At 42.4% G+C, this 144179-nt stretch overlaps 1 protein-coding gene across 4 annotated transcripts; it reads right to left on the bottom strand.

Moving 5' to 3' along the window:
- Positions 1-37289: 37289 nt before the first annotated feature.
- runx1t1 (RUNX1 partner transcriptional co-repressor 1) lies at positions 37290-93852 on the bottom strand. 4 transcript variants are annotated; one of them, XM_044052555.1, is made up of 11 exons: positions 93324-93852; positions 58579-58716; positions 56401-56642; positions 53950-54039; positions 50798-50979; positions 47389-47651; positions 46769-46857; positions 46092-46293; positions 45563-45631; positions 43095-43285; positions 37290-41641 (listed from the first exon to the last, which is right to left on the bottom strand). In XM_044052555.1, the coding sequence occupies exons 1-11, from the start codon at positions 93349-93351 to the stop codon at positions 41279-41281; spliced, it is 1857 nt and encodes a 618-aa protein (XP_043908490.1). In that variant the 5' UTR covers positions 93352-93852; the 3' UTR covers positions 37290-41278. The 4 variants fall into 4 exon arrangements, with proteins under 4 accessions (XP_043908490.1, XP_043908489.1, XP_043908488.1 ...); XM_044052554.1 differs by having other exon boundaries at positions 46760-46857; XM_044052553.1 differs by having other exon boundaries at positions 43095-43327; positions 46760-46857; positions 93324-93851.
- Positions 93853-144179: the final 50327 nt, after the last annotated feature.

The following is a 144179-nucleotide window of genomic DNA, read 5'->3' on the forward strand; positions in this document are numbered from 1 at the left end:
GACGGGGGAGCGCGCCTGGGACTCCAGGGAGCGCGCGCCCGCCTGCTGCCTCCCTGCCTCCATCCCTGCCTGCCGATTCGCCCGCTTCCGTGCGTCGTGTCGCAGCCGTGCCGTGCCCGGGTGAAGAGTTCATGGTGCGGGCTCGTCAGTGGATGATGCGGAGCCCATGTCAGTGCCTAATTTCATTTTGCAGCGTGGTGAGAGCGACATGTTACATTACAGTGAGGGGACTCGTAGAAAGAAAGCAGGCCAATAAACAAAAGTAACGGGCTCCCCCTCATTTATAACTATTAGGAACACTTAACCTTATGTCAGGTTATGGTTATATATTATATAAACCCAGAGGCCATTTACTGCTATGTTTTATTGAGAGACTGAATACTGAATCATGGATATTAGATTTCCAAAAAAATAACACATATTTTATTGAGTCTATTTGCATCTTTTACTGTCCACTGCAACTTATGACCCCCCCCCACACACACACACATACACATACACAAAGTAAAATGCACTGATATAGTCATCTCTTGCTGATGCCGATATCAGCTGATGTTGATGACACTGGCTCTGACAAGGTCAGTGTTCTCTTATGCCACAAAAATGTCCGAAGAGGTAACAAATGTACAAGTAAACACAAATACATACATTTCCTTAACCTAATCCTAACCTAATTCTCAAGCTAGTACTCATTATTCTAACTCAGGGGTGTCAAACATACGGCCCAGGGGCCAGAACCAGCTCGCCAGAGGGTCCAATCCGGCCCACAGGATGAATTTGTTAAAATTTCACACTAATCTAAACGTAATGTCAAATGCTCCAGATACCCGTGACTAAATGTTTGTGCCTTTATAGATCCAGTGTGCTGTGTAAATAGTAAATTTAGGCATGATATTGTTGAAATTGCACTTATATTTCTCAAGAAATTTCACGTTTTGTAAAATTATCCTTCATTTAATGTAAAACAAAGGAGAAAAACCAAAGGGGTTCTTGTTGTTCATAGGTTATTATGCTATTATTTTACTATTTTTACTGGTCCGGCCCCCTTGAGATCAAATTGTGCTGTATGTGGCCCCTGAACAAAAATGAGTTTGACACCCCTGTTCTAACTCATGTGTGACAGGAAGTGAAGACCATGCAAAATGTGAAAATGTCTTCACCTTCCCAAAAAGAAAATGGTCTGAAAAGGTTTGCACACACACACACAATGTAAAATGCAATGACACATTTCATTTCACTTTTACTGATACTGTTGAGCAGCCAACCTGCTCACTCCAAAGTCAACGCATGTGTCCAATGTTGCATCCAAAAATAAAGTTAGACTCACCCGTATACCCTATACTCCACAGAGAGAGAGAGAGAGAGAGAGAGAGAGAGGGTTCCACTGTGTCCTTCATTGTATAGATGCTCTTGAATGATAATGGTCAGTAGGGAGCACTCTGTATGATTATAATGAGGCAATCTCCTGTGAGTTATATCATGATTGGTTCATATGAATCATGTGTTGTATACAAACATTTATATTGATAAAGTCTGTACTCTGAGATGCATTAGAAATGTTTTTGTTCAGGTGAAAGAATAGTTGCGGCCATTTTAGCTGTATTTTGTTAATATATGCAAATAAATAAGCTGTAGTTTTCATGAGTCAGATGTTTCTCTGTTTTGATGCAAAAAAAAAACAAACGCAACTCAACAAACCAAATGATTAGTGTAAAGAGGAACTGACAAAAGAGAAAATGACCATTCTGTGAAAAATATATAGGATAAAAACTCAAAAGACTGCAGTCTGTAAGGCTCAGTGTTTACTGCACTTACAGTAAAAGTCCATGTTTTCTCATTTTAATACTGAGTTGACAGTATCTTGTTTTAAATGTAGTTTTAAAAACATACAAGGAGCCTTTTATAGTTTTAATTCAATTTTCAATTCAATTCAGTTTTATTTATAGCACCTCATTACAACATGCATTATTTTAAGGCACTGTACATAAGGCAGAAACCTTTACAATGTTATAAAGAGAGAAGAAAACCCGAACAATTAACACAATGATCAAACACTAAGCATCAGAAGAGAGGAAAAAACTCCCTTCTAACAGGAATTAATCTGACACAATCAAAGATGTGCAGCATCTGCCTTGACCGGTTGGAGTGAGAGGAAAAATGGGGGACAGAGGAGAGAAAGGGGGGAGAGAGAAAATGAAAGACGAATGCGAAGCAGAAAGAGAAGAGAGACCATGCAGGAGCAGATATATAACAATTGTATCAAGTTATAGTTTTAGACAATTATAGCATAATAATAATGACAATAATACTACTGCTAGTGATAATAATAATAGCCTAAAAGGAAGAGGAAGAAGCTCTAATAATAAAAAGAAGTATACATTTTTCATACTAACACTATAACATGATCCTTTACAATCACAGTGGCTGAGGTTTTGCAAAGACACATGTGAGTTTCTGGTTGCATGTTCCACATTTTCTCCAGTAGTTGGCAGCAGAGGACTAAAGCTGTGAGTCATGGCTTCATCCCTCTGAAGCTCACTCATATCTCTTCCCCTGCCTGTGTATTTTCATCTCTAATGTCACATTTCATATGCTAGTGAGTTGCATATATTGTCGCTGCAAGCGAGGCATTTTGAGTGAATGTGTAGCACATTAGTCTGAGAAATGATTGTGTTGTTTCCTTTTTAACACAATAGTGACACAAAAAAACATAATGAAAAATAATTTAGTCTAGTGGCAGTAAAAAAAATACCTTAACCATCACAACTAAGTGCCTAATCCTAACCTTTACCCTAACCCTAACCTAAACCCAATTCTAATCCTAATCCCCAAAAAACCCTCTAAAATAATGAGGACCAGCCAAAATATCCTCACGTATGGTTTATACCAAGGGTGTCAAACTCATTTTAGTTCAGGGGTCACATACAGCGCAATTTGATCTCAAGTGGGCTGGACCAGTAATAACAATGACAACTCCAAATGTTTCTCTTTGTTTTGTATTAGTGAAGTATATCTTTACAAAACATGTTATGAAAAACCTGACATTTTATGCCTAAGTTTTCCATTTACACATGTGCATTACAACTTACAGATCACAGTGGATCTACAAAGGCACAAAACCATTTAGTCACAGTTATCTGGAACTGAAAAATATAGTATTTAACATTATGATCATAATGTGACATTTTCACAATTTCATCCTGTGGGCCGCATCGGACCCTCCGGTGAGCCAGTACTGGCCCGCGGGCCGTGCGTTTGACAGCTCTGGTTCATAAGATTTGTGGTCCTCACAAAGCGACACACACAAGAACACACACACTCACACAAAGGAAGAGGACAGTGAGACAGATACCACAGGCTGTGCTGTATGTGTCACCAGTCTGACCCAGACTGCACTTCCTGCTCACCAGACAACTATCACCCTGTCGTAGCACACACACACACACACACACGCACTTGCACACACACACGCACACACACACACATGCACACACACACTGGTAGGAGAGCTGACACCAGATGGAGGTGCTGACACAGACAAAGCTGATAACGGGGTTCCCCTCATCATTCCCACTTACACCCTGACAACTGTGGGCCTCACACACACATGTGCGCGCACACACACACACGCGCGTAAACCTAAGTGTGTTATCTGTGGTCATCTGCCCTCGCTCGCGTCACTCTCCTGTCCCCTTATCAGCACCTCCTTGCCCCGAGCTGTAATGCTTAGCCTCCTGAGAGAGACACAGAAGAGACAGTAAGACACGAAGAGTCACAAGGAGGATTGTGTGTGTGTGCGCACACACACATACAGTTTGTGTTTGTGTAGTAACCAGAGAGAGTTGTTGTAGACGGCTGGTGAAAGGATCGAGGTGGAAAGATAGTGTGGGTGCAGAGGGCAGCAGACAGACACAGAGAAGCTGTGAGAGGATGGCAAATGAATCTGCAGAGGATGTGTGGTCTGATTACGGAGGTGAAAGCATTACCAGCCAGATGTGCTACACCTCTGTGTCGCTCCCCAGCTTCTGCTGTAGTTCTGCTCTATTTCTGTCTCTCTGCTGCAGTCTGTACTTAGTCTTTTCTCACTTATTTTGACTCCTGGCCCTTTGCTGTTCTCTGTATCCTTCCTGCTGCAGCCCCCTTCATTCCTTCATTCCCTCCGACAGCCGCTTTCAGTCTCCATTCCCTCGCGTTCCCATCCCATCTAAAAAAAAAATTAGGGAGTAAAGCACTGTGTCAGTCTTTGGCAAAGACGATGTAAGCATGAGTATGTCATGTGTATAACTTAATCTTTCTTTTTTCCCCCCACTTCAGCGTTGTACTGTATCTCACTGGTCCCTCACCACCACCTCCACCTCTCTCTGACCATTTAGCTCTAACAAGTGCTCTCATAGTTAATGAAATTTCCCTGTCTCTGCTCAAATTTCTGCGATTAATCTTACTGTCCCTTCTCCCACTTCTCATGCCCTCACCTCTTAATAACATCCCTCCTCTCCTCAGAGAAACTAGAATCCCTGCCTTCACTTCCTTTCCCCCTCTCCTTCTCCCATCCATCCTCCTTCTTTTCCCCTTTTCTTTTAATTTGCTTGTGTGTAATCATATGCACAGGAGAAGAGGACAAAAGGGAGGCGAAGGGCTCAGCCAACATTTGCCCAAGGCTCTGCAGCCTGGATCAATAAGTGGTCTTAAGTTTATCTGATTTTTATCAGCGGAGCCGACAGGGGGGCAGGTCGATGGGCTGTGCCCGCGTCAAGTTGACCTTTTCAGGGACGACGGTGAGAGAGCTGCCCCTGGGACCCCTGTGGTCCCCCGTCACTGTCTGACTGGCACAAGTCTGTTGGGCTCAACGACAAAGTCTGCAGAGACGTCTATATCAGAGCCCGGCGTGGCTGACAGGGCCTGGCTGTTGTATTTATAAACTGTCCTTTGGCTGTGACACTTTGCCAATGATCGGGCCGTAATTTATGCAGGAAAATCTCCTTGGTGCAAAAATGAAAGCTAATAGAGTCATTAGCCACTAATTCGAGTCGGGATACCTTGTATAAATTGGCTTACTTTGTAAAGCCCTCCCTCGATAATGCTCCCCCTCTAACAACACCCCCCTCCCTGTCTCTCTCTCTCTCTCTCATCTGTCACCCTGAACATAGCATAACATCATACACACTCTGAGCACACACCTTATTTTACCACCTAAATGGTTGATGGTGTGTGTTTGTTTAATAGTGTGTGATACCTAATGAGCATGTGTGTGTGTGTGTGTGTACACGTGTCTCCACCTCTGTGACTGTGGTACATAAAATATACATATCCAATGAGATGTTTCACGGAAAACAAACGAGTGTGTGGATGTCTTTGTGTATGAGCGTTTCTTCCCTTTATGTGTGCTGCCATATTGCCCTCCACGCCCAGCGCTGTTAGTGCTGATGTGTTATTGTGCCGCCTGATGGCTAATTATGACATTAAATGTTTATGAGCATTGATCAGCGATAGCCCCAAAGTGAGAGCCATTTCATATCCTCACTGGCCGCTGCTTAACGGCATACTGATGGATGCACAATGATCCTCCATACGACGCCACGGGGAGACCTGCACACGCTGCATATAAACACACAGTCGTGGGAAAGACGGATACGTGGCTGTTTATCGGCACACTTTAAAAGAGTCATTTGAACCATTTGCTACGTTTTTACAAACAAATATTGTGAGTTGTGACTATGTAGAGCAAAGAGTGGCGAAAACAAACAGGCAAAGTGAAACCTGATCATGAAGGAACATTCAGTGGCAGGTATGGTCTTCCTTTACATGATTTGTCAAGCTGCCATTTTCCTTTTCTCATTCTCTCTGAGTTGCTCCCATGTGTGGGTATGTTTCACTAGCACTAATTTAAGCTGGAGTGTTAACGGATGTTAAATGTTTATCAACCTCACCACAATGATACAGGTGTCGAAACCGCTCTCTCCATTTTCTGTGTCTGCAGTTACCGAGTGGGACCTCAGAGGAAACTTTGCGCCTATAAACCGCAGTATCTCAACACAAACAAAGAGGCACACAGAGAGTGGATTGCATATAAGCAAGTAGAAAGTAACATGTATGTGGCATGTCTGTGATTTTTTTGTAGTTTTTGCAGAATATTCTTGTGTTTTTGTGTGTTTCCTGCATGAAGCGTATATACAGTACAGAGCTGCACAAGACAGAACATGAACAGCCTCTAAAGTTTAACTGTAACTTCAGCTGAAACCACATACCATATGCTGAATGTGGCCAGTGGTGGAATATTGGGGAGCTCCCAGGTGTGGGTATATCTGAGTGAAAGCTCGTGGAATGGGATATAGCAGAAAAAATAAAAATAAATAACATGCGCACTCAGCAATGTTCTTCTCAGGATTGAAAAAAAAAAAAAAAACCTGACTTATTTTATTAGACTTTGAATGTTTCAGTAGAGGCAGGGGAGGCAAACTTGAGCTTAACACAAGAGTACGTGTTGGGCTTTGCAGACACGCGGCCCTATGTGCTATACGTCATTAGCGGAATCAGCGGCTGTGGTGTCCAACTGCAGTCACATTAAGGTTTGCTACCAAGCTGGCAAAACACTGTGCCTATGGTGTGAGTTATGGGAAGTCTGAGCAGGCTTTCCGTTTGAGTTAGAGTGGAGTTAAAGCCAGGTATGACAAATGCACAAGCGCTTCAAGAGAAGATCCAAAATTGCTTCATGTTTTCCCTGGAAAAGCTCACAGTCCTGACAGCGGGCCCAGGAAACATCCCACACACCCTGTAACAGCAGGCGGCAGATGGAAAAGGCAACATGGAATTTAAAAAGAAAAAAAGTATTCTGGGAGGCACATATGGGAATAGGATCGCAGACCTTACTCTTCATTAAGATAGTTCATCATCTCTATTGTTAAAGAAACAAAAGCGCGTTTGGTTTAAATTGGAGAGCTCACGAGACAGACTTCTCAGATGTTCATTATTAATCTGATCATCTAAATCAAAAGTGTTTTCCAACACTTTCCATATGTGAGGACCCATTTTTAAAAGATTGTCATCAATCATGACAAGAGCATACTAATTTACAGCCATATCTGTCACGTCTAATATCATTTTGATTTGGTAAATAAATAATTCCCAAGAGATGTTTGGTAAATCATTGAAAACTTCATTTTATGCACGTTATTTAAAACATACACACACATAAATCTTAACTAAAAGTTTGGGAAAATTCAGCACATTTATTAGGTCAACCACAACCCATCTTTGGGTCCCAACCCTGTCTTTAGGAATCACTGATCTAAATGTCTACAATGTGGGAAAAAAAGGGGTTTAAAAGAACTTTACTCTTTCATCTGTGCTTACAAAAACCAAATGTGATCCAAGAGCTTAAGGTAGCTACCACTGAACGCGGGGTGCTTTAACATGCAAACAAACTTCTGCATCTGACTTCAAGGAATAGAGAGATGAATAATTAAGACAATCCAATTACTTAATTATTTCATTAATCATGTGCTCACAAATTTCCTTCCCCTCCATTCGTCATGCAGCTCAATGGTTTCATTACAGATCAATGGGGAGCTGTCCCCATCAAGAGTCGCACTGTCATCGTCGAGATTAATCAAGATGTTGCCTGCATGCGGAATGGGCCGTTGCTATCGTAACCCGGTGTGTAACGCTCGGAGCAACGTGGATGTGTTGAGGGAGTTTGCATGAACTAACTGGTTCAAATCAAACTTAATACACATTCCAGGACTGTTAGAACACCTCTGTTCTGCTGAGTGTCCAGTGTATATCATGCCATGCACTTGCAACAAACATGAAAAACATTTGTATAGCTCTCAGCATAGGACAGGAAATCAGACGAAAAAGGTGAGTTGAGCTGTGCTGTGGACCATACCATAAGATATCAATTCACTCAAGTGTCCTAAAGCTAAAAAAACAGGATGTGCGAACAGTTTCGGTATCATTTACCGTACAACTAACAGCTCATCTTCCTCTCACTCATGTGTTTATGTGCCATTGTTTCACATTTGGATCAAAAAATAATAATTGACGGCATACAAACAATGCATTTTGAGTCAATAAATAAACAGTCAAAGAGTGAAAAACAACTAGTTTCATTAAATCTAACCCCAGTGAATCATAATAATTCCTTTCTCTTGTAAATCATACCCTCCTGATATCAATCCACTCCACCAACACCTGCACCTATTACTAAGTTCAGCAAGTTCATGCCTGTCCCCTGGTTTGGTAAATACCTCATTTCTTTCGTATTTAATAACCACTGTTGAGAAGCATCAAGCTGCTAAATAGTGGGTGCAAATCTTTAAATGAAACCCTTCTCACGTCAGTTGCTCAAAAAACCCAAACAAAAACAGGCAGATTGTGGAAGTTGAAGCTTTGTATTTAAAAATTGAGAAATGAGTGACTCAGTGTTAAACAGGTCAGGTAAGTCTCTGCTTTCTCACTTGTGACTGTGTTAGCTCTTTGTGCATAAATGTGCATGGGCATGCACATTCGTGTGTGTGTGTGTGTGTGTCTCAGAGAGCAAACACAGGAGCCGTGAGACAAGAGGAGAGACGAGGGAGGGGACAGAGGGAGAGATCCTCCCTGTTTAAGCCTAAATTCCTCCTTTATTTGTTTGATTAATTTGTGCAATGGCGTGCCGTGACCCTGTTCTGTCACACATCTCCTTCACTGGGGTTTATTTTAGCAGGGCGGTAAGTGGCCCCATAATGTCACTGTAATACTGGGTCAGACTTTGCCCAACAGAGGGATGGGAATAGGGGGAAAGAAAAGAAGGAGAACAAGGGATGAGCATGTGTGAGATGGAAAGGGGGAGGAGGCTGAGAACGTCCCTCGTTCATCTTCCAAAAGAAACTGTTAAGATAACACCTGGCCTGACTGGATTCACGGTGGGTGTGCTGGAGGGATCCGCACATCAGGCTAACAGGAACTGTCAGTGGAGATGCACGCACGCTCATACATAAACACACAGAGAAAGAACACAAGTAAACACAAAAGCCAGAGCCGAAGCTGGACCTTAAAAGAGGAAAACAAAAACAATCCCCCACATGACAGACCTGAACCTGTAAGCCTTCACCGGTCAATAGCTCAGCAGGTCAGAACCTCCTGGTAAGAATGCAAATGGTTCAAAAGTACCATTTCATTGGGCTGTGTGTGCGCATGCATATATTTCTGTGTGTGTGTCTCTCTGTGGCAGCCGTAACAGCTTTCACCAGCGAGGTAGATGGTAGAGTTTAGAGGGATAGAGGGGAGAGACATCTTGCATATTCAACACTCTGTCGCCCGGCTGTCATCAGCCAACTGAGCGGTGATGAGATAGGGAACTAGTCAAATTACCGGCCATACTCGATTCTGTCTCCCACACTGACAAGACTGTCAGAGATGGGATTTAATCTCTTAATAACGAAGAGGACTGGGAATGTTATTTTTTTTTCATCCTCTCTTCTCCCTCCTCCTCCACTCATACTTTTCCCTTTGACCATCTTCTGATCATATCTGGTCGTGCTGACAAATCGCGCGCATCTTCGAAAGAGAATGATCAAAGTCTGAATATCTTATATTCCCCCTCTCTCTGTATCTCTCCATCCTCCATCTCTCCTTCTCTAATACAAGCTGTCGTGCTAGATCATGATTGATCAGGGCCTTAGTGGCCAATGCCAGCTTTTCCTCTCCTACTGCGGAAATGAATGTGGTTCAGATCTGCTCCAGCTATGAATCTGGAGGCTGAGTTATTGGTGACACGGAGTTACGGAGAGGGAAAAGAAGGAAGGATGGAAATGAGGAGGAGGCAGATGAAATGAAATGAATGCCTACTCGGGATGAATCAGCTCTGAGAAGTTCTGTGATTTCCTGGAAGACTAAAGAAATATGCAAATGTATGATGTCAGTATGGGAACAGTTGTTCTTCTTTGTGCAGTTTTACACATGGTGCACATCATAAACACTGCTTTTCTGGAGGCGGTTTTAATAATGTTTATCAACTTATTTAATATTGAATCAAGCAAACCAGTGGTGCACTGGTCACCAGGCATACTTGGACAAACTCTGATGGCTACATGAGAGCATACTGCTTGCATATTTTACATCGTCTTCCCATTGAAAAGTGAAGCCTTTAGGAAATCTGTGGTAAATGAGCCTACGTCTCATTTAATTTGTATTGTCAGTAAACATTTTGAGTTGATCTTCTTGTTTTGATGTTTTTTTTGCTAAAGTTTCAGGTCCAGTTTTCAGGTTTTCCAGTAGAACACGATGTCAGTTTTGTAAATAAAGTTTCCATTTAGAGGAAAATAGACAACAAAGTACCACACATATGAGTGGACATCGTTGTGAGAGACAGCTAGTGTCCAATAGGTCACCCACCAGCTTTTACATATTTTCATACACCTGCATCCTTGCCTTGTCATACATGGAGTTTGTAATTTGTGGTGTCACCAGTGTCCCCAGACTTCTCAAAAACACCTCCAAATTTACAAAATATGTATAATAACAAGCTGTTTTTAGACATGGGAATGTCTAGAGAATTCAGACGTTGAAGAATGATGGATGAAGTGGGAGATTGTTTGGATCAGACACGTTCACAACTGTAGAGACTGTCCAGATTATCCAGGTGAGAGGTGATGCCTGGGACACTGGGACATTCTCCCAGTAGCTCATTGTGATTTATTTTTTTGTTATTGCTTTTTTTTTTGCTGTGTTCATCACATGGACTCACTTAAACATTATTTGAACATGGAGCGGGCAGGAGAAGTGACACAGTGTGTCTTCCACTGAACTCTGTGGTCTCCTGTGTCTCAGCGGTGAGTGAAATGTCACAACTTTTACAAAAGTCAATATCTTTGTCTCAAAAGTGCCAAGCCCCACTTGCTTACTAAAGGGAAAATGTCTGTCTTTCATGTGAGGAGTACTAACAAAGCCAGCAGAAGTGCATGCCGTCAGTGGTTTCAAAAAGTTGCTACTGGCTTTTTAGAAATGATCTGATTATGATCAACATGGTGAGAACTAACGCACCCTGTGGACATTGTACTGTTTTTTTTTTCTTGATCAGTTGATAACGTTGATGATGTTTGCAATCAGTGTGATTTACAGTAAATGTGCCGCTGTGACGTTTATGTCACATGATAGTCAACCATGTTTTCATGTGCCCCTCCCCTTCATACCTGCTAGTTATGACCTCAACATGTGATTGGTTGCTCCGTTCCAGAGCTTTTACATGAATGGTCCACACCACTCACCCTTGGGGTTGAGCATCTCACCCCCCCGTTTCCCTCATGGTAGTCACTATGGTGACAGTTGTAACTCTAGTGATTAATGCCCTAGGAAATGAAAGTGTTGCCAGGGACGATGTGGGAAACATTGTAACTTCCTGTGTTCCGCCGGGGCTGAGATGCTATGTTGTCCAACATCGAGCCTTTAGCTAATTAGCTAAATCAGCTCGCTGGGGCTTAATTAGAGGCAGCTCGCAGACACACCTGTGTCCAGGGGGTCTTTAATTACCACCAGGTTCGTTAGGAGAGAAGGGCCTTGAGCTCTAATTAACTGGGTCTGTGCATGTGTGCGTGTGTGTGTGTGTGTGAGACAGTGCTTTCATCACGAAAACGATAATGTTTGTCAACTCAGAAAATACTAATATTGTAAATGGAGAACAACATTGTACATAGTGATAGAGATTTTTGCAGCTACTGAGTGACATTTTTGGAGAGGTGAAGAAACAAGAGTGAGGGAGAGTAACAGACTGTGTGAGATGGGGTTGATGAAGATGGAAGTGAAGAGATTGTGCCAGTGCTGTGTAAAAGAGGAGTGCGTTATCTGTCCTTTCATGGTGGTTGTCAGCCATTAAGGTCAAATGCCTTTATGTTGCCTCACCATGGACAAACAGGAGTAATTAGAGGGACTGGGTGATGGAGTGAATGCACGCTTACACTACAGAGAGCAGCACTACTACGACTGTGAGCTGCAACAGCTTGGTTTCGTTATTTCATTCCCATGCATTTTTTGATTATAGAATTAGTACAAAATTCTATTCTATAGTTCTAATTAGTACAAACATAGATTTTAGTCAGACTAAGACAATAGTTTGGTTTTCTTAATGTCATGTAAACATGTTAGTCTGACTAAAATCGAGCTAGTCTTAGTCGGACTAACATACCTGGATAATTTGATTCATAGTCTGTTTAGTCCTGCGTGTATTTCTTTATACAACAGAGCAACCACAAGAGCCATGCTTGATTTCATTTGTATCACGAGTAACATGTGCAGCAGGTATGAAACATACAGAACCACAACACGATCCATCTCGCCATTTGCTGTTTGTTTTTCTGTGACGTAAAGGTCAACAGGAAACTGATTCAATACGCACTAGTTTATAGAGAGATACAGCGCCACCTACAGAGGCGGAGTCAGACATACACAGTCAGTAAAATGCTTTTCTCCTCCGCATGTATACTCAGATTCTGAAAGTTGTCCGATTGTCCGTCTTAGTCGGACTATGGCCTTAGCCTGAGTATGTCTGTGAGGCAGCATGCACAGTACCAGGTCACCCTAAATGGAATTCAGCCATGATGAGTTTAATCATTAATACCTGTACTGTATCTACAGTTAAAAAATAGAGATAGTTACTATACTCAAAATAACTTAGTAGTAAAATGGTTCCATGTCTGATCAAAACTAAAAAATAAAGTGGCTCAGCTGTTCTATATTTAAACAAAGTGGGAAGGAACTGGCAGGTTGTTGTCATACTGAGCCGTGAAAAACAATGTGTGTACACCTTCACTAAATCACAATTACATTTGTAGCCACCAGGCCTCAGCATGTTTCCCTTGTCACACAGTATGGGAAACTGCTCTCCCTTCAACCTTCCCCACCCAGGGATTTGGGTGATTGTTTCTGTTTCTGTTTCTGTCAGACGAATCTTTCAGAAAACTTATACGACCGCCACGTCCACTCCAAGCAGCATTTGTTTGGGTGTGAAGAGGTGAGAAACTAAGCAGGACGTGTGAACCATTAAATAAACTGTAAAGTCACCAGACACAACACCACGGTGTCTTTTCTGCAAAATTTGGAACATTCTAGTGTAGGGATGAACCACATAAGATGCCTACCTACTGCAGCTTCTACCACACTGCAGTGTCTTCCCCAAGGACACATCGGGATTTAGACTAGTGGTGCCAGTGGAAAGACGACTTTATCTACCACTGTCAAACTGGTTCTCACAAAGCAGATTAAGACTATTAGCATCTCTCTGTGTTTCTCATTGTAGCCGTGTTTATACCTCATGGTGTCCAGGGACACACTGCACAAAGGAAGTGATTTGATTTATGTCGAGACAGACGGCGGCAACAGCAACATTGCTCTAGTAAGGCTGCAGGTTAGAGTATGAGGTGCCCAGGAAATGTTTAAGAAGTTAATTCTACCGCTATACAAAAAAACAAATGTTGTCTATAAAGGATAAATGTTTCTTGCCCCTGCACCCACCCCTGCATTTCTCCTGTGTAGTTTTCACATGAACGACAGAAGACGAAATAACAATATTGCAGTTCCCGTTCAATTTGTGCCTGTTTGTTTGTTTGTTTGTTTGTTTGTTTGTTTGTTTGTTTTACCCACACCTCTTGTATTTCTAATCCAAACATTGTCAAAGTTGCCACTGCACACACTGGTGTCTTTAGTAACTCACCTGCCAAGTTTGAAGCCTGTGGAGTGACCTGTTTGTAAGTTGCGGGGGTGGGGAGTGCACGCTGTGCACTTAAAGCAATTTCTACTTATCTCATCCATTCTTTCATTGTTTATCCTCCACATGAGGGTTGCAGGGTGGGTGGAGCTAATCCCAGCCGAAATAGGGCGGAAAACAGGGTAAACCGTAGGCAACTCAAAAGCCCATCGCAGACCTACAGAGTGTTCAGTTAACCTCCATATGTTTTTGGACAGTGAGGCAACAGTGCTCACACTGGTGCCTTCAGTAAGTCCCTGCCAGTTTTGCAGTCCTTCAAATCATTGGAAAGTTATGCAATTAACAGACAGATGTTCCCTGCATTTAACTTACCCATCTAACCCATTTATAGATAAAGTAGATGTATATTCTCTTTCCTGTTCACAAAAACTAAACACCGGCAGAACAACAACAATAATCACTAAAAGATATTCATTGCATAATATACATATGTATATATATATACTTTATATACATATATATACTGTATGTATGTATATATCTATATATATATATATAAATAAGTAAATATATACCTATGTACATCACATGTGTACATGGCGCACGCATGTCTTTCCATGCTCTTCACAAAGTGCTGTGCCAGACTGTGTCAGGCCTCGCTGAGACAAGCTTCGTATGGATTCATTGATTGACAGGACGACTGGAAGCTGCCAGGCTTGAAGCATTGAGCCGGTTGAGTCGATTTGTCCTTGGCCGACAGCGAGGACTGTGATGACACACAGAAAGAGCTATCAAAACACCGAGTCAGTGTAATAGAGTGGAGGCCTGATGATGATGATGATGACAGTGGTGAGGTTAATCACCGTGATTTAAAATGTAACCTTAGTTTCATCAGATAATCTCATTGAGATTGTGTTCATCTTTGTTTTTTGTTACTACTATTATTCTATATTGGTAATTAAAGAACAGCTCATATAGTTAGTAGTAGTAGTAGTATAGTAAAGTAGTAATTTGATAATGATAATGACATTGGAAATGTGCTATTTTCAGAAACATCTACGACTTCCTGTTTGGCATTTCGTTGTGTAGCTTTAGCTAACAACTCTAACAGATAATATTGCTTGTAGAAAACAGTTATCATGTGTGCAGTCAGGGGTTTCTGTAACAGCAGTGAAAGGATAAATGGAACAGGATTTTTTTGATCACCAGCCACAAATAAGATGGGAATATGGATGCAACGCACAAACTTTTGTCCTCCGAGGAACAAGGAAACATTCTGTGGCTAAAAACCTTGAATTTGAAGGAGCTCATTTTAATTTGTTGAAAATAAACCTTCAGAAGATCATCCAATAGAGATGCAGTTATGCTATGAAATGCCGGTAAAACGTCCAAGGCTACATCAGCAGCCTTAGATAAAACCACAGCTAATTAGTGTCTGAGTTGGTGTCACAAGTTACGGTTGGTAAAGTTGTGGAAGTAAAACTGTATCAATTCATTATTTTTAGGTAGCTAACTAGCTCTGTTTACAGCTATTTGGAGAAAACAAACATCGCAAGTGCCACACATTAACAGGAAGTCGCACCCTTATTTTGTTCCATGTTCAAAAATAAGGTCTATAATACGTGCTGAAGATTAATTTATGCTGCTTTTACATACAAAAAGAGAGATATGTCCATTTCTAATGACATAACTGTCACTGCCCACATAGCCCCATGTACCCTTGACGTTGGCAGTACCCAAGCGGAAAAATGGCTGCGATGTTGTTGTGTTTTACCATAGTGCCCGAAATATCATCTCACTTAAACTACAAACCTACACTGATCCAAACGCGATATCTGTATCAGCAAATTCTTAGCAGACGTATATAGAGACAGAACAAGTGCAGAGTGAAGACAAAGGGTTCCATCTGTTTCCGTATAATGATGAATGAGCCTTCATGTGACGACTATGATGACACGTACATACATACATACATGCAGCATATACAGTATACAGTACGCAGAATGTAGAGGTCTTTTTGTGGCAAGGATTTGGAGATTAACATTGAAAATCACAATAGTGTTGACGTTGAACGCAACTGAAGAACAAAGACAATGATTAAGTTGACACCGCTGCTAAAAATGATAAAATGCGGGTGATGAATTAATGATGTATATCATAATGACTATGTGGAAACAATGTATGAGGTAAATTAAGCCCTAAATTGAACAGTAATTTTGATGATGAGGTTGATGCAGTTAATGATGACAATGAAGATAAGTGTTTTCAGGTTCAAGCATGCACCTGCTTTGTACTCGAGGAGTAGTAATTACATATTTAGCACTAATCTACTGTACACGACGACTGTGTGATGGAACGGATTCTTTGAGTGTGGCTGATTTCTCTCTATCCCTGACACACACAGCACAACATCGCAGCCTGACAGTCCTCCTTCTCCCACGGAACGCACCTTTAGCCATTCATCAGTGTCATCTTGTCGCCATCGGTTACGGCCTGGGGCCTGTCGCATCTTCATTACGGTCCGAATAAATCTGAAATAAAACCACAGATGATTTATTAGCTTCCGATGGCGTCGTGCCGGTTAGCATGGTCTGCCGCCACTTGGGCATGGGGAGACAGTTCCCCGACATGAACAGCAGAAATCTGGTGTGACAGGGAGACGTTTGTGTGATGATATCAGTCTGTGATCACAAGATCTCCCTGATGAGAGGAGGACGGCATCCGGGAAACTGTCACACACCAGCAGAGTTCATTTGCTGCGTGTGAGCGTGTGATATTTGTCAGTTACACTCAGGCCACAAGGTGCCTTTCAGTGCAAAGCTGTCAAATCTTTTATGTAATCTCTTATGTATCCACTTTATGTATCTAAGCCATAGATGTTGTTTTCGAAAGTCATTTGGGAAAAAAGTGGTGCTATTTTCCAGCAGATTTTTGATTTAATACATTTAGTTTACATTCTGTAGAGGGAGCATGGTCTTACGAGTCAATATATTGTCTAGACTGAGAATTATGATTTAAATTACGATAACAAATTATATGATTTAGATTTTCACTTCAGGATTATTTGGGTATTGAGATAGACATTGATAGAAAACTGTCCCTCCATTTAACTTCAGCTGACTAAATGACACCTTCATATATGAATTATGAAGGTGAAAGTTGAAAAAAACATCTATGGTTATACTGGTTTCGTATCAGTCGCGTTCTCACGGTGTTGTTCCCACCATGTTTCACCAAGAATCGCGATACCAATTCCGATACAGCCAAATTAATAAAAAATGTCTCAACCTTGCAAGAGAGAAAACAATCCCATTGACTGAGAGACAAAAGCAGGAGAAGGAGAGTGATAGAAAAAAAGCATAAAACTAGAGTAAACCTGAATATGTGCGAGGATTAATTAGGAGTGGAGGCGTCTCAAACGACATGCAGTTCACCTCATCACTAAGTAACGTAACTAGCAATGCATTCATGTTGTCACATTCTTTCCTGGCCAAGACACTTACTCCTACAGCTGCATGTCCATGTGAATGAGCATGAAAGAAAGTGACACTGAATGTGGGGGTGAATGGGTGAATGTCAAAAATGTGGAAAAAAGTGCTGTATAAATACAAACCATGTACCATTTTGTTCAAGTTGGGGGTTTTACCAGTTGTTTCCTGCTTTGTACAGCATGCTGCTGGCATTAAGTTAGCCACAGTGCTAACTCTGGGACTGGAAATCAATGATTGAGCTATGTTGGAAGAAGCAGGACATGATGAAGATGTAAAAAAATATTCCTCTTTTTGGGGCCAAAAAAACACCAACAGCACTGCAAATGTTTGTTGGCAAACCAATAGCCCTTTGTGCAAAGCAGTGTTTTTTCCAAACTGTCATTTCTATCCGATGCACATTTCATAGTTTTTGCTCGTTAACAAATCAACTAATGAATAACATTGTAAAAAGGTTAGTTTACCTCTTCTTCTCTGCTTCTTGTGTTTCCTCCATTCTCTCCAGAGCGCTGTTGATGCCTCCTCATTAGCAAAGTCAGCGTCTGTACCAGCATCCAGCTACTGCTGCATCTTCACAACAGAGACCAAACCAAAGTACAACTAAAACTACAAACTACAAGACACAAAAGAGGGAGCTTGGTTGTTTCTAAGAACATAGCAGTCACCACTACTGCACTCCAGCTTTCCCAGGTAGGCTACCTTTCATTGTTTATCTGTGAGGAGGGTTTTACCACAATCCACTGATGTCTCCTCCTCCTCCTCCTCCTCTGCAAATTGATAATGAAATATGATTTTAAAATCAAACAAACATTGAGTATATTATTTCTTTCAGACACTGTTTGGCAAAGGCCAGGCACATATCACAAAGGGATTATCATGAAATTGACAGGCACTGATTAAAATGACTGATTTCTCATCTATATTTGTGTGCTTTATAACGGAGGCGCACAAATCAAGACAATTCATAATATAGCTGGTTTTGGACATTTTAATGCAGAGAGGTTACCTTTATGGTTGATGGTGTAAAATGAAGTGCACTAAAGGCTTTTCCCTTAATTCTTTGCACAGCCTTAGTCCTCACTGTAATATTCTAAGATGGATGTCATGTAATCTCTTTGTCTCTTGTTGCTTCTGTCAAGCTAAAAGACAAAAGGTTAGGATTTAGAATGATATTTGTGCTGTGCCCGGTGGAGCCTCTAACCCTGGATCGGTCCCAGAATGACCATCCCTGGCCGAGGCGAGTCCGGATGACAGAGCTCCAGCTGACTCCAGGCCAGTTTAGCAGGGACAGGCCCAGCTGAGACCTGCAGGTGTCACATTGTCCTGGTTGTCTCTAACCCAATTACACCCGGACCGCTGGGGACAGACTCACTCCGGCAAGCAAGTGACATGTCACCACACACATACATACACAAACAGGTAATAAACACATGCACATATGGAAAAAGAAAAAAAAGAAAGAAAAATGAATGTGCACTAAAGGTGCAGATGAGGTAAGCCTACAAAAAGAATATCCATGACATCCAGGATATTAATTTCTTACTTGTCGTTAATTAATTATGCATTAGAAAACGCAAATAGAGTGGATGATAGCAAGAGAAATGAGACATTAAAGCAAAAGTGGATTTTCAACGCCCTTCTACCCTCGGTCTATGTCCCATTCCTCCTTTTTTCATCATTCTTTCTTTGTGAAGTTCTCCAGTCTTATTGCTCTTTTCCCTTTAGCTTCAGCCAATATGTCTGGCAGTCACTCTCCCCCACTCACAACGGTGTGTGTGTGTGTGTGTGTGTGCATGCATTCAGCTACACATTCATACATATATTTGATACTTCTCTCTCTCTCTCTCACACTCTGTGTGTGTGTGTGTGTGTGTGCACTCTAATGGTGTTTAATGCCCAGACTAATGGTTTCAGCAGGGAATCCTTGTGAGGAGCTTGAGTCCAGGCTTGGGCTGATCGCTGGCAGGACCATCCCTCATCCTGATACCACATGGAGGTGAGAGCCAGGGGAACACACACGAGCACACACACTCACACACACCTACATGCATGCAGACACACACACACACCACTTTTTACTAGTTTGCTTGCTCACACAAACAGATTTTCATCCTTTGTTAACGACCGAGGATATTATTTTCTGTTTCTGTTCTGTAGCTAAAGATACCGAGATACCTCTGATAGAGTTTGTTATCAAAGAACTATGGAAATCAGCAGTGCAGTTGCAACATCGCAGCATGGACATTGTTGTTTATTTTCAGCCAGTCTCTGTGTATAGAATATAGGTGATCTGTGAAGAAACTACACCCCTCCAATTACTCTGTCAACTCCTTGTCGAGTTGATAGTGTATTTACTAAAACCTGCAGTGCTGAGCAGTCAGCCGGCTTTTGTTTAAAATGACACATGTTCATGGAACCTGTGGTCTTGTGGACAGGCTCTTTAAAGCAGAACTATGCAGGATTTTTACCCTAATTTAACAGCTTCGGAGTCATTGTGATGGTGAAGTGGCTTGGGGGGATTGAGGGCTGTATCCACTTCCCCCACCGTCTGTTAACCCGGAGAAAAATCAGGAGGTCTTGCAAGAAACACAATTTGTTTAATGTCACTATACACACACACACACACACCCTAGCCAAGTACTGGCTATAAGATCAAGGTAGCGATAGCATTATTTTAATCGTTCATTGTGGCAGAGCGGGCGAAAAAGAAACAGAATAAAACGCTGTCAGAGGAAGAGGAAACGACTGTCTGACCGAGCGAGGGGCCACACACGGGTAAACGTCGCACCGGCTTTTTCCGAATGGCAAGAATTGATAAACACAGACGCATGCAAGCCGGATGCTGACCGCCATGGACATGGCTCCACACACAGCTTGAGTTTGTTGGTACATGGCTAAGAGTTTTTACAACAGTGAGGATAAAGTGGTAGACAGTGGAATGGAACAAAGGCAATGCAGTGACCAGACTTGCAATGTTCCACTTTAAGTAAATGTGTTGTAGATGTTACTAATGGTGTTTTGCTTGCATTTACTGACAGATGATTGTCTTTTCATTTATTCTTTGTGTTCAGCAGTGTTTTGGTTTCATTGTTAAATTCTTCCAAGTGCAATGTTCTAAAATTTAAAAGTAAATATTTACTTTTTTGAATGTGCACAATGTACAAAAAATCTTTGCTCAGTTTGCCTGTTTCCAGGATTAAATGCTGTTTTGGGCCATGGAGACCTGACATTTGCCAGCAGGTGGACAAAGCTTTTAGATGCTGGTGCAAAGTGGAAGTATGCTGTGTATGTTTTGTGGACGTATCATACAGGGTTACGTGTGTGTACATAAGGAAATTAAGAACTCATTCTATGTACATATGTTGTGCTTTTACTGTTTGACATAATCCTTAGGTGCAGACAGTTGGTGGTGTTGGAGTCTGTTGTGAGGACCAGCATAAGGCAAGTATGGTTCTCAGGTCCATGTCAGAAGTTTTGAAACCCAAATAACATCAGTGTGACAGAAAAACACAGTGTGTTTGTACACATAATCTTATAGGGAATAGCGCTTAGGGGTTAGGGAAAAAGCTGAAAAGCTGCAAGGATAGGATCGAAACAGTGAGTCTTTGGTTAACATGGAGCTGTGGGCTTTGCAGAAATGGCCTCAATAGGAAAGGTTACAGAAGAGAAGTCAGATGAGGCAGTGCAGAGGTGGAGAGAGCAGAGCACTAAAAATACAGTGGGGGATACTAGACCATGAGAAAGGGGCACTAAAGTGAGAGGGTGGGCTAAAATAAAGCAGGAGGCAGTGAAGTAAGGGAGTCAAGACCTGTGTGGAGGGAGAGGAAATAGTAAAGAGCGTTAGAGGCAAGAGAAGGGCACAAGGTAATGGACCACTGGGGAGGGAGTGAGGTGGACGCATGTGGGTGTGAGTGGGTGTGTGTATTGGGGGTGTAGGTGGTATGTGGGTACATTGGAGCAGGGCTGGGGCTAGGGGGGTGTGTCAGTACAGATGCTCTGTGACCGGGTGTCACAACTCGGGCCAGGAAGCTGAATCCGACGATTAATCACCGGGCCCCTCCGCTTGCAATCAAACAGGCTCTGGCTATGATGTATGAGCCATGTCACAATTACTGACTCACTCGCGCACACGCACACGCGCACACACACTGCACTCAGAGTTGATCATGTGCACACATGCATTCACAGATCTGTGAGGATGAATAGGCACACACACACACACAGAACGCTGAGCAACCTCTGGCGGCTCACTAGAATTATGGCTGTCTTCCAAGAGGCCACTGGGGCAGACTTCAAAGACACAAACATAAACATCCTACAAAGCCAACACATTATAATCTTAGTCAGCAAACACAGTGGAAGCAGAGGAGAGAGTGTCAGCATAGCGATATACAGGGAGAGAAAGAGCTAGAGGAAAAGAGAGAGTCAGTGGGAGTTCAGGACTAATGAGGAAGACAGATATACTGAATAATGGGACTAGAAGAAAGACAGATGAAAAGATGGGAGAGGTGAGGTAGACTCAAAAGTGGGAGTGAGGCCGAGCGAGGCTGCAAATGAATGGATCAGGGATGAGATAATGAGAGAGAGGGAGAGAGGAGGAAGTGAGGGCTGAGGAGGGGATGAAGAGGTGAATCCGTGGGGACGGGAGTAAAGCTTTTGGTCAGCAGGTTTCCACAGCGATGCTGGACAGAGCAGTTGACAGGATGAATAATTTAGGATGAGGTGTGGACTTCGATCCCACGCTGCACTACTGCCTGACCACTGTCCCGGGCACATATTCTCAGACAGACACACATTTTGGTTGGAGGCAAAGTTCTTCAAACACACACACACCCAGGATTCATTCTCATTCATGGAAGTTAAAGGCACAGTGTGTAAAGTTTGGGAACATTCACTGGTAAAGTGGCATGAATTTCCCTCGCCTCACCTCACCCTTCCAACAAAGAGAACCTATGTAGCCTTAAATTAGCATCAACACTCAAAATATGCTTAGTGTGTCTGTTGTGGGCTATTGTAAAAACATTGAAAAAATTAAAAAAAAGGGATTTTATATTTTTACACAAAAGTATGATAAGCTTTTATTACATTTCTTCCAAATGAAAATAACGTAAATACTCAATTCTACACACTAGACGGTTCAAAACAAAATAAATAAATATTAATGAAAGAATGTTTTTTCAATATTAAAGCACAAATACGGATCAGTATCATAACAAAAGAAGGACAAACACTATTCTCACACACACACATGCAGACAGTGCTGACAAACATTGATGGCTGACTTTCAGTAGCCTCCTCTGCGTTAAGTCCTTCCTGTTTTCTCAACTAACTTCCTGTCTACTGCAACCTGATACTTCCTGGTTGAGTCAGATGCCTTTGACCCCGCAGGTCTGCCGTCCAAACCAAACACTGCCACTTCCACCTCTCCTCTCCTGTAGGAAAAAAAAAAAAGAACGGCTCATAATGGGAGAGGAACTTTTTTTTGATACGACATTTACTTGCAAAATCTCTCACTGTGCAAATCAGCGCAATCAAATTGGTGATTTAAATATTTTATTAGTTTATTACGTTGTTGGAATTTATATTAAACATTGGATATGATTAACACCCGCTGAAATAGCAGCTTTACATTTTTTAGCGACATTTCCTCAGCCCCTGGCACAACACAAGACCATTTTTAACCCTGTGGAACAATGTTTCTCCCAAATCTCCCCAGCTTTGCAGGCACCTCTCGTCTTCATTCATCATGCAGCCTGAACAAGTGACCGGGGAATGACCTCACTTGCACACAGACGCACGTACACACACACACACACACACACATCCACAAACACGGTATCAACTCACACAATAACATGATCCATTTATCACCAACGATGGATACCTTGGAACGCACACACTCAAACATGCGTGTGCATACACCTACACACAGACGCACGCACACTCACACGTAGCGTTTCCTATCACATCCGTTACAGATGGGCTCTCCTCCTCCTCAGTCCTAAATGAATATAAATGTGTCTGTTTGACATCATTCATCTGCCGGAGAGGAACGCATTTACCGCTTCCAGCCGAAAGAGGCAGTGTTACCCTCTCCTCTGCTGCGATGTGGCGAAAGGGAAACTGGAAAGTGGAATGGGAGCAAGGATTAAAATAAGAGGACTCGCAGGGATAAGGATGATTCAAGGGCATCTAATAAGACTGGTGCAAATCCTTAAATGAGAGGAAATACACTTTTTCTCACACTCACAGACGTGCGGAGAAACAAATAACATTCTCTCCCCTATTTAAACACATTTGATTCCACGGCTACAGTTGTGTACTAATCAAATCTCCTCTGATCTCCCCACAATAAAGCATTTGAAAGCCCTTTAGCTCCACTTCCTCGCGCCGCGCATGCCAGCAGCAGTCTGATATCATCAGTAACTGTCCGCGGGAAGATGACATCCAGACAAGTGAGATGTGGACGGACTGAAAGAGCTGAGAGGAAGAAGCGAAATCTGTGATGGGAACAAATTGAAACAAAATGGCGGGTGATATACCGCTGGGAGATGCTTAGGGAGATGTCATTTGGGCCAGTGGCAAGAATTTACAGAAGAGGGCATATCATCATCATGTGGTGTCATTGACGGTAATAGATTTAAGAAGTGCATTTCACTTGAAACTGAAAAAAAAAAAAAAGGAAAGTATTACACCTGCTGACAGCTGTTTACATTCAGATGCTAAGACATGTCCAGGCCACAAAAAGACTATCATCTGAAAGCCATTACAGTTCACCAGCTCTGACCTGTGTCCTGACTCACCATGTTTTCCTAATGTACTGCTTGCAAAGCCCTGAGGGAGGCGACAGTGGTTTCAAAGTGAGCCGGCTCCTGCTGCAATCTGTGCTCCATATGTCATTAAGCCCATTAGGGAAACTCTAGGTTAGCATTACTGCCACAGTAACAGACTTTGCCATGGGAGCAGCCATGGGTCCACATAAAAAGCAGAGTCTCACATTGTCTCTTGTCCTCTCTCTTCCTGTCTTTGTCTGGCTGCTTGTATTAATAAGCCATTGTCTATTTCTCACCACTATGCTTTCTGAACTGCATCCTCAATTTCCCTGCCTTGAGTCATTTCTCTTTCACTCAGCCCGTTCTCCTCTTCTTGCCATTTCATCTTCACTGGCCTCAAACTTGGCCACTGGGGGCAGTAGAGGAGTAGATGTTGCCTTTTAAGAAAGCATTTATGCAGTAGTGTCTGTCAGCATGGAGTAATGAGAGAACACCACTCAAAGATGATGTATGATACAATAGCAGGGGAAGAGCTGATGATGTGTAAAAAAAAAAAATGAATTGTTGCTAAATTTAAATAAAATAAATGTATTTGTCTGATTCTTCAGTCACGGAACGGACCTCGTCTTTGTTTCATCAAAAACAACCAATCGTATTTTTTACTCCAGGAAAGCAGGAAACCGGCATGGCATGTTCTCCTAGAGGTCAGGTGGAGGTCAGTGTGGCGTGTCATGCCTCCACTCACCATCTCACCCTTCCTTTCCTTCCCCATTCCTCTGACAAAGAGATCCAGTTTGGTTGCCAAGGAAACAAGCTTTTTCCACAGCGATGTTGGAACACGTGGGAAGGGCAGGGCGGCTTTGTTTCGCCTGTGATGAAGGATTCTCCCCATGCATGTTTAATCGCCAGACTTATAGTCCCAAACCCAAGAGCTGAGCCCATCTACCACAGCCTGATTATGTTCAATGGTGCTTCTGACACCATCATTCTGCCAGTTTTATCACGCTGTGCAGCTCCCACCGCGGGCACCTTAGCTATTGTTGCGCTGCGCTCCTGATGAGTACAGCTGAGACCACAGATAGTCAGACCAAACAAGGACGGTACACACGTGTCTCTTCTGCTGTAATTGAAATACGCCTGATCAAATAAACACACTCACTTCACCTACGTGCACTCTGAAACACACACATAAGACAGTGCACACAATCCTTTTTGTCCTTTTTTTTTTTTGTATCTCGGCACCCACCCACCACTGTTTGGCTTAGAACAGCAGGGGGAAAAAATGGCCGATCACCATGGTAACGGTGTGTGCCGTTCTGCTACAGCTGTGATGTATGTGGTGACACTTTTGACCCTCCTGTGAACTCTGTAATGCAGGAGCTGCATGCAGAATCCAGATTGACTCCAGCTTTCCTGCCTTGTCCCTGCGAAGTGCACCATACACTGTTGTCCATTGGTCGTGTTGGATTTACATATCCAGCGCACTATGACAACAGATACTGATCCAATCACAGAGGATGAGGACTGCATGCCTATGTCATGTAAGGTAAATAAAGAGTTACTCGACACCATTTTGCTGTGGCAACAAGAATATCTAGTATTACATAGAGGTGAGGTTTCGTCATGATGATTTATAAAAAATCTGTTGCATCTGATCAATGAGCAGTGCCTTGAATGAATTTAAACATTTCATTTCAGCAGAAAAAAAGGCATCAAATGTTGACGTCAAATACAAATGAGTGTCTGCCAAGCTGTCTGTCTTCACATGTATTGACAGGGTAAAGGCTGTCAGTTTGGGAAGTGTGATAAGATTCAAGGTTTGTTTGGCCCTCATGTGTTTGCGTGTGACTCACCTGTCATTTGTGTATGTCCTTTATTGTCACACAACACAACACAACAGTCCAGGACCTCTGTTGGCATGCCATTTCCACTGACATTTACAAAATTATGCACACTGTCTCAGACATAGTGTAGAAAGGGTCAAACGCACGCAGACGGTGTGCACACGTGCAAGTGAACACAAAGTGCCGCCGTTGTTTCTGGTGATGCACAAAGACACGTCCGTGAGCACATGCATTGTTGTGTGATGAGACAAACAGATACTGAAAAGTCACACCACCCTTTGCCACCACACAGACTATACACAAACACAACACATGTCACTGCCATTGCAAAAACACAACACACAAAATCAAGATGCCATACAGAACAATATTCATGCACTCAGTCTCCCCCTCTCTCTCTCTCTCTCATTCGGCACTAGCCCCTCTTCTTTCTGCGTTTCCACCACTAGGAGTGCTGCAGCTTTGCACAAAACCAGCGCTCGTAAATCTGCCTCAGCTGCTCCTGCTGCTGCTGCTGCTGCTGCCGCCTCACACTGAGCCGCTGTGGACCAGACGAAGGGGAGCTGACACACAGTAAATGCACACAAGCAGATACCTTCTTTATCACACGCATTTTTTATTAAAAAACAATCAGTTCCATATGGTACCAGACCCACAGTGAGCATATGTAATATATGTGACGTGCAGATAATGCAGACAAGTGAGTGTGCTCACTCCTGAAATATGTCCTGCTCAGGAAGAAAACAATATGATAAAATAAAAAATAAAATAAAATAAAATGTAGCTTTCTCTGTTGCAACACAGACAAACAGCATTTTTTTTAACTGTCACATAATGTTTCTTGTGTAAACGCCGCCTCATTTGTTGCCAAGAAAATGTTTCCTTCACTCTGGCAAGTGAAGAAGGAGGAATTTTCCACCTTTTACACCAAAAAAAAAAAAATGAAGCAAAACAAAAGCTAAAAAGGACATTCCAGCTCCTCGGTCCTGTTTGTCCATCTCACAGTCTGTGGGGGGGTCATGACCTCGTAAGATACACTGAGACCTGTCATTCTGAGAAGCCAACCTGCAGGTTGAGAAAGAGAGAGAGAGAGAGAGAGAGAGAGAGAGGTCAATGCAGCACAACATGAAGTAAAACTCAGTTACAGTTTAAAATAAAAATAAATGCATGTTCTGAATATGTAGTCCTGTAGTTCAGCAGATAGTAGAAGAATTATTCATGCATTAATCTCTTCATTAACAGCAGTGAACAAAAGGATCATGAAGTGACCTAAAGAGAGACGTGTTGTGCTTACAGTGGCCTGTAGACTTTTGGAGTCGGGGTCAGATTTGCCACAAAAATCTAAAGGATGTGACGTCATGCAGTGATTAGAGAGCAGTAAGTGACTTGCAGTTTATGTGGTAATGGTGTTTGCAAATATCAATAAATGAGCAGCACCCAGTAAAATACAGACTCCCACTAAGTAACCCCACTAAAACTGAAAAAACAAACAAACAAAAAAAAACTTGTCCGGCCAAACAGGAAGTGGATGGATAGATGAACAGAGAAACAGAAAGACCTATAACTTGATAAATAGATAAAATAACTATTCAAATAAAATAAAGCATAAAGCTGAATAAAAGCTATATGTGAGTATGAATAACAAATATTTATATTAAAATACACCCTTTAGAGCAGGAGAAAATTCAAATGTGTCCGCTTAGTTCAGTAAAAAGTCAAACCTTTGAGTGATGGTGAATGAATCTATTAATGCAGAAATAGAGATTTGCATTCATTGTGCGAGTTTAGTAAAAATAATACATCTTTTGTGTTCACTGGATACTCCCTTGTGGCCGTCCTTAGTGTGAGTGTGAGTATATAGCAAAGAGGCTGCAGTTACAGCCACACATGTCACTACAGAAAACTGTTGTAACACCTTAACTCTTAATCATGGATCTGAGGACAAAGGATCTTTTGCTGTTGCCTGTTTCACAGATATTGTTTTTTAATCAGTGTTAACACCGCTAGTTGGAACAAACTGGAACAATCCTTGAAGCAATATTTGCTTTGCTATATTTATGTATATTTATATGTGTGGTCGTCATGCTTGGGGACAGTCCTGTCACACGGCCACCCCTCCCCTCCACTACCCGTCTGTGGTCCTGCCACTGATGTTGAGCGGGTGACCTTTTATCTCAGCTAATCCACACCAAAAAGCCCTAATTACTGCTGCCGCTCCACCAACCTCCCCTAGCCCAATAATCAATACAGCCAATTGGCCGGCGGATCACCCCATCAGCCACCAGCACTTTGCATGTAACTCAGTGTCTACGTGTGTGATACAATCATATAGTAATGGCTTTATTCATAATAAAATGGGATCAGAGCAAAAGGGGATACAACCAGAGAGAGAATAAGTAGGATTTGTAGTGACTGCAAAAGCAACAGACAGACATACGGAGCATGACTGCAAAGTAGCCACACACACACACACACACTCGTGCACACACACACACACACACACACGCATTCCTCCCTCAAGCCTGAATGTTTTGACACCAGTTGACCTTATTGAGCTGCTGTTGTGTAAAGAGTCCCTGATTAGAATATCTTCCCTTTAACCTTTAGCAGAGTGACGCGTCTCTTGAAATCAAAGAAATAAGCCATCGGTTTATGCAGAGAGGTAAATGTATTCTGTCGCTATTTCATTAAGCTGTGGCATTTCAGCAAACCTCCTGATTACATTACGATACCTTTCTCTTTCTCTCACTCTTTCAGTTTTGCAGGTGTGCGCCTCTTGAGATGTACTCTATGATGATCTGACAGTGTAGAATGTACGCTGCCCAGAGCACTCGCGCTTTTATCACCACTCTTTCTCACCTGCGTGTGTTTATGTGATACATCTGTGCATGTGGAACACCCGAGGACATCTCAAGAGCAACAAAGGGACAGGCGAAATGTTATCAGAAAGGGAAAAAGGAAGTTTAGATGCAGCTGTAAGGGCTGAGACATACAGTAGCGATATGACAAGAAGTGGGCAATCTCTCTCTCTCTCTTTCTCTCTTTTTTTCTTCCCTCTCTCTCTCCTTCTGTCACTCTCGCTGACAGTCTTTGATTGTATTAGACAAGTTAATGAAAAGCAACACAGAAGAGACGACTGGCAGCCCTTCATGCAGCCTGCACCTGCCATAGGCCCATGTCTGTGAGTGCATATCTGCAAGTGTCTGTGTCTGGCTGTCTCATGTCCTCAGGCGTGCCAGCCAGTCAACACCATGATGAGACAGTAAGAGAGTGATGAGAAGCTCATCCATGCCTGCGGGGTGGGGTCCTGTTCTGCAGACATGAAATGGTTATGAATATCAACTACACCAGACACTAGCTGCAGTACATGAAAGCTTTGAGGGGGGGCGAGTGATACTTAAATGCGACACCGTCATAAAAAGCCCATTAAAACAAAGTGACAATACTTAATACATTTTACAGAGTCTTTACATTAGAGGAATGATTAAATCCAGTGTGTCATAATGGTGCATGTCACTCCATCAGGAAAGGGTATACTTAAAATAGTTTGTTTATTTCATGGAGCTTCAGATACATTCTTGCACTTCTGTATTGTTTCATAACTGCCTCCTCCAGCCTTTACCCTTAACCTTTCACTTTTTACTCTTTCTCACAAAATGTACCCATTACTTCTTCTCTCAGGGGAGTCTGTTTGTTTGTTTGTTCTTGGTGTTTTAGGGCATTTTGCGTCCTTCTGTGATCTAATATAACTTCCTTCTTCTTCTCTCATCTTCTTCTTCGACGTTACTTGGCAAATCAAATGAAATTGGGCTGCTTCGGTTGGATCTCTTTAATGTGGAGTCACAATGAGCACGAAGAGTGTGTGATTGTTCACGACATGAGTCACAGGGCCGTATGGCAAAGTGGAAGTGATTCCACCTCACAATTTATGGTCCAGTGTCAGGAGGGAGTGCTTATTGTCGGAAGGTCGGAGTGATGTTTCGGGTGTGCACTACTGTATATTCATGGTATCACACACCTGCAATACACTTCCCCTTAGACTTCATTCATTGAAAAAACAGTATTACTCAATTTACTCAAGGGTTTGATGATGACTTCTGAAATTGTCATAGTGTGGGAAAATATCTTTCAGAAAAAAAACACTAAGCAGGCACAACTATCCTGTCCAATTTTATTTTATTTTTATCCTTCATCAAAAAGTGATGGCATGCCATGTTTCCATCGGCTCCATCTCAATAACCAACATCTACGCTGTGTTCGTCCATCACCATAGGTTGCTGAGATGACACCTTCACTGTGATAGGTGGTCAACTGTGGTTAATCTGTCAGCTGTGGCCAGTGACCAGGTCAGGGTGAGTCAATAACACATGAGTGAATCCACTGTTATGACACTCTGTAGCCTCTTTTAAAAGCACAGTGAGGTTTTTACAGTGTGTCTGCTGTTGTATAGTCATACAATCTGCTATAACCAGAGAGTAGTCATCAATGATGAAATGGGAAACTCCTTCCTTTTCAACTTCTTGGCTTGAAATTAATACTTTACTTGTTAAAGATGCAATAAATACAATGTTTACCGTCTCACAGCAGTAATGTAAAGTTAATAGAATCAATAGCAATCTCTGAACATTTGTTCTGTAGATACTAATTTCTGTCTTTCAGTTCATTGTGCTATATCTAACATAACATAAATTCTAAATAATTGGATATTGCAGGTCAATGTAGAGGCTTCTAGGGTTTAAAGTGGAACTATGCAGGGTTTTTACTCTAATTTAACAGCTTGAGAATCATTGTGATGGTGTGGAAAACCAGCATTGCAAGATCGAGGCTCCCGACCCGGAGTCCCAAGAATCAGGAGGTCTCACGAAATCTTGGGTCTCACAAGAAACACAAATTTATTTACGGCACTGCACACACACACACACACACACACACACACACAATAGCCAGGTACCAGTTCTAAGATTAAGGCAGCAGAGCCGAGGGGCCACACACGAGTAAACATCTGACTGGCTTTTCTAAAATGACGAGAAGCATGCAAAATGCAAGGCTCCATGGCTTGTGTTCGCTGGCTCCGTGCATAGTGCACATATGTAGCACAACAGTGAGGATAAAGCAGTAGACAGTGGATGGATGGATATTTAGTGTGGTGTCATAAAAATATGTAGTCCAAAACTGTAGGGGGAGCTCCGTCTCGACTAGACTTGCAAAGTTCTGCTTTAACAGCACAACTTAAACATTACACAAGTGTAAACTAGTGTCTCACAAACAAAAAAAGAATAGATGGATGGATGGAGCACAGACAGACAGACAGACAGACAGACGTTACTGAAAAAGCTTTTAAGTTGTAGGGAAGTATGGTAGGCCACTCCAGGAACCTGAAAAAACAAAGAACCTCAGACCTTGATATTACAGATAGTCTTTCATGTCCAGGGTCATGTTCTTTTGCCTGAAGTAGACGTCTTTGTCTAGTGGTGGTGTCCACATGTGAGAAATCCTTACAGTGAAGTCAGTGAATAACGCGTTTTCACGACTGTCATGCATGATAGCAACTGGAAAAACAAGCCTCAGTATGACGAAAACTGGAAACTTCCTTCTCGCTCAAATGCTTCAACTTTTCCTGCAGTTTGGCATGGCAGCATAGGCACACACTGTACATGTGTCCCTGCCAAAAACCTGCGTGCATATACTGTAGGTGTAGCTATGTGCACATGTGCACATATGATGGTAGACTGAAGACATGCAGCTCCACAGAGCGCTGCCCCAGTCAGCCTGGCCTGCTGAGTGAAACCCTGTGGTAATGTTTAGCTTAAAGGGTGAGAAAGAAGGTGATGGGGGGTGGAGGGGCCGACAGAGTTGGAGTTCTGTTAGCAGACAGCAAGTGAGGAGAGTGAAGAGGGTTTGCGGTTGAAGGGAAGGGAGGGATGGGTCATGGGGGAGTGATGGGGAGAGGGGGGGGAAGGAAGGATGAAAGGTCCAACCGGGACGGAGCAGGAGAGGTCCCGCTTGGTCTTGTCAGTCAGTCGTCTCTCTCTGACACCTGAACCTCCGCTGACCGGGTCGTGACTGCCTCTCTGGCATAGGAGATATCACTGGGGGGGCTGACCTTTGACCCCTCACCTCCTCATCACCACCACTGCTTTGGCCACGCCTTCTTGAGAAGCCCCTCATACACTTCTCAACCTTCAATTTCTTTTCAGCTCTTTCTCCTGCGCCCCTTTCACTAACAACGTGGTTTACCCAAAGAGCGACACGTCACTGATCACTGTGCGCGTTCTGGTCCTCGCTTAACTTTGATTCGTCTTTAAAATTAAAAACAGAATTCAAAAACATTTTTATAATTTATAATCCTTGACTAAATGTTTTATTGACACAATATGATTTCACACAAAGAAAACTTGAGACCATGTTCAGACAGGCGTAAACCACAGGCATTGATTTCATGCACGATAGGGAGCTCATGAATCCACAGGCAATTGTGATGATACATAATGGAGAATAAGCAAAGCAGAGTCTTAAAGTGGTATTTTGACATTGTGGGAAAGCAGCTTTTTTAGAAGTGTCTTGCTGTGAATTAGCTCAGATCATTACCACCATCATGTCTTTTCGGTAATAAAGAAAATAAGAAGTTATTTTGCTTGAACCTGCAGTGCGTAACGCTTGGTAATTTTTGTTATTGATGTCTTTCTGCCTCTGTTTGGTCTTTGTGATCAGAAACATAGTAACATTATTTGTATGCCGCTCTGTCAAGCAAAACTATCCTGAGTGAGGAAGCATCTATTGGTGCAGGGGCAGCAAGGGAACGAGAAGCATTTATCCTGTCAAACTGCTGAGCAACCTGTTCTTTGAGCAGCTGAATTCTCTTCTGAAACTTTTAATTGGTTCTTTTTTTTTTTGACGACATCTCACTTTACAGGCAAAATGTTGCTGTTGCCTCTGTCTGTCTTGACATGAAACAAATCACTTCCTGTGTGCAGCGCGGGGCTGTCGCCGTGTGACACAAACTCCTAGTTTTTTTGACAATAGTTTTCATTGTAACAGACATGGGATCTCACACTTCTAAACCAAAAAAAACTTTTATTTTTATTTTCATATGAATGTTATAGTGTTTGATACCACTATTGGCTAAATTAGGGAGTTAATAACCGTTACCTGCATGGTTAAAGCACCTGCATTAACGGTTGACTTATAATAACTTCAACTTCAGTATCACCTAAATTAATTACAATTAATTCAACTGAAAGTTATTAAGTTGTCTCCATATAACTTTTTATCTGAATTCCTTTGAGTGTTACCAACTGAATCAAGGCCAGGAAAAGATAACGTTTTCCTTTGAGCTTCAATATCCTTTCCATAAAGAATATAATGCCTCAATGAAAACACACCAGAATCATGTCTTTAACATTGTAAGATAAATAAATAAAATCAGACCATTGAAATAAACCATGTTTTGACACTGTGTGGTCTTATGCTTGCTCCCTTTGTTACACATCACCATCCCCTGAAATTGTTAATAAATGTTTATAATACACGTATAACAAACAATAAAATAAAATTCTGCATTCAAGCTTTGGTCTGTACAGAATGTACAACATTTCCCATGTTTTGCAGACAATAAAATAGTTTTTCTGGGAGACCGGGCTGGGAGATCTCTCACGTGGCTTTGTCAAAAGCATTGACTTTGTCCATAAATTGATATTTTGGTTGTTTCTTCAAAAACAAATGCACAGATACAGTGGAGTAATATTTCTAGCCTGGCAGACACACCAGTGATTCAGCAATTTAAAAACACAGAACAATTCTTCCTGGATTATAAACCGCTGTGTTCTGTTGTCAGATACAGTTTCAAACTAATGGATTAATTTGTTTTAGCCTCCAGGATAGAATTTCATTGTCTCACCAGTTTTTGAAGTGACATGTGATGTCTTTTGACATTTTTATAGACGTGAATAATATGTCTGCATATTTATACACAGACATGTTCACAGACGGCAACCTTTTTAAATGGTGAGCTTACTCACTTTGGACAACACACACACACATCCCCAGAGAGTTTGATCTAATCCCAGGTTTACATTGTTAGGACAGCAGGGATAATCCTGCTAACAGGGTGTTTATTCTGAAACTGTGACCACTGAATCCCCAACACACACAGTATTGACCCGGAGAGAAAAGTGGCAAGGGGGGTAAGACGGCAAAAGATAGAGGGTGAGTAAGACAGGACAGGCATTAGAAATGAATAAAGAAAAAAAAGAAAAAGTCAATAGGAAATAAAAGTAAATGTCAATAAAATGGGAAAAGAAGTGGAGAACAGGTGAGAACAGAGAGGGATGGAGGAGAGACGAAGGCAGGAGAAGGTCTGTGCTGTCAGGTATGCAGATGAAAGTGTGCATGGTGACACGGATAATCAGAGCAGGAGTGGACACAGTCAGTCCCTCAGGACGACACACACACACACACACACACACACACGATAGGAGAGCAAAGAGCATATAAGCTTGCATTAGAAACAGCAAACACGGATGCATAAACAGAACACATGTCAATACAATAAGCTAATAAGGGTTGGGACTTAGTCTGTCCATGGTCAAACCCTCATGAACCTATAACACAAAACCTGCACATCACATTTAATGGGAAATGTGTGTGTTAGTTGTTTTTTTTTTCATTAATTGTCTTTACTGCTAAGTGTTTAGTGATGTTCTAATTTTGTATCTGTGCAGTCTGGTGACTTGTACTGGCTTACCCCACCCCGAGCATGCTGGGATGGGATCCAGCATTAGAAGTAGATAGTGCTAAACATGGAATTTACATAGAAGACAAATAAATGAGTGCTCTGCCACCTTCACACCAAAGTCCCCGTGTGTCGCTGCTGTTTGACAACAACGCGTTTTGAGCCGCTGCTTCATTTGTTCTATATCAAAATATCCAGGAACTTGTATTACACACATCTGCAAATACAGAGTAGTTGTATGTGGCAGAATGGGCTCAGTTCCTGAGGGTGCTCGTTAATTAATGCAATCAGACCAGGGATTTAGCGAGTGTGCTGTACGGCCTGTACCAGAACAAAGACACATGCAGTATCACTCCAATCGTGAACACACACACACACAAGAAGCTCAAGGCATGAAATGCTATTAGCATAATAACAAACTAAAACAGGAGAAGTAACAGTGGAGGAAGTGCTCAAGTAACATTAATGGTCATTTGGAGTCAAATTTAAAGTTGTGCAAGCAGGTTAAAAGGAAAATAAAACTCACAAGTGAAATAGACACTTTTGGCTTTTCTCCATTATTTATTTAATGTATAATTAAACAAAGTGTAATGGCAAATAAATGACACCATCCTTGTTAATGTTGGTCATCTATAAGCCTTTCTTTCACTTTTCTATTCCCGTTCAACCCATGCTGGTGTTTTTATATACAATTCTGAGGAGAGGTATCAAGGTCTTGCCACTGCTACATCTTTACCACTGGGAGCAAACGATATAATAGACTAGGAAATAGTGTCACAAAAGGGCTTTGTTGCCATTTTAAATTCAAATTGGTTGGAAAAACATCTAACACTGTGTGTTGCTTGTGTTCTTCTGAAATAGAGTCAGGGCTGGGTTTCTTACAAACTTACAGGAGTGTTCTTGTTGTAGGTGGCACAAACGTGTGTATGAGATAAGATAAGATAAGATAAGATAATCCTTTATTAGTCCCACAATGGGGACATTTACAGTGTTACAACACCAAAGACATTAAAAGTATAAACGTGTATGTCTACATCTATTAATGTAGACAATAGAAAGATATAGACTATTAAGATTATAAAATAGAATATGATTTACAGTGTAAACATTAGATAAACAGTATGAGCTTAATATTTACAGTGTAACCCAGGATTGCACATGCGCTCTACTGCAATACTGAGGACTTGTCTGGTGCTGTGATGTAGTCCATCAGGGGGGTGGGAGAGAATGTCCATCATAGATCATCCTCCTCTTTCCCAACACCTCCACTGGGTCAAGGGGGCATCCCTTGACCCAGTGGACCCTTTTTTTTTTTTTTTTATCAGTCAGTCCAGCATCTTCCTGTCTGCTGTTGAGCTGTCACTGCTCCAGTGGACCCCTGCAAGAAAGAGGGCTGATGCCACTACACAGTCACAGAAGGTCTGAAGGAGTTTCTTTTGTACTGTAAAAGACCTGAGTCTCCTCTCCAAATAGAGTCAGCTCCGATTCTTCCTGTAGAGAGCAGCATGCTCAGTCCATGGTGCAATTTAATGACGTCAATTAAGAGTGCCAATAGCTGTTAACAGTTGCTGCTTTGCGCTATTTGCTTCTTGCCCTAAGTCGAGGAATGTTGTGGTTTCCTCATCAGTCCACACATTTCCCCTCATGTTCTCTGTGTCCACTACTTTTCCAGTGCAGCGGAAGCAGGAGGGACATTTCAGTCTTAACTCACTGAATCTGTTTCCATTGCACTCTTTCACAATAGCCTTTATTAATAGCCTACACTGACTTCAGCGCATATTTGAACACATTTTTGTATTTTCTGTGTTTTCATTTAGGTGCTTTAATGAAATGGCAACCACAATCATGACGTCACCCAAAAATCTGAACTTCCTTTCCAGCTGTCAGTCATACTGGTGGCAGTACGTTATCCTCTTTTACTAAACAGAAACACAAGTTACAAAATCCACATCATGTGCTATTGAGGAGGGTCTGAATCTAGTGATTGAAACTATTAAAATGTTTGTTGGATGAAAACATCAAGTGAGAAGAGGGCTCATTTTCCCTATAACACTTCATTCAAACAAAGTTATTTTTGCCCCTGGTAGATATCGTTACTTTTAGTTTCCTTCAGGGAGAAAACCTTTTCTGAACGATTTTGGACGACTTACTATACTATGACATTTTTGGGCAATTTTGGACGATGAAACTGTACTATTACTTTTTTGGGCAATTTTGGACAACATGCTATACTATGACTGTTTTTTACCGATTTTGGACAGCATACTATACAATGATTTTTTTGACCGATTTTGGACAACAACATACTATACGATGACATTTTTGTCACATTTTGGACGACATACTGTACTATGACATTTTTGGGAGATTTTGGACGACATAGTATACTATGACATTTTTGACTGATTTTGGACGACATACTATAGTATGACTATGAGTAAATAGTACAAAATGAGTCTCTGAAGTGCAGTACAATTCATTTGAATGAAAAATTAACTTTGAATGTATTTCAATATTTTTCAAAAATCAAAATGGACCAAATAATGTGTCCTGAACATTTTGAAGATTAAATGAAGTCTCCGCACTTAAGTAGAACTAGTGAAAAGCTGGTTATGTGTGTTTTTTTTAACTAGTTTTTAAATCACTTTATTTGGGAATGAATTCATAAAATATTGAATATTTTGAAAATTACAAAAGATTCCAATCAGAAGTTTGTGGAACTGGACAAATAACGAAATAATTGCTGCCGAAGAGCAACATGAAGAGTGTCAAATCTCAGGTATTAACATATTTATTACACCGTAAAGATAACAACAATACCAGAATTATACTGCAAATTTTCACAGACTGACAGACCATAGTTTACAGCCCAAAAAGAATAAAAAAAAGAAACTAAAAGAAAAAAAAAATCAACAAGAAACCACAGTTCTGACATAGTAGACTGGAAAGCTCTCTAGAGGACACTGACCCTAAGCGATGGAAAGACCGCTCAGTGTCAGCCTACCACTAACCTGTGGTTTACATGTCTCAATTAAGTATTGCACAACAACTTCAAATCATTTGAACTCTTTTTTTCCACAATAAATTTTCTTAAGAGAATGCAAAACAGAAACAAAAAAAAACAACCCTCCCACCCATTAACTTCAACTCACTCCCCAGATTAATGCTACGGCCATTTCACTGTTGGCCCCACATTATTATGTCCCCGATGTTTCCTGTTGAGTAAGAAATTTAAATAACATTTCCTCCCATTGTGAAAAACAGGCATGCCTAAATTCATAGCCTTAGTCTTTTTTGTTTGTTTTTTGTCCTTTTTTTTTTTTTTTTTAGCAGTTTTTCCTTTTTTTTTAATATCCCCCTTTTGAATTTACCTCAGCTGACAGGTCGACAAGCACTTTAGCATGTCTTTACAACAGAGAAGAGAAAAGGAGAAATGGAGGGGACACAGGGGAGAAAAAGAGTGAGAGCGAGAGAAACACTTCTGTAACTTTAGTTTGTGCCATTGTAATAGGATTCAACAACACCTTTCTTTAAAATTAGCACTTTAGAAACAAAAATCTGTTCAAACACTTTTGATGTAATCTAGAAATGCCACAGGCATAAAGGAACGTAACAAGTTTGTTTCCCCCCGTTTTTGTTTTTTTTCTCATTTCTATTCATTTATGTTTCATTTATTTATGAGGTCTGCATTGTTACCAAGTAGTGATATGGTTTTGCAGCTGTATGAGCTTCAACTTTGGGTTTATTTTCCTGTTTTTCTTGTGCCCATTTGGTTTCAACTAGACCAGTATCAGTGCATGACTGACGCTCTTTTCGTGCTGTAAGAGGTAGAGTGAGACTTGTTTGCCACCGAGGAATTTGTAGCAAAACACACATAGAGGAGGGAAGAAACTAAGAAAAAAAAGCTTCTCAAAGAATCACCGAGCAATAATATTTGTCTTCATTTTTTTTTTTTTTTAAACCCAGGTTTTGCCCTGATAATGATGAACACACATTATTTGTTGTGTACTTTCATATACACAAGTGTAAAAACAGCTTGGCTGTTCCTTCACAGCTTCTGAGGAATTGTGAGTCGGGTGTTAGACACCTTTTTGGATTGTTTAACAAAAAAAGAAAAAAAAGAAATGCAGGTGTGTAGTTCAGTTAGACAAGAAGGGAGAGTTGAGGAAGTACAGAGGGAGAAAATGGCCCAGAACCTTTTTGGGCTTCCACTTATTCCTTGAGGTCAGAATTTGCAACGCGCGTCTGTGTAGCACCAAGGTGTTTGGGGTGAAGAGCCTTTGTGTGCGTCAGGGTTAAGTGCTCTCTTACTGTGAATAAGAGGTTTGTGTGAGGATTTACAGCAAAGCTGTGAATGATTATCTATCCAAAAAAAAAAGAAGAAGACATAACTCTGATATAAATAAATATAAAACAGCTGTAAATGGTGTTGGGAGGGAAAGCTCCGCTTCACATTCACCTCTTTATAAATAAAGAAATTAACTGCTTAAAGCTGAAATGGACATTTAATCGGACGTCTGTGAAATGAGGAAATGCACACGAGATATAGAGGGAAAAAATGGTCACAGGAGTTACGAGTGTGCATGTGACATTAGTTATTATTGCTCCAGGTAAAATGTAACACCGCTGTGTTCGATTCACACCTTCCTCACTCCACAATGCAACATGAGTGCTTCCACTTTCCAGAATAATAAAGGATGATTTTCATGACGCTGGACGTGGATTTGTTCTGTGAATGAGCAAACGATGTCTGGCAGAAATAAATGACCAAATTGTTTTTATGCACAATCAAACCTCTACTGAAACTTTTTTAAAATCAGGATTTTGGTCCTTGGTGTCAGTCTTTGGCTGTTTTTTGTTGTTTTGTTTTTTAATCTACTGTGTGTGTGTTACCTGGTGCTTTGCAGTGTTAAAGCTGTCAATCGGAGTCTACACCTCTGTATTTGGAAAGTTCCTTTGTTAAGAGTACGTTTTTTGTGTTTTGTTTTTGCCTTTTTTTTTTTTTTGGTCACTTTTGAGTTTTTCTAAAAAATAACAAACACTTTAACAAACGCTCAGTAATGTGCATGCACTGTCTGTAAGTTTAAATATTAGGGGAAAAAAATAAAGAAACAAAACAAACTTTATGGCTGCTTTTCTTAGCAAGGTGAGAGTAACAATAATAATAATAATAAAATAAAAAGTGGGTTTAGTGATTTTACATCCGCCCCCCCAAAAAAGTAAAGTAAAACCGGATTATGCTACCACTACATACAAAATGGCAGAAGAAGTATGGCTCTATACCGACAACACAAGTATGCTGAAAAGAAGCATGCCGAAATAACCTCTGTGACAGTGCAAATACATTAATGTATGTCCCGTGTACAAAACATTTAGATAAGCATTCCGCGCAACATGCTAGTTCTCAGAAAAGATCAAGGTCGGACTCAAGTAGCAGCTCTGAGATATAGCTTCTGTCTTTTTCTTGAGGACAACGGGAAGTAAAACTTATTGTGACTACGAGGGATCTACCACTGACACACAGAATAGAAAAGCAGCTTGGGAGGGGGGAAGATAACACTTCTTCTTTTCTTTTTTTTATCTCTTTTTGCTCCAGCTAGAGAGAGAGAGAGAGAGAGAGTTATGAAGGACTGTGACTGGTTGAAGCACTATGCGTCGTCACAGCTGTCCAACACATACAATAAATAACCATTGATGACACCACAGGACAGAAGCCTTAAACACCATGACACCGATACAAAAAGAACATGAAGAGAGATGAAAATGTCTCTCAGGGTCGAGACAGTTGGGGGGGAGTGTGTCCCAGTGTGCTGCCTGCGAGGGGACAGTCTCAGCGGGGAGCGGACGATGACTTCACTTCCTGTTAGAGAGAGCGCCTGTGGCCCATGTGAATTGTAGTCAGTACACCCTCCACATGTGCAGTGGGCAAAGTTTTGTATCCTCTTACATCCTTCAGGGAGACGGACTTGTATTTCCCAGCCCACTGACCTGGATATTATTACAAGTGAGAGGGAAATAACATTGGTTGAACAGCTTGCTCTGCTTGCAATCTGCCGCACATCTGCCCATTTCACGGCAGTCTGTGGACCAGAGACTCACTTCATCCCTCTCCCTTCTCCAGGCAGCAATTTTGTTTATGTATCCATTCATCAGTGTTTCTGTCAGTTTTTAAATCGAATTTCAAAGAAAGCCGAACGACATTCCGCCAGCGAGTTGTATTCCCTTGGTATGTTGCTTGGTAAAATGCCTTGTTGAGGTTGACAGATCTCGTGTCCCGGGGACATAAAGTAAATAAGAGTTAATTCAAGGATGGAAGAAAACGAAACAAAAAACAAAAACAACAACAAAAAGAGAGGGAGGTCAGATATACTTGTTTAGAGTTCACGGCTATCTCTGCTCAGTCTCAGTCTCGTATATACAGGAGAAAATAAGACAAGCTACAATGACGGCAACGGCAACAACAACAACGGGCACAATGACAAACAGACGACGAGAATAGCAAGTGTAAAGAGAAAAGGATGTCAATATTTAAATTCATTCATTCAAAACAAAGAATATCTTTGTGTTTCTTTAAAGACGTGACAAGTCAATATGACCTGATTATGGACCTCCTCCTATGACTACGCTGCACGATAGACAGAAGCAGTGAGCCACGGTAGCTTAGCATCTTTGCAAGGCAGTGTAGACAGTCATGCTGTTTGTGGGGGTGAGAGCTGGCTGTTAGCCCTCCTGGGCCTTCGCCTCGCTCCTCGGTTTCGAGTCTCTTAACGTGGTGTGCCATCCAGGGCGGAGGAGGAGGACGGGGTGCTGGGAGTGGAGGAGCGAGGGGTCGCAGCAGGCGGGGTAGCAGCCGGACTCCCTGTCCCGCTGCTGGGCGTGCAGGCTGATGAGTTGATGGGAGCAGGGTTGTCTGACCCCGGGATGCCCCCCTGCTGCTGACTGGCCTGCTGCTGCTGCTGCTGCTGTTGCTGCTGCTGCTGCTGCTGCTGCTGCTGAGCCTGCAGGGTCTGTCCACAGACGTGGTGGTGCTTCTCCCAGTCCTTATGCTGGCAGAAGGAGCCACAGTAGCGCGCTGTGTTGCAGCCGCTGCATGTCTCGCTGGCCTTACGGCCACAGTTCCAGCAGCTCTGACAAACAGAGAGGGACAAGATTAACTAACACAAAAGTCATTCGGCAGCAGGATTCAGTGTGTTGTTATGTAGCTGATAAATATCATGAATAAAACAGCAATGTTTTATTTGAACAGTCCCGTGGTTTAATGTGTTGTTGCCGTAACGAGCTAATCCAAGCTAAATGAGCTAACGGTCTTCGGAGGGGTCGAGAAATGATCCAGGCTGCGTTGGATACGGAGAGCCCACTTGGAGACGGAGAAGCGCCCAACGTTAGCCTACTACTCTTTAGCCCAAACCAGTGTGTGCAGCGTGCCTGTTGTTTTGTTTCCGGTGTTGTAGTTTTTAACGTTACAAGTTGTTGCAACAGCATGTGAAAAAAAAACGACAAAGTTAATCTCGCGCTAAAAACATTTGACGCCGTTAATAACGTGTTTAACTGACAGCACTAGTCATTACTATGCATGCATTATGTATCTAAGACCTTAAACGGACTTTTAACATTTCTATCATTACCATACTCTTACACTGTTACAAGCTGCATATGACATTAAAAACAAGATGTTACTACCAAACTGTAATGTTCAGTGTTGTGATTTGTTTCCATGCCATTATTCACACTAAAACATAATCATATGTCTGAGGAATGACAGCAGGCGTCAACCAGTGAGTGTGACACCAAAATTAGTAACACACTACGCCAGTGTGCACATTAACTGAGCAGGCCTCTGCTTTTACAACACCAACCACAGAAAAGACGAACACACTTAGTGCCTCTTATACTGTGTGTCGTATAGAAACCGCAGAGAGGTGGTGCAGCGCGGGGCTGCTGCATATCCACAGGAAACACGAGGACAAGGTTACGAGCAGCTTTTGAAAGTTCTCCTCTGGGGCGCTTCTCTCTCATAAACATCACTCCAGCAATTAATGTCAGATGTGAGCCATGTTTCCTTCTCACTTAACTTATTAAACGTCAAGGTCTCCGATGGTGATTAGCAAATGAAGGCTCCTTCCTTCTTTTTCTTCCCCCACTTGGTGACCCTGTTTCTAAACACGCGAGCTACTTTGGAAAACAGCGAGGGTACGAGGCGCTTGATTGACCTTGTTCCACTTTATTTACAGGCTGACGATCAAATAAGCGCTTCCATATTTGAAAGAAATTACACCATGATTTGCTTGTACTAATCTGGACGAAAACAAACGGAATCCGTGTAATTCGGTAGCCACTAGAACAGATGGCAACAACGTTTTTCACATTTTTCGGCTTCATAAATGTGAATATTTTCCGGGTTCTTTTGCTCATCATTAAAAGTGACTCATTTTGGTTTGTCGACAAAACAAGACGTTTCCAAAACTTCATCATTTCCAGGTTTGAGGCACATTTGTCGAACATTTTCTGACATTTTATGGACATAATCTCCAGTCAACTGCGACTGAAGGTTTGTTTTGGCGTATCTGTACATGTCCCTACCTCACTGGAGTCCTCCTGTTGGTTGATTAGGGAGAGCGCGTCCTCGGCCGCCTGCCGCTTGGCCTCAGCCACCGTGCGCTCCATCTTGGCCCGCTCGGTGCTGATCATCTCGTGGGCCTTGCGCTCGGCCTCCGACACGGCCTTCTGCAGCTCGGACATGGCCTGTCGCTTTACCTCATTCACTGCCTCTTCTGGAAAGAGTGTGGATACAGAGGAAGTCAAGCCTCCCGCACCTGCAATGTAGTTTGCATATATCATCCTGCCGTTGGGACTTAATCATCTCAAATGAGCAGCATGCAACATTTAGAGAGGGTCCGCATGCTTGTGTGTGGGACACAGTAGGTGTTATTTCTGAAAATAAAAATCTCTCATGCAAAGGAAAGGAAATTAGCATTTTATAATTTGTTGAATTTAGCTTCTTCTTCTTTTCTGTTTTTAAACCACACAAAAATAAGACATATTTTGTACATTTAATTCATTATCTGGAATACAGAAACAACCAATGCTTTCACAGATGTTTAAGTGAGGATAAGAAGACATACTCTATCTAGTTCTTTCCTGGAAATGTTGAGAATAATTGCATGTGGCAGTTATACAGTGTTCAGCTTTATTTAAAAAAGACTCCACTCTCAGCTTCCTACAAACTGACTGGTTCACACCTGATTTAACTGAACATGCATTTCCTAAAATTTTCCTAAAACACAATTCAGCTGTTCATATTTGTCAGCCAAACATAACTGTATCTAACAAGTTTCTTCACGACATGTCATTTAATCATTAAGATCCTCTCATGTTTCAATCGAAAGGGAAAAAAAGAAAAGAAAAAGGAAATCATCTTATTTGAAGAAACACAAACGAAATGTCTCTCTCGTCCTCTCTTGATTTGAAATAATTCCTCGGGACAACAGCGCGAACCGATTAATCCCAGGTAATTGCTCAGAAAATGCGCACGCGTGCTGGAGCGGGTGTGTTATTTTATACTTGTTTTGTGGAGTGAATAACCTTGCCGCGCGGGTGTTAAGCGGTGGAATTCCAACTGTATGTCAAAGCAAAAGGAGGGCTTTTTGTTTGCTCCCATCAAGCCTGTAACTTGACTAATTGTGTATGCAAATCAGGCAATTTATATTTAAATTATGCATTTCCATTGTGATCCCAGAGGCCCATGCGGTGAGGGGAAGTGGGAAACCGGTAGGACACCGTGCGAGGTGCTTGAATATTTATCACCAACTGTAAACATTTTGCCCATTTAAAACAGATGTATTCACAGCCACACTCCATTGTGTCAAAATCCTATTTTGCAATCCTCACTGGGTCACATTTAAATCAGCCTCTTTAAAGCCGGAATATGTGCGACTGAGGAGAAAGGACGGCATGAATACTGAGAAGAGAATTAAAAATCATCTGTTTATCGCATTTACAGATAAAGGCTGAACCGTATACAAACAAATACGCTCCACTTAACTACTTTTGTTGCAAATGTAAAGTCCATTTCCAAACCAGACTGAAAGACAGAGACATTTTCTCTTCATCGTAACTGAGCACATTTTTTTTTTTTCTTTTTTTAAACCAGGGTGGTTTTGTCTTTAACCTACTGTGCTGCTTGAAGTCATGGAAATTGCCCTGGTGCCGTGTGATATATGCCTTGTGCATGGAATTGTGATTACACACCAAATGCCTTAGATGGAAGATCGATCAAAACTGGTGAGGAGCGCTGAAGTGCTGAAGAGCAGACAGAGTCCCGGTGGTGAGACTCAATTCAATTTAAATGCATATTACTTGTTCTGAGTATCTCACACATCACGCTTGGTCAAGCAAGGGGACAAATTCTCTCCTCCAAGGGGTTTAAAAAGCAGATCTACTCCATCAGTGATCTTGAATACAAAGCGGATTCCTCGAGCATCAAACACTTGAAAGAAAAATTCCTCCAGTTTTTCCAGGACGGCGATAATTGTGACTGCAGCTGTGCCCGTGAGTTTAAAAATGCTGTTTGTGAGCACTAAACATTTAATGGCAACTAATGAAAGTTGTTAAAGAAACAAATTAGTTTCGATATTTGATCTTAACTGGCTCGACAAATTCACCACGACAATTTGACATCACTTTCTTGGATTGAATAGCTGCAATGTTTATTGCTGTGGGGAATAAAACAATGCCAAAAGTAAAGGGACACCAAATCTTGCTACTGTACTTAACAGTGGAACCACTGGACCAGCTGTAATAGCTACTTAGGTCCCCTCATTTGACGGGTGCAATAAAATCCTTTTATGACCTGACATCATTTTGGATTTTGGGTGGTGTAGCGGTGAAACCTGTTTTTTTATTTTTTAAATTTTCCTACTGTATCAAATAGAAAAGGTTGATCCTGCTCTACAGGACGAGATGAGATGGGAGAATGGGATTTAAAGAACCTTTAGTTATCTTATCATGAGACATGAAAATGAAAGAAGGGAGAGATAATATTGACTCACCAGCTTTCTTCCAGATCTCTTCGGGGACATAGCCAGACACAGGCCGGTGCATCAGCTCCCTGTGAATTTCTGTGAAGACAAAAGCGCATCGACCATCAGAGAACAAACAATACCTTATGTGACACAATGCTACAGACTGTAGAACAAATTGGCCTGTTTTTGTGACGGATGCAATAAACTAGTGAGACGCAAAATTATATGTGGAAAAAAAAGAGAGGAAGCAATCAAACTCAACAGTAGAGGGCCTAGAAGTGAACCCTGGGGGACTCCACATTTAATATCAGAGGGAGAAATATCCTGTAGACCACAGAGGTTAACGTTTAAATTTCTTTTAAACCTACTACTACTAGTTTGTGTTTTGACAACTGCATTGAAATGTGCCTTGTGAAGTAAAGAGTATTTTTTTTTAAAATAAAAAGCAATAAACAGTCTACATTTCTTAAAAATGTAAGTTGAATCCATTAAATTTGTTGTTGTTGTTGCTCGTGGAGCTTTTTTCCGTGCCTCGACAATGCGACCCCCCCCCTACCTGGTTGTGTTGCATTTTCCTGTGCCGCGGGGCTCTGCTGCCTCGACTGCCCACTAGCAGCAGCGCCCTTCTTCAGCTCCTCGGCGTCACTGTATCGTCGGATCCAGTAGTTGAGCTCCTCGCGGTCGGCTTCCTGGCACCGCCGCAGTACAGTCAGCGAGCGCCTCGTTTTCTCCACCATGTCCATGATGCAGTTCAGCAGCTGGGGGGGTGAGAGGGAGCAGAAATGCTGCTGAGTTTACACATAGACATTGTTGGATTTATTTTAAGCTGTTACACTAGTTGTGTATCCTCTGTATGTTCAGCTAAACTGTGTTGTGCAGCTAAACAACAGTAAGGTGTGCGTGTGTGCGTGTGACACTAGATGTGTTCATATCGTCATAAATCCACAAACAAAAAGACTTAAAGAGGCTGAATGAAGAGGGTGAAGACACAAACATTGCAAGGATGACAAACACATTCGCACACCTCAACTCTTACAACTCTGACTGACAGTTTTCACACACACAACACAGACTTCTCACAACATGTCACTGTGAACCACCGCACAATGACACACGGTGTTCTCCAATTTCCATATGAATTCAAAAACGACTGAGATGAGGACTTTGACAAGCTGTTACTTACAGCGACAGAACTGTAGGGTATAGTAATAAAAATGTTATTACTTTTCTTACATGGTCAAGGTGCTTCCACTCCTCAGCCCACTCTCTGTCCGTCAACCGATGGTCAATCACTTCCTCCTGCCTGGTCCCTGCATGCATACCTGTAAGACAGACATGAAGATAGACAGACAGACAAGTAGAGAGATGAATAAATTAAAAAAAAGATCAACATGACACAGAGGATCAATATAATGATATAATAAATAATAATAAATCTTTTTCTTCTGAAATGACTGAGCTTCATGTCCAACAAACATCTATCACGAGGAACGACGTTCTTAATGTCTCTACAGCTTCATCGAGGGTCCACACAGAACAAAAACACATGTCTAATGTAATGTAAAATGATTGAACAGTAACAAGGGCCTTTCTGCATGGAGTTTGCATGTCCAAAAAAATGCAATATGGGGTAAATTGGACGCTCTAAATTGACCGTAGGTGTGAGAGTGAATGGTTGTCTGATGATGGAAAAATGAAAATAAAAGAAAATAATCGATCGCAGCTCTCCATTTAACAGTTGTCTCTATAATACGACCATATTCCACACAATAGGACAAGCACTTGTCCCCATGTACTTACGCACACACGCACGCACACATCCATACTTTATACACACACATGCGTGTTCTCACCGATGGACCTGGCCCTCTCCCTGACCTCCCGGTGATTGGAGGCGGAGTGTCTGTAGTTGTCTCTGTAGTGGTGGGCGATGGCCATGTCGTCCAGCCTGTAGTGCTGCGGCGGGAGCGGGCCTGGGTGTGGCAGGCCGTTGGGTTGATAGGAGAGACCATTGGACGGGCTGAAGCGCTGGGCGGGGCTTATGGTGCAGGGCCGTTTGCTGGGGTGAACGTCTGGGTGCAGGGTGCCGTCTCGCTCGAAGCCATTTTCTTTGGTTCTGGGGTGGAGAAAGACAGGGATAGGTTTTGATTTTGTATTTTAGCGTTAGCACATCGAGCACTGTGTGCTAAAAGATGATTTATGTAATGTAAAATTGATAACTAAAATTACAGTCAACTAAAATACAGCTTTCAACAGACTCCTGTTAAATATTGAGATTTTAGACATGTCCTTTGCTAAATGCTGGAGATTAAAGCAGGTTTTCAGGTTTCTTCAGTGTTTTTAACTGATCTACAGTGACAGTCTGACAAATAACAAAAGTTTTTCTTGTGGATCACTGGATGAGGAGAAAAGTAAAAGGATGTACAAGTAGGTGAGTTTTGTAAACATAGCTGATTCCAAATGTGCGTGTTATGTATTACATACAAGAGCCACATGTAAAAACAAAAGATCACAAGTGACCCTTTGTTCTTCAATTTATCCTCTGCGCAGACGAAAGAACTGACATGAAAGACTTTCATTGAAAACATGTCCATTCATACAAAACACACACATGCACCACCATCTGAAACCTGAGTGTGTTTTCACATGAATTACACGCGTGCACACATTCATACTCACACAAGAACCTTCCAGGGAATCAGGTGGATTTTTGTCAGCCTGCTCCCAAAGATTAATGTGACCAGGTGTGTTTGTGTGTGAGTGCATGCGTGCACATGTGTGTGTGTGTGTGTGTTCTTAGCTTTGTCAGTTCACAGTTAAATCTTGCCAACCTCCCCTGACTATCTGCAGTTTCCTCTCTCTCTCTCTCTCTCTCCCCTCTTCGTCTCCACCTCCCTCTCCGATGAACAGATTGAACTTCTTAATGAGCTGTTTTTATGGGCTCCTAATGCTCATCCACAGCTCTCCATATGCTCTTTCCCTCCATCCGTCCGTCTCTCCCTGCCTCCCTTGACTCATCCATCCATTCTCCTCCACCAACCACACACTCTTATCTCTCCAGCCTTGCTGCCACAACAATGCTCATATCTACAGGCACTGGAGTACACACACACACACACACACACACAGTCACAGTCACCTATGTGTACTGTATGTGCACATCATTTAGGTACAAACATGCCCAGTTTACGTGGACAAGGCTTTTATTCGGGTGAATGTGGTTGAGCAGGTAGACCAGGCTTTGACTGTGAGATTGTGTGCCAATGGGATGTGATAGAAAAGCGTTATATATAGAAGCACAATATGAATGGGTGGGTGTGACTCATCGTCTAATAAGAGTGGTAGCAAAGACAAAAGAAAGCGCCTTGGTTTAATAAGTAGATTGTATCACGTTTTGGTGTAAAAAAAGCATCACTGTTTTTCTTTTCACAGTTATACAAACTCAACATTTCACACTGAATAACCTTTGTTGTTGTTTATTTCCTGGGGCTATGGTATGTGTTGTCTGGCATGAACAGAAGCAACTGACTCAGTCCAAGATGAATCAATTAGTGAGTGTGAACAGTGTCTCTGCGAAAAACAGGAAAAAAAGAAAGGAAAAGAAACCAATTGTGTCATTTTTATTGTATCCCATTGATAAAAATGAATTATAAGAAATCTGAATTTACCATTCTCCAAGTAAATGTATCTGTCATTCTACACTCAAGGCTCCAGTTATTGGTGAGAGATTTTAAAGACTTCACTTTTTTCTTGTGAAATTCCTGGTCTAGCTTCTGCAAACAATAGCATTATTAAGAACGCATTAACGATGCATTATTGTCTCTAATTAAAGATTCCTATTCAATTGCCAATGTTGTGAATGTGCTCCAATATGTGGGAATGCAGAGCATAGGTAAGCAGAAAGCAAAGGTGCTTAGCCAGCCGTATTGGTGCTGGAGCCTCATCTGTATGTGTTATCAGCCCATCTCCCTAGGTAGACACACACACACACACACACACACACACACACACACACACACACACACACACACACACACACACAAAGCATCTTTACACTTTCACACTGGTTTGAGAATTCCTGCACACACGCATTCACACAGACAGACACTTCTTTCTCACTGAATACAGATGCCCTATTACTTTCTCCACCTCCTCTCTCTACATGCATTCTTTCTCTCTTTCTTACATTTACACACACACACACACACACACACACACACATGCGCACACACTTCCCCTAAGCTCACTCCCCTATGCACCAGGCGGCCTGCAAATATGCAGGTTTCACAGAAAAAGTCTGCCTATCTGACTGTTGGAGGTGAGAATTATTAATATTGTGTTCAGCATTTTTGTCCCTCAGCAAATATAAAAATTACATTTTCTCCTGCCTGTATTAAAAATGTTGGACCCAAGCAATTGCTCCTTATTCCAAAAAAACAAAACATGGACACATTATACTCATAGCACAGATGCAAACAACTCACTATTTATAAATTATTGATGCTTATTAATGATTAAAATACATCATTTGTGCATGCTGCATATAATTTGTTCAATGCTTATTAGCCGGGTAGTATTATTCTAATTAGTTATTAGAACTAAAGTCATGTTTTAGTCATATTGAAAACATTTAGGCCCTGGGACTAAGCCACTGTCTTAACCAGGCACAAATGTGCAGTAACGATCTAGAGAGGGGTTTGCGCTTGTTTTCTTCACTGCTGCTGCGAGGGGAGACTGTGGTGGGACGGAGGAAGGACTGTACGTGGTTACAGGGCTGTGGTCCTGTTTGTCCATGAGAGCGGGGAATTATCACCAAACGTCCACAAAGACAACAGGATTGTGATGATTTGGCAGCGGTGCTCTCACCCGTCATGATATCAGAGTCACACACAGCTCAGGAAGCGTCCATACACATCTATGCTTTTCATTAGGCCGCAGCTGTCTTCTATCTTTGCTCTGTCCTCAGGATGTGGGTGTGTCTCTCTATCTGTGTGTGTCTGTGTGTGTGTGTGTGTGTGTGTGTGTGTGTGTTAAGATCTACTCTTCCTATCTCCTCAATTCTGTTCTGTTACACTCAGGAGCTGAGCGCTGACGCGTCCGACGGAGCACGTCATGAGGCCTGGAGATGCATTCTCACACAAACTCTACATGAACACACACTCACTCTATCGCCTTGCACTGACTCGGCTTATGTCTCTGGACTAATTCAGGGAATTAAGAGAAACTGGATCGAGATTCTCTCCGACCGAGGGTTTCACCCACCTGTCTGGTGTCCTTCTCTTGCCGTTCTCGTTGACGTCCAGCAGGAGCTCAGACGAGTCGACTGGGGAGGTGGTGCTGGTGTCCAGGAGCAGCTGCTCATGCTGGGCCAGGTACTGAGCTGGGTTCTGCTTGGCCAGCCTGGCACAGTGCAGCAGCTCTCGCTGAAGAAGCGGAAGGTTGGCCTAGAAGAGATGCACAGTTGTTATTTATTATTTATTATTGACCTGAAAAACCTCTTTTTAACCTTTCGAAAAATATAAATAATAATAATAAATACATTTGTTTTAATCAGTTCACTGATGTAATCTTCCTGCTAAAATGCTTTGTTTCCTTTCCTGCTAATTAAGGAGAACAATGCTGTGAGAACACAGCAGTGAACTTTGGAAATGAAATGCAAACGTGCATTATGAGTAGAAAAATTAGAAAAACACTAATTGTTTTTGACATGTCATCTTATAAAAAGACAAATTAGCATTATCACACATGAAAACTCTACTATTCCTTCAAAATATCAAGTTCAAAATGCACATAAAACATGCTGTTGTAAGATAAAAGGGTTTTGTAAAAGCCATTTCCTTTCAAATAAACCAAATCTGCGGGAACACAGATCCATTTCTTCCCTGCTGTCTGCCCCCTGTTTGCTCATTACTGCTGAACCATGACCACTTCCTGTGATCTACAGTGAATTAACACCTTCTCTATTGTCACAAATATCCACTCTGTCTCTTAGACAAAACAAGGGGGGGTCGGCTTTCTTGCACGGAGTTACAGGGTCATGCAGGTACGTGAGCATCCACTTCAAAGACATCTGATGGGATGCGTTTTGAAGCAAGAAGATGAAAGTGTTGCGTCAGGCGGGCTCAGGATGGGAGTGGGGCTATTTTGACGAGGTGCATCACGAGAATCTTTTGATGGGCCACATTGTAAGTTTCTCAATAACATCAGTCTCTTGCTTATTTCCTACTTTACTTATTTTTTACTTACTTCTTGTCCCACATTAACTGATCATTTTCGCCCCGTGTGACGATTCAACCTTGTTTTTGCCTGAAGTGCATGAAGAAAACAATACTTGTTTGAGGTATTTATGCTTCACAATCAGACACAAATCTCTCTCCAGTAAGTGGCTGTGGAATAAATGCCAAACACTGGCCTTCACTTTACCTGCCCGAGGTAATGGTCCGTTAATAGTTTATGGTCGTAATTACCCTCGGCGAAAAAAAAAGCATAAAATAGATTGCTCTGACCCCGGTGAACTCATCTTTCATTAATTAGAGGTCATACTAATTGCCAGAGATATGGGATGCATTAAGACTGAGCCGAGTAATGCAGACCACTAAAGAAACGGGATCATTTTTCAAATGATTGAGTATGGAGATTTGCTTCTCTGTAGTTACGGTAACCAACACCTACTTGCAAAGAAGAACGATTTTAAGATGTTTTCATTCGGCGGCTGCAGCTAAAATCTGCTCAGGATGATTTATTGTGAAAATGTTGGATGTGTCATTTTGTCAAATGGTGCCAAAAAACAATTCAGAATATGCCGTGTTCAGGATACGCAGCACTTCATCATTGTTCAGCTCTGTTTCTGTGTAATTTGCTGGAAGAGGAGAAAGACGGTGACTTCATTTTTGCACATCTATATCATCCTATTTCAATTATTTTCTGTCACTGCTCTCCCCCCACACACACCCTTTTTTTTTCTCCCCCAGCTAAACGTGTTTATTCCTCTGTGTCACAGCACTTCTCTCGCTTCTGCGCGGCAAAGAGCAAACTTTCTGGAGCACAACTTGAAAAACGTTGAGAAACGTTGTCTCGTGTGGCAGGCGTCCCGCCAGTGCATCACGTCACTGGAGCTGTGTGGTTTATGATTGCCTCCTTCCAGTAAAGAGTCCCAACCAATTTGTGGTTTAGTATATAGAGAAGGGGAAAGGAGCTGAGTGGGGCGGGTGAGGGTGGGAGAACTGGAAGGGTCGGCTCAGTCTAACATTAGTGTAATGAAAAACTCGGAGCCCTGACACGCATTGTTGCAGCTGTGCTTCGATGCACCTATAAAAGCTCCCCCCACACCTCCATCCACTCCCTGCTACCATATGGTAGCTGGCATTAAAGGCTCCGCAGTGAGAAGACACCAAAATTAGACCGGGGAGAGAGAGAGAGAGAGAGGGAGAGAGAGGGAGAGAGAGGCAGTGAAGGAGAAACAAAAAGAAGAAGAGTTGCATCTTTGATTCTGCAGCCACGCCAGTGATACACTAACCATCTGGCGAGGAGAGCAGAGGCGAAGACGGGACTGAAGGATGGATGGAAAACAGTAAATAAACACATACATAGGGAAAGGACAAAGATAGAGAGAAAGATCAAATGAGAAGGTGAAAAGCAAAGAGAAACGAGAGGACAGGGGAAGGATGGAAGAAAAAGTCCCTGTTCGTGCTGCCCACATTCACACAGGACCTCAGTGACTCTGAGGTCCTGTGATATATATATATATATATATATATATAGATATATATAAATATATCTATATATATATATACATATATATCTCCATACAGAATATATAATCTGTGACTCCAAGATAGATCAGGGAACGAGAAATAAAGAGTGATCAAAAATGTGACAAATGTGCCACTGCGTGACACAAAATGGCCACTATTTCACCTGTACATGTGAGGGATAGAAATGGACAGTCCCTCTCCATTTTAATGGACTAGAACGAGGTGAAGGGAACACGATGACCGGGGACAAACGGCTGCTTAAGAGAGTGCTCCTTCCTCTGGTAATACACCGCGCTAATGGCCGATAATGGGAAATACTCGCTGAAAAAAAACGTAGTGGCTTAGTGGGACGAAGAATCAATGACACAACACGCCTGAGAAAGAGAGAAGGAAAAAAGACTGCACATAAAAGAGGACGTTGCCCTCGTGCCTGAACCACTTTCACGGTGTGATTGTATGACTGCATGCGTGTAGGTGGAAAAAGACAAGGGAAAATGAGGATGTTGTCTTGTTGGAAGACCAAACAAGATTCAATTAAAATAGGAATAAATACGAAGAACATATCTATGCAGGATAAATGTGTTCCAGGCTTGTTTGCCGAGGCAGGGAGGAAGGGAGGCAGACTAACTCTTTGTAGTAATTGTATATTTGAATGCTTACCTTCAGAAAGGGGATGACAAAAGGTCGCAGGGGGAAGTTGGTGGCTTCTTGGAGCTTGGAGTGAAATTCTTCTATGGTTAGCGTGGAATTCTGGAGCAGAGAGAGAGAGAGAGACAGTGAGAAAACACATGAATCCATGTGGAAGGCATTAAGCTATAATATTACTTATTGGAAGCTGAGCTATATCCTGGCCTGCAGTGAATGTTTTGGGTTTTTGTAATAGGAAGCACATGTGCGCGCCGCGGTGAAAAGAGCCACAGAAAGCAAAGACACACATCTGCTTCAATTAACAAAACAAATACACTTTAAGGAGTCACATCATCAGAAATATTCCCGTTTTAAATGCTCTGCTTTTTAACAATGGGCTTGAATACGAATGTTGGTGAATTCATCGCTCGCGTTTAACCCTTTAACACCGAGACGACACTTTAACATTAACGCGACGTCGCACGTCAAAGCCCACGTGTTTTATACAACAAACTGAACACGCAGGAGTTTCTCTTTGTTTTAAATTGTTAATACACCATTTTTTAACATGCAGTAAATTTGAAATAACTGCCAGATATTGAAAGTTATTCTGGAAAAATTGACATTTTCTGGCCTTTTATGGTTAAAATAGGCAAAAAAAAGTCCAGACATTTTGAAGGTTTTGCTTATTTGTGACATGACTAAAGTGTTTTCCATTCTTCAGTCCAATGCAATGACACATTTCAGTCATACAGGTGCCACGCAACTGAACAACTGTCTGCCTCTTATCACAGAGCAGATAAGACCAAGGTGAGTTTTACTGCAGCATGGAGGCACACAAAGAGTGTGTGTGTGTGTGTGTGTGTGTGTGTGTGTGTGTGTGTGTGTGTGTGTGGGGTATTTAAAAAGGGCATTTTGAGAAAGTGACTTAGACATTTCAGTCTGTAAATCCTCCACACCCAAACAAAGTCTGGCCTGTACTCCCCCCCCACCTCTGTGATGCACAATAATGGTTGCCAAGACAGCAATAACACTATTTTTAATTTCCAAACATGAAGTATTTCCAAGATGCAGAGAAAGAATAAAAAGGAAAAAGTGGTGAGCATACACGTGGGAGAAGAAAACAGCTACATAAACAGCAGAAATACAAACGGGGAATCAAGTGAGACCAGGAACATAAAAAGGCGGTAGATATTATTTTTCCTCCTCGCACTCTCTGCTTTATTTCCCAGACCTGAATTTTGTTACATTCAGCCTTACATCTGTTCGCCCAGATTGCGCAGGGGCTGTACTTGACAGCGAGTGAAACCTCCCGAGTCTCTCTCTCTCTCTCTCACCAGCACACAAACCAACTAATTAACAGTGTCACTCTTTTCAATAAGGCAGGGGGAGGGACAGAGAGAGAGAGAGACAGTGAGCGAGAGAGGGAAGATAGAAATATGGGAGGGGGTAGGTGGGTGGGGGGGGGTTTGTAAGCCAAAAGGACACAGGAGAGATATGTGCGTGTGTAGACGGTGAGAAAAATAAACACAGTGAAGCCAAAAGAAGGCTATGCTCTGTGTGGCTAATTAAAAAAAAAGAATCCTCCGTCTCCTCTGCCTTCTCTTCTCTGCACAACATTCAATCACTATTTCTGTATTCCCCTGCTCATGATGTCCACAAACTTCTCAGATCACACAGACATTTTAAGACTTACACGTGTATTTTCCACCGATGGCGCTCCTGTTGTGAGAACATCAGCTAAGCTGCAGAATTCACGGTGTCTTTGATACGTTTTCATTTCGATCTTTGCGGGATTAGCTCGTATTTAGCAGGTTTCACAAAAGGCAGGATCTCTGGTGCATGCTGAACAGATGTCCGAGGCTGATTCTTAGTATCGTGTTCCCTTTATTTTGTGTGTATCCTCTTTTTGCTATGAACTGTATTAGTCCTGTTAAGTTCTCGGCATGCAAAATAAGAAGCTTCATCTGTATTACCATGTGCCCATGGTTTTTCTTGTCCAGTTAAATCTAAATGAAAGTAATGTAGTTAAACCCAGCGTGGATCAGCTGTTTGCAGTCAACAACATACTTTGAGTGTTTTGTCTGGCACTGAAGTGCAGCAAAGCACTAATGGATTTAAAGATTTAAAAATAAAAAACCTCTCCAGGTGTTTATTTTACACTTACGCCTGAAGGACCAGATGTGCGAGGTGTTTTTTTTTTATTATTATTCCAAACGAAAATAACAAAAACACCTTTCATATAAATCCTGCTTGGTTTTCATGACCAGTGATACGCATTTGAAAGTTATTAAATTCTTTGTCTCAACTAATCTGACATCATGAAGTAAATCATTTTCCATGTGGTTCTTCAGGTATGCTGAAGAAAGTATTATCCTCCTAATTGGTTCACTTAGAGCGGGTGTCGGCTTTCACTCTGCGAGCCCTTTGAACTACAGCTCTCTCACACACACACACACACACACACACACAGTGGCCACTCACCACTAGTCCCAGCACTAATGTGCGGACCCGCTCGCCGATCTCAGGTGAGATGTCGTTGCCAAACTGCTGTAGAGTGGTGAGAAAGCGCTTGAGCTTGCTGAGCTGCCGGGCGCCACAGGCCGGCGGCAGCTGCTGGTTGGCCAGTGAGGATGAGGAGGAGGAGCTGGGGCCGTTGCTGTAGCCGTTGGGAGGAGACGGAGCGCCGTTGAGCGCCGTCGGAGAGTGGCTACTGCCATTCGTTACTGCAAGAGACAAGAGCGCGAGCATGTTTTTGGTCAATGCGATTCCCATGGAAACAAAGTGTTGTGGAAAAGTAACACTGTGTGTTCCCGTGCACTGTGTACGAATCCCTAAAAATAACTCTGATTGTGCCGTTAACAAACCCCAGGAAAGGGAACAACGTAGGTCAGCTTCACGGAGACCAAACCACTGATTTCAAATGATTTACATTCCCCGCCCCCCCCCCAAAAACATTCACAAGACTCAACATTTGTTTCCAATCATGGCCACTTGTTTGATCCTTTGCGGCATCCTCTCATAAAAAACATATTTCTACATTTGGAGACATGTTGCCTCTCTCCACCTCCTTCTCCCGTTCCCCCCTTCTCTGCAGTCTAAACAAGCACGACAGTGTAGTGTGACCCCCCGTCTTGCCAGAGCATGGGAGCAGTGTGTGTGTGTGTGTGTGTGTGTGTCTACAGGGGAGTTGGTGTACAAAGAAATACAAGGCGGCATAAAGCTTTCTCTCTAATGAGATTAGGTTTTGACTAGCAATCCACTCACTCCCCCTCTGGCCGCCGTCCAAAGCCGCCACCATAAAGAGGGGAGAGAGACGAGATACTCAAACTGCATCTGGTAACAATTACGTCGGGTGGAAATCAAAGCATACTGCTTTGTTAAAACCTTTGGCATGTGTAATGAGAGAGCCGGGCCATTCCTCTCTCATCGCACGGAAGCCCCGGCATTAATTGTGTGGAGTGTGAGCGTTTGCAAGGAAGAGAGAGACAGTTACAAAGACGGGGGGGGGGGAGTAGGAACAAGAGACTAAGGAAGGGTGCGCAAGAGACTGAGAGAGAACAAAATAATGCCTTTGTTGCAGAAAACCAGCGCCATAAGCATTTTGAACCGCAGGGTCTTTGATTCTTTGATTCTAGTGCTCTTCATCCAAGTGGTTAAGTATGTACTTGTAAGTGAATACTAGGGTGTAATTTGCTCGTCACAGGCGATGTGCGCATCGTGGCAAAGCTCCAAGGGTTTGTAAGCGCAGGCGTTAATGAACTTGTTGAGGGAGTCGTCGGGAACGACTGCAATTTGGAGACGCTCAGTGCAACTTGTTAAGAAGGTCACGTGACAATGTTTTGATTTCAGTCCTTTCAACCGCTGAATATTACCGTCTACTTTGCACGCGCGGACACACGCAACCCTGTCTTTTTAGCAAATTACTGTACATTTCTGCACAACAGTGGGATTTACTTGGTGGGACATGGAACTGAGACACCACATATTTGTCCAATTAATCAATTCCCTCCTTAATTAACAGCAGCAGAGCTGTTAGCCGAGGGCGGATGATGTGCATACAGAGACCAGGCTTCTCCTTCATAGTCCTGACTGTGGTGCAGGCGTGAGCGATGGAACGATGGTGGTTGTGCTCAAATGTAAATGAGTTTGTTTTTTGTTTATTTTAATCTTTTCCTGAGGGGCTGAACATAACGATATGAACATGTTTCATTACGCCGCGGTCGCTCTATGTGGCGACTGTACTACTGCAAGATCAGACGTTTGCATTCATTAATAAAATACCCTCATGACATTAACAATAAATGTAATCTGGTTGCCGTGTGTTACAGAACAAAACTGTTTCCCTGTTACAGTTTAAGGGAATAATAGAAACACAATTTGTAGGACACACAGCTGGCGTGCATGTGTATCTGCTCTTTGTGAGTGTTGTTCTTGTGTGTGTGTGTTAATTTGGAGATAATCTGCAGTGATGTGACCACCGATATACCCTCCCCACCCTCCCCATTGATTTATAGTTGAGCCTCATCATTGCTATATTTTAGACATGAAACAATGCAAATATCACTGTATCTCCACCGGCACCAGGAAACCTGATCGCTAACATAGCTGTTGAAACACACAAGTGTTTTAAATTAGGACTATGAATCTGGCTCCACTTACAAGTGGTGGGGGTGTAGGAGCTGTTGCGTGGTGCTCCCTGCGTGCTGGGTGGGGGCGGCATGGTAGGGGGGGTCAACCTGGACTGTGTCTTGACGTCCGCAGGTGAGTCGGGCATGGTGGAGCGCTTCCCAGTGCGATCTGAAAACAGGACAAAGAGGAAGACGAAGAAGGAGGAGGAGATTAGAATGACACGCCTCCATAACAACTTACAGTTCAAGGCAACACATTAAACATCTGCACACATCTGCACAGTGGCAGGACTTCATTTGATAACAGCCTTTCGTGAGGCGCATTAGACATTCTCGATGTGGAAGTAGAAGGCTCACCACCGCCATGCGTCTTGCCACAATGACACTTGTGACGAGACTGTCAAATCAGAGACGAGCGAAAGGAGAAGAGACTCACAGACACACAGACAGATGCCCGAGAGAGCTCGCGTAAATCTGCAGCGAGTGCGAGTCTCATTCCTCCACCATCTGTGCCATCCTGCATGCCTGCTGTACAGAACGGCAACAGAACGCCCCTCCCTGCCCGGCTAACGACTGCAGTGCTCATTACACACACACACACACACACACACACACACACACACACACACACACACACACTGCCCTAATGCTTGTATCTCTGGATACTTTAGTCACATCTGTTCAGAAAGGGAACACTGCAGACGGCCAACTAGTCAATCAACTCTTTCCCGGGTTCAAAAACCGACCCAAACTCTTCAGACTTCTGTCTCCTTGTAAGATAAAACATTAAAAAAACATGTTCTGTGATCACATGACCTCTGTGATTTGGCTGGGTCGCTCAAATGACTGTACGGTGTAGCATGTGCACGACAACAGCATCAAGACATTATCAGCGTCTTGCACTCGTGGGAGGGTTGAGCACATACTGAGCACGATAAGCTCCACCACCTCTCCCTGCAGTAGTATAGTGAGTGTTGAGCCTATCACAGAGTCAACAATCTCTTATCACGTGTCTCTGTGGCACATTGTTATAAAAAAAGAAAACAGGGAAAAGATTTAGGAGGATGGAGGAGAGGGAAGGGAAGGGAGGAGCTGCAAAAGAAACAAAAGCACTATCTACATTGGAAACATACACAGTAGTTCTGATCACTGAAACCACACAAACATCTTTTCGATTGCACAGTGAGGCAACTAAATAACACGCCACAGACACGTTCAATGTTAGCGCTCCTCTGTGCCGAGTGTTTGCATCCACAACGCCAGGTTTGGACAAAATAAAAGAGAAATGGGCGAGACAGGATGGTCTAAGCCTGTTATAGCAAGGCCCTCGTCTCAGTTAGCACTTGCTGCTGCTGCTGCTGCTGATGTGCACTGTGACTAAGTCAATTAGTTACACCAGCTTTGCTTCAGCAGCCCGGCGAGTGAAAGATGGAGTTGTCACTGAAAGTCAGAACAGGAGTGGGATCCACAGCTGCATCTCTGAAGTCAACGTTTATGTCGCTTAGGTTTAGCAGCACAGGGAATACAGGGAATCAGAATGAAACGAATCATGCAGGCGACAATTCCACAAGTGTCATCGTGTCCAGGAAAAGTAACGTTCATTGTAAGCTTTAATAACAATTTAAACTCGCAGTAATATGTTGTTTCTGACAAAGGTCTGACTCCACCCTTCTATTTGTACCTCTCAGACCGTGAGCTAGGAGCGGTTCGACTGGAAAGGTGGGATTGATCTGGCTTCCACCAGTGTGGGTGAATATTAGGCTGAAGCTGGAACACAACAGAACCTGAAGGTAAAAGATTTAACATGAGTTAGATCCAGTTTTGGCTGATTCATTCACATTCAGGCTTTTGATCCATCCATCCATCTTCTACCACTTTACCGCATGCCTCTCTCGTGCAATTTATCATTCATTCATTCACCTCCTACCACTTTTATCCTCCACATGAGGGTCCCTGGTGCTTGGCTTTTGGAAGTACAAATCACAAAAGTGTTGCCTTACAACAAAAAGACCCAGGTTCACAACCTGATCTGACCCAGAGCCTCTGTATGGAGTTTGCATGTACTTCAGTTTTTCTCCCACAGTCCTAAAACACGCGGACGGTTAATTGGATAAGCTAAATTGGCCGTAAGTGTGAATGTGTTTGTCTCTGTACGCTGGCCTCATCTACTTTCACCCTATGAAACAACTGGGATTGCTCCAGTGGCCCCGCGACCCTCATGTGGAGGATGAAAGTGGCAGTGGCAGTGAATGAATGAAAAGGTATATCTCTGTACACACTGTGAGCTTGAGCTGAGAAATGAGGGAGTGAAACACAATGGGCAAAATTGCAGGAGAGATGAGGCATGAATGGATGGTGAGTGGAGATTGATGGGGGAAAAAAAAGGCGGACTGATGAGAAAAGCAGTGGATGAAGAAATGAAGGTGAAAGACGAGTCAATATAAAGGAAAGACAGACAGAACAGCGCGACTGTCTAATGTTTTAACTGTCTGTCGTGTCCACCCTGCTGCACTTCTTCCTCCCTCTATCATTTTTCCACACACACACACTCTCCATCCTTCCAACCTGGCCAGACACAGAAAGGTTTACTACTCTAATTTCACCACAGTAAAAAAAAAAAGAAAAAAAAAAGAAATCTGGATCTTACTATTTATTTTATAAACTGGGACTATAGCAGAAATAGTTGGAGGAAACATATAGTCTTACCTCTGGCTGCCAGCTATCATATCCTGTATGCCTGCCTAAAATATGATCTATGAAAATACATGGTCATTACAGGAGACGGCCAGGTGACAGGGCCCGAGGTAATTCATCATTTTCCAGTCAAACACAAAGACCTTATATGTGTACACTCAACAAGCCAGCGTTAAATTCAGAGACGTCGCCGTATCACACATGGTTGCACTTACTCCGTTTTAACTGATCTTTGAGCTCATGCTTTTCCACAATTTCTGTGTATTGCTTTTTCTAATTGTGTGGTCATTTTTGGCCCGGTGGACGCAATCCACTATTAGGTAGTGTGACGTCATTTTAAGGGTCAACATTTTTTATAATTACCGTAATCCTTGAGGCGAGTTGAGGAAATGGAATAGTGTAAGTCACGTATCGACCGAGGATTCGATTTGGAATACGACACTGACAGTTAGCTGCACGTAGATGAAAGAAATGGCCATTATTTAAAAAACCTTTGTAAAAAACACCTTTCAAAGTAACTTGCAAAGTGAAATGCATTAAGAAGGAATAAGCAACACCAGCCTGGACTCAAGATCCACCTGAACTCCCGCATGGATGTTCCCGTGGACCCTATGGCGATATGAAAAGATGAGTTCGGTTACAGCCTCGTAATTGGGGATTAACACCTGGGTCAGTTTATCATTGGATGGCAGTCGTTGGGTAGAGACGAGAGAAACATAAACCCAGAGAGAAACTCATCCGCGATCCCTCAGGAGAGGAAGATGAAGGATAAAGAATGAATTAGTGTGAAACTCAGGCTCAGAACAAACACACACTCTCCCTCTCTGCACTCATATACACACACGCCCCACGCATACGTCTGCCATTATAAACACCATCTTCTCTGTTTCTGATTTGATTGAGGGCCTTGCAAAGCATATGAGCAGGGCACAAAAAAATCAAAAATCAATGGCTTCATACTAACCAACAAGGGCTGCACCCAACCATTCACTCAGCAATTACTATGCCACTTGAATCAATAGCCATGCTGCCTCCACAAAGTCATTTATCGTCTTTTGGGGGGAAAAACATCTCACAGTTTGAAGCACATTATTTAAAACACTCAGCCCGGGCTGTGTTTTCATTTTCACGAGCAAAATGTGACATGCGTACGTTATAAAATGCTTAAAACGCTTGCCAGTGTCAGACGAGCCTCACTTTTATCACGGCTGAACAACAGCGAGTGACTCCATGCATAATTCAAATCAAAAAGAACAAGCATTCTTAAACAACCTTGAAAACAAAGTCGGGCGTCTCCTCCAGCCTAACACCCCGGTTAAAAGTTAATGGCTGGACTTAAATGAGCATCTATTGTCCATTTATTAGCCGCGCTGCTGCCCCATCAGTTGCATATTGTAGTCAATGCAGCGGATCTGCGGCCAGACGTTTGGAGTGTGTTCCAGAAACAGGACAGATATCGACGTGCGGAGCTTTAATGGAAGGGGATGAGTGCTTTGACTTTGTCTAACTCACTTTACGACAACTCAGAAGTGCTGCTGTCCAGGATTTAATGGATTGGTTGGACGAGGTTGAGGATGGCGAAGAGGCAGCAACTAGCACTAAAGAAACAGAAGAGCCTTCCTTTCCACGGACGACGGCGACCGAAGCCACGGTGAAGTGGTTTCATGTCAAGCAGCACGAAGGAGCTCTTAGTACAAATATTTGTCAAACACTTGGCCATGAGAAAAATGTGGGACCCAGCTCTCACATTACACAGTAATTAGAATGATATCTGAGTGAGTTTGTGCTCCCGATAGATTTGTACAAACAAAGTGAGGATTACACTAATAGCAAAGTCTTGTAAGCCCTCGAGCATGGTGAGAAATCTTTTTCAATCCACACATTTTTTTTTTTTAATTCTTTATTCTTTTTAATTTAATTTGCACCAAGTTTTGACAAACAGTGCCAGGTCCCAGTGCTCGCATGACACGTCGCATGTGATGCTGAGCTGTGAGTGGTGAGGTTCCTCTCCCACACTGTCTTGATTTAATTGTTTTTTCAAAAGAATAAAGACTATATTTCACGTAAAAAGGTTAATCTTTTGAGCCACTTCTTCTACTATAAAATGGAACTTAAAGTTCTGGTTTGTAACTTCCTTCATTTCTATCCAAAAAAAAAAAAAGCTCTGGACAACTACCTGCCACTCACAGGAATGTCTTCACACTTACATCACCCGCTCGCAACGTCCATGATTACGTGATCCTCGATGTTTATAAAAATCCCCCTTTCTTTCCTACGCCTTTCTCTCTCGCCCGCTTCTACCCTCTTTCAGCCGAGCTCAAAGAAAGGAGATTTCTATCCCCCCGCTGACTTGTGATGCACGCCTTTTCCAGGGTTACACAGAAGTTACATCACGCGCCTAAAACAAGGTTGTTGCAATGAGCGATATCTGTGAGCGGCGCGGTCCCAGAGAAACAGTCGAAAATGTTACTGAAAGGACTTCAGCTAATCCGCGAGTCGATGCATAAAACACAATGTAATATCGAAGCCTCGCGCGTTACATCATCCCGCGCAGAGCTAGAAGGTCATTTTATATTCAAATCACCATTTGAAATGTGGACAACGCTGCCTAAACCTTGGCTTTTCATATCATTCATAAAAGGCAACAATGATTTCAAAGTCCATCATCGCCGAGATGGAGTCAAACAATCTCCATTACACACTTCATGAGCTACAATTGCTCCAGCGCGTATGTACGTGTCTGCACGAGTGTGTGAGACCCAGAAAATGATGTGACAACAGTGGCAGTAATGCACCACCGGGGAGTTCTTCATACAGGCAAATCCCATTCTTCAAAACGACAATGGATTTCAATCACGCTGGGCGCATTTCTGAGAGTTGGCGGCTGCTGCAACATAAACAATTTGCAGTGCACTGGTGCCTGTGTGCGCGGAATTGTATTAGTCCGACATAAGATATCGTCATTATGGAGTTAAATGGAAAATATATATATATATATATATATATATATATATATAGAGAGAGAGAGAGAGAGTTACTCACACACACGGGCAAACATATAATCAAGACATGCTTAACATCTGCAGCTCAACACACACACTGATATGGAGCTGGTGAGGTGACAATGGTGAGGCAGTGAAGCCGCAGGAAGCTTGTGAATGAAGCAAAGTGGTGCACACACACACACACACACACACACACGACACACACACACACACACACCACGCAATAATGTGTGAAGCAAGGGAGAGCGACAGATAGGTAATGGAATAGATGAAGTGATACAGAGATGGTGGTGATGGCTCTGTGTGCTGGCACAGATATGGAGAGAGAGAGAGAGAGAGAGATGAAGATGGAGGGAATGAGAGGACAGATGCTGAGGAACACAGCTGAGGGACAGGTGGGACGATTGAGATTCAGGTGGTGTGCAGGGGAGAAACAAGAGGCATCTATCGGTATGCAAGTGTAGTAACCCCTCTTCTCTTTTCCATCATCCCCTCCTCTACACACACACACACATGCACGCACACACCAACAAGCAGATGGAGCAGTATGCAGAACATGTCCCATCAAACTCCGCCCGCTTGTCAGGAAGATGTATGGATGTAACGCCCCACCACAAACCCACAAACACACAAATACATACACAAGAGCTGTAAGGAGGCAAGGACGCACACCCTGAAAGCAAAACAACACAACTCTCTCTCTCTCTCTCTCTGTTTCTCATACACACACAGATCTGATTTCCATCATCTCATTTATTTCCCTCCCCAGCAGATGCAGGGTGCCGAGCAGAGCTGCACCACCATCAGTGTGTCCCTTTGGGCTTCACATTTGCTCACTCTCTCTCTCTTGTTTTCAACCTCCCTACCTTTCACTCCCTCCCTCCCTTCCTTCTCTCTCTCTCTGTAACTCGTGGGCAGGCGCACAGTCGTAGATGTAAAATATGGTCTGACCCTATGTGCACGTCATATTCTATAGACTGAATGAACCAATTTGTTTCTCACAGGTCGTCACAGATATCGCACGGTGATCCTTTTAAATGTGTTATTCAACTGAAAATATATGATATTGAAGTGATCTGACTATAAAAACACAGACTATGACCCAAATGAATATGTAAACAAATAAACTGCAGCCTCAAATGATGCAACGACACATGATCTTACCTCAGTGTCATCAACAGCCTCCACAGATGTAACGTATGCAAAGACGGACGATAAACGTGTAAGAACAACAGCACAACTACAGTATTTTCTCTCACTGCAACACTGTGTATTTACACTCTTTTTTTCAAGCCAGTGCAGACATAAGGAGATTTCTGCACCGCACACAAAGGTCTGAACACCATCTGCTCCATCGCACAAACATTAACATGCACACACCAGTACATGTGTGCGCAAACACAATCATACACAAACGACACACACACACATACGCAGGCACACTCTGGACAATAAAACATACGTGATGTATAACATTAGTGGTTCTTCATGCTTCTTTTTTTTTTTCTTCAAACAATAGATTTATAGCAGTATCTGTTTTACCCATCTGCAGAGAGGGAAAGGAAGCAAGTGTTAAAGAACAATAAAAATGATTCACGGTGCCTGTTACAAGTCCTCTCAAATCGAACCAATTCCTGCCACATCTTGTTGCCAGGCAAAATTGAACTACAGGGTCTTATAAAAGAAGAGACAGGCAATGGGAATGGATTGTGGAAAAAAAAAATACACAGAGCGCGAGTGGAAGGAGGGGAAGAAGAGGGTCAGGGAGAGGTAAAGAAAGCATGAGAGTACGTACAGCCTCACAGAACGAGATACAGCGAGGGGGGGGAGAGTTTTGTCGTCATCATGGCTGCACCAGAATATAATATCGCCATTAGACGTTTTTCCACAGCACGGCCATGTGGAGCCCGACATATTTAGAAAACCATCGGAAGAACTGTGTTTATTTGTGTGAAGCCGCTCTGTCATTACCATTAACAACATGATGTCAGATTGTTGCTTTCTGGAGAAAACGCGGTGGTTATCAATCAGGTGCACGCCCGGTGTGCGCTCTGTTTGGCCATTTGGTGGAAGTCGGCCCATTGAAAATTGCTTTCTCTGTACAGTTTGGTTCATCTGCGATGCCACGCCGACACGGGGCCAAGTGGACCCAAATGGATCTGGGTGTTTTCCCAGGCAGGACGCTATGCCAGCAGTGGACCGCTCACACTAAACACACTCAGTGCACGTCCTAATGCTGAAAACACATGGCCATATTTCCCGACGTTTCATGCACAGCTAGAGGCTAACCTTGCCTGCCATTATGAATGTATATATATATATATATATATATATATATATATATGTATGTATGTATAAATATGCTGTGTGACTGACGACTAATATAGCTGCAGCAAATATAAGTAACCCACAAGGACGTAACAGCTCACTGTGAGCCAGACATTTTAGGCTTTCCTGTGGGTAAAAATGTAGCAGCGTTCACACCATGAGCCACTTGACCGCTGTAGGAACTAATTTAAAATCACTGGTGCATCCACTCTATCTTTTAAACACAAACACACTGATACACACTGATTAACCCTTGGCGTTCGCGGGAATAATACACAACTCCTTATATGGACGTCCTGGGTGTTTACAGGTCGCATATTCAGGTTTCTTCGTCTGTATGAATGTGTCGTTGAGTCAAACTTGTGATTCATTTCGTATCGTATCTTCAGTTGTGATATCATGCAGTGATAGTTGTGCAGAAGTCACAAAATAGACCATTTATTTTCTTTGAACCGTGACGTGTTTCCAGATTTCCCAAACTCAATCCGATTTTAAACATTACGAGTACTTTTTGCTCATGTGTGTTTCCATAATTGGTGAAAATGACAGATTTGTTTCATCAGATTGTGCTGAGAAAAAAAAGGATATAAGACACTCTTATAAACTCTGTATATACTGTACGTTTTAACATAGTAATGTAAATAAGCAGCCAAAATCCTCTGTGTTCTAAAGGTTAAAATCACACACACACTGATGGCAGTTTGTTTATGCTCTGCCCCCTTCAGCGACATATCATTTAAATGTGTGTGTGTGTGTGTGTGTGAAAATGTGTCCATACTAAAAGGAATCATATTCCTGTGCTTGAAAGTAGAATCAATTTTCAACAGCCAGTAAAGGCCCCTCATGTTTTACATGTCAGTTATCTTTTACTATGAGGAGACAGGCACAGAAGCACAGAGGGAACTGAAGGACGGAGGATAGATGGAGAGATGTACAGTGCTGGAAGTTATTGTGTGTGATGTGTGTAGAGAGAGAGAGAGAGAGAGAGACAGACATGTGGGGGGGAAACAGAGTTCAAGAAAGAGCGGGCGGCGAGTTAGGAAAAGAGAGAGCGGGAGACACCGACGAGAAGGAGTGAAAACGAGCGATAGCGTGAGCCTGCGAGAGACAGATGGGGAAATCAAACACAAAAGGCAGAGGATGAGCACAGAAAAGAAAGGGAGGCAGAGGCTAACAGCAAGGCAGGGAGGGTTCCTGGAGGGACGGTGGGGGGAGGGAACAAACTGTTTGCCTGGTGTTTTCAAAATATCACATGACGGCTGCCATGTGTTGGAAATTACTGCCGCTTAACTATCTTGCCCGAAACCGCTCTGAAAAAATATGTCTGCAATTTATGAAATGTGTTCCAGGACTCTGTTAAGTAGAACCAGATTTGCAAAACTGGGAAAAAAAAATCCCATTGCCCCCTTCACCACCACCTCCACTGAAAACCGCTACTCTTTTCTCTTGACGCTCCCTCTCCCTCCTCTCCTCCCGTCCCTCCTCACCCTGCAGGAGGAGATGTTTAAAAACAGGTCTTAGTCACATCTGGTGAGCAGGGAGCCAGGGAGACGAGGCTGCTGTGACCTAGCATCAGGGCATTTTCTGAATTTCAGTGTGTGTGTGTGTGTGTGTGTGTCATATGGTGACCATGGTCATTATTCCAGGTCCCAGCGTTGTGTCTTTCACGTTACTTTACATCATTTCACCTCCTCCTCCTCCTCCTCCTCCTTCTCACCAGAACAAAGACTTCACAAATGCATTTTGTTAAATATATACATTATTTGGGATTTTATTTTTTTCAACTCCAGTAAAATATATGTATTTGAGTATTTGCATATTTTACTTAAAGATGAAGTTGAAAGTATAATTTTGCACTATAACAACAAAAGCCCCTCCTTTTGCTTTAAATGGCAGTGACCTTCTGCAGCTTAACAACAAACAAACAAACATGTGACTGTCAACTGAGCTGCTCGTTTTAGAAAAAAAAGTATATTTCAGGGGGGACTGGACAAAGCAGAAATTGGGGAACAATAATCAAATAAATATCGAATGAACAAAACGACCCGTGTGGGCAGCGTCGATTTCTTCTGTTGTCTTCTTGTACATGTGTTGCCACAATCGTTAGAACAGAGCAGGGAAAAGTTTGCTCAGATGCTGTTAAAGTTAAGTTAATTTGTTCCACACAAGGTGCCTCAGTCAAGTGACCCTCCCATGGCAACCTCCCACTCTGCATAAAACAACAGCAGCTTTTTCAACCAGCACAACTCTGAACTCTGTCCCAAACACCCACCACTGATACTACTAATAGCTTCACCATGACAATCATATTGTTTTTCTTTGGCATAAACACACACACACACACACACACACACACACACACACACACACACACACACACACACACACAGATTAGCTGAGCCACACAGCCTAACAACTCTCCACTGCTACAGATGGATGCCACCACTCTCTCTGGAACATTGCCAGCGCCCGCTAGTGAACAGCTTGCCTGGCACGGTGTGTGTGTGTGTGTGTGTGTGTGTGTGTGTGTGTGTGTGTTTGTGCGCATGTGTGTGTGTGTGTGTGTGCTTGAGCACGCCTGCAGAAACAGTAGCAAAATAGCCTTGCACAGATGGGTGGCCAAAATATCCCCCCACAGACGCATGGTCGCTCGCACGCATGCACACACACACACACACACACACACACACACACACACACACACACAGTATCTTGGTTATGTTTTCTAACCTGCTACTCGCTACCTTGCACAGCAGCTTCCTCAGAGGCACGTTACTGTACACACTTTCTCCCTGGCATAGTATTCACATAGCAGATGATTGCAACGACACATAAACACACACACACACACACTCATGACCATATTGCCATTGAACACACAGACAAGCATATGCATTCTGCACACACACACACTCTCACAAACACTTACTAATATGGTCCTTTATCCTCGCGAGCTATTCAGCCTTGTGTGTAGCTGTTTGTTTTTTCCAGCACACGGAGAGAAAACATCAAGGCGTTGAGCTGGAAAGCCTCCAGTGCTGCGTGGCAGCGTGCCAGCGGAGGCCTATAGATCGGCATGATCATAGGAGTGTGTTAAGACACATCACTGTTTAATGATTTGACAATGAAATTAAGACATGAAAGCTCTTGCTGGAACAACAGAAGCAACAGAGTGCTGTTGCGAGGCAGCTGTGTGCAGTTGAAGCTGTTTAAAAAAAAAGCCGCTGGAGGTGTGATGTGAATTCTCGTGAAGGCAAGCTGACATTTCAGGCGTTGCTTTTATTTTTGCATTCGCCGCCGCCGTGTAGTCACGTAATGCACAAAGTGCTGATTCAGAGCAGACTTCTCGATGTCATGAAGACGTGTCTTCATCCAGGGTGAGAGGACACTCTTCAAGGATTAATCCAAGGCACAAAAACTTTACTAAATGAAAAAGTCAGTTGGTCGACAGCCTGCTAGTCAATGAGCTTAGGTTGCTGGCAGCAGGTTCCCTCACCCCAGTACATAGGGGAGAGCATGGTGGCTGGCGGTGCCAACTGTGCACTGCATATCTGTGCCAACTCTGCCAGCCTTGCAGTGTCTGTGTGCCAGTGCCATCTGGGAAGAACAGTTCTGTGCTCATACAGTAGCTCTCCTCAACTCAGAGGGCACAGACGCACACGTGCACCGCTACGCACAAGAAAGCAAGGGCAGCGTGCACAAATATGCACGATATGAACACACACACACACACACATGCACAGCCGGCCACTGACAGCTCACCATCTGTGAGCTGCCTCTGACTTCTCCCTCTGCTTCCCTCTCTGCCCTTGTTTTTTTCTTTCATAAACTCTCAGTCCCTGTCCTCACTTCCTCACGTTCCTCTCATCAAGTCTCGTCTGATACATTTCCAACATACACACGCATGACACAACACGTGTTGTGTCATGCGTGACCTCCTGGTTACTGACATTTTACACACAGTATTCTTTGATATTAAAGTACCTTAAAGGGACACTTGAGTAAAAGTACAACATATCTCACCAGAAAATGACTTTGGTAGACGTCAAAGTCACTTTTGTATTATAATATTACTTAAGTAAAAGTCTTAAAGTATAAAGTACTGTACTTAAGTATTAAAAGTCATTTTCTGATATAAAATGTACTTAAGTTTTAGAAGTAAATGTATTGAAATGAGGAGTTAGGTTTGAGTCATTGTAGCTCAGTGGTAGGTCAAGTTGTCTTTCAACTGAAAGGTTGTGGGTTCAATTCCTGGCTCTGCTAGTCTCTATGTGTCCTTGAGCAAGATACTGAACCCCATGTTGCAGAGTGTGTATTGTAAAGCAGCTCATCAAGACTAAAAAAGTTCTATCTAAATACAGACCATAATAATACCAATTCTTCTTCTTCTGATTTTATTTGGTAGTAACAAGTAACAGAGATATTAGAGGAAATGTAGTGGAGTAAAAGTAAAAGTTGCTAGAAATATAAATACCAAAGTAAAGTACAGATGAGTGAATTGTGTACTTAAGTAGTATTTGTACTTTGTTACATTACAACACTGAGTATACTATTAGGTATTTTTAATTTTCTGGTTACTTGAGCAAAGACAGTGTCGTTTTTTTGGATCAGTCTGTGTACAGATGAGACGAGGGACCACGAGACGAGCGGTTAAATCACACTGAAATACTGTTCTTAATAAACACAATTAAGCAAAAGCAAAAAGAATGTCAGACTTCCCCTAACGCATTACTCAAGGCCTTTGAAAAAAAAACGTGGAGACAAAAGGAGTGGATGTGCCTTAGTGAGCAGTGTTTCTGCAGAGCAGATTGAGTGGAAATGATAACAATAAAAGAAGAGAACAACAAGAGGATGAGACAGAGGAGAGGAGACGAGGAAGAGGAGGCAGGATGAGTGCAGGGCCGTGGAATTGACATCAAAGAGAAGCTGAAACAGGTCTTTAACAGTTTTGCCTTGGGTGAAACGCTCTCTCTCATGTGTTTCTCATTTAAAGCCTCTGAACCACCGTTTGAAAATGAAGGCCAGAGAGAGACACAAGTTTTTTGTTCTGTGGGAACCGCGTGTGTGCACATGTGATTTAGTCAATTAGCTCATTTAGTGAACAAACGTGGACGTGAATATTAAAAAAGAAAGAAAGAAAGAAATAATCCATACACTTTTCCAGATGGTGTTTCATTTATCTCAATATTTCTATCCCTGCATCACAGTTGAACAGCTTGTGTCTTGGAATTCCACCAAGCTATTAATTTCCTCTTCTACAAAACACAACAGTAATATTTTCCATCACAAATATCCCCCTGCTTTTTTTTTTTTCTCCTATTCCTCGCTCTATTTACGTCGTACCCGTTCACTGCCTTTACCCTCGTCTATATAACCGATTGTTAGTTCCACCATCTATCATTTTTTCATCTCTAGCTCCTCATTCCCTCAGTCGTCCCCACGAGCACTCTCTTTCTTTCTCCTCTTTATCACATTCACTCATCTTCACCACTCATCCCCCTTCTATATCTCTCTCTCTCTCCTCCTCTCTGTCCTTCTCTCAATCCAACCCCCCCCTCTCCAAAAAAAAAAAACACACACCACATGCTCTGGCAGCAGCAGGAGAAGTAGCCTCATTACAAACAAGGAAAATCCATTTGGAGCAGCCGTCTGCTGCTTGTCTGGCCCTCTCTGAACTCTCTGGAGTGGAGATGCCCCACATCTCTCCTCTACCTCCATAGGTTCCCTCATCATTCTAAATTTTCTCTCTGTTTCTTTTTGTTTGTCCTCCCTCCATCTTATGCTTCCTGATCCAAAATATAACAAAGTTGATTTTCAAGCACGTTTTATATTTAGTGCATTTGAGTTATGCGGCATAACCTGTTGACCTCTCATCACTGCTATTGTCGTATTGTTATTTCTTTGTCTATGCAGTGATTGTGATTGTATATAAAGTTAAAGCATAATGTATTGTGTGTTTTATTTTGTTTTTATCAAATCAGGATTAACCCTTTGACACCTTACATTCAAAATGTCCTTATTTTGTGAGTTAAGTCCTTCTGCCCATTTTTAGTTATTTACAATTGACTGCATGTTAAAATAGTTTATTAACAATTTAAAATGAAGAAAAAACTAAAAGGTTTATTAAACACATGAACACCAGATGCGTGTTAAATTTGAAATTGGAACAGTATGAGACATGTTTTCTTGTACACAATACAAGTTTAACTTCAATTCCAGAATGGGTTCATCATCATCATCAAAACCTTGAATATTGAATAACTGCATAGTTCGAGGCACTAATATGGTCTACATGAGACTTATCTTGTCCTATTGTTTTAAGAGGCTAAAGTACGGTAACAGTGTACTAATATCAGGGGGAAACAAATGAAAATGAAAAACACTGGCGATGGCTAATGCATCCAGTCCCGACAGGAAACATTGATCATTTTTGCTCAGTGACCTCAAACTTATAGTGTAGGTCCATTCAGTTAAACTAATGGACTGGATCGATCCTCAGTAGCGTTGTTGCAGTCAGAAAATAAATCACTGAACCATTTCCTGTCATTTCCTCTGTTCTTCTCCTTATTCCTTCTGTCCTCATCCTCCTGTGCGGTTCCTTTCTCTTCTCTCTCGCTATGTCTTTTAAAAGCTCTGCATTCATTTTCACCCCTCACTCCTCCCCTCCAGTGCTCACTCTCTCTCTCTCTCTCTCCTTCTGCTCTGCCATCATCACAACATCTGATTAACATATGTCTGGGCTTTCACTCCCTGTCAGCTTGCAGGCATCTGCACACACACACACACACACACACACACACACATGCGTTCACACAATCTCATGCGCCATGTCTCAGGTTCAGGAGGGTTAAAGACAAAGAATGGCACCAAAATTCCCCGTGAACCACGGTGTGTGTGTGTGCCCACAATAGTGAGGATGAGAGGCAACGCATCTTAACATTATTGCAAGCCAACACGCCTGATGTTCCCCAGCGAGCTGCTTAAAATGCCAGTAATGGAGGGGAGAGAGAGAAGGGGATAAAGAAATATAATAAGACAGCAAGAGAAATGAGCTAGAGACCGATGAGTGTGTGTGTGTGTGTGTGTGTGTGCGTGTGCTGATAAACAACAGCAATAGCTCCGCCAGCTCCTCAGAGACTCTTGGCCCCGAAAATGACTCACAATCACATACATGTAGTCTCTCTTTAAGCTCATATTTCCTTTCATAAGTAGACACTGATACAACGGGTTGGGTTTATTCAATGAGCAGCAGTTGGAAAGTTGATTTCATATCCCACCTACCAATTACTGTAACCAGAGATCTGCTATTGATTCATTTCAAACCCCAGTGCCAGGAAGGCTTGCCATGCTAACCAGTACCAGCCCATACCGATACAGATACACGATAAGTCAGTGTAATGGAAGCGTTTTACCTAATAAGGATTCATTGGCTCACAGCGGCCAGTGAAATCATCTCATATTTGTGGAGGCGCCACGCTGAAGGATGCTGAAGCTTCTTTTGCAAACCATTTGTTCTCTCTGTCCCAGATTGCCTGGACGCAGTCCCACTTCCACCATCTCGTCCACAACAAAAACAGGGAATAACAGCAACAGACGAAGGCAACCAAACAAATACTTTAGTGAGAGGCTGCGCCAGAACACAATCCAACAGACGGCAACAAAAGCTTTGTTGCAGAAACTTTGTGTTGTAATGCCTGCAATTTTCACCTGCTTGTTATAGAAGGCATTCCCCGCCATTTGGAGACTTTTGTTAAAAAAAAAAATACATTTCGAGGCGCTCACATTGCAAATATTGCTAATTGCACATTCACAATTGTGTGCGATATGAGTCGTGCTGTGTTAAATTGCGCTCTCTGCATGTGTGCGCGTCTGTGAATGAGCGTCAGGGGCTTCACTTTATGCAAGTATTAAACAAGACAAATTGTCGAGGAGCCACAACAGCGCGTAAGTCTGACGGATACCAAACATTTATCCATCCGTTTATCTCGTCTCCTTTCCTGCCTCCTAACACACACACACACACACACACCTTCTATTCAGACTATTAAAGAGTCATTCTCAGTTCATGGGTTAATATATGGGCTTAAATTCAAAACAGGCGAATAAAAGGCTGTATTCATACAAATGCATTAACAAACTGAATAGTCACACATGCTGATGAGGACACTAAGGGGACTTCATTGAAGCGTCAACCGCTGTTTTGTGTGGGACAGATCCATCAGAGTGTGTGTGTGTGTGTGTGTGTGTGTGTAAGGGCAGAAGGGGTTTAACAAGAATGAATGGGAGTGACTTTTTGTGGAAGACTTGATAAACTCAATAGAGCTTTGGAGGGCCCACTCAATGATGAGTCAATGAGGTGGACTTGAATAGTGGGGGTGATGGAGTGAGACACACACACACACACACAAAATGGTGTGTGTGTGTGTGTGTGTGTGTGTGTCCTGTGAGAGCCTCTGGCCACTCGATATGTGCGAACATTTAATGTCACAGTGTGACGCGTGAGCAAGGACGCAGGGAGAGAACTATGCAAACAGAGCACCGATGCAAAAGCATGTAAATATCACAGGGGCTTGTGTTTGGACTGGCACGCCACCACGCCACGCACCCACATAAACCTCCTATTCCTTTTCCTGTCTCCTCTGCCCACTAATCCTATGCTGCCTAAAACTGATGTGTGTGTGTGTGTGTGTGTGTACAGTTTACACCCCAGTGGAGACCATTACTGATTCTCTGAGAGAGAGGGAGACAGGAAAAAAAGGCAGAAGTGTAGAGAGGGGGAAGGTGGGGAATAAGAATCAGAGAGAAGGGATGAGAGAAAGAGACTGATATACAGACACACACACACAGATGGAAAGATAAAGGAACAGATATTCTGGCGGAGCTACACAATACTGAGAGAAGAGGAAAGTGAACATCAAGCCAAACGTCAGTACTCTTCCGCTCTGTGCCTTTCTCTCCCTCCCTCCACTTTTGGTGTCAGAGCATCGACCAAAGATGGCCTCAGCTTTAGTGCATTCTGATGTAACTCGCCAGAAATGCCAGAAAGAGTCTCAACAGAGCATATCAAACACAGTCATACCCCCAGTCATCACTCTGAACAACGAGGACGTGTGAAATCTGTCCAAGATCTCAAACTTCAACCGGACAGACAAAACTGGACAGTTAAGAGTATCTGACAAACTCCAGCCTTTAGAGGATGAGGAGAGGATGAGGAGAGGAGCGACAAAGAGGGAAGAAGCGAAGAGGGCCTTTAGGAAGAGGGAAGGGCAAATGACAAGGTGAGAGGATGAATGAAGAGAAAGAAGGAGGTTGAGAGGGGGATGAGAGGAGAGGAGAGGAGAGGAGGAAAGATGGGAAACAGCTTGTGTAGAAGTGTAATGGTCCACAACAAGCACTCCACTAGGCACCTCTCAACCGCACTCTGCCTTCTGGTCACACATATCCCCTGTGTGTGTGTGTGTGTCTGTGTGTCTGTGTGTGTGTGTACAATGGCTGCAAGTGAACAAGATCTCAACTAACACAAGAACTCTGAGGAAGGGAGGTTACGGTGAACTTGGCTTGTGTGTGTGTGTGTGTGTGTGTGTTGATGGAAGTGAGAAAACGAAGCAGAACAACAACGAGTGAAACCGAGTGCAGTCGAAATGGTGCAATCAGCGGAGGAGAAGAAAAAAAAAAAAAAAAAAAAAAGCGACTCCCTGTGTGTGCGTCAGGTCCCCAGCCATCTGGACACTCTCCTCCCCTCTTCCTCCCTCTCTCCTCCCTCCTCCTTTTCCTGCCCTGTCTCTCCCGACTGGTGTGCTATTCATGGCGGACCCATTTCACCTTTCAGTGTGTTACGCCTGCTCGCCACAATACATGCTAATGAGGTAGAACAAATGACTTTTCTGCTGTGGGTGCACGGATGTGTGCGGGCCCGTGTGTGTGCGTCTGAGAGTGGGTGGATGGGTTGCTGATATTTTTTTTCCAATCTCAGCTGCTTGCCACCAAACCAGTTGCTTAACTGCCGTTGGAGTTGTTAATGGTGATGCAGCAGCCATTGCTTTTCTCACCTGAAGGCACAGATAGCAGCAGATTACTCAAACATGATCTGGAGCCTCTGCACAGAGATTTCTCAGCCAATGGAAACAGTGAGCCCTCAATAAATCCAATAAACCAAAGCGTCTGGGGAACTGTATTTTAAATACCCTCCCCACTGTGCCTCAAGGATCAATAGCAAATAAACCATATGATTACAATAGGGCACTCACTCATTTCCAGCTAAGGCAGCCTGAACTAGTCCTATAAATCCTCACTCACGGCCAACTTCCATTTAGCCAGCACTGAGTGACTTGGCCCCGTTCCAATCTGATGATAAAGTGGAGAGGTGGCTGTCAGAGCAGACAGAGGAGGGGAGAGCCTGCACATTTCCACTTCTCTATAGCACAGATGACATGACATGAACGGAGCACTTCGTTTGTTGCAACAGTTCACGAGACCGTCGCCGGAGTGGCTGCGCGGAGAGGAAACTACAAAAAACAGGGAGCGATTGAGGTGCAGGATGAGCGCTGGGGAGAGGAAAGGACAAGACAGCAGAGACATTCGGGGAGGACAGATGAGAACAGGGACAGTGTGTGTGCGGCAATGCAGACACAATGACGGAGTTTTGGAGAATGAACTGCTGCTACTCTCCTCTCTGTGCATCACTAGGTGGCGCTAATGATACATCTGTACACCTGCCAACTCTTCCTCCCTCCCTCCCTCCCTCCCTCCATAGTGAATCACAGTGACAGCCTGGCTCGGCAGTCAAAATTAACCGAGGGCACTAGCTAGTGTAACGCCTCATGCAGAACACCACACTGAGCACAAGTCTCAGAGGGAAGAAACGCACTGAAGTCGCGAATCTACCTGTGAAAAGGAAACTATAAATGTGACTGTGTGTGTGTGTGTGAGGACACTCGAGCACAAGCGCACGTCTCAAGCACATACATGCAATAAATGATGTGCTTTCATCTCATTGTCAACTCAATGACAAATATAATGAGCGGTTAAAAAAAGAAAGGAAAAAAGAAAGGCTCTTTTTTTTTAAGGCTACTGTCATTGTCTTCTTAATGGAAAACTATTGCTGCTCGGCTGCTGATTAAAACAGTCTGGGGCCATAAATTATCCTGAAAATGCTGCTTTGTCACCCACCAGCGTGATGATTGACAAAAAAGATTTGTATCTACATGAACCTAAATCAGAGTCGCTCCTCTGACTCCTGACTGGAGCCATTCTTTATTTGCACACAACACTGCAAACATGTAAAACACAGATTTGATCTGTAAAAGAAAGAGTTCTGCTCTGAAGTTATTTGAACACCCAGGGCGTCCAATTAAACCAGCGACTACTCCAAATCAAAGCCACAGCTCTCCCAAAGCAAATTAGCTGCTTACACAAAAATAGACCTAAACACAGTCTCACAGTAGTTTGGATGGAAACGGTGCCAGAGTTCCTTTAACTAGTCCAGCAACAGGAACCCAGGCCATTCCTGGCTCGCCTCCCGGGCCCCCGGGGCCCAGGGCCCAGCCCAGCTCACCACACAATAGGCCGGCAGAATGAGAGGAACCACTGGACATCCAGAGATAGCCCCGCTGGTCAGGAACCAGAAAGGGAACCAGAAGGAACCTGGGAGGGGGATGGGGGTGAGAGCCCAGAGGATGGGAACCCAGAGAGAAAGGGAGAGCAGAGAGGGTGGGGGTGGCTGGGGGTCAGGATGTGTGCGAGGGGGACAGACCGAGTCTGTGTGTGTTTATGTGGAGGACAGTACTGCGCTGGCGAAATAAAATGTTCCCGTGGTTACACATATGAACACACAGCATCACACACGGTTTTCTGTTTTGTTTCTCTCTCTCTCTCTCTCTCTCACGCTCGCTCTCTCTCTCTCATGCTCTCTCTCTGCCTCTCTCTCGCTCTCTCGCTCTCACTCTCGCTCTCTCTCTGGGTTCAGGATGTTTTTGCTTGTTTTCAAGTAATTAAAACTGGAACAGGATTGTGGCATGGAAATGCAGATGAAGGACAGTTGTTGGAGCAAGGAAAGGAGGTGGTGGTGGTGGTGGTGGGGGCAGGGGATTGGAGGGTGATGGAGGGACCGGTGGCCTTGGACCTGACCCCAGTGTCCTGGCTCATGCCCTGGGTAAGCGGGGACCGTCCTATCTGCCTTCCTCAGCCTCTGCCTGGGGCATTTAACAAAGCCCCAAACAGTGAGAAGTAAATGTGAATTAAATCTGAATGTGGCCCTGCTCTTCCTGACCAGACCTGCTCTATTCTGGGGGGGGGTGGTGGTGGCGGGTGGGGTGGTCTCTCGTGAAACACACACACACACACGGTGCCCACTGTTTCCATGACAACAGGAGCAGCAGTCATCCTCTCCCAACTGTCAAAGGACACATGCACAGATGTGCTGCACATATATGCGCACACACAGGTGAGTGGTAAATGTGCTTCTCAGCCTACAGTGGCCGTGACACAGAGGGGGGAACAGGACGTCGGCGGATGAGGAGGAAAAAAGGCCCGAAAAGTCTATTAAACCGTCTGCTTCTCCATGGTGTGAGGAAACTCTGGATTATATTACCGGTAATTAATTCAGTGTGCAAAGGCTTTTAACACATCCGTGTGACTACTGTACTGATAAAAATCTTAAATCTAAAAATGACATCTCCTTCCCCTGGTTTTTTTTTCCTTCCCAGAACCAGACTCAACATGTGTCTCACTGGTAAAATAAAACACTGTGTCATTGCCTTCTTCCTCTGGCACAAGGGCACCATTACTGCTGCTCTCAGGCGAGAGAGAGACAGGGAGGGAGAGAGAGACAGGGACTGTCTGGCCTGTCCTAAATCTAAACCACTCAGCAGTATCAGAATGAATGGTTTTTCAGGGATGCAGGGATGTCACAGTGCGTACATAAATATCTAAGTGTGGCGGTTTCGTTTTGGATTATAAAGGACGAGTCGTGTCTCTATTAGAAATGTATACTTTCCAGGGAAATTGTAAAATAACAAATCTGTAAATGAACTATTTAACTTCTCTTCCCCCTTTTACATCGCAGCATTCATAGTGTAACTGAGACACCGACTGGATCCGCGGGGTGTGAATGAAACACGTTTCCAATGAGGCGGCGTGTGAGCGAGCGCTCACACAAACCAGGTGTGTGTAACTGTCGTGTCTCTTTTTTTTTTCTTTTAAAGAACAAAACAACTGCCTCTCGAGCCCGTCGTCGCGGAAGAAGGCGACCTCGCACTGGCAATCATTCCGAAACCATCAAGTTCTTTTACTGCGTGGCGATGTAAGTCATATTTTGCAAGCTATCATCTACATACCATGAATACAGAATCTTTTTTCTCAACCTCTTAATCCCCAGTTGCTCTATAATTTTCTGTTACAGTGGAGCAACTATATATAGTGGCCTGCATGTAGCTGTGGTTAAGGCTTTCTGTGTGAACTCCTTGACATGGGCTAGTTAAATATAGGCTGACTGATTTCATATGTTATTTTTCCCCCAAACACTGAAATGCCTACAGTGTTGCAGCAGTTTAGAGAGAGAGAGAATCTCGAAAACACATTAGAGGTCTGAAAGCTGAAGCTTGTATCCAAGCTCAGCAATCTGGAAACTCATAAATGTTGTTCTACATCTTGTACGGGGTATGTTCTTGTTCTCTCTCTATTCTGTCGTCTCCCGTTCCCTCCCTCTCTGTGGCTTCTGGCGTCAGACTCCTTGCGGTTTAAGAGACACTCGCGAATGTGTCCCACTTGCTTTTTCCTTTTTCTGTTTCCCACTTTCTCTGTTTTCAAGGGTTCTTGTTCTCTGGCAACAGGGGCACAGACAGACTGCTTCAACACAGATAGAAGTGTGAAGTCCTTGGGAATATCACACAAATAACTGTCTTTACTTGTACAAATTAACACGCTGAATACTACAAAAAAAACTTAAAAATATAAAATATTAACTCTTTAACACAGAGCGTATCGCGCATTTTGCATTACTGTAATTACGTGACGGTTTGTGCTATCGGGAAAATTCTATCAGTTTCTGAACGCTGAGAAGTTGCACGTGAAAGCCAACGTGTGGTTATTACGGTAATTTCACTCAAGCCGTTGCAGGAAGCCGGAGAATCAGCGTCTTTGTCACCCGAGAGGAGAGAGTTGGAAAAACGCCTGTTTTTTGGCCTGTTTTTGGACATTGAGACGAAAAAGACTCAAACAAACGTTACTTTAAATATGTTTTATACCGTTTAAATTTCAAATTGAACACAGTGTTTTTCTTCATTTTAAATTTTGATAGACTATTTTAACATGCAGTAAATTGTAAATAGCTGCCAGAGAGTGACAGTTATTCTGGAAAAATGGGCAAAAGCACTTAGTCACAGGACATTTTCTGGCTCTTTTATTGCCGTTAAAGGGTTAACACATTTAGTTTTAGTTCTCGCAACTAATTGCTTGCATGTTTTTCCCTCACATGGCTGATCTTTTCTCCTCATTTCTCCTCTCTTCTTGGTATCATTCGCCCCTCTTTCTATCCCCGTCTCAACATTTTGTCTTCCCACTCCCTTTTGTAATCGCCGTCAAATCCTTTGCAATAAAATCCTCATGACGACACCGCCCATCATCAGAAACAAAGGTCATCGCGGCCAATTCTGTAAATAATCCACACAACATGAAAACACACTTTTTACAATAATAAAAAAAAAACGGCCTATATGCAAAGATTATCATTAAAAGGACACAAGTGTGTTGTTGCACTTAATTATTCAAACTGAGTATATTTAGCTACACGTGTAATCCCTCTTACATGTTAATAGTGAACAAACATGGGCTGCGTCTAATCAAACACATGTGCTTGAATCAGTGTGTGTGTGTGTTTGTGTGTCCTTCACTCTTGATCAGCTGGTGACTTAGTCCTGTTATTGTGCTACCAGACAGAAGCCCGGGGCAGTGCATGACTAATGCATTAGTGTCTTTGGCATTAAGGGGCATCTGTCATGTGTGGGTACATGTTTTTGTCTGATTGTGTGTCATAGCCTTGGGCAAAGTGGCAAACCCTCATAAAGTCTCTTCTTTTTTTTTATCCAAATACAGAGGCTGTATGTGTGTATAAGTGAATGATGTGGTTTTCACGCTGTATTTTAGTGTTACACTTTCCGTCTATCCATCTTCTACCGCTTTGTCCTCCACATGAGGGTCGCGGGGCAAATAAACATCCACTCTCACACCTATGGTCAATTTAGAGTGTCCAATTTGGCTTATCCCCATATCGCATGTTTTTGGACTGTGGGAGGAAGCCGAGGAACCCGGAGAAAACCCCCACACACACAGGGAAAACATGCAAACTCCATGCAGGAAGACCCATGTTCCAAACGGGATGCAAACCCGGGTCTAACCCGAGTCCATGTTGCTCAGTCTATCAAACACACACACCACCTTACATGATGAGATCAAAGCACCCTCTGCATTCCTTCATTTAGGATGGAACACCCTGCCATCTGCCATATGCCGAGCTGCAAATCTCGGTTTGAATATTCAACATCTTCCTATCTGTGAGCATGTGAGATAGCAACTCTGTAGATGTGTGTGTGTGTGTGTGTGTGTGATATGAAGTTCAGGCCCATGTGTGATGTGGTTAAATGCACAAACATAAAGTCACAGCTGTGCCACAATACACGATCCCTGCACAGCTGCGAATTACACATGGACAATTTAATACTGCCAAAGAGGAAATAGCAAATTGAGATATTTTTTCTTGTTGCGCCGCTTAAGTGTGCAGCAAAAAAAAAGTTTATCTGCATTAATTCCCAAATAAACATGTGGTCCTTCCCACAAGTGAATTGATGTGATGGGTCTCTGATTCTATCACCCCTGCACTCTTTACTCCTGAATGGGCAGTCAAAGTGCTGACAGAGACCCAAGGGTCCTACTCAAATGTTTAAGGGAAGGGGTTTTCCTCTCACTAAAACATCCTCCAACTAACATCGAGGCAGTAATTTGTCCTCTCACAGGGGAGGCATAAAACAGAACCCCAAATTCTTTGCAGTTATGGAAAAAATGAAGAGAGAACCAAAAGAAAAAAGGCCAAATACTTTATCTCCCCCTCTAACTGAAAGTTATTACATTTTCTGAATGGTATGACTCTCTAATGGTTAGCACATGTGAATGTGTGTGCACAGACAGAGAGCAGTAGTTGAGGATAAGTTAATAGCACAAGCAGAAGGGGAACTGCGAACCCTTGGCTTATAAAGGATACTTGTTTCCCTGCTGCACCAAAAACCAGATGTTGATAAAGAGGCATAGGGGGGAGGAGAGAGGACAGATGGGCAAGGAATTACCATCGTTTGGGCCAAACATCTTGAAACATCTGCAAAAAAATTTCGGACCTTACAAGGAAAGATGGATTTACGCTCTCCTGGATTTTTATTGCTCCGTGAGAGCCCGTCTCTCTCTCTCTCTCTCTCTCTTCTGCTCCGCGCCTTCCCTGTGTAACCGGGACTTAAGAGGTTTGCCGCAATCTGGATCTGTTTAAGTCCTGAGAAAAGATTGGATTCTTCCACAAACGGCTCTATCGTGGAGAGAAGACAAACATGTCTGTGCGCCGAAGGAGCCATAAAACTTCAGAAGTGTGCCTCGGTATCAAGTCGGCACTACTTCACTCTCGGACCCGACCAGCTCTCTATGAAACGCCATAAATGTCAAGGTGCATTGCAACACACACACCAGCGTGTGTGTGTGTGTGTGTGTGTGTGTGTGTGTGTGTGGACACATCAGGCACATGTGAGGCTAAAAATATAATTCATATCCTATTTCTAAAAGATGGGTTTGGTTACCATGGAGACACATCATCTATGGTACCATAAAACGCGCAGCTGAGGATGACATGTCCATATGGTGGGACTATAACAGAGGGATGGAACAGATGCTTTGATGAAAGGGCTGTCAATCGCAAATCCATAAGAGCAGCTGGGGTCGTGAATGTATATCAGATAACGCCGCAGATACACAGAAAGACATATGGGTCAATGACATATAAGGTTTTTTAACAGGTGAATTTAAAAATATGATAAATATGAATTTCTATTGCAATTGGTCAAAGCTTTACAATGTCATGTGTACATGCATACATGTTAAAATCTTGAATTACGATATTTTGGTGGTTTTTCACGTAAATGAATTGGTCGTTTCCCTCCAAAATGTCATGTGGTGCGACCATCAATCATCTTAAAAATGTATTCATTTAATCAACATATTTACCCTTTTTTCACAAGTTCTTAGTAAAATGATGTGTCCAGAAACTAGTTATTTGGATTTCTGTTGAATTGTCATACATACTGATATAATCCTCATTCCTCTAAAGTCACGGTCACCGTTTTGCATGTAGTTTGCGTGCTAATTTTTCCTGTAAAATGCATAAAAATAATGAAAATGTAAACAAAATCCCACTAACTTCATCTTACCCCATCAGTGAATAAGTTTCTGCCACAGAAAGAAGGTATCACTTTTTTTATTTTGCTACAGTTATTGCTATTAATGGTCGCGCCACATGATGGGTGGTCGCACCAAATGATGAAACCAGCTTAAATCTCTTACAAATCAATAGAATGAGAGACAATCGTTTGTTTAAAACAGATTTTATTAATTTAAATATTGAAGACAAACATCTCTTTTCAACACTTTTCATTTAATTTCATTTTGGTTAACACATTAACTTTCATTGCCATTCTTTTACAAACACTGTGTTGAAGTGAATTTTTGTAAACATTTCACAAATCAGTAAGGAACAAGATGAACTCAGACACATCAAACTTGAAGACATCTAACTACTCATACCATCCTCCTCATTCTTATATGAATGTTGGAGATATGGTTTAGGTATTTCCTTAACCCCAGGAACTTTTAAACTTGTTCCAGTCTTGGCTTCTCAATTTAGAACAGCGAGAAGTTGTTGGCTCAGGTTCAATTCAATTCAATTCAATTCAATTCAGAGATGACTGCTATGACATCTTTCTTATAGTAGAATATGGAATCTGGAGTTTGTGGCCGCGTGAATAAGTTCTTACTCCCTGACTGTAAAACCTTCCAGCAGGCAAAACTGTAACTCTATTTATCTATTTATTGTTATAGTTGGTATCAAAGCACTGTTGTCATCAAAGTGCATCATCAAAGCTCTTTTGTTATATGTTAACCTTCGTATGTGTCTTTGTAAAACTACTGATCAACAGGATCTGTACACATAGCATTGACCCTGATATCTTCTCCCACAACCTCAAGAACTTGGCCTACAGATGGAAGTTCATCGTATGTTACAATCACAAAACATAAGCCCTGATCACTTTCCCCCTTCTGTGACTGTGAGGTTGAGGCCTCCTCCATGTTGGATGTGGTGTTCTGCATGTCAACTTTTACAGGCTGGTAACATGAGCATATTTTCATTTTGGCTTGTTTGCAAAAGGAAACAAATAAGGAATCTTTCCCTGCTGCTTTCTTCTCTGGTAGCTGAAACAAATTTAGTATTGTGTCAAGCTACAGTGTATACAGTTTGGCTTTTTTTCAGATACAGCAGACTGACATTTCAATTAAAATGTGTATTATATTTTAAATCCCCTCCACACAATAAAACTTCATGTAATTCACGTTGCTTTTCAATACAAAGTTTTTTTTAGCTTTTACATAAACCTTTCTGTTCTCTTTGCAAGGTACTCAGGGTCAGAGTTCACACGGCCTGTGGCCCACGGTCTTCAGTGCTTGAGAGCGGCATCTGATGAAATGGATTTTTAAAAAAACTTTAGAAAGACATAATGGCAACATGACATGTTACAAATATTTGTTCTTTATTTTTTTTCCAATATTATCAATAAGGATTTAACATAAAGCATTGCTTCTGAATTGTATGAAAAATTAAGAAAAAGCACAATTTTATCTTTTAAATAAAATAACAATTTACTACCTTTTAAATATATAAACCATCAAAATGATATTAAAACACAAAAACTTCCTTTAAAATAAGTCTACAACTCATTGAAAGCTAGCTGCAATGGTCGCACCACATGATATTTGGTCGCACCACATGATATTTGGTCGCACCACAAGATATTTGGTCGCACCACGTGATATATTCATATTCAATCAAAATTTACAGGCATACACCTAAACAAAAGTTGCTATCAAATTATGAATTTGTGAAAATAAATCAATATTTTTTGTGTTTTTGAGGTCATACCACATGACATCCATATTTGGAAACTATCTACCAGCCATTTTAAAAGCAGTTATTTTAAAAGATGAGAGAGAGTTACAAACCTGCTAACTCATTCTGTGGGTCCTCTGCAAAGTTGTTTGTGATGTAACTTCCTGTCTTGGGGTGGCTTTGAAAATGAAAGTTCCAAAATGGTGGTTTCTTCATGGTCGCACCACATGATATTTCATAAAATGGACATACTCGGACAAAGTTTACTTGCGTAAATAAGAGGGAAATATCATTACAAGATCACTGTAATTTCACATGAGGTTACAAAACACTTTAGAATTTATGCCAGATAGGGCAGAAAATAAATTTGAATAGATTAAGATTCATTTTAAATAAATGTCCAAAACTGGATTCATGAGTGGACGGTCACACCACATGATATTTTTACACTTTCAGTAGCAATACAAATGAAATGCCTAATGATTTTTGAAAAATGAAAGTGGTTACACATAAAGGATAGTGACTAAATATATATGGTGTATTTAAGTTTTCTAGAATATATTTTTAACAAGAAAAAATGCAGTTGGACAGTATAATTAGCCGTCATGTCATTGGCCCATATACACGCAGTTATGTCTCATAGATAGATAAATACACAGACAGACAGACAGATGTCTGCTATATGCAACAGAGAGGCAGCTCTTGAGATAGCTATCTTTTCATCAATACAAAGCTCACACCTAATCCCCTCATCCAACTGAATTGCAGCAGCTTTCTTCACTTAACCAACATTTTGAGCCAGAAAAACCAAGAAAAACCCAGCGAGTGTGATTATTATTATTATTATTATTATTTTTATATTTAATAATTTCAGTTGAGATAAAAATGAATTGTAATGTTATCTACTCGGAGGATACAAACACTTAGAGAGGGGTGGCAACAACGATTCAGATTTAAGGGGAATGCAGCTACAAGTTAAACAAAATTGGGCTTTTACTTGGACCAGCTTCTTCCATGTCTCTGTGTAAACCCCACCACTGTCTCCTCAGCTACTCTGCCCCCTTTGAACCAATTTCTAAAATGGCCCTTCCTTGAAATAATTGACACTCTGCGTTTATCATCCGAGGCACCTGCTGTCGGTTTGACAACAAGACAATCAGATGGAGCAAGTGACTGTCGTCCCATTGTCCTATCGCCCTGTTTGTCTGTGACATTAACTGACAACAGCTGGAAGCCTCGTCTTCCCACAATAGCCATCATGCAAGTCAAATTCAACCACAAAAGAAGAGAGCCCCATTATTTGGCTGCAGTGGTGTGATATTAACCAGCAAACGGAGGAAATGATGATTTAGATAAAAGGCTCGGAGCGACTGGAAGTCCTGAAACAACAGTGTCTGCCGCGTCTGCGCTGCCGTTTCCCCAACTGTGTTTTATTATGAATATTAGAGGACACACATCTTAAACGCAGATGTGCGTGAGTCTGTTTGCACTGACTCACACACGCACGCACACACACGCACGCACGCGGGAGTCGACATTTACAATCAGACATCCAACCGCACACACTCCCACACAAACCCCATCTCTTCTTCTCTCTGGCTGTAATTGACTGAACACGTCAATACTCGCAGGGGGAGAAAAAAAGCGGAGGGTCCACTGTCTGCATCTATTGATCCGCACTTCTCTCTCTCTCTCTCTCTCTCTCTCTCTCCATGTCTGCTGATCTTAATTACACTTCTTTTTACCAGGCTGGCCGAGGCTTCACTCCTGCTGCTGCTGCCCTTTCCATCGTGCCATCAGAACCCATATATCAACATTAATGAGCGAGAGCGGAGCTGTAAATCAAACGTCGAGGTCGTCCACGCTGATAAGTCACGATCATATGGTCTCTTCAGAAAAACAAGGAGAGAAGGGCAGTGAGGGGATTCTTTTCACACGCTCATGCAGGTCAGCGTTAACAAATGAATGATTTTTTATGCAGGAAGCAACCTCGGTTTAGGTTATTAAAACCGCTGAGGCGTGACAGGGCTGAGGTGACGTTTCTCCTAACCCTCACTTATCCACTTCCTCTTTCTTTGTGTCTCTCGATGTCAGTGTGTGTGATTTTCTGCCTGTCTGTTTGTTTGTTTTAGGAGACACATGTGCCCTTCCCTTCTCCCTTCTCTCCAAAAAGAACAAAAAAACTTTTATGGCACAGTTTTATGGACTGGTAGCAAAGCGAGCTGGTCCGTTTTTCAACAATTGTCCTCTTGTGAACTATAGGATCCTAATCACACAGTTTCACGGCTCACGCTGTCCATCAATCAGTCCTGTCTGTGTCCTCAACATCTGAAACAGGAAGAGAGGGAAGAAGACAGGGGGAGCTGTCATCACACCAAACCTCTGCTCTATCACTAAACTAAATCTATTAGAGACGACAGTGCAGTCATCTCTTTCCACCCACACACACACACACACACACACACACACACACACACACACGTTTCCTTTTCATACCAGCCTTTACAAAAACATGTGACGCACACACATGTGCATGCAAACAAACTTCCTCCACCACCTCTGAATTCCTTTCCTTTCCACCATTTAGTGTTTAACCCAGGGGTGTCAAACATATGGCCCGTGGCCCAGAATCCGTTCAATCCGGCCCGCAGGATGAAATTGTGAAAATTTCACATTATGACTAGAATCGAATCATCTGATCATGTGCATTATACGTTGTAATTGGTAAATTAAGCATAATATTGTTATTTTTCTAAGGGAATTACAGGTTGTTCATACTATGTTTCGTACAACAAAATAGGAGTTCTTGTTGTTTATAGGTTATTATGATATTGTTTTACCCCTGGTGCACACGTGGCACAAATCTGTGCCGCAGGTGCACCCACGTTGATTTGCGGTGGGAAAAATACACAACTCCTTATATGGACCTCCTTGGGTCCATATAACAAAATGTATTACGTGTGGTTGAGTCAAAGTTAAGATTCATTTTATATCACATTTTTAAGTAGTTTTTCTTGTCTTTTTGTTCATAAAAATGAGCCAAGTGAACTTTGAACTGTGACATATTTATAATTTCACAAATTCAATCCGATTTTAAACCGTTTGAGTACTTTTTGCTCAGGTGTGTTATTATATAGTTGGTGAAAATGGAATTGCCTATAGGTTGTGCTTCAAAAAAAAGGAAATAAGACACTCTATAATGCACCTTCTTATGTTTAAGAACATAGTAATGTGTTCTCAGGGTTAAATGTAGACTGGGAGGCAGGTGGATATCGAGGAGGGTGAGTTATAATGAGTAACATCTTCACTCGGCCACATTATCGCCACACCGCGTCACTCAGGAGGTGTTATTCAATATCGTTACCTTTTGGTAACAGAGTGCAGGGAGAAATACCGTGTTGTGTCTGTCCTTTTGTGTTCTTTAAGGCATATTGTATAGACACCTGCATGTGCACCAACACTCGCACGCACACACACACACACACACATCCAGTGGCTTATCTTTTGGAATAAGAAAAGGGGCTTGTCAGGATGGCACATTGTGTGTGTGTGTGTGTGTGTGTGTGTGAGGGGAAGGCAATGTGCATTAGGGCGATTACAATATCAGCCGACTCCAGATGGAGGCAGGAAAATAAACAGTGGAGAGAGCGAGGGAACAGACATCATGAGAAGAAGCCTAGAGAGATTCTGTGTGTGTGTGTGTGTGTGGCAGTCTGCCTGTATGTGATACACTTAGAGAAAGTGAAGTTAATTAGCAACTCAGTCCCAGTCTATATACAGAGGACTAAGAGGGCAGTGTGTGTGTGTGTGTGTGTGTGTGTTTACACTATGGTGCCCTTCACAGGTCTATCAGTGTGTGCCGTAGCCCCGTGAGCACTCGTGGACACGGGGCTACATCCGACGCCACTGTGCTTTCATATCATTTGGATGCATTTCCAAGTGCAATCGGCTCCATATCAGAAGTAAAAGTCACTGAAAGTAAGTGTTAACAGAGCTTTTACTTCAAAGCGGACAGTCAAGTCGGAGCCAAGTCCAATCTGGTTGTGAATGCAGGTTCAAAGGTCTCCGAGGAAAAGCGGAGCCAGCAGCATTTTTAAGATTCTTTGAAAATGCCGTGTTGGTTTCTAAAAACAGGCAAATCTCTGGAGGTAAAAGCAGTGTTGTGTGGACGCAGCCAAGGGTAGCCATTGTTCACCTGTCTCTATGACACTGAAGAAGGTGGAGACGGGTCACGTGTCCACTGAATTCATATCAAAACAATCTGCTCTTTTGCTAAACAGCTCTGAAGTGTGAAAACCTGTGAGGACTTTACTGCGTCTATGAAACGTGATGAATCGTCAGACTCTGCCCTATTGGCTTCTTCCTCAGTTGCCCTATAAGTCTCGCGTTATCTCGAGTAAAAACATGAAAAAAGGCCAATAAAATCGGTTTGTAGTGCTCACTGTTGACTTTGACATTAAATAAACCCCCGTAAAGGCCAACTCACAGCCACAATAAAGCGAGGCCGCTGCTCGCTTTTGTGAGCACACGAGAGCGCGCTAAAAAAACGAACGTGTGCACGGGAAAAAAAAAACACATACCTGCGAGTCCTTCTATGCCTCTGCTGCTCTTTCATGGGTGATGAAATTCAATAAGCACTGAAGAGAACTGCCCTCACGCTGATAACCATCAATGGGCCTATTGATCGACAAGGACACAAGTGTGTGTGTGTGTGTGTGTGTGTGTGTGTGTGTGTGTGTGTGTGTGTGCGCACGCTCACACACACACACACACCAGTTCCATCTATTATTCACTCTGGGACTTGGTAACAGACAGCTCTGAATAATCATAACAGATCTATACATCTTGACGGAGTGCACGGAAATAAAAATCCAAAACACCGTCCGCCTTCACCTTTATACATTATATCACAGCTCAGTTACTGAGGCCGGAGAAAGCCTCAAACATGAGAATCGACAGCATTTATAGCGACGATCATCCCAGATTATACTAATCTGATATTTGTAGTCTATAGGTTAGCAGTATTTAATGTTGAAATCATGGATAAAGTTGTTTAAGCTGTCTCCATTTGCTTCATTTATCATCCGCCTATAAATAAAACTATGAATTCAGGTAATGATTGCAGCGTACAGTAACAGCCACTCCAAGTAAGGTAACGTGTATTTGTTTCTGCATAAAAAAAAAGAAAAAAAGATGTCTCTACATAAGCACAGTTAAACAGAATATGTTTCCGGGCAACATAGTGCACGACTGCATAAGGAGAGCTTTGAATAAACAGGCCTCCTGGTGGGTGAATCATTTGTCTAAATGTAGCAAAGACAAAAAAAAGAAGCATAAAACCTTCCACCTGATACAGAAATACACAAGGGGGCTTCACCGTGTGGCCTGCATATTAACTCTGTTGAGTCATCATCACTTCTTCATATTATTCATACATCAAATCTGGAGAGCTTCCAAATGCCCGCGCTTGTGCGTGTCATACTTAAAAGAAGAGCTTTGTAATAACATCCGTGTAAATATGAGGAATTCAGCACTTTTTCCTCTTTTTAATAACAGTCATTTATTGTTTGAAGCCGTGCTGTAAATGCTGTGTTTGGGTGCACTACCGCACATGAGCTGTGGGTATAAAAAAAGAAGAAGTAAAAATGCAGATGGAGGAGTGTGAGTGTCATCACACTTTTTTTTTTTTTCTCCACTTGACAGCTTTTGGTTTTCTGTGTGTGTGTGTGTGTGTGTGTGAAGGTGATAATAAAATGGCTGCCATCATTTTGCAGGCCACATCCGTGTCTGCGAGCAGTGGTCTGCTGCAGTTAACCCTACAGCCTGGGAGCGTGAGGGGGTGGTGGGTGTGCGGGGGACAGGTGTGAGGCAGGCTGCCGGCTGGGCAGATGGCTGATTCTGCAGAGCCCCAAACTGTTAGCAACTCACATTAATACAAGCCTGTTTATACAGCGCGCACGTGCATGTAACAACGTACACAGTGACAGCCCGCAAACAGCACTGATCACTGACTCTCCCCGCTCATCACCAGCTTTGTTTACCTTTCATTTACTCCTTCTCTTTCTGTGTTTCGCCCGCTCTTTATCTCCATAAACACACACACTCCAGGTATAATGGTCTTTTCAGCCAGGGCACTACTTTAATGGAAGTCCCAGGGATTAAAAAACAGTTCATGGTACCCTTTTTGAATTGTATGGTCACTGCAGCAAATACTAATGAATTATGTCAATTATAAGACTGGAAAATGTTGACTTAAAGGACACAGACGACTGAAAACATCTTGCTTTTCTTACATGTAACACATCACAGGCTGCAGCAGCAGTGGGTCAAGCTTTTGGAAGCCTACAAAGCTTTGTATTGGACTATCTGGCCTGCATCAAAATATCCAAAGCTCAGTGTCTCCAGGAGAGATGTTTTCCTGCCTCTCTAATCCAAACCATGACAACAGTTCAGCGAGAACATGGACAGGATTGAGCCCAGCAGCCTCCCTGGCTAACCCGCATGTCTGCTCTTTTCCCAGTTGGGGTAAACCTTCCCACCGGAGTAAAATATAGCACAAACCCTTCAATTGCAACTCTACGCCACTCCATTTAAAAAGGAATCTGTTTCCTTTTCTTTCTTTTTTTTTTTTTATGCCTTCTCTAGGCTCATGGTTGTGTGAGGATGACAAAGTCGCAGCGGGTGGAGATGGAAACTTCACATGGACCTGAGAGGATGATGTGTTTGACGCTTTGTAACAGATCTTTTAGAGTGTTTGTTTTGTTTTTTTTTAAATGAAAACTTTAAAATGCAAAAATGCTTTGCAGGAGAGGAGCAAAAAAACAAAACTGCTGCATTAAAAAAAATGTCCACCACAACACCAAAAAACACAGTTTCTGGGAAAAGAATGACTAATCACACAACATGTAGACGTTTCTTCTTTTTTAAAATAAACGAAACCAAACTATTTTTATCAGACTGAATTGACAGAGACTGCTCTTCCTCAGAGGTGAAGGTTACTTTCAGATCCTGACAGATGTGAGGAACGTAGTCTTATACTTGACCAGTCAACGTGAGTCTCCTGTTGCCCAAGGACGTCTCTGCATCCTGCACAGTTCAAAGTGCTTTGACTGTGGCTCAGCGGGGACAGCTGCGCAATGATGTCTCCATTTAACCATCTGAGCTGGTCATTTGTGGAGCGCTAATTAGTCTTTGTCACGAGCCGATTATTGCCCGATCGTCAGATTCCAAGTGTCCAAATTGTTGAGTTGTAATGTCGTAAAGTAATTTCTTTAATAGACTGATATGATTTATAATAACAAAAAGTGATATAAACACGCGTTGTTCGCTCCCGAGCAATATGTCCCACCCGGGCTATGAAAAATAAAATCGAATTCTCAAAATGAATTAAAACAAAGAAGAATTTGTTTGAATTCCACGCGTGTACATTGTCACTATTTACCCACATAAAGAGCGCATACGTTCATTGACAAGAAACACAGAAGGAAATCAGCGTTTTCATGGCGCTGCTGTTCGTAGTTTGGCGCAACGAGAAGCAGCGCAGAAGGAAAGAGCTTCACTTACACTGAAAAGAGGCAGAAATTCCCACCATACGGTTCGTTGATGTGAGAGGGCTAAATAATTTCCAGTCCTTCTGATTGCGCGCGAGCTCCAGTCTCTGGTCCACTTGTGTCGGGAGGAGGAAAGCGGCAGAGTCCGGCCAGCTCTCTGGTTGTACACTTCCAGCAGCTCAGAAACGTGGTTCAAACTCCGACTGAAGAAGGAGGACAGTGAACGAACAGCCACTGGGTTTACGCACGATGGAAGAGTCTTGTAGAAAAAAAAGAAAGAAAAAGAGGCTGAGAAGGAGGAGAGACGAGAAAGAGATGGAGAGGATGGATGCAGCAGTGCGCACGACACCCTCGGATTCTTTTTCGGCTCGTCTTCGCACTTTCCTCGGGAATCTTTCGAACGTGGAGTTAATCAAGGTCGTAGAAATCGGTCTTTAAAATGTGAGTGAAATAAATGCAGACAGCCTCGGCACCGGGGCTCCCTGTTCTCTGCGGAGTAGCTGCACTCTGCCTCCAGTCGGCGGTGCGCAGCAGAGCCAGGTGGCGGTGGGCGGGACTGAAGGAGGAGGAGGAGGAGGAAGAGGAGGAGGAGGGGGCTAGGGAGGCGACTGGGCAGCAGCCAGCATCTGTGTGTCCTAAAACAGGTTGGAAAAAGCAGGGTCAGGTCAAGTCGAAATGTGTTCTACGCGTTTTTCACGTCAAGAGCTCTCAGTGAAACGAAAGTGAGTGGAATCAAACTAATAAAGGACAAGTTTTCAAGTCTTTCTTGAGAGAGACGTTTCGTCTGTTCATGTTATATGAATGTTTCCATCCATCCATCTTCTACCACTTTATCCTCCACATGAGGGTGACAGCGGGCGCCGGTGCCAATCCCAGCTGACATAGGGCACAAAGCGGGGAACACCAGCTATGGGCAGGTCTCCAGTCCATCACAGGGCCACATAGAGGGGGTTTCCTGTTTTTTACGGGGATCTTTTTGACAACGGCAGAGAAAAAGATCATCTACACTTCGTGCCGATTACGCCTGGAGGTGGCCTTAGAGTGTCCAATTTGCCTAATCTCTAAAGCTGCATGTTTTTGGACTGTGGGAGAAAACCCACGCACACATGGGGAGAACATGCAGAAAAGCCCTTGTCTGCTGTTAATCAAACACTGGAAATGAATTCACTAAGAGATAAGCAGTAGGTGTGCAGTAGAAAATACAGTTTACTGTAGAAGAAGGACAAGAAGGCGCAACTTGATGACGTAAACTAAGAGCTGTTGATACATGTTAGCATTTTGTTGCTGCTTTTACACAGTTTTCCAGTTTTTGTATGAACTCTCTGACGTGAAGTTGCTCCCCAGTGAAAGTGAGGAAACAACAAGATGTTTCACACATGCCGCTGATGCTCACATGAGGCTCCAGCAGCCTTAAAATAGACAAATCCAGAGTTACAGCCTGAAGGACCTGAAATAGCACCCCCTTGTTGTCTTGGTTGCACTGATTAACACTGGTTACGGTTAGGGATTGGTTATGTTACCACTAAAAAAAGAACTTGGTTAGGTTTAGGGCAAGATGGCAGTGTGGGTTAAAATAAGTACGTTGGTTAAAAATAACAGGCAGCTGAGTTTGAGGTGCGTTTGAAACAGTGGAAATCATTGGTTTCAAACGGAGGACAAACAACAGCCTTTGTGTGAAAGTCGCGTCGACAAAAACAAAATCCATTCAAATAGGATTCTGCAGTTAGTGAGGACAATCTAACAGACACCGACGAGGAGATGAAACAAAACATCAGATCTGCGTGAAACAATGAGACTGTAACTTTCTATCAGACGGACATGAGAAAAAAAAACGGCAACAAAAAGAAACAAAAACACCATATTTACATCTTATATTCATGGTTTGTGTGTGTCAGTTAGTTTGTTTCTTACTTCTATTATGCAAAGACGTGCCCAGGTAAGTTATTGAGCCGTAGTGGGTGTATATGTATACACTTTTCTGGATAGTCTTGACTTGACTTCTGCTTGTGAAAATAGCTAATGTCCGACTCGACTCGCCTCTCTCTACCAGATTAAGCCTCATATTTGCAAAGAATAGGACTGGGGAAGTCTTTTCTGTTTTGTTTTATCATGTGCGTCATTCCTACGTGGACACAATGGGACAGATAAGAACACAACGGCGTGTCCTTCACCACCACATTCACATGGCTTTAGTGGAGCTTCAGGACAGACAGGAACCCCCGGATCTAGCAACCAAAATGTCATTTAATGCACATTTAAATCTCATCTTTGTTTGTTTGCATTTTCTAATTTTGGACCCCGTGGTGTGAAACACTTGCTCGGACAGCAGTGGGGTGTCATGGACACTAACCAGCACGCTGAGTGCTTGAGAAGCCGGTTGGCTGTTGTGAGTGTGTGCAAAAAAAAAAATTGTATGAAGCATGTCTACACTTAAACACACACACATACACTGTGTGTGTCTCCCTGAGCTGAATAAGGCACAGACACACTGGCCTGCAGTAACTTAAGGCAAACACTTTCCCTGCACCATCTGGAAGTCATCTAGCCTGCAGAGCCAGTGAAAAGCACAGAGCATAAGCTACGTTTACAACTCGGTGATAACAACTGGTCCACTTGAACTGCATGGCTGAACAAGTCATGCACCATAGCCCGTTCATAACATCTCATAAAACATTCAGCTCGATGTGGTGCTCGTCTTTTTCTATTATATTCTATACTGCAGTGTCTGCATTCTGGCTGAGACAACGCGACCAGAAGATCGCGTCGCCGTTACATGCAGACCCAGAACTGAACTTCACTGCTGCTGAAATACACGGGAAATGTCATTCAGTGTGTTTTTACTGGGAAATTAATTTCTTTTCTTTCTTTTTTTTTTATATTCCTTAATGGAACCGTCATCAAGAGTAGCTTTGACGCTTATCCGCCGGTTACCATTATGTAAAACAATGAGTGAATTGTTAGCGAACCAACATGGAGCTCATTGTTCCCTCAACACAATCTCAGTGGGGAGAAGATGATGCCATTAATGGCAATTGTTTGCAACAGTGCCATTGTGCATTCCTCTCTTTTCGTTTGCCTTTTCCCTTTCACCCTCATCTCTCCCGTGTCATCTGGAGCGCTTCAGCGCTGGGTTGCATTGTTGTCAAAGAAAATACGGATGGATACAGTGACTCTTACGAGCACAGAGCGAGGATGATTTGCTTCTATATTCCATTCTCGATTTCCTTTTGTCAGTGTCGTGCATTGGCAGGGAGCAGCGCGGGGTGTACGAGTAAGAAGGTGAGGGATGGAAGGGAAAGAGGAGGGGAAGGTGGAACACCAAAAAGACAGAAAAGACGAAGTTTGTGTGACCTCCAGAAGAAATGCGCCCCCGCACGAAAATGTGATCAGAAAAGCCAGCGAGGGGCCGCGTGGATGCCGTCACTTCTCACCTAATTTGCGTCTGCTGGTTTGTTCTCAAAGAGCTGGTCCTTTCATGACAATCACAGCGAAACATCTTGACGGCCGGAGGCACAAGGATAGGCGTTGAGGAAACCTGCAAGGGAAAAGAGAATAGGGCAATGATCTGTGTGTGTGAGTGTGTGTGTGTCCTGTGATAACGGCGCGTGAGAGCAGGAAACACACAGTGCCTGTTTTTGCTGCAGGGGTTCCTGGAAGTCAGCCGCCCAGTGTGATCGGCGACACACACGCACACACGCACACACACACACACACACACACAGGATACTTCGCCTCTGAAAGGGAAAAACATGCTGTGCCTGATACATGTGCACACAGACAAGCAGACTTCCTGCATTTTCCCACCTACTGGGCGGCCACCTGTAACACAGACACACACACACACAGTCACACACAACTATAAGTTGGGAGTTGACAGTAAACAAGTACCAATCGAACCCCTCTAATTATCTGACACTGGATCAACAGCGCCTGAGGCCGAGCGGCCGATCGCCGTCACAAACACAACAAAAGACTGAAAGCAACAGGAAAAGAGGAGAGGCCATTTAAGTAAGTGAAGCAGAACACATAGTTCTGCATGTTGTTGTTGACACCGCACATTAAAGTAAACAGGACAGGAGTGAGGGAGTGGGGGAGTGGGGGAGTGGGGGAGGGAGGGGGTGTCAGTGCTTAAAAGTTGCTATTCCCATCATTCATAAAGTGGAAGCTGATGAATATTTCTTGGCCTCAGCTTCACATGCTGTAAGCCAACAATGTTCTCCACCTTACACGGCCGTTGTTAAGTAAAGAAAAGAGAGGATTTAAAAAAAAAATAAATAAATAAATGAAATGGTAGAAATGAAACGCAGGACGGTGCAAAGTTTCTCTCAAGTGCCCACTCTGTGCGCTGCATAAATGCAGAGTACGGGAAAGTTTGGAAGTGAAGTCTTTTTTGACAGAGGAACGCTCAAGGTAATGATAACAGAGACTCAAGAGAGATTTGAACCGTGATGAATCTGTGGCAGCATTGATGAGACAGAAGGTTACCAATCTGTCAAGGGAAGAATTCATATTTTTTTATTGAATTCAGTTTCAAGAGTATTTGGTTGGAACATGCACATTGAGAGACGCAGAGATTTGGTTAACCGCTTTAGATTTAACCCTTTAAAGCCTCAAAATGTCCGTCTGGACTTTCTTCTTTATTTTAACCATAAAAGGGGCGAGAAATGATCCTGTGACTAAGTGCTTTTGCCCAGTTTTTCAGAATGTCTGGCAGTTATTTACAATTCACTGCATGAAAAAACACTGCAGGTGTACACGAACACCAGATTTTGTGTGTTAAATTAGAAATGTGTGCAGTATAAAACACATTTAAAATAACATTTGTTTTGTGTCTTTGTCTCAATGTCCAAAAACAGGCTCAAAAACTACGTACAGGCGTTTTTCCAACTCTCCTCTGTGGTGACAAAAGACGCTGATTCTGTGAGTGAAATGACCGTAATAACTTTAACCTTAAAAAGCTTTAAAGTACAACTTCATAGCTTTCAGAAACTGTTTTTATGATAACAAAAACCGGCTAAAGCATGGCTGTTGCTTAAAGTACATATTAAAGGCCTATTCTTAGGCTATAAAAAAGCTTCTATTTTTGTATTTTAAAGCAGATCTACACTGATGTAAACAGACTTGGGTAACTTCAGTTAACTTGTTTTGACTTTATTTATTTTTATTTATCCTCCCGAGACAAGATAATTTCAGGAATAAAACTCACAAAAGAATAGTTGCGTGGCAGACATGTACACTCGTGTATAGTTTAAGGGTTGATATTTGAAATACTACAGTATTAACACATTAATGACAGTCTCTGCATATTTTCCTACAGCTCATGAGTAATATCTGAGTTTAACAAGTCAATTTATTAACCCACGTCAGACGAAAAGGGATTGTGGGGAGGGAGGGATGGAAAGAAAAGAGGTGCACGGTGGGATAGCAGTGCAGCAGCATCTTACACAGGTACAGTGTCTGGAGAGGGATTTCTCTCTCTCTCTCTCTCTCTCTCTCTCTCTCTCTCTCTCTCCCTCCCTCTCTCACGTAGGAATTATTGAGTTGAGCCCACTGTCTGGCTCGCAGCGAAGGAATAAGTGGGCGACAACATCCATGTTTCCTCCATTAAAATGTGAGTGTTCACTTCTGCAGACCAAATATCAGCATATAAATATGAAAGCTAGTAACTTTTAAGATCCCTCATGAGTAATGTCAAGGCCCATTAGCGCACAGACTCCATGTGTACCAAACAAACACAACAGTCACCTGAAAGAATAAAGAAATAGAAGATATCCCCACTCTCAAAATGGCAGTTTATGCATATATATATATATATATATATATATATATATATATATATATATATATATATGTATATACATGCCTGACATTGCTAGTCTGCTGAGGCTTAGCAGGTATCCCACAATCCCTTGTGGCGCTGTAGTTTTCCACGTGCATTTGATGTGAACATGTGAAAAACACATCTCCCCTTGCAACCAACGCCGCCGCCGCCGCCTCTCTCTCTTCCCAAATCCCTCTCCTCTCTTCCTCTTCACTCCTCTGTTCCCACCGCTTGTGGAGAATGAAAGGGAAAAAGTCGACAGACGAGAGGACGACAGAGGAGACGCGAGAGACGCTCTGTTGCGTTCGTCGTCAAACGCTCCGACAAGAGAGTCTGTGCGCGCCTCTCAAAGCGAGCAGCAGAACCTCTGGAAGTTAAGACCTGGGTTTACACACCGGGGGACGAGGGAGTGGATTTGTCGTTTGCCAAAGACGGGGGTCTGTGTTTTAACAACTGGAAGTGCACTCAGTCAATGAGACCTTTACAACACATCTCCAGAGGGTTTTCAAATAGCGTGGGTAAATTAAGAAGCCAGATATTCTTTATGTATCGTTGGGATGTTATACACACAACAACAGACAAGGGTGTATAACATTTAACTGCACGTACACTAGATTTTAGACTTTTGAGGCCACATGTTTTACAGAGGCTCTGTCATCCCCACAATTCTCCCCCACTAATTCATAGAAATGCCACACAGGCGTTTCTCTGTAATTCCTACCACTGTTGCTTGCTTCTGAGAGCCGAGCGACTAATCCCTTTGTTATAATGTCACTCCATCGATGAATCACTCTCTGAGCCTCTTGATGTTTGCAAAACAAATGTACAGTGGGACACAAATGATGAAACTATTCATCTGCTCAGAAGGTAATTAACCACCTAGCATTATTCCTTTGTCTCGGGAAACAGAAGTGTGTTGTTTTTTATGGCCTCTCTGTTTATTCACGTCGGGGAAAGGACGTTTAATACCCTTGGATATACGAGCGCGAAACATTTCATTCATTGAAATTTCACGACCTCATCAGCACAGATGTATTTAGACTGTTTTTTATTACTATTCAGCTCATTGAGGTCCAAAGTTCAATGCACATTTTTTACATTTTGAACAATAAAATGTTGTTGAGCAGTGTTTTCCAAGTTGAGTTCCAGCGTTAATGTAAATGCTAACGTTACTTATGTTACATACATAGGACTTTTATTCCACTCACAGGTTTAACCCTTCTGTGACGGCATGAGTACTTCTCATTACCGTAACTGCTAGACCGTTTGTGATATCTAGAAAATTCAAAAACTATGGACTGGGCGATCTGTCCAGGGTGTGACTCTGCCTTTCACCCTATGTCAGCCCTCATGTGGAGGACAAAGCTGTAGAAGACGATGGATGGACACCGGAAAGCAGAGCGCCCATATACTTGTCATTACGGTAGAACCTCAGGACTTCCACGGAGAGGAAATGTGAATATTTCTAGTTTCTGTGATTTTTCAGCTTCTTAAATGTGAATATTTTCTAGTTTCTGTGATTTTTCAGCTTCTTAAATGTTTTATTTTCTAGTTTCTGTGATTTTTCAGCTTCTTAAATGTGAATATTTTCTAGTTTCTATGACTTTTCAGCCTCTTAAATGTGAATATTTTCTAGTTTCTGTGATTTTTCAGCCTCTTAAATGTGAATATTTTCTAGTTTCTGTGATTTTTCAGCTTCTTAAATGTGAATACAAATGTCCTTCTGAACCGGGCGGCAGCAGAGAAATAGAGTTTTGCGCCCGTATACTTGTTATTACGGTAGAACCTCAGGACTTCTGCGGGACGACCGTCCAAACTCAGACGAGATTTGTGACATAGCTTCTCAGTACCATAATACCTAAATGGTTGAATAACTGCAGCCATAAAATCAAAAATAAATCTGATTACCATGATGGTAATAAGGGTTAACTTATTGTCTATTAATGTGGGTTATTTCTGAATGTAGGCAAGGTAATGCAACAAAATACAAACATTGGATGAATTTTTTTTCACCCCTTCAGTTAGGTGTGAACGAGTGAAATTCAGACGGCTGCATACTATGTGATCATGAAACGGTGTGTTTATGAACGTATTTATAATAGCTGCCAAAGGTTCCTGTGATTGGCAGCAATACTCCCGGCCCCATCCATCATCATCATCCGCCCTGCTATACCGCGCTCGAGGACTCGACTTTCCAACTTCCCCCAAATCATCGTCCAGATGGTCCTCTCCGACGCTCGCCCGCTTTACACACCTGATATGAAGCTATCCGTCATCTAATAACGACCAAGCTTTGGCGGTCCCCCAGCTGGGGCCTCTGCTGCAGCACTGGGCACTGGTGGGTAGCGGGAAGGTGTGGTGGTGGGGTGGTGCACAGCCTGACTGCCCCTCTGATGGATTAGTGCCAGGTAGTGTGGCTGGGGAGGGGCTAAGGGTGCTGAGGGGCGTCCCCTAATAGGATTCACAGGAATCCAGTGGACCATGGAACAGGTGGAAACAGAGAGAGGGACAATGGGGTAAAAGAGAGGTGTGTGTGTGTGGTAACATGCTGTTCACAGGAATGGAGAGATGGCAGCGAATGTAAAGGGAATGAAAAAGCAGTGGAAATATAGCTGAGAGCAAACAAGGAAAACAACGACAAGAGTCCGTTTTAACACATGTTGGCAGACTGTTGTGCATGTGGAGCACGGGAGGAAGTACTGTGACATTGTTACAGTCACAGCAGACAAAGACGTGCAAGACGTGGAAGATGGCACGCCGTTTCCTGCTTCCTACTTCCTGCTATCAGTCAATGTTTGTTTAACGCATGAGCCGCATTGTTTAAGAATTAGAATATGACCCCCATGTTAATTATTGTAACCTTGATGATGATGATGATGATGATGACAGAATATCCTTAATGAATTAGTCATTTTAATGTTTTCCTTACCTTAACAATGTACTTATCTCAGTTAAGATTATATTACACTATATATTTACACTTCCTCAAGAAATGTCAGGGTGTTAATAATATCGTTTCATAAAATGTAAAACAATTTTTTTTGCTTCCTTTTTCCTGCTATGGCTGCAAATATTGGTTTATTTTAACCATGACAATTATTCCGTTTGTTATATGGAGCAAAGAAATGAGGGAAAATATTTACATTTAAGAAGCTACCACAATCAGAAATCTTGTTTTAATAACACAAAAGAAAGCTTCAAAACAATTCATCGATTATCAAAATACTTAATTTAGTAATCGATTAATAATCAATTAATAGTTTCAATTGGAACAGATGTTAGAGGTAGTTAAGGATTAAATGTAAAATTGAGGAGCAGAGAAGAGTGCTGGTTTAAGAGACTTTTTAAAAAAAAACAGGAAGTATAATTTTACCAAAAATTGCAAAATAACATTCACCTACTAAAATGACTGCCATCCACACATTACACTGTAGTGCCTGGAATTATAAATAAAGACTTTTTAAGCAGTTGGATGGAATACTTTTCTTGTTAACAATACCTTGGTGTTAGGGTGATTGACACGAGAGAAATGACTTAATGGCTTATGTTGAGCCTAATGTAGCAATGTTTCCGACTTTACACATGCCGCTGCACAGCGAGGGCTGGCAGCACACAACAGTATACACAATCCCACACACACACACACACACACACACACACACAAACCAGCGGTTCTCATTAGTGAAGTGACTGTGCTGTAGGCAGCCTGGGCCCCTGCAGCAGTCTTCAGGAGTCAGAGGAGCCATTTGTCAGTGGAAAACAATTAGCGGGGAATGATCCATTCCATTGGTTTTAATGAGTACAGCCAGGTCACTCCGCTCACAGCGGCAACACGCAAAGGTCGTCAAAGGCTGAGAGCGACACACGCACACACGCACACACACACACACACCTTTGTTCATTGCACACTGATGCAATCACACACAGACAAACGGACACACTTTGCCTCTTCTCCCACAACCCCATGTATTTCACATCCCAGTCACACGATCCAGCTCCCTCCACTTCACTGCAGACACTGAGAAGTCATCATGCTACGTGAGGCTTTGTATTATATTAGTAATTATTGTGCCTGTATTTGACCTTGCACGGAGCCCGTATGGAACAGTAACATATGTAATGCATACACCACATTGTGTGGATGGTTAGATGTGACATGGTCGCTATAGTAACGCACACAATAGCCTCATACTTTCCCTTTCAAAGGGAAATAGTGGTGAATTTAAAAGGCCGATGAATGAAAGTTGATTATAAATCTGTTGATGACACCGGAGCCACATGACGGAGGCCAATATCTCCATAACGGAACGGTTTGTTTCATAGACGGTGACGCAAACAAAAGAAGTTCATTAATTTAATTATGACTGAACTGTAAAACAGACCTTTATCTGTGAATCTTCGGGGTCAAGTGCTGAATGAGCAAGTTACACAAGACTGAGCCAGTATTTAGGTTAACTGTTATTTTACCTGAGGCACACGAACCCAAACAGACAGAGAACTTCCCCCAATTTACTGGATTGTGACAGAGACTGAACGTTACAGCGGGAGAACAGTCACATACAAACGCCTATTTAAAAACATCCAAGAGTGCAATACTAGTTATATTTAAAGCGATAAACTAAGATTTGATTTTGCAAAGTAGCCATGGCCACAGAGGAAGAGGCGCAGGCATTCAAAGCCAGAAATAAATATTCGCTTGACAACGTGTGCAAATAAATGAATTTAGTATTTTTTTTTTTTACATATATATTTTAAAATACTAATGCACACATAATCCATTTTAAAGCAAGCACAGTAAATGCCACATACTTGAATAATTCTATCTGGGCATGCTTCTGCATGTTCCCATCGTCGTTGTTGAAGTAGATCAAGACAAGGTTTTGTTTAATACAATCATATATTCGGTTTACATGAGGTGCATTATTTAGCGTTTACCCTACTGAGACTCTAATTGCTCGGTGACCTTCAACTGCCCACACAAAACATGAAAAGACTGTTCTTCTATCCACTCAATACAAACCACTCAAGCTTCCATTTAAATTCTATACCTGCTGCTCTCTCCCTTTAACACACAGATGTATATATACATATATATATATAGAGAGAGAGAGAGAGAGAGAGAGACACCGGGGGGAAATGCAAAGTGTCAAAGAGTCATGTACCACATCCCTGGACGCCCTGTCAGCATGGGTGGAACAGAGCAGCGGATAAGAGAGGTAAAGGGAATGGGGACCACCGATGGAAACACACTAGGGTTCGTACACTTTTCACACAGGAGAGGGTTTGTCCAACAGTATCACCACTTCACTGCCTTTAATGGGCACATCAAGCGAGCGGCGGCCATTTAGCAGAGAGCCCACCTGGTGAAACTGCAGCCCTCGGGCCCCTCCCCCATCACACACTGCCACCAGCAGAGAAAAGACCTCATAACGGCGTGGGGACACTGTGACAAGTAAAATGGGGGTGGTGGTGGTGGTGGGAGTTAGGGTGTTTAAAGCTCACAACTGAAGTCATGCAGGCGCTTTTCCACAACCCCGTTCCAGCACGGCTCGACTCTGTGACGACGTTTTATTACGCTGGTTGTTTCCGGTGTCACCGGATCATTACAGTCAGTCAATTAAAACGATTTGTTCACAGAATCGTTCAGTACGTCCTGCATGACGAGGAGCGGACACAGTCACTGAACTGAGATGAAGGATGTGGCTCCAGATCGCTGCTTTTGGCAGCGCTGTCACTAAAATACGCTGCGATTTTTTTGAAATTTCCTTGCTAAATGTTGGCGATCAACACATGTTTTCTGCATTTAAGTCTTTTTAACTGATCTCCAGCGCGGAGCGGCACGGGAGCCAATGGTCCCTTCAGACCTTTTTACAGTAACAGTAAAAGTTACAAACAAATGCACTGTTTTATAATAATTCAATATTCATGGTCACAGATATCATTTTTTTAAATGGCAATGTAACCAAATCTAAGCCACGCAGGAGGCTTTCTTTCACATCTGGAGTCAAATAACATAACAGGAGAATGTCTGTCACAGATGAGTTTTGAATCCAGGATTCTGGTTTCAAAGGAAAAGCACAAAAAAGCACAAAAAAACGTGCCGGATTAGGGTAGTGGAAAAACGAGATGTGACCAAATTAAATGATTTTAGATCAAATATGAATGTATCCTTGTTGAATTTTCTCCTGGTACACAATTATATAGATTTTCCCTCTTTTCCTTAATGAGCAGAGCTTCTTCACAGTCTTTTAGCTCCACCCTCTGAGGGAATCCATTTTAGCTGTAAATTCACCGTGTTTATGTTTATTTTCAGTTGCTCAACCATAAAATAATCCTTTAATTAAACAGAATGTTGGATGTAGAAAAAAAAAGAAAGTTAAATTTACTGACAATGATAATTTTGTCCAATATAAATGCTTTATTGTTTACGTAGATTTAAGAGAAAGGGATAAATTGACCATCTGCCGTTTCAAGAGGTAGAGGAAAAATGCATAATTGATCTGACTCTGTGTGTGTGTGTGTGTGTGTGTGTGTATGTGTGTATGACATTCATCCAGCTGGCAGTTTATCAGGAACACCTACACTGTTGTGCAAGAGTGAAGATTATAAAATTCAGAAAAAAGTCGGGGCCCAAATGGACATTCTATTTTGTCGCAGCAGTCGCAGCTTTGAAACAAATCTTCATCAGAGAGGAAAGGGGGTTCACTGGTGCTCTCTCTCTCTCTCTCTCTCTCTCTTGCTCAGTCTCTTCTTTTCTTTTTTTTGCACACACACTCGCAAAGTGCATCAGCGGATGAAAGGATGTGTCAGGGCAATCAGAACAATGTAATTAGAACTGTGAGAGAGGTGGAAAGTGCTTTATGGTGATAATGTGGCACGGTAATTAAATGGAAATATCATGACCCCAGTGCCCACGGCATTTTTAAAAAGAGTCACTTAAGCCCGAGATTACGCAGTGATTGTCAAATCAGTGGTGGAGAAGAAGAGGTGGGTGTGACGGGGAGGAGTTGGGGGGGGAGGGGGGGTTGAACCTGTCTTGGGGACCATCGATGCCGCGAGACGGGCTGACAGTGCAAGCACATGTTGTTGCATGTGTGCAAATGCAGAGTTCCTGCATCGCTGCAGAGGAGTTGAGTTACCAAGCGTATAAATATGTCCCGTTTTCGCTTAATAATCAAACCCGCATGCAGTATACCCAATGCACGTTGTGTTACGGCTCTCGCTAATATTGTGACATTGTCAAGCTCCAGTTGTAGAACAACCTCAACCATGAGCGAGACAAAGGGGAAGGGGGTTACACAAAGGGAACGGGGAAAAGAGAAAGGGAGAGATCCTGGTAATGACACACACTTCACAGCCAGATCCAACCTCCCTCTACCCACGCTCCCCGGTGAGATAATTCCTCTCTTAATTGCAATCAAAGCTCAGAAAAACTCTTGAGGAGCAGGATCCCTTTCAGCCATTAACTCGCCAGGTACTGGGGTGCAGCTTTTTAAATATTGCAGTTTTTTGTTTGTTTTTTTAATTCATTTCTGCATATTGTTTTTCTCCTTGTCGTCATCACACCATTAAAACTGTTTGGGATTTATTTCATATGCAAGGTGGGTAGCTGCACTGACAGGGGATTATTCACTTGAGCATGTACACTTTAGTACATGCTCAGATTACCCAGCTCGACTGTAAGAGACACAGAGCAATGGCACAAACTTCATTATTTGTCTTCTGGTTCTGAGTGGGCCACGTGGTTCAAGAAGACCCGGTCAGAACAAGGACCTTCCTGCATGGAGTTTGCCGTGTGTGAGAGGGTTTTCTCCCACAGTCCAAAAACATGCAATACGCTGATTAAGATTAGAAATTCTACATTGACCATAGGTGTGTGAGTGAGAGTCTCCATGTGGCCCCTGTGTCAACTGAGATTGGCACAGCGAGCCCTAACGACCCCCACGTGTAGCATAAAGTGGTAGAACATGGATGGATGGATGGTTCTGAGAGATAGACACAACCACAAATGATACACTGTCGGAAGTACCACAGGGATGTCACCACTGTTCGTCATTTCAAATTACACATCTTAGTTGTTGATAATGGTCCATTATCTGCTGTATAATCATTTATATTTCAAGGATCCAATTTAAGAAGTTAGACTCAGTCTCACAGTACCAATAAAAGGGAACAAATCAGTTCTGAGACCTGAGGCCAGTAGTGAAAGGGAGTGTGAGTGTGAGTGGGTGAAGAAGATGTAATCTTTTGATCTATAGTTAGATTAGACACAAGTGACACGTGTGTGTGTGTGTGTGTGTGTTAATCCAGCATAATCTCATTTTGTGTTGTTCTTGTGACCTGCCTGCACAGATACGTCTATACGGGATTTGGAATCAAAGAAAGGAAAGCTCGCTCTCCCTCTCTCTCTCTCTCTCTGCTTTAGATTTGGTGTCAAATGGCTGTATTTGTTATCATTGTGTGCTTGTAAAGGGAAAGTCTAGAAAAGGGGCTAATCAGTCTGATTTAATTAAGTGCAGTCAGTCATTTGAAATGAGCAGAATAGAAATTAATAAGCACACTATGAATTTGCATTTTAACTGATGTAATTATGCCAATTCAATGACCCTACAAGCTTGTTCAGAAAAAAAAAAGTCATTTATTTTCCTTTGCGTGTTTCTAAATCAATATGCAGTGAGAGGACGTGGCTTAAATAATGGAGATGCTATCTGATGGGTCGGATAGACATCAAAACATTCTGTCCCTCTTGAATCAGGACACTTTGATGCTTAAGTAACAGGAGTTATGCATCTAAACATCGGCATGGCTGTCAATATGCCAATGTCTGCGGTGGAATAAAGGACGTCCCCCCCCCCCAAAGGACGGAGCTGTTGCGTTTTTCAATTTGACAAACACAAATACATTTGCAGCAATAATATATAATATACATATTATATATGTTTTTTTCCAAATAGTTGCAGTATTTCACAAATGATCAGGGTCCGAACACACAAGGTGCGGAGGAAAAAGTCAACAACGATGGTCTATGGACGAAACCCAACAGGAAAGCCGCCAATTTTGGCGAATTAGCACCAATGGTATTTGAATAAACATTAGTTTACTTTTATGTTTATATCTATAAAACACAAAGTATGTTATTTCTGCCCCTAAGGCTCTCGCAGTCAGAACAATAACAAAAGACCTAGTTTGATTTGACTCTGGGAGGCAGCGTGGGATCATGGGAATTGTTGTCTTGTTGTATCGTTTGGTTTGTTGTGTGTGTTTGCACGTATGGAAAGAGCTCTGGTGGCAGAATGCACAGCAAACAGTAGTAACAGGAGAATAATTCAAACAGGATTTGCCCCATTAGTTATAGCAGAGACATGGTCCATTGCCTCGTGTGTAAAGAAATACAGATTTCTATGTCTGATTTTTGATGTAAATACACCACTTTCGTGCAGAAATGTTACATATTATATCTTTCAATCAAGGCAACTAAGTGTCATCAGAATATAAACTTAGGATTTACTAAGGGGAAATAATACAGGAAAACTATTTTCACCATCTCTGCAGACGCACCATGTGTGGATGTACAGTATATTGGGAGGGAAGAGTTCCAGAAACTCCACCAAGCATGGGTAAGTGGAGGAGACGCTGGATCATTACAGGTCCATAAATCTCATGTTGTTGGGGAGTTTCAGGAGAATGGACGGACGGTGAGTGAGAAGAGAAGGGAATGATCAATGATTGCCTCGCTGGATGTTGAACCAGCCTCCTTGCTTACTGACTAAGTGGCTGAGTGACTGACAAGGTGACTGACAAGGTGACTGTTTATGTGTTGGGTCTTGCATGGATGATTCTCTGCGACGCACTGAAGCGTTTCCCCTGGAGAGAGCCAAGCACATGGAAAATTCCCTCGACTTTCCCTTTGACCTGTTTTCACTGGAATAGGATTTGCAGGGAAAAAACAAACAAAACTCTAACGTCATAAAAGATAAACAGCCTCTCTTCAGAGCTGCTTTGGTTCCGGTTTATTCCCTATTAAAATAATCATTTCTTTGACACCTCCACTGCTAATTTATATTTAGTCCTGAACTGGGAAATGCACATCAGACACAATTTGACATGCTACATGGAGAAAAGGAATAAACAACACAGCCTTGTCAACCTAAATGAAAAAGTCGAAAACTACTTTGTTCCCCTTTATATTTTGAATTCTGCGTGAGCACGTCGTCCTCTCCTGCTGACGACCATATGGCCGTGAGGCCGTCTGAGCACTAAACAGATTCTTCTCTGTGACAAACAATGCTGCACATCTGTCTTTTAACCAGGAACAGCTGAACAGGGTGGATTTTCCTTTTTTGAACATAGGTGTGTGTGTGTGCATGTGGGAGAGATAGTGATTTGTTATTGAAAGGCCGAGAAGTGACTGTCACTGAAATGATGCCTGTGAGGACTTTACTGTATCGTAAATATCTATGCTTTGATATTAGCACGATGTCTCGCACACCAAAGATTTCCCAAGTGGCTTTCTTCATCTTGCAGCTAATCAACAAAGTTAATTTGTTTCCCCATTTATTTTTATGAATCCTCAAGCTACCACACTTCTGCTGTTTCTGCTGTTCCACAATATATTTCTCCAGCTAACTGGCAAAAGCTCTATTCATTTATCAGATCCACACAGCCGGCTTATTACAAGAGTCCTCTTATCTGTCATATTTCCTTCCAGTGGCGCTGCAGTGGTTACAAATGGGACTCAGTCTATCTGGCTACGAGCTGATGAGGAGGGAAATGAAATTATTGCGATTAGATCTGACCCATATGCTGGAGTGCTTGAAGTGTGTGTGTGTGTGTGTGTGTAGTGTTGGCAGAGGTAGTGCTGCTACTTTACTGCGCTCGTGTGTCTCACACTGTGGTGGTGGTGGTGGTGGGTGGCAGTGGCTATCAGCTAGATTAAGGCATTAGGCAAAGCTTGCACCAGTGCAGCTGGGTGATAATAAGAAGCACATCCAGCCAGAAATAGTAGGTAACGTTCACCATTTAAATGACTCTCTTCAACTCGTTTCATGTCTCTACACTGTGCTTTCCATGCTTTTGTTTTCTTGCAGTCTCCTTTCAGGTTGACCCCTGCACTCCTGTGACAGGCAGCACTCCTCTCCATTATACATAATGTGAATTAACCAAAAGGAAAAATCGTTTCTGATTAAACTACAGTTGTTATCGCTATGTCACGACATACGTTCAGTGCTGTGCTACAACGGCAACACGGGAGACGGCAACCACATGCTCCACCACTTGCGATAGTTCTGACTCATATTATGGGCTATTTAAGTTACTTTTTTTTTGTAAAAAATGTCAACAAATAAGGTTGTGCTATTCACTGTGTTGACACATTTCTCCCTCTTTGCTCAGATTCTGCCATTTATTTTGTAGTTCATTCTGATACATTTATTAGTTGGGTATTCACTATACATATATATACAGTTTATATACATATACTTATATACACTAACGGTCAAAACTTTGAGAATATGCAGTTTAATGTGTCATTGTACTCTGAAATGAAAGCATAGAAGTTTAAAAATAAATCATGGAATCAGTTTATAAACCAAAATGTGTTCTAAACTTCTGATTCATCACTCGTGGCATTCTTTCTACAATGGAAATCAAAATCGCCTCTTCTTCTCAACTCTTGCAGAAGTTCCCATAAATGTGTGGCACCTGAAGTTTATAAAAATATTCATTATTTTTCAGTTTTGGGTAAACCTTACTTCTTCATTTTTTTAAACGTCTGGCAGTTTAGCACTACATGTGTACCATTTCAAGCTATTCATTGAACTCAAACTGTGTACATTTCAATAATATATATATATATATATATATATATACACATACATACATACATACATATATATATATATCTATATCTATATATACATATACATATACAGATATATATATATAATATATATCTATATATGTATACACACACATATATATACACCTTCATAATGCTTTGCTGCTGGTTATTCTGTGCTCCTCCATGATCAGCCAAACCATTCTGCTAAAAAGCGGCTGCCTTTGATTTGTTACTCGAGGCAGAATGCAAGCACATGCCGTTTAACCCAAATCACCCCATCCACAAACACTTCTCTGCACCTCTAACCCTCAAACATCTTTTCCCACATTCACACACAAACACACACACAGCTTCACATCATGACTTCATCCCCTCACCTCTCTCTCTCCCTCTCTCTCCGTCCCTCGCCTCCTATCAGAGAAGATCAAGGTGCTGCAGCACCAGTCAAGCTGTCACCATAAAGTGCCCTCTCCATATTTAACACGGCCCAATCCATAATCATTGGCTGGGAGGACACGAGAACAAATAATGAGCAACAGGCCCACGACACACACACACACACGCACACGCACACACACACACGCACCAAGAAACAGAGAAAGAGTTAAAGAGAGATTTTTTCGGCTTATGCAATGAACTGCACTTTGAATGTACAGTATTGAGTCATCAGTGCAGTTTTACAGCACAAAAAACACACACAATGAGGCAACATACTGTTAAATGTGAGTCAGAAAAACAGACCAAATAAAAATGTACCTGACAAGAATGACCTCGAGGATGAAGTCACACTTTCTACTGCAGATGTCGGGGCCAATGTTGGTATCTTCTGTCATTTTTCATCTGTATCTCATTGACAAATAGATCACCTTGGGTTGTGAGATTTGGGATGGTCTATGGGAACATTTGTCTTCTATTCTTAGCTGAAAATACGTCTTATATTTGACTCATCAGTTGTTCATTTTTACTCGCAACAGTCTCCTTTAAATGCAACATGTTGTTGAGGTTTTAAATAAAGTCACTGTAATGTTGTTTTTAATAAATATAGATGCCCTTCAATGTCATTCCTGTTCATCTCATTCGTCCTTGGACGAGGTTTCGGGCCCTGGAACATGGTTTGTTTCTGCATTAATGGGCCGGGAGGCATTTAAGCAGTGAGCATTGAAAGTATTTATATTTTTAGAACCACCGTGTTTCATTCTGGTTAAGTGGAAGGAGGATAGTGACTGTTAGTAAAAGGAAATACAGTGTTGTTGTTTTTTTTTTTTATGTCCTTTGTGTTTCGATGTATTTAGCGAAGGTATAAGTGATTTCTTTGAAAAATAAATGTATGTTTGAACGTGCACGTGCGAGTGTGCACTCTAGCGCTCGGCAGAGCAGATTAGTGTTTCTTGGCCTCTAAGTGAGCACATCTGCAGAGACGGCTCGACATCTGGAGCTCACATTTTCTCCCACCACCACTCCTCCCACAGAAAATAAGCGCACAGAAAAAATAAAGAGCAAGTGAGAGAGAGAGGGAAAGGAGAGCTACTCAAACGGTGGTTTTTTTTTTTAAATATAAAAAAATTGTCCTCTTAGGCCCATCTTGTCTTTCAATTCTTCCTTTCCTGTATCATTTTATTATATATTGTTCAAATTTAAGTGGGGGAAATTGTGGCTTAGCTATCATCAGTGTCAATTTTTTCCCTTTTTTCATGAGCTTTCAATCATATTATAGGCAAACAAGTGATAGTCGGAAAACTAGATCTTTTTTAAAGGTTATTTTGAAAGATAAATGAAAACAGTAGCTCACAAGAATCCATCCATCCATCAAGAATCCAAGGTCCGCTGAATAACTACTGTGGAAGTTTCAATCACATGACAAAATCTGCAATGAGGACAAAAGCAATGGTGCTTGTGTTTTGTGGTTTTCACTTGAAATCAAATAAATTGGGTGGTACTTTGTTGAGTTTTTGCTTCAGTTTCTTAATTCATTTATTACCTCTGTAGACACAATTGTATGAACTGCTTGCTCTGTACCCAAACCCTTACTCTAACCTTAACTGTTTATTTACGCTTATTTATTCAGGTTCTGGTTCTTACGGGCACTGGATTTTATTACACAAATGAGGGGAAAAAAAAGTCACTCATTGATGCTGATTTGAACTGATTTCTGTCCCAACAGCATGATAAATAAGGTACAAACACACACACACACACACACACACACACACACACACACACACACACACACACACACAGAGCCCAGCTTTGATGGCAGCTTTTCAACAGGGCTGATTTAGCGGCAGCAGAGTCAAGCTCTGGGACAGACAGTTGGTCAGAGAGTCCATCCAAGACACATTTAGCTCCCTCACCAGAAACAGATGTCAGAACACAGCACGCACACACACGCACACACACACACACACACACACACACACACACACACACACACGCACACACATGCTGATTTTGCATTCTTTGTGTGGACACTCATGGACATGATAACATTCCTTAGCCCCTTACCCTAACCCTAAAACTCTTAATCCTGAAAAAGCCATGTTGGACCAGCCACAACAACAGGTTTGCTTGACAGCAAACAGTAAACACAAACACTGACACACACACACACACACACACTTTCAGTCTCCATGACTCCTCAGAACATTTACACTGACATTCATTCCTTTCCTGGAGAATTGCAGTATGAGAAATTTGTTTTTATTCTTGCGGTATGTATTTAGTGTATCTAACTTCTAGTTTCAGGGTTAGTACTGTAAAATTGTCAGTGATCAAGTCTGAAAAATTATTATTATTTTTATTGTTATTATAATAATAATAATAATAATAACAATAATAATAATAATGATGATAATAAAATGAATACAAATTGACATTTCGAGGTAAGTCAGTGAATGTTCCACTGTGACTCTGGCTGATGTATGATTTCTTTGTCGTTTTCCTTTCTCTCACTTCTCTTTGATCAGTCTATTCACTTAAGTTACTCCCCAGGCCAACTCTTCCCTCCTCCTCCTCCGTTTCTCTCTTGCCACCATCTATTAGATGACAAGGGACCAGTTCAGAGGCCGTATCAAAGCCCATCTGGGTTTGAAGTCTGTCTCTCTCTGCCTTCCAGTCATCCTCTGGAGACGGTGTATTGGCATCCATGATCGGCACCACACGTGCTGCTCCCGCTCTCCTTGACTCGGGACGGGTTTCTGGGACTGCAAAAGGCCTCAAGGTGGACGGTTATAGAGCATGACCTGACTCCATGCAGGTCAACTTCATTATAAGGCTGCCAATGGCCAAAAAACAGGGAGGAAGTAAACTTCTTCATTTCTGATCATACTAGATTATTATAAGAATAAAAAAACTATTTGTTGAGAAAAAAAGTCAATAAAAAAAGATTACGAACATATATACAGCTTTCTTTTTTCATTTGGCACAAGACGCGACGGAGGCGTGGACTGTTTAGTAGAAATGTCAAGAGAAGACACAGGAGGAGGGCCAGAGTTAGAGGATGCACCAACAGCATCGTTCCATTCTCCCGTGTTGGAGCATGTTTTCTACTGAGTGATGATGGCGGAAAAACCAACAACACTACGACTACGGAGACGTCGCCCCAGTGTCACAACTGACAGCACAAGGAGGAGAGAGTTGGGTTAGTCTGTTTTTTAGTGACAAGAAAACCTATTCTTTTAAGATATGACGGAACAGAAACTTTATATTTTTACCTTAAATGCAAACATTTGTTAACCTTTTCCAGCCAAATACAAGAAAAGCATGTTTAAATGCAACAATGTCTTCTCCCCTCTTGCTGCTGAAAAAAGATTGTGACAATGATGAGATTAATCACACTGCCCCATTCTCCCAGTTTTTGCATGATTGCATGACATGTCCGTAAGAATATCTCATTTGTTTTATATTAAAAAGAGATCAGATGGAGATAAAGGGAAATACGAACCAAACTGTGGGTTTTGTAAACCGTTGCAGTATCACCAAATAGTATTTGTATACCACCGAGTATTCACAAGGTCACCATCACCACCAAAGCCTTTGCTGTTTGTCACACAAACTACGCTTCTGTGTCACAGACGACCTAAAGACGCCTGCACCCTTCCATTTTACAGCATGGTCATTATGGGATGTTTGTCACCCTCCACGCACACACCGACACTCTCTCTCTCTAACTGCCTGACACATATAACTGTCTGCAGTGACAGAGTCACAATACCCCTTGTCTTCTCCCCCTGAGCTCCCACAGACATTATACACTTAATAAAATATTAACTAGATGCGTCTATTAGTGCTGCCAGCCACACTGAAATATGCCGATGAATTTATAGTTTAACACAACTGCTCCAGGGATTGTGATGCCCCCCCCCCCATTTCTCTTTGCATTTCCTCCAGCAACCCTGCTCCAGCTGTTTAAGAAGCATGGAGGCTCACTTAGTCCCCTCCTTAAATTCTCTTGTCATCGACATTCACGTTCACCCCTCTGCTGTGCATCTCCCCCCGAAGCCTCGGCTAATATGCTAATAGCTAACGTGGGGTTCAATCCAGATCGCCGCAATCGTGAAACATGCCAAAGAGTGTGGTCTTTCTGACGTGAAATAAAAGACACACGGACAGCTCATCAGTGTCTTTCATGTTTCTGTTGTTATTCTTGTGCGTTATTTGCTTTTCTTGTCGTATTCGTATAATCCCATTGAGATTAACAGATTTGCTGTCACCCCCTGTGCTTACACAACACAAACTCATGACCTCTGTCAGCGTAAGGGAGTAACGCCAAAAGAAGACAGATGTCTGCTTTTGTGGAAATGACACGCTACAGCTACTTTCTCCTCGTACCTATTCCCTTTTAAGGCTCTGGCGGCTGTGAGGAGCTCAGCTTCATATAAATTCAACTCGCTCCTCCTTCATTTTTGGACCAGTTCTCAACCCAGGGTTCCTGGCAACAACCTTATTGATGACAAGACCATTCCTCGTTGGCTTGCAAGTGGTAGATGGAGTGAGTGTTTTACTGATCATAGGCATCTGTGTCTAGAATAGTTAGGTGTGCCAGTGAAAACCCTGAGTGGACAGGCTCAATAGATCGAAATCCCTATTCTTCACCAAACCCCAAATCCATGTGAGCGGCTTCACCACTGACTTAAAGACAGGCTTTAAGTCTGATGAATAATTTAACCCCTGGTAGAAATGTCTGCAGAGTAAGGACATACTGTACAGGGAGTTGAAAACAATTCACTGTCTTTCATAACACATAACATGGGAATGAATCCACACATCATCTCAGTGAAACGTCTCACCGCAAGAGGCCGTCGATAAGCATGCAGCCATTCCCGCGACACCCGTGTCTCGACACCATGGCGCGGTCAAAACAATGCGAGACCTTTGAGTTGTCAGTGATCACAGTGGCTCTAAGACGTGGGAGTTACTTGTCAAACCAGACAAGTAGATAGGACGCTGACGGGGTGCAAGGTAAAGACGCAGGGGAGCACAGACCAGCAATTAGCGCAGATTGATTTAGGTTGAGGAGCCACCCACGTCTGGCGGAGCAAAGTCAGGGCCGGCAGCTGTGAGAAGCACCAGGTTAATTAGCGGTGTGTAGATCAATTTGAGTGTGTGTGTTGTGTGCAAATAGAAGTCTCTGCTCCCTTGTGGAGTGTATATGACCAGATGTGTGCTAAATCACACACATTACTATTGCCACCCCCCTGCAGACCCAACCCCCTATGGCCTATAGGTTCAAATGCAGCCTACATGAAAACACATGCACACACACACACACACACATAATAATTGGTAAACAGCTGGCTCCATCCATAACGCTCCAACATTGGTTGATTAAAATGACTCCAGCTCAGTTTCAGAAATGACCTGTATGTGCAGAGAGAGAGAGAGATGCACACAAACACACACACACACACTCGCCCTGTTATCACAGATATGTGCAAAAGCGTGTGCACGTTCGTCAGCGTGAGTGACTGTCTCTCTCTGCAGCGCCTGACTTCTTATTCTTGGCAATTAAAAGGTACCAATTGTGGTTGTCATTAATCAGCACGTCTGCGTGGCAGTCTCCAATTCATAACTGTCAAATGCAATGGGCAGAAAGTAATAGGTCACCAATTATACACAGGGAGCCTTGTAAGGCTTTTGAGGCGATGGGTTTAAGCAGCGCACACACATTGAGCCACATGCACACACACTGCTGAATAGACAAGAGAGCAGTCGGGGACACAGAGTGCATGCACAGAAACACACACACCTCACCAAGGAGCCGCACACCTCCTGTTTCTCCCCAGTGAGAGGTTTGACAGGATTTGAGGTGAGGAGAAGGGGAGAGAGGAAAGGCGGCAGGAGGAGGAGGAGGAGGAGGGTGATGGAGCGGTGAGGAGATGAGAGAGCGAATGTTTCAAGTCCTTCTAACAACAGAGCCGCTAAAATGAAACAAGATGTTTCCCCTCAACGGCCAAGATCTGAGTGAAGTTTTAGCAGCTGTTGAACTGGAGCCCCGTAAGAAAAGAAGCCACAAGAAAAACCCATCAGCATTCTTATAAAACCCACTCCACGTTCAACGATAAACGCGTATGGAAAAATGGTTCAACGCGGCAAGAACATAAATTGACCTCCTCGGTGAATATCGGGGGTCAAAGATACACTTTCAGTGTAAGAAAATGCTTAAAATTGTGTTTGTCGACTGCAATTTCCCGTAAACTTGTAAAAGTTAAAGCTGTAAGTTCTGTGAAGTGAGTACATGATTTCTGGGTCGCGAGAACAACCATTTAGTCAGGCCGATAAAACACACACACACACACACACATATACAGTACAACAGTTGAAGTGATGCAACTCCCACATATGCATTGAATTCAGCATGTGGTGCAGAGAGCCCAATGATATAATTACCACCAGATGTAACGGCCTGTCGAGCAGCAAGTTCTGGTTTCTAAATAAACAGCCTTTTATGACTCACAGACTCGTAGTGAGTGACCGAACTCTGATTTCCCCTGTTGAAACACAAATAAATAATCAAGCTCACCCCCTCAACGTTCCACCATTACTGTTGTGATGTTGGCGAGTTCATGGGGGAGTGTATGGTTCACATTAGCCTGAAAGAAATGAGTGATGTTCATCCTCTTTCACTATGGATCTGTAAATGATGTTGTTCATTTTTTGGTATGCATATACGAACACAAACAACACACACACACACACGTCCACTAGGAAAAAAGTGTTCAGTAGGGCAATATGAGCTTAAAATTATTACAGGATATTCCATCATGATGTCACAATAAATAAACGATATTTCCCAGAATTTCAAAGTAAAAGTGCTTGTTTGGATATGAAGCGATGTGTACCTCACAATCACAGCATATTTATGATGAAATAAATGTCAAATTAAGCAAATAATAATGTGGACAACTGTAAATGAAAACACCAGAAAAGCTTATATATGTAATTTCATGTTCATATTTAGTATTATATCCTGTCTGTGCTGTGTTTGAAAGAAGCTCACGGGCCATTTTTCATAGTAACATGATATTTAGTGGCGGGCTGCATGTGATTAAGTGGGGGGCCACATGTGGTCCATCTAACCCTAAAACCAGGTCTTAATCCTCAAAAAGCTGTTTAAGTTGTGTGGTACAGCCAAAATGTCCTCAAAAGGTCAAAATGTTCATACAAAGATAGGTTTGCTTGAAATTTGGTCATCACTCATGCTGCTGCATTTTATGGTCTCACACGGTACACTAATGCTAATGCAATAAAAACAATTAAAAAATCTAAAAATATTAAGAAATAAAATAAAAAATATTTATATATATGTTATACTGTATTTGTGTCATATGTTCCATTAAATTATTTCAATATTGTAATGAAAAAAGCGATAGAGACGAACAACATTCACTCTCACAGGTGTACAAGTTGCCTAATCCCCAAATCTGCATTTTTTTTGACCGTGGGAAGAAACCGGAGAGCCCGGAGAAAACCCACATGCACACGGGGAGAAGGGCCCTTGTTGTGAATTGGCACCAGCGCCCTCCACGACCCCCATGTGGAGGACAAATGGATGGATGGATAATTAAAAAAACAAATCTGCACTAACAGTAAACACAGTAATACATAACACAGCTAATTAGCTTAGCATTAAGAATTAAGAAAGTACTGTTAACCCATGAAAACAAACATGTTAATCAACAAACAATAGTTGCAGGAAGTGCTGGCCAACTATGAGAACACTCTCACCCTCACACTCACCCTGCAAAACATGACACACACACACACACACACACACACACACACACACACACACACAAACCCTGCTGCTGCCAAAATAGATAGACAAATATGATCCAGTTGATCAAAACACTGCTGTCAGGTGTGGAGACACTAAGCCACATTACTGTTAACTCACCAATCAGGTGAAAACACGATGAAAAGGCGACGTGTGAGTTTATCTGTCGGCAGCAAAAATCAAACGCAACATTGCAGTAAGTGGAAGAGGGAAAGTGAGGATGAGGGAAGAGGCCTGAAGGGTCTGTTCAACGATGTGGACAAAGTGCTATGGCCAAATCCCGGCAGGCGAAGAGCTGATGCTTACAGTAGGTGTTTTTCTTTGTGCTGTGTTATTGTGCTAAATTCTGTTTACTGTAAATATGTTCCGTTTTCATTTTCAGTGAGAACTTCAACCTCTGGAAGCAAATGCCAGATTTCTACATATTTTCATCACTTTGTAATACTGGCCTTGTGTGTTGTGTTTGGTCAATATCTTCCCATATTTCAATCTCACAATATTGCCGAAAAAAATCCAACCCAGACTATAGGATTAGAAAAGCAGACATGTTGCATGTGCTTCAGATTGAGACATGGTTTTTAGACTGTATGGTATAGTTTTGAATAAAGTGTCTTATTTTGCAAAAGACAGGAGTTGTTCTGCTGCTGGTGTGTGTGGCTGCGCAACATTTGCTCCACCTGTAAGCATGAAAAATGTCGGTGACCTTTATTTTTAAAGCGTCTGTTTCCTGTTATTCGTCCTGCACGAGATGGAACTGAAGATCCCAAATTCTCGGTCTGAAGCAGTTGGCAGAGCAACACCGACTCCGGGTTTCATTCTGCTGACATGATTCAGTGTCTTTCCATAACTGTAAGCTATGTACAGCAAATGAAATCACTGTCTGTCCTTTAAAAAAAAAAATTGGCCGCCAAATTATTATAACATTCCTACTGTTAAGCAAACGCCAGTCCTTCCTTTTCACCCACCCCTCTCATCACGTATACAATTATCCACTCAGTGTGCTGGGACCGGTGTCAAACCTGCAGCACCCGGGACGTCACACATACATTAGCCTGTGAGCGTTTGCATTCAGTCCTTTTGGGGTCCAGAACGAATGCCAGACACCTTTTCTGTCTCTGAATGGCAGCAGGTAGAATTTTAATAACTGACAGGCAAATTAAAGGGATTCAGCAGAAGGCAGACAGGTTAATAGCCTGCACAGAAGACCAAGTGAGCGTGAATGTGAGAAGCGGAAAAGTACATTCATTCTGTATTTCCAGAAAAATTAAACTGCATAAAAGGCTTTAGAGGAGTGTTGCCAAAACTTTTTTACAAAGGGGACCCACTTTTATCAAGATGACGCACGATCGCAACCTTCGTGAACATTTTCTGAGTAATGTAAAGTTCCCTACGTGACACGATTTGTGTCATCAACGCGCAACACGCAGACTGTGCGCGCAGCCCAGATTTAAGAACCGCGCAAAGAGTCGGGTCTGTGTGGACAACGCATGCGCAAACTGAATTTTAGTTGCACTTTGGCGACTACTTCTTCTATAAACAGAAGAAGAAGAAAAGTTAATGCTGCACTAAACTGATGAGCTACCATTCATGACTTAATGCAACTTAGTAAGAAGATAAGTGCTTTATTTCATGTAAAGGGAGAAACCTAGTAGCAACTGTAAGGTTTCCACATATAAGTAAATAAATAAAGACAATGTTTACACGTCAATTTTGTCTATATGTCAATTAAATGCATAGGTTTCATCCAAATTCTGTTACGTACGTAAACACCCATTGTTTCTTCTTGCTCATAGAGGAGCTGAATAAATTCAATTCAGATTGTTCCATTACATGTAAAAGCTGCAGCTGTATTATTCTTTAAATATCGGCGTAAAGGACACAAGAAGAGGACACATATTTCTGTTTCCCTCAAAAAGGACACAATAAAACACCGTCTTTCACGTCACAAAGGACTCTCGTCGTTATCAATACTGACAGATTCCAAAACAAAAAAATAGCGACAGTCCTATCTGCAGCGCTTTCTATGCATTGGCTGAAGTCCTCAACAGTGAGGGAACATTTTTCTATGCATGAGTAACAGCCAGGAAGCAATATTTACTGGTATTTTCGGTGCACGGCACTCAAAGGAGAGAAAATTGTTCAAAAGTGAGCCGGCACCCAAAGAATAAATAAATAAATAAATAAATAAACAAAAAAAATGTCAAGCAACTTCAGGAATTGGAGACAACAAAAGTTTGACTCTGGCGTAAGATGCTTTTTTTCCTATTGATTATTTAATTGATGTGACGTGGGTTAGAAAGCGCACTCGTCGTTGGAAATTGATTCTTATGTTAAATGTGTTTTTCTTTTGTGCTTATAGGAAAGATGTGTCCTGAGTTTTTTCTCCCTCCCTAAAGTCTGCCGGGCTTGTAAATTGCTCCATTTTGTAGCTTTCTGACTGTAAGATGAAACATCACAAATAAATTGCCTCTTCATAAAAAAGAAAAAAAAGCTTGACTTTGATTCTGACACATGCAATCACATTAAGAGAGCACCACTCTCCACCTGTTCAGCCTCCCCATTCACGCCTGTCAATTTGGCACATTTCAAAAGCCTGTTGATTTCAGCATAAGCAACGTTTTGCCTCTAAAACTGCCACTTATCTATCGAGCAGAAGTAGAAAGTGGTAAAGGCTAAAAAACGAAGAAAAAAAAACCCTGATTCACACTTGCAAACACAAACCACAGACCAATGCTTGTATAAAAGAACCAGCCACAACTGACAGAGGGTGTTAAAAGAAAATGAACAAGGACACGATGTTAAAAGAGCCAGTGATGGAACTCAAATGTTCTGATGCCACTTATTCATCAAATAGCTTCTATTTTTAAAGTCAAGGCAATTTTTTTTTTTTTTTTTTTTTTTACAATTTGACATGTCCTGTGTGATTTGTGGAACAGAAATGTTTTTCTGAGCTTCGATTTACATGGTAAAAGAATGTCGGTTGAAAAGGTGCAGGGTTTTTTTTTTTTTGTCATTTTCATTTAACGAAATGATGAATAGCTGGAGAGAAAATATGAAATTGCTTTGTAAACATTAATTTGTTCATCATCTCTTAGAACTAATTTTCAAGGACAATTTAAAACAAATATTTAAAAGAAAAAAGTATTTTGCTTTGTAGCCATTGACTTCAGTGCACATGTAATACTGTGCAAAACACAAAAGTAATATTGGTTTACAGTTAGTTTTATTTGTATATAGGAAAACTATATCATGATTGGCTCTCAGGATGAGTGGGTCAGGTTCAGGTGGATTTCACAGCAAAAGCAGAAAGACTCTGGTCTCGTACTGAAACCTGATCGACTGATGCCAACTCTCATTTCAGTTTAAGCCACACACCACAGAGACCACGTTCACCAACTCCACAATTTACCTACTTATCACTAAGGGAAATCTGACTGACTGTGGGGAGAACTAAAATTGTAAGGGTGGCTTTTTACCCCCCTAAAAATAAAGTTCACTGATAGAGAAGCCAAAAGAAACTGAAACAAAGCTTGTGTGTGCTGAAACAGGGGAAGCTCATGTCAGGCCCAGTTACTAAATTCTGCAAACGAACAACGAGAACAAGGAAACGCGATAATTATGTAAAACTGAAATGCTACAACACTGTTTTTATGTACAAACAAAAATGGCCTATATATCACCTAGCAAATAACACACAACGAGCAGCTATTTTTCTGCAGACTTCCCTCACAAAATCCACTCAGGACGTCCGCGCCCGCCCACTGCTCCATTGACTCCCAGAGAAGCTGAGCTTCCCTGGAATTTACAATTTTGCCGCATTTGTCGAATCACCGTCAAGCTAAACCACAATGAAACAAAGCTGTCCATTGTCATCCCATAGAGAACAGTTGAAGTTGAGCTTCAAGTGGTTTTAATATAGACACTACTACGGGAATACGACAATGACGTAAGACGATCCGGGAAACACCACACAGTACATATTTAACGACATTTTAAAGGAAGATGAGCTTCCCTTGAAGTCTACGAGAAATCCCAACTGGTGCATGAGGAAGTTCCTCCCAGCAGCCGGAGCTTGTGAGGGTAACAGAAACATACTGTAGTTTATCTTAAATGGGCAATCATAGTTCACTGTGAAACAGCTGTGTCTTCACCACCACCTGCATGATGACATTAACCTTCTATCTTTCCCTCTTCATCCTTCTCTTCATCCCCAGCATCCATTCTTCTTGCCTTCTCCGTGTCCCCGCCTCCCCCCTCTGTCATCTCTCTGATACACAAACAGGACAACAGCTGGAAGTGAATTGCTTCATCCAGGCTTGGCCAGCCACCAACTTCCTCTCTGCTCAGCTCCTGCCTCATTTTCGTTCTTTTTCTCTCTCAATTTAGCAGAAAGCATAACAGACACTGACAGATGTTGAATCCCCGCTTTACTCCTTATCACCCTCTCACTGTTTGACTCGCTCCTTTCCCCCCTTTTGCTCTCAGTTTTATTGGTGGAAATTTGTGCAGCAGACATTGACACAGATGTTGAACGTTGTTCACAGGATCCAATTCTCTGCTCGCTTTCTCTCGTTTGCTCACTCACTCTCTTGGTCTGCACCTGTGCAAAGTCAGTGCCAAGCTCCTGTTGAGTCTAAATAGGAGGTCCAAACTGTCCCGGAGCTTGGTTCATGAAAGCAAATCTCCCATTATTACACACTGGATTATGGGCTGTCGCATGGGCGGTCTTGTTTGGAGAGTCACCAGCGACTAAATGATGCGAGAGGTCACGTGAATGCGAAAGCATGTAAATACCCACATGTGATGTGGGTATTTAGACGTACATAAATAAACAGATGCTCAGGAACGGTAACTGTGTTACTGTGACCTGTAATTACGTGTGACAGAAATCCATTTGTAGACATGAAGTTTCTTCTTCTCCGTCATTGTTAGACGTTTAATAAAAGCTTGCAGCATCATCTGGGAACATCTATGGAGCAGGTCTGATCTTGTCATGTCTGTTTTTTTTTCCTATTTTTCAGATTAAAACAAACAACAAATTGATGAGCTAATCTGTCCAAATTCCGTGCTAAAAGTGCGCTAGAACATGATTGGAAAGTGTCACTAGTTCATTCAGAATCAGCGATAATCAGCTTTATCGCGGATCGTCTTACGTGATTTTCGTATTCTGCTAGCAGTCTCCGCATTAAAACCACTTGAAGCTCAACTTCAACTGTTCCCTATGGGATGGCACAGGATACGCTGATTGGACAAATGCAGCAAAATTGTCACTTCCAGGGAAGCTCAGCTTCTCTGGGAGTTAATGGGGCAGTGGGCAGGCGCAGACGCTGGGCTCCTGCCTGATGATTGGAGGAACTGTCTGAAAGGCGGAACCAGTTTTTGATTGACAGTGTTACGGAAGTATACACAAACATCCTGCCTCAGTCCTGTATGGATTTTGTGGATAGCATTTCAGTTTTACATAATTATCGCGTTTCCTTGTTCTAGTTATTTATTTGCAGAATTTATGTATAAATAACGGGGACATTGAAATGGGCTTCCCCTGTTTCAAAGACCAGCAACTGTACTGACACAAGAGTTTATTTAGACAGTTACTCTTCTTTTCCTTCACCAATGATATTATCAGCTGCTTTTTTTTCAAATACATGGTGGGTCTTTTGAATTTAAGAATAATGAAAAGGCTCAATAACTGCAGCCCTTCAGACACTTGCTATACAGCCTCATTAGGGTGTTTTCGTTTTCGTCAGTATTAGGATTAGATTAGTACTTATAATATCCTGTGTGCTTGATGGTTGTCATCGTCTCCCGCAGATAGCGCTTGTGTCATATTTTCAACTCATAAAATAAACAACAGATGGAAGTTAAGAAGAAAATTAACCGTGGAAAAAAGATGACATATAGTAGGTAGGAGGGATTTTGTGTGAGTGTGTGTGTGTGTGTGTGTACTTGTATTTATGACTCTGTGAGGTCCAAAAGAAAATTTACAACTATATGTTTGTGAGGACATTTTGACCTTGTGGGGACATTTTAGGGTAAGGGTTAGGGTTCTGCACTTGGTTGTGATGGATAAGTTAAGGATAGGGGGCTAGGGAAAGCATTATGTCTATGATGTGTCCTCACTAAGATATAATAACAAGTCTGTGTGTGTGTGCGCACACACCATGGGAGAAGAGACTGGAGAGACGGAGAAAAGGATGGATGGAGAGAAGAGAGATAACTGAAAATGAGTGTGAAACAGATCGGAGGCTGCAGTATGGAAGCAGCAGATGGACTGGGGAGCAGCAGAGCGAGGCAGAGGAACACAGCCTTTGTTCTCCCTGCTGTCTGTCTGTCTGCCTGCCTGCCTGCGTGTTTGCGTCTGTCTGCTTGTCTGCCTCTCTCTCTCTCTCTCTCACTCTCTGCCTGCCTGTCGGTCTGTTTGAACACTCACCGATACACCCCTGTTCTCCTCTTTCCTCCTCTCTCACTTACTCGAGCTTGTCGACTGCTAACTCCTCCGCACGACTCCATCCTCACTTCTCACAGTTTCATTGTTTATTCCTCAATTTAAAATTGAATTCATTCCACCTCACGTTGACCTCCAAACTGCCTTTACAGGACGTGTTCTCTCTTTATACTTTCATCGTCAACATCGTCCTGTACTTTCCCCCTGTGCCTCCACCTCATCTGTGATCCCTGGAGACTTCATCCCTCTCTCTGTCCCTTTGCCACCCACCCCCACCCCCAAGCCCAAATAACCACATCACAGCCCAGATGTTATGGTACATGCCATTACTCCTAATACCTCACTGGGGTGAAAGCATGTACGTGGCAGAGCTCATCTGTGACATTTCCACAAAAACAATAACACGGTCGCTCATGCTGGTGCACCTGCAGAAAAGACTAAAATAGCGGAAAAAGCCCAACCATAACTACAGTATGCACACACAACTGTGCAAGCCTCACAACTAAAAGATTTCACTGTAAACATTCAGTGGAATCAAATATTAAGATTACATACACATTTTGTATTTAAAATAGCCTAATCCTAATCCTAACCCTGACCTTTACCGTAGTTACGCAACGTTTTGTGCTATCGGAAAAATTCCAATGGTTCCTGAAAGCTGCGAAGTTGCATGTGACTCAGTGGGATAACCTGTATACGTCAAAGCCAACATGTGGTGATTACGGTAATTTCCCTCACACTGTTTCAGGAAGCCGTAGAATCAGCGAGTGGGAAGAACGCATGTGAAAAGTCTCCATTTTTCGGCCTGTTTTTGCACATTACATTACATTACATTACATGTCATTTAGCAGACGCTCTTATCCAAAGCGACTTACAATGGAATTGAGTACAATCAGTGTGGGGTGGAATCGAACTTGCTACCATTGCGACCATGATGTTTTTCGCACATAGGGTACTGGTCTTAACCACTGAGCCACTCCACCCCACTGCGTTGAGAGACAAAGCAACATTGACAGAAATATATTCATACTGTTAAAATTTGACACGCAACATCTGTTGTTCGTGTACAACTGCAGTGTTTTTCTAAATAAACCTATTTGTTTTCCTTCGTTTTAAATTGTTAAAACTGTATTTTTAACATGCGGTACATTTTTAATAACTGCCAGATATTGGAAGTTATTCTGGAACAAATGGCCAAAAACACTTAGTTACAGGACATTCTATGGTCCTTTTATGGTTAAAATAAGCAAAAAAAAAGGTAGAATATCCAGGTGGACATTTTGAGGCCTAACATTAAAACAGGTCTTCACCTTAATATGCAGTCATTTACATCATGGGGAGTTGATTTTTGTCCACCACAAGGGAGACAAGTCCACATACTCTGACTGTGTAAACAGATTTAGGTCCCCACAACATGAGGAATACCAGGTACACACACACACACACAAGGAACCCTCCAAAGTTCATCACAGCTTTCCTCACAGTAGGGGAGTGCAGTGCCATGCCGTGAACAAAGGATTAGGAGTGTGTGTGTAGGTGTGTGCAGGCACATGTGTGTGTGTGTGTGTGTGTGTGTGGGAGACTGTGCACATAACCCTATATCCTCAGGGCTGACTGCTGCTTAGCCTCTATTCTTTCACCATCCACCATGCACACACACAGTCGCGTGCACGCTGATGCTATCATCATATTAACATAGATGACAATCTGGTGTGAAGGTGCTGATCAAAGATAAATTTCCCTCCCTGGCTCGCCTCCTGTTAATTACGCCATCTGTGTAGGAACGCAGCGTCCTGAGAGTGGGGGGAGGCCGATCCGTCAAACGTTTCCTGCTCTCTCGCGTCGACAGGAACTCACATGAGACCGACCGCCTCCAACCTCCAACCACACAGGGCCGCAAAGGGCACACACGTTCACTACCTGGTTATGTACAGTATATACGCGCGTGCGCGCACACACACCCGTCACTAAACTGTTTTTGTGATGTTAAAATCTCCTTTTACACACTTTCGCTCACCTCTCGCCGCCGATCACTGATCAGCTTTCTGACAAATCAGAAAGTTGCACTTGGTATACGTTACTAAATAAATAAATAAATAAATAAATAAAGGGTCTGGAAATGACAATTACAAGATATTCAAGTATATTCAATTACAAATTATATTCCTGAACAAGCAACAGGCAAAAGCAAATGCTCTTTATGAAACACTCTGCAAACACATGTAACAAACAATAAATGAGGCAACTGAAACTGTAATTGCATAGTTTTGCACTGAGACTTCAAAAACACACTTTTTGTTTAGTTGTAATATAAGGGTTCTCTGGTTTCCTGCCGGATAGAAGTTAAGTCTCAACCTAGTAACAGCACAGAGGGCACAGGGCGCAAATCCCTGGTCTCCAGCTTTTAACCTTTATTTTTATTTAGTTATTTATTTCAAATCCTGCTCGTAGAATACAAACATGCATCTTTGCACACTCTTAGAGTGGCTAATTTTAAGTTGCAGAGGCTTGTTATTGCATCGAGCAACCTGACCAACTGACCCGACTCCTGCTGAGACGTGGGTATGAAACAAACACGCAAACATATTTTTATTTACAACATCTAAGCCGCAGGGGACCCAATTAGCAGCGGAGAGCCATTTTCCATAGGAGATGTATTTGGAATCATTTTAAATAGGTTAGTAATGATTAGTTTGGACATGCAACACAACTACACTTACCGTATATAGTTCATTATATTAATTTGTATTCAATAGGAGAGTAATCCTATCAGTGACTAACAAGGTAACTGCATTACCGGCTACATGACAGTAACAATCGGTTGGTTTCTAAATGCCTTTGACGGATATACATCTGGTCGAACATGAAGTAATCTCAAAAAGAGGGTTGTCCTCATGGTGGAATATCACATGGTCAGATGCAAAGATAAAAGAAAACACGGAGAAAGAGAAGGAGAAAGCACTCGGAGATCACAAATCTTCTGCCGCGGCCGCTCCGTTTCCCACAATGATCCACATGTGGCTCGCCACCAATATCCAATCATTTCATCCTACATCCCTACAAAGTTTAATCCAAACCTGTCCATCACCTCGTTTATTAGAGCGATGCTGTTGACACACAGACAGCCCGAAACATAACCTAATTCATGGAGGTAACACATTTTCACTATATGATGAACTAATGTGACTCGCTGCTCCGAGGGAAACTTCCTTCCCCCTGGAGAAAGGATGAAACACGGAGGCAGAGACGGATCGGTGCCCCATGCCCCACTCTTGTGCCAGATGCGTGAGGTGTGCTTTATGAGGGCGCACTTGGCACAAAGAGGCATGGAGACGGAGAGGCACACGCCATTAATCTCCTTCCTCTGGGACGCCTTGATGCCACAATGCTTTAAGAGTCCTCCATCCCCCCTTTCCTCCACACTTCCATCCTCATCGCCGACGCTCTACAATCATTCCATCAATTCTCCCATCTGTTATGCTGTAAACCAGACTTTCTTTTTTTTATTATTCTGCACTTTTTGAAATGAATTCAGCTCCCTTCCATCCTTCCTTATACCCACCCATCCATCCATCCATCCATCCACCCATACATCCATCACTTAATCTAATTTAACTGCAGTTCCCCCTAGAATCTTCTCCTCTTCCCCTCCTCCAGCTCTCCCACCAGTCAAATGAAGCAGTCACAGCTGTGCAGCCATTTCACGGGGGGTGGTACTGATCACACCATTACGATTATTGACTACATTAAGCAAAGGGGGGGAGGGGGGGGAGGGTGGACTCTGACCACAGTGTGCTCTATGATCAATAGATACTTTAAAAGAATGAAGAGGGGAAGAGAAAAGGTTTAACACCTCAGGAGTTTCAGTTAGTTTTCTCAGAGAGGACAAATTCATATACATGCATCTCATTCTCATTCATTAGTGTGTGAGCACTAAGAGTCCATCAGTGAAAGGCAATGAAAATGTCTTTCTAGTAGATATTTTCTTCTTTCTTTTTACTTTTTTTTTTTTTACTTCATCTGAGCGTTTCCTTTGAATTAATGGCCACACAAACCAGATCACCTTTAACTCTCAAAGGGTTGGAACAAACAACAAATATGCAATTTATTAAAAGATGTTTACTTCTTCACTGAGTAATACAGAAATCATCTACCACCCACTGGCGTCTCCAGAGACGTTACGGACAGCCAGACATTAGTCGTTTATGTGCTGGGGCATCTGAAGCATTTGATTCACGCAAAAATCAAGGTCATCATTAAAATTTCAAAGACTTCAAAGCGGTACTGCTTAAATTGACCATTAAGAGAGAGAAGAAAGAAAAAAAAAACTCAGCAACTTGAAAATTCTCTTTCATTCCTTCAGTCATTTTCATACGATGAACCTATCGAGGGCAGGTTTGGTGCAGGAGAATGAAGCAAGCATAACCGTAATAGTGCTGTGGGAGATGACATCAGAATAGTAAATGATGTTAGCACTACTTTTCAAACTTGCTCTAGACTGGGTTATGAGGAGCAACAAAGAAAACAAGGCAAGAGGGATTTGTTGGACCCTCTAGTCCACCATCGAAGACCTTGACTTTGCGGATGACATAGCTCTTCAATCACACACACACACATCTGCAAGAAAAGACCGATAAAACCAAAGTCATGGCCATCAGCACCAAAACACCAACACGTATAACAACAGAGGAACAGAGAACACAGATCATTTCACATATCTTGGAAGCACCATCCACAATGACGGGGGAACAAGTAAAGACAATCAAAACCGGATCAACGAAGCACACACAAGCTTCATAAGACTTAGACAGATATGGAAATCAAACAAATGCAGCACCAAAACAAAACTCCGGATTGACCAAAGCTGCGTAATATCAACACTGCTATACGGTGCAGAAATGCTGGAAAACCACAGCAAGCGACATACGTCAACGATCCGCTTTCCCACACATCATATCCATGCAAAATCCTACATACACTGCCTGGCCAAAAAAAAGTCGCCACCTAAAAAAAGGGTCACATCATTGGACCATTGTTTCCATAAGCTACTGCAATGTCACAAGATTTATTTCCGTCCAGTGTTACACTCATTTTTCACCACGATGTTGTATCGATGATCGGAGAGTCGGGCCACTGAGCAAAGCCTTCTCCAGCACATCCCAAAGATTCTCAATGGGGTTAAGGTCTGGACTCTGTGGTGGCCAATCCATGCTCCATGAACCACTCTTTCACAATTGGAGCCTGATGAATCCTGGCATTGCCATCTTGGAATATGCCCATGTCAGCAGGGAAGAAAACAATGTATTGATCATTGAATCTGTTCATTCATTATATTCAGGTAGTCAGCTGACCTCATTCTTTGGGCACATAATGTTGCTGAACCTAGACCTGACCAACTGCAGCAACCCCTTACCTATTTGCTTAGTTAAATCCAGGTGGCAACTTTTTTTTTGGCCAGGCAGGTATATTCCAGGTCGCCCTTGTGAAATAGATCTTGATCTCAATTGGTCTTTTATCTAGTTAAATAAAGGAGAAATAAAAAATAAATAAAAATTCTGGCCCAAAACCATCTCAAACAATAATCTCCCCAACATCGTCCAACAAGAAGACACGCACGCTACATAATCAATAGATGCGGGTGGACCCGGATTGGCCATGTCCTCAGAATGGACATTAACGCGATAAGGCAGCAAGAACCGCATTACACTCGACCTCAGAAGGCAAAAGACAACAAAGAAAGGGAGGCCTAAAATGATCTGGTCCGGACCATAGAGAAGAAGCTCCTGCAACGCCATCAATGATGGGGGACCATAGAGATGTTGGCCAAAGATAGACTGACGTGGAGAGACTTTGTTGCTATGTGCCAAAGTGACTGAGCCATGACTTTTAAAAATCTGATGATATCAGTTCTTTTTGTTTTTTATACAGTTGTTGCATTGAAACTTAGTTTTTGTCAAAGATCATGACTTTTGCAGGTCCTGGTGTGATCATGTGCCTTGTTGCATTTTTGTTAATGATTTGCACACTTTCAGGTCTCAGGCCCCAGTGATGAGTGCCAGGCTCTCCCTGGCTCCTCCTGGAGAGTTCCCAGATGGCCTGAAGAACTCCTACCGGTCTCAGGACTGGCATCGCTGCCAGGCTCATGCTCACTTGCAGGGCACACAGAATGGGGACTTGGCACATCCTTCTCTCCCAGGACAAAAGGAACAACTTTTGGAGGTCGTCTGAGGGTTGTGGGACCAGCTGTACTTTTATTAAACACTGGTGTTGCTTTTTTTTTTTTTTCCCCCAACAGTTGGGAAATGTAGTAAAATATGTAATCATTTCACATCAGAGAATTCATTTAGTGTGGGGATGTAAACAGTAGTAAAATAATAACAGTAATGAAAATGGAAAAGTAGGAGAAATTATATTTTACACATGATTTTTGGAGAACTAGTGTCGTCCGAGCTGATTTCTTTTTGCCATTTAACTTCAATTCAAGGAAATTTCAAATATTTAATTAATTAAATAAATAAATGAATAAACAAACAAATAAATAAATGGATGAATAATTGGCTCAACTTGATATAACTGGAATATGCATCATTTTACGTTTAAGGTGGTAAATCAGCCATTTGCAGTAACCCGTCGAGCCTCTGTAAAACAAACAGTGTCTTTGGCAAAATGTATTTGTTCAGTCGACTTTTATAAACCAGAAGTCCGAACGTGATGTCGGGAGAACATGGGAGGAGATGAGGATACAGATACAGAATTAAATGACACGGAAATTAGAGAAGAAATAAATGACTCGGCGAGGGTGAAGGACAGAATAAATTGGTTTGGATTGATTCTGCAACCAGCAGATAAAATCCAGCAAGAATAAAAGAGGCCCATGTGAGAGTGTGTGTGTGTAAATTCACACTTTTTGTTTTTTTTTACTATTAATACATTTGGTTTCTCTTATTTGTCTTAATCTCTCCATTCTTACAAAGTACACACACATGTTTGTGCAGCTATTCTTCTTAGGACACTGCACTGACTTCCATTCATCTGCACCACATAAACAAAGCCTTTTCCCTAACCCTATAACCCTAACCATAACCAGTCAATGTCTGACCCTAATCTTAACCAAACCAAACCACAATGGGATGAAATAAAAATGTCTGCGTGATGTGATCTCTAATAATCTGCCACCTCACCAGCTCCTCACCAGCTCCTCCAGCTGGAGAGGTCGGCAGACCTTAGCCAGACCTGTACTCATCACACCTGTTGTCTAAGAAGTTGTGTCTGTGTTGTCTTTATCCCCACAGCACAACAAACCCAGGCAGGGAGAAGAAGACAGAAAAAATAACAACACAACTATGGGGTAAGAGGGAATATTGCAGAGGGAACCAAAGCAAAGAGGGGTTTCTCTCTTAGGGGTAAAAAACACACAATAAAGAGAATGAAATAGAGCCACAGACAAGTCCAGATCAAGAGGACTACTTGAAGAGCATCTAGGGACACACTGAAATGCAAGCCCTGAGGGAGGGAGACAGAGAAGAAGATGTAGAGTGTGTGTGTGTGTGTGTGTGTGTAGGGGTGAATAATCCTTTTCCCCCAGAGAACTCATCGAGCACCGGACCACAGACAAAGAATAACTTCTATCCATGCAACAAAAATGGTCATTCACTCGACAGAAAGTGAGTGGGTGAACAGTGTTTGTGCCAGATGTGTGTGTGTGTGTGTGTGTGTTTTACCAGGCAGTGTTTGGCACAGGCAGTGAGACAACAGTAGCAGGACAGGCTCTAAATGGATATGATCTGCTGAAATATCGACGAGGAACGTTGTTTTTCTGAGTTGCTTTGCAGCTCAGCTCACCTTCCACACTTGAAATAACAGTTTCTTTTCCGTTGGTGTGGATTCACATGGCGAATCAAAATCATTGCAAGAGAAAAACATTGTTGTCCAGGAGACAAAGGCATGAATGTGTGGACTGTGAAAATAACAAGCGGTGAATTGTGCCCCTTTTTACCCTTGTCAATAAATGGCGTAGCATCTGTGGGCATGTGCTGTTAGTCGACTGGACTGAGATCAATTCCCTCACAGCTTTTCATCCAGAGTCTGTCATTTCGAGTGTTTGTAAATGTATTCATTCACATCATATTGAGGCGTTTACACCAGTTTGTTTGGCATGTATCTACTCCTGAGCCATTATTTTCAAATAATCCTCATAATGTATTCTGTATTTTGCATTCAAGTAATTGAAAGAAACGTGACATGTGACGCACATGAGTGAACCCCAGACAAGGACCCCCTGCTGAAAAGCAGCAGTGACGTGAAAGTCGGTTGACCTCTGCGCCGTCTGCTAAAAGCTACACGTTCTTTAACTTACCCCTGAGTGCTGAGACCTGCAGAGCGAGACAAGAGCGGTACATGGTGAGTTGCTTTAATTACTCCTCTCCCTCCCTCGCCGCTAATACCTTTATTTTATTAGAGCCTGATCTGATTCATATGCACAGTGCAGACATCATTTTGATTTGAAATTCTTTCTTATCTACGGTGGCTGGGACTGCCCCTGCATGACTGCATCCAAAATCAATTAGCTTGCCTGGTTCCCTGGTGAGCGTTTGGCGAGGAGCAGCGTGGCACAGTGTGTGGGCTCCACCACAAACTTTTAACCTTAAAGGCAACGTTGTTTTCCACTTTGAAGGACATCTCTGATACTGTGGGGATGCAGTGTGTTATGGACCAGGAGATTTTAAAGGAGCTATTTTGTCACATCAGTCAGGTCAGAGCGCAGAGCAGAGGTGAACGCAAAAACTCGATATTCCCTCCTCTGAATCCCGCAGACAGACAAACAGCCTGAATTTCCACATTAAGCACCAACCTCTGTCTGGGCAACTTATGTTGTCAAAAGCCATCTTGCCAACACCTGTGTTAAACAAACATCCCCAAAGATGTTTGGCAATTCATTTGCAGAAACTTGTTGTTATGGATCCATTATGGAAAGCGTCCAATGCACCGGGGTGCAATGACACAGCCAATGCTCGCTGTAAAACAGTGGCATATGGCTAAACTACACAACATTAAACATTTTGGAGACTGTGCCTCCCTGGTGCCTTAATAACACAGTGTTTTGGCAAATAAACCGTGATGCAAGTCTACAAATGACTTGTAGACTCGTTCACCAAGCTGAGCTTCTCAACAGTGGAGACAAACAGACAAAAAGCAGTATCTGCCTACAACTGTAAACACATACACACATTTCATTTTACACATGGGCTATTTTAAGTTTGTCATTTTTAAATATGAACAAATGTCCGTCAGAGTCAAATCAGTTCTATGCAACTGTATTTTAAGTTTTACTTGATAAATGCTTCCCCGCCTGCTCCTGCACTGCTGTTGTTTACACACAAACGCTCCCTCAGTTGGGCGTGGTAGTCAGATGAAGGGTGCGGCACACGAATAATGTTAACTTATTTCTGTTGACAATGACCAGAGGCAGAATAACAACATCAACAACATGAAAAATCACCATTACATGCACTGCAGCTTCCACATAAAACAATACAATCATATTCATTAGCATGTAGGTGTGAATGTGAGCATGTAAGTGCTGCTTGTCTTTGTATGTTGGCCCTGTGATTGGCTGGTGACCTGTCCAGGGTGAGCCCCCACTGCCCTAAGACCCTCAAATGATGATGTCAGGGGCCTCCACCTCAAAATGACCCAGGGGCCAGTGAACTTCTAGTCTGGCCAGGAGGGTGAAAATGAACTGTGTAGTGATTAGAAATTAAAATAAAATATATAGAGAATGATATTAAACTCTATTTCAAGGTAAAACTGTTTGTTTTGATGTAAAGTTCACAACAAAATTCTTCTGGAAAGAACAAAAACATACAGAAATTATACATTAAATCAAAATAACATGTAGACCATTGTAATCAAAAACACTAGACAAGTGTATATATAATTCATGTTTACTTAATTTATGATCATTATTATTATTATTGTAAAAAATATTGTTCACTGTTGGTCAGTTGTCATTATAATTTAGTATGGGGGGTTCTAGTTTGAGATCCCTGGCATAATCAGTACCAGTATGTCCACAGTCTCACCACATTCCAGCATGGAGATGCAAACCCTGAGCCATGAACATGGATCTTGCTAACAACATGTGTGATCAGACACACACACACAAACACAGAATCAGCAGCTAACATTGTGTGCATTTTTGCCATAAGCTTAAGTGGCCTCACAGCCTGCATCTGCATCTAGTTCCCTGTGCCAACATGTAAACCTCCTCAGTCATGCAGCTCTGCTCATTCCTGTTTGATTGATGTGAGTGTTTAGCTCGGCGACAGAGGTCACAGTGCCCGGGAGATTGTTCTAGCCCTGCACCTCTTTTCTACGACTTCTGTCTCTTTTCTCTCTCTCTCTCTCTCTCTCTCTCTCTCTCTCTCTCTCTCTCTCTCTCTCTCTCTCTCACCCTCTCTCTCTCTCTCTCTCTCTCCACCTGGAGTGTCTCCCTCTCCACACTCTCTCTCTCTCTCTCTCTCTCCACCTGGAGTGTCGTGAACCCTCTCCACACTCCACCACCTAATTATATCCTGGACGTGTAAATGTATTCATATTCATGAAGGCACAGATGCTAAATTAACTGTGGCAGGGACACGTCGCACTGTGCCGACTGCACAATCTGCTTCCTCCACTTACAAAAAGGAGGGAGGGAAGGAGGGAGAGAGGTGTCTTCGCTGGAGGAGAGAACACAGAGGGGATGGAGAGAGAGAGAGAGAGAGAGAGAGTGTTAAACAAAGAAAAAAAGAAGAGGAGGAAAACAGAAATAAAACAAAGCAGAGAGAAGAAGAGAAGAGCTATAGGAGAGGAAGGAACAACAGAGGAATAAGAGGAAGGAGAAGGCAGCCATACTTGTTGAAAAGGTCAGGGCACGTGGACGGTCAGAGCCGCTGACCTTTGCAATAGCTTTGGGTCACCTGTAATGTCACCACAACCATGCTCCTGCCATCCTGGAGCGAGTGTTCTCGGCTGGTCACATGGGCCCGTGTTGCAATGAGTGACAAATCAAAAAGCCAGAGTGCATAAAAACCTGGAGCCGGCGGCAGAGAAACGGCGTGTGGGGAACTCAGGGGCAGATGGAGGGAGGTGCAGCGGTGCGCAGTGAACAGATGGCCGCTGCGAACTCGATATATGAAATTAATAACGTTTCTCAAATAGAATTCAGAAACAGGAATACATTACCTGAATTTTAATAACTAATTTTCTCCTTTTTTTTCAGGAGTGGGGTAGAGGGGAGCATTTGCATGTCAATGAGAGGATATGTGGGGGCAAACAAATATGCAACCTGTCCAATTCACCATCTTTTTTTCCCCTCCTCTTACAGAGAATGAGACAATAAAAGATAAATATTAGCATTTTTGTTCAAATCATGGTCATTTCCTTTTGTGGGGAGTTGAAATTATTCCATCACTTTTCTTTGAGCTATAAGACAATTGCATTTCCAACTTCAGCATTCATTTACATACAAGTTTTATTCATCTCAACTTCAGAAACTAGTGGAAAATAAGAGAATCTTAGAACTCTTAAAAAAGGTTGAACTTTTAAGTAAACTGCGCCGGGGACTGAATAAGGAAAGAAAAGGAGAGTTTGCCTTGAACCTAATGTTGACTGGCTGACTTTGACATTTCTGCTTGAGGCCTTTCATTCACGTAAATTCAGAAATTAATTTTTTTGAGAGAGGTCTGGCTTCTTCAACAAAGGGTGTTATTCAGTGCTTCTTGGATTTGCTGCCACCAAAAACAGAACCATGCAAAAACTGAGACCTACAGTACTATGAAATACATTCTACTGACACGGTGGTTATTCAGGGCCAGAACCTATTGAGTTACACATCAGGGTTTCTTTTTCTTTTCATTTAATGCTGAGATCAACAAGACTCTGATGAAAGGAAAACGAAGTCAAGCTGAATGTCATTTTGCAGAAACTGTTAAATAGCAACATATTTATGTGCATCAAAGGCGCTACAGTAAAATCTTCCAAAAGGTTACATGTAGAAGAATGACAATCTATTCATGTTTATATCCTGTGTCTTATTCATTTGAGATCATTTATGAAGGGAAGGACAACCAAATTTTCGGATTGAGACACTTTGTCTCAAAGTTTTACATTCAACATTTTTTGAAAACTAACGTAGTATCAAACAAACAAACAAAAAAGACAGTAATGTACAGGTCTTAGGACACACCTAAGAAATATCCCAGCACAAAACTCTGTTTAAAATGGTGCAAGAAGGTTTAGAGTTTACCCTTTAATACCTAAGCCTCAAAATTGACTTTTTTGCCTATTTTAGCCATAAAACGGCCTTTTGCTCATTTTTCCAGAACAACTTTCAATATTTGGCAGTTATTTACAATTAAGTACATATTAAAATAGCTTATTAACAGAACAAAAACAAAAAACAACCCTGTAGTTGTACAAGAACACCAGATTTTGTGTGTTAAATTTGAAATGTGAACACATTTTTCCAACTCTCTCCTCTCTGGTGAAAAAGACTGATTCGCCAGGCTTTATGAAACAGCGCAAATTAAATTACCGTAATAACCACAACTTCTCAGCTTTCAGAAACCGTTACGGTAATGCGGTAAGTACGCTTGTGCAAACGTGTCGTCTGCGTCACGCTCTGTGTTTGTTACGTTTGGCCAGAACAAGGCTACCTGTTTCCCCCTTTAGATCAGCTGCAGGCTGTACTGCAGCTTCATATTTAATGGACAGGTATTACGAGTGAATCAATCTCTTCAACACATTTCCATAACATGTCAAACTATCCCTCTAATGCATATGAAAGTAAATTAATGTGAGTCTGCCTTCTTTTTTTTTTGCTTTTAAAAATGTTTACAGTGTGGAATAAATGCTTTATTGCTGCGGTCACGCCGACTTTACTGGAAGCCTATCAAGAGTGGAATATTTCTTGACTAATATCTGTGGTTGAAAAGGGGAATTAACACAATTTACTGCTACAGTATATTTAAAGATGTCTTCCTACTTAAGTAGTTAATCAAACATTTTTTTGTTGTAAATAAATGATTGCACGGATAGAAAATGACACAGCGGTTTATATACTCTACGTTCATCAAGTCGAGTCTAGGTATTCTCGTAACTATAAACAAAACTGGGAGCCAGGAGTCTAAACCTCAATAATGCAGGAGTGAGTTTTTGGAGCACTGCAGTTTGACAATTTTCAGCAGTGCAAAACTGAGCCGTCCGGGCAGTCAGAGCAAATAACAGGCTTCAAGTAATGAAAAATTACTTTAAAAATGTTTGTTAGCAGAACTGTATATTTTCTTAGCCTCAAAATAACACCGGTCAATTCAGAGGATTGTAGAAACCACACACACAGCACGTGTGTTAGACTATATGGGCTTAGTGCCACATTTATGTCCAAAACCAGATTGTTGATTTTTTTTACTGCTCTCCCTCTTTCTGCTAAACAATCCCAGATTTCAAGCAGGAAACTATTTAAAAATATAAGCAGCATATGTTAGGAGCTGCGTCAGTGTGGACTGATACTGGTGAGATGCATTAATGAGCAGAAGTGCTGCCATCACATGTGATGGCTGCAACAGACAAACACAACTGGAAGTTGTGAAATTAATTTACATCTCATTTAATGTAGAGTATTCTAGTCTGTCTGTATGTCTGTCTGCCTACCTACAGTATGTAGCTATCTACATACCTACCAATCTACCTATAGTACCTACCAACCCACCTACAGTACGTACGTACCTACCTACCTGCAGTGCCTACCTACAGTGCCTACCTACAGTATATACCTACCTACCAACCTACCTACCTACAGTACGTACCTACCAACCAACCTACCTACCTATAGTGCCTACCTACAGTACCAACCTACCCCTACCTACAGTAACCTACAGTGCCTACCTACAGTATACCAACCAACCTACCTACCTACCTACAGTATATCTACCAACCTACCCATCTACCCACAGTGCCTACCTACAGTACGTACCTAACAACCTACCTACCTAGTGCCTACCTACAGTATGTACCTACCTACCAACCTACCTACCTACAGTGCCTACCTACAGTATGTACCTACCAACCTACCTACAGTACGTGTCTATCTATCTGTCTATCTGTCTATCTATCTATCTATCCATTGGTCCCATTTAAAAAGAAGAACAGTTTTGGTGGTTAAACTTAGAGAAACTGCTGATGAATATGCAGCTCAAGCCCGGTGACAGTGATACTGTACTCCTGCAGTATGTAGTGGGTGTGGTAGCATGAGAAATTTGGATCAGGTTCAGGCACACAGTCTGTTCACCTTCAGGGGTAGAATGACAGATGGCCTGGGTAGCCTTCTGCAGTCGAGCAGTAGCAAGTCCAGAAGAAGAAGTTTGCAGGTGTAGGAGTTTTGACAAGTCCTGGTCCACAGCAGTGCACACACACACACACACACACACACAGGCTTTTTACACCTGTGCTTGCATTCATACTTAGAGTAAACCCTCAACAAAAAGAGTTTGTTTTCCCTCCCAAACAAATTGCGAACACAAAAGCCAGCCCTGTTTCAGCGTCATTAACAGTCGTGGCAAGGCAAGTCAGCAGCTTCAAGGTACGTCTCAATCCACGGGGGTACACGATTCCCCCAAAAACAGAAGGTGGAAGTTGGCGAGGCGTTGTGCACATGGAGAGTGTTACTTACTGGTTATTGTGGTGGTCATACTGTGTCCCGTATGGCAGTGTATAAACGAACAGCATGCAAACACCTTCTGTCCAAACATCTGCGACAGGCACATTTTTAGGCTTCTTTCCAAAAACTGAGAAAAAAATGGAGGCAGAAGGAAAAAAAGCCTCTCTATCTGCTTGGCTCAGCTCACTCGATTTCATTCTGCTGGCTTATTCCTTTCTATTGCTAGTTGGGGGGTTTTCTTTGTCATTCAAGCTTCTTTGCCTAATGCAACATTAATTTTAGTTTGTGTTCTCAGAGATTATTTTAAATACTAATGAAGGAGAAAACTGATAAAATATCAGCACATGTTTATGACTTTACATTCATTGCATCATTGGACAGAAAGACGCCTATTTACAAAATAGACTACTATTTTAATACATTTCCAATCATATGCCCCACCTAGCCGGCATCACTGCGAATGAATTAACCTTCATTATTCTGCAGAACTGATATTGTTCTGCAGCAGAGGAAGGGTGTTGATACACTGCTGCACAACACCAGTTGTATCAATGATGCAAAGATGCAGCCCAAAAAGGTGCACTTGAGTCATGCAAAGACGGTATGTGAGTTCCTGTTGGAAGATGGAAGATGGCAGGACATCCCAGGATGGCTTAATGGTGAAGAATCATCTCCGACAGGTCTTTCACTCATTGCCCTCACCTTTCCCTCACAACAGCCTTTTCACCCTTGCTGCCATATTCCCTGCAACCTTGTGTCTCTGAGGTCGTTTTCACACCTAATAGTTACGCTAGACTCGGTACGTTTGGGGACTCGGTTCAACTGATGGTTGGCGGTCCGAGTTTGCGTTCACAATTTCGCACCAAACATTTCGAATAATGTATTCCCCTCCCAGCCTGAGGCGGCACTGCATCAAGAATAATTGAAGACTGTTTCAAATGACTTGTACTGCTGCAGTTCATAATTATTACAAAGAATTTGCCATAAAATTTAGGAAATCATTTTCTAATTTGTTGATTTTTCTTTTCTTACTTATATAACTTCAATGGCAGTCCCGTTTGCCAGTCACTGAATCTTCCATGGCAAAGATGTTTTTCATTCATGAGATACATGACCTGGCCGTCGCTGTATACGCAAGTACTTAGCACAGCCATACATAGCTGGCCAAGGAGGCGCCTGTTATAAAAATACACAAGTGGAAGCTGGGCTGCAGAGAGTCTGCTGCTCCTTCTCTGCGTCACGTCATGCATTCCTTCTGTTTTCACTCATTTTTCAACATTTTTTTTTTTTGCTTTGCCCCCTGAACACGACATATAAAAGACATCCAGTGTCAGCCAATTATTTTGGACTTTGATGGTCATAAATCAAGGCTGACCAATAAAAATGAAGACAGCCAAGTATAATGTTCATGTGTGACTCCAACTGGATTGTAAATGAAGCAAGATGGGCTGGGAGAGTGCCACTGAACAGAGCTGGATCCCATCACTAAATGACTGCGTGTGTTTTCCCCTCGTGCACAAATTACGGCATCACCTCATTCAGCGGCATAAATCAAAGCCCAAGCTGTGATATGTGCAGGGCATCTCTCCATCTCATTACTAAAATACATTTTCTGGCAGCCTTGGACGTGTGAGCACCATTTGAATGGTTGATATTCCCCACAATCAGTACCTTTTGTGGCTGCTTTTATTTCTCAAACTGTTTTGAGGCCATTCATGTGACTTCCAGCAAGCACAGACATTCTTGGAGATGAAACAGACCCAGGGAGTGTTACCTCATACGGGACCTCCGGACACTTATTGAGGAGGACTGATGTGTTTAGGTCTGTGAGCGCGCAGAGATGGAGGGATAGAGAGATCAGACACACAGGAGGGAAAGCGAGCGTGAAGCAGAGATACATCTCGCCGACAACGCAGTTGGACAGTGACAAGGGAAAGGGACAGGAGTGACAGATATAAATAGACAGATGGATGTGGGCAGACAGACACGCAGGCAGACAGTGATGGAGTTATTTGGAAGCATTCTGAGGCAGACTTAATGAGCGCTCTATTTTCCAGACACACCGCTGACCTTCATCTGTGACTTCCATTGTAGAGCAAAGAAACAGACCTTTCTGAAAACCTGGCTTTCTCATTCAGTGATAAGATAGGTGCCCCCCACCACCACCACCACCACCACCCACCACCATTTTTCTCCACAACCCTCCCTTCATCGGTCAGACATTTACTTTGGGCGGTGCTAATATTTTTTGCCTGTCTGTGCTGCAGCTCAACGAGAATATGACAAAACTAACAGTTCTGGGTGGATTTACAGTATGAAAGAGTTTTGCATATGGTATTCATGAATGTCTGAGGTCAAGGAGGCATGGCCAAGCTAAACAAGATTCCCCACTTTACGGGGCTAGACTACTTAATCAGCCTGTAATGGAATAACACAAGGGTTGAAAGATCATCCTCTCTCGGAGAATGATTCATGGGAGCTGCGAACAGCCTGACCTGTTATGCTTTCTGCATTATGCTCTCTGGAGGGGAACCACTCTGAAACTGGCACCTGATAAAAGAAGCGTTCAGTTGATATTTTGGTCTGGCGTTTGAGATTGAAGGTCACTGATATAGGTCCATGAAAGATGTAGGAGTGGTGAACTCTTGCAAGGTTGCTGGAAAAAGTTGGTCAGCTGTCAGTCAAAGCAAAGCGTAAACAGATCTATGATATTATGCAGGCGGTGGATTTTAAGTAGTTGTGATGCCACAGGCGACTTTCCTTCCGTCTCAGATGAGCTTTCTTCCCTCTAGCAATAAATAATCAGGCCGCCTGGATTTATTTTGATTTTATGGCTGAAGAATTGTGCTTCTATCTCGTTTTTTTCCCAAGATAACTTTCACTTTCCATATCTGGCCATTATTCAACCGTTTAGGAATTATGGTACTGAGAAGCTGACGTCACAAACGCGTGACGCGCTGGTGAATCTTGCCTGCGATTGGACAGCCGTTCCGCGGAGGTTTGTCATAATGACAAGTATACGGGCACAAAGCTCTATTCCTCTGCTTCAACATATGCCAAATCCTGTCAGGAACAACAGGATGGAAACAGAAGGGTTCAAATCAAAGACTGCTGATTCTTATTGAGTTTTATTTGTGTCGTTTCCACTCCGAGATGAACAGATACTGTGTGATGCAGATGTTAGCTGCAGACAAAGATCAGATCATGGAAACCAAGCAGCATCAGTGTTGCCAGAGTCCAGACGAGCCTCGATTTATAACAGGACTGTCTGCCTGTTGTTGTATGGGAAACCTACGTGCACCCATAGCTTTGAGCCATACCAGGCGTCTCAAAACTCACATCATCTGTTACACAGTCCAGGAATTGTCGAGGTACGCCACTGCAAGCATCAAGCTGCAGACAAGTCATACATCTTCTGTGTTTCGCTTGGAGGAAGTCGCGAGGCAACATGAAGAATTTCTGTGCCCCTGTTGGTATTTATGTGTTTGTTTATGTTGAGACATGTTTCTCCCTGCATGCATGAACAAAGATGTCTCTGTGTGTGTGTGTCTGCCAACACTCATCCCCAAGTCTCAAACAAAAGATCCCATTGGTTCACATGGAGAAACGAGGACTCGAAGAGGACGGGACCTGGATCTTATCATTCAGTGGTTTAACACTAGCCAGACCACCGCTCGCTAACTCCAGGCAGCAAATTAGGAGCTGGGAGCCGCCGACTGCAGTTGTGACAGGGACATGATGGAGAGCAGGCAGGCTGGGCTGCTTCACAGCTTGCATGGACCATGATAGGCGAGGAA

The sequence above is a fragment of the Solea senegalensis genome, linkage group LG20 (assembly GCF_019176455.1).
Source record: "Solea senegalensis isolate Sse05_10M linkage group LG20, IFAPA_SoseM_1, whole genome shotgun sequence".
Lineage (NCBI taxonomy): Eukaryota > Metazoa > Chordata > Actinopteri > Pleuronectiformes > Soleidae > Solea > Solea senegalensis.

What these genes read in the sequence shown, in the direction of transcription:
- runx1t1 (XM_044052553.1), bottom strand. Translation starts at nt 93,351, where the DNA reads ATGGTGGGAATTTCTGCCTCTTTTCAGT. An exon ending in GGAGAGGGCCAGGTCCATCG is followed by an intron (nt 46,858 to 47,388) that starts GTGAGAACACGC and finishes TCTGTCTTACAG; the next exon opens with GTATGCATGCAGGGACCAGG. An exon ending in AGAGATCTGGAAGAAAGCTG is followed by an intron (nt 43,328 to 45,562) that starts GTGAGTCAATAT and finishes ACTACATTGCAG; the next exon opens with GTGCGGGAGGCTTGACTTCC.